At 36.0% G+C, this 130,064-nt stretch overlaps 3 protein-coding genes across 6 annotated transcripts in view; all 3 read left to right on the top strand.

Annotated features, from left to right (window-relative positions):
* LOC117435035 (cGMP-inhibited 3',5'-cyclic phosphodiesterase 3B-like) overlaps positions 1-48,383 on the top strand; it is a 73,813-nt gene extending 25,430 nt beyond the window's left edge. The window contains exons 2-16 of the mRNA XM_034057899.3: positions 26,394-26,444; positions 29,266-29,514; positions 29,604-29,746; positions 31,492-31,592; positions 32,362-32,572; positions 32,864-32,955; positions 34,709-34,857; positions 37,081-37,206; positions 38,134-38,245; positions 38,436-38,549; positions 39,660-39,859; positions 41,295-41,498; positions 41,861-42,022; positions 44,641-44,893; positions 45,688-48,383. Of these exons, the coding sequence (XP_033913790.2) occupies positions 26,394-26,444; positions 29,266-29,514; positions 29,604-29,746; positions 31,492-31,592; positions 32,362-32,572; positions 32,864-32,955; positions 34,709-34,857; positions 37,081-37,206; positions 38,134-38,245; positions 38,436-38,549; positions 39,660-39,859; positions 41,295-41,498; positions 41,861-42,022; positions 44,641-44,893; positions 45,688-45,914 (2,394 nt within the window). The 3' untranslated portion in view covers positions 45,915-48,383. The remainder of the gene's footprint in view (positions 1-26,393; positions 26,445-29,265; positions 29,515-29,603; positions 29,747-31,491; positions 31,593-32,361; positions 32,573-32,863; positions 32,956-34,708; positions 34,858-37,080; positions 37,207-38,133; positions 38,246-38,435; positions 38,550-39,659; positions 39,860-41,294; positions 41,499-41,860; positions 42,023-44,640; positions 44,894-45,687) is intronic.
* A 17,131-nt stretch (positions 48,384-65,514) lies between these two features.
* On the top strand, positions 65,515-70,536 carry LOC117434836 (calcitonin gene-related peptide-like). 3 transcript variants are annotated; one of them, XM_059003319.1, is made up of 5 exons: positions 65,515-65,616; positions 66,466-66,557; positions 66,952-67,086; positions 68,767-68,951; positions 69,497-70,536. In XM_059003319.1, the coding sequence occupies exons 2-4, from the start codon at positions 66,472-66,474 to the stop codon at positions 68,924-68,926; spliced, it is 381 nt and encodes a 126-aa protein (XP_058859302.1). In that variant the 5' UTR covers positions 65,515-65,616; positions 66,466-66,471; the 3' UTR covers positions 68,927-68,951; positions 69,497-70,536. The 3 variants fall into 3 exon arrangements, with proteins under 3 accessions (XP_058859302.1, XP_033913399.1, XP_033913398.1); XM_034057508.3 differs by lacking the exons at positions 68,767-68,951; positions 69,497-70,536 and adding an exon at positions 67,770-68,259; XM_034057507.3 differs by lacking the exons at positions 68,767-68,951; positions 69,497-70,536 and adding an exon at positions 67,770-68,259 and having other exon boundaries at positions 65,517-65,621.
* Positions 70,537-72,545: 2,009 nt separating this feature from the next.
* Positions 72,546-126,120, top strand: LOC117434529 (protein inscuteable homolog). Of its 2 annotated transcripts, none has more exons than XM_059003285.1 (13): positions 72,546-72,607; positions 89,752-89,845; positions 104,272-104,617; positions 106,054-106,106; positions 106,954-107,077; positions 108,293-108,406; positions 113,383-113,508; positions 118,610-118,781; positions 119,230-119,408; positions 121,561-121,627; positions 122,865-123,020; positions 123,438-123,514; positions 124,796-126,120. In XM_059003285.1, the coding sequence occupies exons 2-13, from the start codon at positions 89,790-89,792 to the stop codon at positions 124,922-124,924; spliced, it is 1,599 nt and encodes a 532-aa protein (XP_058859268.1). In that variant the 5' UTR covers positions 72,546-72,607; positions 89,752-89,789; the 3' UTR covers positions 124,925-126,120. The 2 variants fall into 2 exon arrangements, with proteins under 2 accessions (XP_058859268.1, XP_033912983.3); XM_034057092.3 differs by lacking the exon at positions 72,546-72,607 and adding an exon at positions 78,243-78,368.
* Positions 126,121-130,064: the final 3,944 nt, after the last annotated feature.

The following is a 130,064-nucleotide window of genomic DNA, read 5'->3' as shown; positions in this document are numbered from 1 at the left end:
ACCTCTGCATATTTTCAGTGTTATGGAAAATCCTTATGGAAAGTCTAATGGTACCGTTTATTTTGACCTAAGTTGGCTCCCATATTGTCATCCTAGCACTTTTTAATTTCCAAATGACAAAGACCCAGGGGTGCTATTCTGCCGTACTTACTGGTACTTAGTATGGGACTTTTGTTGATACCGGTACTGGGTACCAGGATTTATTTGATCTGCTTTTCATTCACCGTGCGTGCATTCCATCCACTCTCAAACAGTCCACTAGCAGTCTCGTCACAGCAACTAAACTCATTAAAATATTCTCGAAATGAACCAGTGGATGACCTATTGACCTTAGTTCTCGGTAGCAAGATCATGAGAAGTTATTTGGCAGCTTTGGTGCCAATCGTTATTAATACAATCATCTCAAATCTCTGCCCATTTAACTTTGTTTCAGTGCTCATTGGTTGATCAACGAGAGAAGCGACATGAAAACAGCAGCATGGAGTAATGTTTTAGTCCAGATAAACTATCTGAATATGTAAACGAACATTGCTGCACATGAATAAGATGGCAAACATCCACGCCTCCATAAATAGTGCTAGATATTAGAAATGTGTTTTGCCTTGTACCGATTTACCACCTTGCCAGAACCTGCTTGACAGTGTCTAAAATGACGAGTGATGCGTGGGATACATAACACAGGATCAACACAGTGCTGCTTAAGATTTGGCAAGCAAGTCAGAATTGGGGATACAGATGCAGGTACTGTACGTCACTCAAAAATGCTTCATGTTTTCCAAACACTGGCCCAACTTGCAAGGTAAATGTTATGTATAGTTATCAGTGTTTTGTTTTGTTGTGATCCTATTTTCTGTTATGGGAGACTTTGTGAAAAATGTGACTTTTGCCACATTGTTTATTGCGAAGAAACTACAATGGCAGAGATTTTAAAAAAAGAAAAGAAAAAAGAGAAAAAAAACATGTCTACTTTTTGTGCCTAAATACACACAAGAAAAATCAATTTTAGGTGTACAGTATGTGTAACACTGACACAATTCCATCACATTTCCTCCAGTTCAGCTTTGAGAAGCCTTTTTATAAACTATTATTTTTCTGGAATAGTTATGGTAATTAATCTAAGCAGAAACTCAACAGAAAAGCAGGCAGAATATATTATTGTAGATAAGTAATTAGTAAACAAAAATGAAATATCAGGGATAAATGTTTTAATCCAAGGCTATCAATGTAGCATGGCCAGGTCCTGTTTTGGTGAGTACCCAGGGTCTGGAAGGTATGATGATGATTTCAGAGAATACTATGAAAATGGCTAAGTGAAGTATGTCATTATTTTTTAAGAGCAATGCCTGTTACTTTCAAAAGAAGGGTATTTCAGACCTCACTGCATTGTTTAACCTTTTTGTATAATTATTGCACAGCTCTTTTTTTTATACACATTTTTTATAACATCACCCCTTTTTAGGATCTTGAAACAAAACTCCCTGACTACAGCAGTTACTGCACAGTGTAATATTTCTTATTACTTATCATTTCAGATTTAACTTACTGGTAAGTGTTATATTACAGTGCATGACTTTCAGCTTCCTTTTTTATGGTGAATTGGCTATAATTTATCAGTTATTTTTTAAGGCTTATTTTGTATAAGAACAAAAATTGTGTACTGATATACAGTATATACATTTTAGAAGTGTGTGTTCATTGGCATTCAAATTGCCTACATTTAAAAAAATGTTTGGGTAGGAAAACAAATAAATAAACCACAGGTTCACCCCTGCAAAGACCTACCACTTTGAGTTTGTATTTTTTTCCTCAGTCATCATTTTATAAGATTTTAAATTATTTATATATTTTTTCTTTATTCTGTATCAGGGCACCACCTGAAAATGTTTTTACAAGGGCTAAACCAAGCCTGTATCATATTAACAAGTGATTATGATTAAACCTCTTCTACATGTTTTGTAACTGATTTACCATGATACCAAACTATTACAATAGATGTTTAGCCACATGTTTATCAGGATAATGTATGGTGCTGCTAAATCATTTTTGTACAGCATTTGTTGGGATAGCTGTATTATCCAGTAATGCCGTATTGTTTGCTTATTAACCTCTTGCTCTCTAACAGGTTTAACACATTAACTGTAGAGCAGAGCAAAAGCAACGGTGGCAAACTTTTCTTTGGTAGGGCAGAGCCATCCTAGTGTGTCTGTAGCATGGTGCCTAGGCAGACCAGCCCTCCATGCTTACACCAGAATACAAACACTTGCTGTACTTGCCAAGTCAGCAAGGCCAGTAAAGCAACAGAGGAGACTTGTAGTGCATTTCTGAGCCTTCCTGTCCTATGTTTCCTTGGCCATAAACTTGCTTCAGTCCTACAGCAAGGGTTCTAGGTACTGTATTTGTGTGTCAGTGTACCCCACTCTGGCTTTCAGTGTGACCATGTTGAGACTGGCATGTACAGCAGGGCAAAGTAAACATTTATGGATTTATGTAACTGAAGTGTAATTTGTATGAGATGCATTTTACAACTCTCTTATCAAATATCTGCAGTAATCTTATTTAGGGGTAACGTATTATTGTTTATTCAGGATGTTCCAGCCCTCCAGCAAAAACACATCTTTACAAATGCTTTGTGTCCCACACGGTTATTTTTGCTATTTGGATTTTGCAAACACATTCTTGTTATTTTCTGTTTGTTTTTTTGTTTACTCCAATAACCAATTTTTAGTTTAACAGAATTAAAGTGCTATGCTAAGTTAGACCCAAATGTCAGTTTGTTTTATTTATATTTGCAGTGCCTTTTAAGAGAAGGTTGTGTTCTACTTAATGCTACTTAATTGCCAGTGTCGGGGTTGTTTCCAGTTATTATTCATTTTGATATTATTATCAGGAATTCAAGCACGTGTTGAAGGAATTTGAAGTGTTTCACTTTTTGGCTGAGGAATATTAATTTATCAGGTTTTGTTGCCACAGCCTGGATAGTCCTTTAAGGTTATTTGATTTTTACATTTGAGTTTTTCTTTCGTGATTTACGTTTTGGATTTAAATTTAAATTGGAATGTTTTAAAAAAAATTATATATATATATATATATATATATATATATATATATATATATATATATATATATATATATATATATATATATTCATTGAATTTCTGAAGCTCATATATTTTACATATGTTTGACATTCACCTTCGCTCTGTCATGTGATATTGTACCTTTCATTCTTGGTTATTTCACCATTAAAAGACACGTATGTCATTAAGCCTTTGAACTAAAAAGATTGTCTAACTAACTTAAAAATGATGTTATCTTCTAAAAAACCTTGATGAAATGCAGTCAAGTGAAATGTCAACTTAGGCAATATATTTCCGGTTATGCAATCACTCCCAGTATTCACATTCCACCCCTGTGACTGCTTCTGTACCCTAATAAAACACCTGAGGCAATGGGCTGTCCTTTTACTTTCCTGTGTTCCAAGTACAGCAGCAGCATTCAGCACGCACACAAATAAAAGAAAAACCTCAAAACTCTCAACGTTTTTTTCTTAAGGAATGAAAGGGACAGCATGCAGATTGCTTGTCGTTTTGAACTGTTTGAATTGCAGTATTTTACTAAAGTATTTTTGTTGGGGTTACCTGTAACAGATTGTGTGGTTTCATTTAGAAATACCAGAAGGGGTGTATTTTTTTTGCTGTAAAAACAGGTATTTATAGGTAGCCTGTTGTCTTTTTTTTAAATGAAAAAATAACTCCTTATGGCCACAGCTATGCTGTCCAAGTATCATACTTGTACTTATCTCAAAGACCAATTGAGGTAGTGACTTCATATCTGCAGGGTTATATAAACACGCGGGCTAAATGTGTCAGTGAACCTGAGTCATTTGACTTTTAGGTTTCAGCATTATATATACAGTGTGATAGTGTTTAGCTAATTTAAAAAAGACTCTTTGTGTACCAGGTATTAGATTTTACACCATTTTAGAGGAGCCACGTTCCAGAAAACATTAAATACATTGTAGGCTGGAAAAATGTGGCAATGGCCTTTACCTCTGACCTAATACAGCTGCAACATATACTATTATGTGCCTTTAGCATTTCCAGATGATAAGCACCACACCCTATTGAAATGCCACTTTCAAATCCAGTTCACAGCTGTGTTCCATGATTCTGTCAGTAACCGTTTTGTTATTTTAATCTCTGGTTCAACCTCACATTCATGATTTATTCTACTTCCACTTTACAGCTACTGCTTGATTTTTTTCACCCCACATATCTGTTTTACTTCATGTTTACAAACCATTCTTGGGTGCCATCCCCCTTGCTTTGCCCCAAGCTGTGCTTCACAAAAACACTTGTTTCTAGTTAAAAATCAAAGCTGGGAAAAGGGGTCTCTGTGACAAAGCTAAACAAAGCCTAGTATGTGTTTATGTTGAACTCTGCTGGGGTATTAAAGGCATGACCTTGTAGATGGAGGGTGAATGCTGTGCCACCTAACCTTTCTATTGCTTGACCTAGAGCTGGAGGTTGATTATCTTCCAGTTTAGCCTTGCTATTAGTGGTAAAACATGCTGACGAATGTCATTGAATTGTGTAAACACATAAATTGCTTCATGAGTAGAAAGGAAGTCAAAATGGGCCAATATTCCTTCTTCCTGAATGGGTCTAATTAAAGGACCCATGGGGGTGATTGTACTAAAGTCTCTTGACCTGCCCAAGTCTTCCAACCCCTGAAATTCTCAGCAACATTTTCCATTGTCCATGCTACAGTATTAATTTCATAACAGTGGTGGGATAAGTTTTCTACAAAATATTTTCTTTAGTTACAATAACTAAACATTTGAGGTTCAATTATAATTGAAACCATGCACTAACAGTCAAGCGTTATTGCATATAGAGATACATTATGTACTACGCTGTAAACGTGTATGGAACGCTATTAATTGTCAATAATGCATTCATGCTGCAGTCACAGCTGTAGCGCTTTCTTCTTCTGAACCGTAAAAGCCATCTCCCTCTTTTCATGCAGAGTGTAACTGTCTGATAATGAGCTACTAGATGCCAAACGCAATGTTGTGTGATCTGCGCAGCCACCTGTGATGTACCAATCAGATAACCCCAACATGTACCAAGATAGGTCAGCACAAGCCAACTGATCTTATTAATTTGACAGGAAAAACAGCTAACAGATGCTTCCCATATTGGAGCAAAGGTGTGTAGACTGACAAGGCCATACGGCCTGACCCTAGGCCTTTACAACTGTGATGCTGCTCTAGATTTATTATAGCTATCAAATTAACAATGCTTTCCACACAGTGCATAATTCAGGAATCATTTTCTTCTTTATTCTATCTTGGAATGAAAAACAGGTTAATGTTCATCAAGTTCCCATAATTGAACAGGGAGTTCAATTTTTTAACCTGGCTTTTTTAGCGGGCAAGACATAAACGCTGTTTTGTAGGAATTTGTTGGTGATCTTACTTGAACAAATGTTTATGTGGGGAAAAAAATGTTACTGCTGTATTCTGCCATAAAGGGAAAATTACCTGTGTCTAGTTTGGAAATAAATGTGTTTAAAGCTACTTGTCTTTAGGACTTCATGAACATTATTCTGTATGTGTTTTAAAACTGTCACATGCTTATCACTGCATTAAACTCTGGTACATAATTTTGTATCATACATGTTTTCTTTGGTGCCTTGACTACAAAATGCTGCTGTTATGGAATAAAGTGATTTAGCGGCAGACAGTCCAAGGAAAATAAGTGGACAGAAACACACACAAACGTGCGTGTTTCTGTCCACTTATGGGAATGTTTTAGAAAATTTGCACAACATCTAATTGAACCAGAAGTGATTTTTTTTTCTTGTTTCTTTTAGTTTTGAAAAAAAGAGGCATGTTAATGCCAGTTTTCCGAGCTGCATGCTTATCTGCTCGTACATCAAACAAGCTGATTTGTTGAGCCCTGCTAATGTGATTTAAAATTAGACGTAAAAGTACTATACAAAGGATTTTATTTGCTTTCAAAATGTTAGTAAACCAAAATGATTTTTTTAGATGACCTTGTGCATCAAATGGCAGATGACTCAATTACTGGTCCATTATTGAATTTTTTTTTTTTTTTAATTTAGTCGTTGCCAATTATTTTTATTATTTTCTCCGAATTTGGAATGGCCAATTCTTTTATTATGCTCAGCTCACTGCTACCACCCCTGCGCTGACTCGGGAGGGCGAAGACAAACACACACTGTCCTCCAAAGCGTGTGCCGTCAGCCGACCACTTTTTTTCACACTGCGTACTCACCATGCAGCCACCCAAGAGCTGCAGCGTCGGAGGACAACACAGCTCTCGGACAGCTTACAGGCGAGCCTGTAGGCGCCCGGCCAGACTACAGGGGTCGCTGGTGCGCGGTGAGCTGAGGACACCCTGGCCGACCTAACCCTCCCTCCCCCCGGCGAAGCTCGACCAATTGTGCGCCGCCCCCTGGGAGCTCCCGTCCACGGTCGGCTGTGGAATAGCCTGGACTCGAAGTCGCAACGTCCAGACTACAGAGCGCATCCTGCACTCCACGTGGAGCGCCTTTACTGGATGCGCCACTCGGGAACCCCCCATTGTTGAATTTTAATAGTTTAATTAACAGCTATGGAAAATTGGCTTTAAAAATCTAAATCATATTTTATTTGTTTTTTTTTACCTTGCACTGAATTTAAAATCTACAGTAGGCTGCACACACAATAAATAAACAAATATGATTATTGATTACATGTTTTCAAAAACTATGTTTAGTTTACCAGGATAGTATTTTAGGCATGCACACTTACACTATTTCCAGAGAGTGCACGTCCCCTGATAGTGGAGGGGATGCGATATTTCACATTGTTCCTCTTCAAAAGGGTAATGGAAAGCAGCATTAAGACTGGCTCCACAAGGAACTGTATTGAGCCTTGACGCTGGTTTCCGGCTTATGTCTAGCAGTGGTAGCACTGTGATTGTGGCTTTTGTAAACTGACGTTATTAAAGTTGTAACAGGATTTCCTGTTTACTCAAATAATAATTCATTACAAAGGGTTTTGTGTCCCATGTGTTTTAAAAACCATTTAAAAATTAACAAAGGACATTTTAGAAATGTTACAAAGCTCATATTGCTGTTAAATAAGCAAATAACAAGGGGAAAATGAATAGATGTATTGAATATATATATATATATATATATAATTTTTTTTTTTTTTAATAACTCAAGTCAGGAACAAAAACCTATATTATGTTTGAATAACGCATTAAGCAAAATGCCAAATGTGTTCTACAGAAGCTTAAAAGAGGAGTGACAGTTTGAGTAATTGTATTAGAAAATATTTTGCCTGGGGCCTGTGTTGGGTATTTGTTTGTAAATGATTTGCTTGTCAACAGGCTATTTTTCAAAGCTTTCCAGAAGCAGTTGTGCTCGCTCTCTGAAGCCGCTCACATGCTTGTTGTTGGCTGGAGTTCCTGAGCTTCTCTGCACCACTTTGTTTATGTGAAGACCTAGTTCTGATGCCTTGATAATGCCAGATATTCCCTTACAAGGCTGAGAATTTCCAGAATGTGAGAGTGTACCCATATGAGGTATACACTTCCTGTTGTGTAGCATTCAAGGCCCATGACATTCCACTGAGCTGCTAGTATATGCAGCCCACTTCAACCTGCTATTAAAACTGAAAGCTTTTATAGAGCATAAATTGTAAATTTTTCAGCGAAGTGTCTTGTAAAATATGACCTACATTAGGCTAAAACTAGGGCTAGTCTTTCAGTGGATTCACATCACAAATTATGTTGGTGCATTTCATTGTATTTGCTGTGAAGCTCTAGTAGATTGTAATTGCAAAAATACCACATTGAAATATCGAATTTACCTTTTGAAAATGAAACCTACAAAATTCCTATGGAAAAAATAAGATTACAGTTCCTAACATTCCAAAGAGAAATGGGGCTATACTGTTCCGTGTAACACATGGTATCAGAGTTTAATTAAAACATGAAGGGACAATGTACGATACTGTAAGCAGGATTACATATCTGCTATTTAAATACTTGGTGACAAGGAACTGAAAAACATGAGCCACAAACTACAAAGTTACAACCTAATGGTTTATATAGTTTTTAAAGGCATTTTTCTGCAGTTAGTTTCAGTTTGAATCTTGTGAAGTCCATACAGTACCCATCACAACACTATAGATGCACTCAATGTGCACCTGAGTTTCAGGTGGGGTCCTACATGTAAATACTGTACGGTCTTGCAGGGAGCAAATCTACATTTTGGTGGCAGGTTAAATGGACTTCATCCAAAGCTAATTTAGAAATAGTACAATAAACGAAATCAAATTAATGACAGATGTTTTGAGTGGAATGCTTCTGTGTCTTCTGTGCTGCAATTATGATGTGGACTGTTCTCCCAATGGTCCCATTTACAGGAATGTGTGCATGCTGATTTTTCATGTATCAGACCATTAACCATGCCAAGGTTTGAATGAAGTTACAGTGGGTCACGTAGGCAACTAAATTTCAGTTTAGATTAGATGAAAAATGGTGAACAGAAAAATGATAAAGTACTTACAAGAAAGTCATCATGCTAATGAGACACAAAGAAAGAAAATATCTTAAAACACAGTTCTTATGTGTTTTGCTATGAGGAACCTTAAATTATGTTTTTATTTGATAATCTGCACTGCTTTAATTTCTTTATGGATTGATTCAATTATACTGTACTGTACCTTAAAGTACAGTAATGTCCTGTGTTGGATAAAATATTTATTTATAGTAAATTTGACTGGACTGTCGCAATAGCTACTGTAAATTGAGGCAGCTGGGTTTTGACAGCAGTCATACAAGAGTTAGTGGGGCATTTAAGTCTGTTTGGTTGTAACAGTAAAGTGCCATTCCTGATCACTAAATTCTGTCTTGTGAATACATAACAATGGCATCCAAGCAAAGCAGTGTGTGGAATTTCTTTACCAAGCAGGAGAAAACGGGATCTGCTAAGGAAATATTTCATTCATAGGTGGAAGCACACTTACTTAATGTGCTCCACATTATTTTATTTTATTTTATTTTATTTTATTTTATTTATTTGCTTATTTATTTTTAAATAAAGGCTACTTATTTGATATTTTTGGTAAGAAACTATATCTGTGCAATAACTGTAGATAAAGCATTCCGTATTGGAAGGTATATTAGTGTACAGGAAGCTACCTGGAAATATAACTTCATATTTGTTCTTTAACTATGAGGAAGTTGTTATGCACAGTTATTGTATATGTGTATAACAGGAAGAGCAATACATGTTTCTTATTGAATTACCCTCGCCCCTCTCTGCACACACACACACACACACACACACACAGAGAAGGTATCCAGCGTAACCAAACAGATGCACTGTTTTAAACATAGCTAGATTATTTTATATTTTTGCAACAAACAATCTAGATCTATAAAAGAAATTGGCAAGAACACCAACACTATATGGCTGATGTCCCTGAACAAGTACATGCCATTGACCTAACACTTATACTTTTTCAGGAATTTATGTTGAATATGCTGTACAAGTGCCAAAAATTGCAGCACTCCTGTTACTGCTGCTGTATGTGTTACAATTTAAAAAGTTCTGTAATCAAAATTTAAAATGCAACCTTAAACATTAAAAATACTAAGTCATTGTACTGTAATGTTTGTTTGTTTTTTTGAAGTGAGATTAAATATTTCCGGTATTCTGTGAAGTTGTGCAGAGCTAAGTTTTCTGGGAGTCCTGTTTTTAAGAATGTCCTCACTGCTGTTTTCCGAATTAGTACTGCAAAAGTGCTGCTTTTGCTACAGTAGTTTAATCTGGAGCACCTCCAGTAAAATGGTACGCCAAGATTTTTTTCTTCTATGTTGTATGGCGTTGAGGAGTCACTGCGGTGATTCATTCACTGTGCACGGACTCCATTTATCTGCATAAATTCTGCTTGGCTGAGGTAAACAAGCAAAACCCATCATCATTATTTATAATGGTCTGGATTAATTAAAGTGTTGTCAAAGTTTATGACTTTGGACTAGGTTAACCTGTCAAAGTTAGGTCTAAAACACAGTCGTTTTATACATGATCCCAAATCAGTTTTTAAATTTAAAAAAATGTACTCTTGTGAATAAGATATACACGTGCAATTCCCTTCATAGAAACACATCTTCTCTCAGCATGTCATAATCTTGCTGTATTCAAGATGTTGTTCCCTTTATACTAGAAGTTTTTGTCCTGATGTCTCAAGGCTTTGCATACTGTAGGACAACATATAATGCATTTCAAATGTTTTTGCAAGGGGAGCGTTAATGACACACACTGTGATTTTTACACTTGTCAATAAAGGTATTAAACAGAGGTTCAATTTTAAAAGCAGAAATGCAGCCCTTTAACTTTCTACTAATCCTGTCACTCTTTTCACTGTAGGTCATTTGTTGACCCACCATATTAAAATCTGTGCTAAAGCATGTTTAGGACGCTGTTATTTATTTATACATTGTTTAGATAATCAAAACAGACCCCATTATCTAGAAATGATTACAATTTGAGAAGAGTATAGTTAGTATTCTGGGAAACAAAAACAAAAAAGTGTCTGGATGTTTTCCAAACCCTGTTGGTTGCCTAAACAGCCAAGCAATTGGGCCTTTTTCAAATTGGAGTTCTTCAGCGGCTAAGGACTATATATATATTATGTGTTTTGTTTCTTAGTTTTCTTTAAAAAAAAACAAAAAAAAACTGTAGTTGTCCTTCTAAAAATTGATTTTCATTGTTAATGTTGTAACAAGAGGGTTGCTTTGTGTTGAAATGGAAAAGACAGAGAAATTGGGTTAGTTTTCACTTGAAGAGGAATTAAAGGTTTTTTTCCTGATCATAAATCTTTTGACAAATCTCCAGCTGTCATAAAAAAAAAATGCCTGCGTTGTGCTTTTAAACCGTACAGCTGAAAAAACAAACAAACTGAAATCATGTGTCTCGTCTTCGGAATTCATCATTTTAAAAATACAAAAAAAATATTGTAAGGTTTACCTTTAAAAATCACAACTATCCTAAGTGCTTTGTAATAGCTAAACAAATCTGGTTTGGTGGGACTTTGGGGATTAAAAAAAACAAACAGGTTTGAAAGTTACGTCATAATGGTATTTCAGTTGCGTAAATATAACTATTTGTTCTCTTTCAAACACAACAGTGTATATTAGCATTACATGAGCTATGATGAAATTGTCTTGTGGCCCAGGACGTATTGTAATTTAGAATAGGGAGGGGCTTTTATTTAAGGTTCTGTTAACCCTCTCCCAGCACTGTGCACAGATTCCAAGCCACAGGTCACTTGACATAATGTGGCATGACACACATTTAAAATTGTTAGCCATGTTTTTTGTCTCGCTGGTGTGTTTTAAGGATCATTAAATATATTTAGCTTGCTTGGTGTGATAAAGCCTTGTTCTGTTGGATGTGTATAGAGATGCACTCAGATATGTTAATTTCCAGATAAGTAAAGTCGGTGCAACTGCCCAAGAAAGCAACAGTACTGTATTGTACCTCCAAGCTTGAGAAAGATGAGCAGAGAAACTAAAGGCTGTTTCCTTTAGTAACAAATAAATACCAAATAATCTAGTGTGCTGATCATGATTGAACGTTTTTTCTTTCAATTCCGAATATCATTTTCTATATATATATACACACACACACACACACAGTCCAACGTGATGATGGCTACTATTGTTTGAATTGTGTAGACTGAAAGCTTCAGAATTGTTTGTAATGGGGCGTCAGTGTGAAATATGCCATTGTGGGATAAAGTTCATTTCTGACGTAATAGCGCTGACCTTCCTCGGCTTGTGGCATTTTTGTTTTTCCTACAAACACGTGTTTGTCATTATGCTTACTTTTTTTCAGTTTGGCACTGTGCCAGGAACAGCAACTCAAAAGTACAAAAAGCTAGACTGACAATCGTGTGATTTTTAAAAAATAAAATAAAATAAATAATAAAGAAAATGGCATTCTTTGCCTTTTTAGATGCCGGAAGTATGAAACTGCTGCTAGGTTTTCTTTTTACATCGCCAGCACGTTTTTGTTGAATTGTTTTTAGACCGATGTTGTATCTCTTTTTGAGGCCTTGTGCAGCAGGTTCTGAAAACTGAAAAAACACCATTATCTTGAGAAATTATATTGTAGTTACTGTATGTGATTATTGAATTAATACTGTTATCAGTGGATAGCTGGCCAGGGTACGTTCAATAATCTCGCACCAGCAAGGTTTGCTGGTGTTGTGCACATAAACAGCAGATCAGACTGTGAAGCACCCAGTTGAATTGCAGCAAACCTTGTTGCCTGGAGCATCTCCGTTGCTTGCCAATGTTGGTCCTTAGTGCTGATGTGCGACAACCACAATGGATGCTCTTTCAGAAGTTGAATTTGATATCAACAAGGCCTGAGGTACATGTTCTGTGCGCATTTCAGTCAAATCACAAACATGTGAAAATGTGTGACTTATCCTCATGTGTTTTAACTTGGTCGGAGCACAATGCATGTGTAGATACAACAATACTGCAATTGAACAGTCAAATTAAAGCCATTCACCTTTACAGTGTGTGCTAAAAATATTAACTTTATACTTGACAGTATTAATGAAAATATATCCCCTAGGCCTACTTTGTGTGAGTTTTTATGAACATCATCAAATGTATCCATGGTATACTCTTTAAAAATGTTCAGTATAATGTTTCTGGGCACACAAACACAAATAACCCTTTTAAAAGTGTTACCATTTGTTAGTTACTTACCTCATGGAAACCATCCATGGGGTGCTGATTTACATTGGAAGTGCTCTTTCTTGTACAGACATACCAACAAATTAATAATAATCAGAACACAAAAAAGTGCTTCTACCACTTTAAGGAGATCATGTTACAGTACAGTAAAAAAGCAGCAAACACATTACCCCGAAACTTTATCCAGAGGAAGCCATTGGTAATAGGAAGCATCCCATCTTGTAAATAATCTTAAGTTGCCTCTTGGCTCCTGTGTGTGCCCTCGATATGGACCATTTATTGAAAAACCCTATATTCTTCGCACTGGTCATGGCCTCAGGCTTCAGAAAGGCTTGTATAATTGAGAACTCTTTGTGACTTATTAATTTCCCTCCAGGGTATGCAGCTGTATGTGGGTCAGGTTGGCTGACATCCTTGCTTGCGTCATTAGCAGCTGTTTTGGTTTGAGCCAGGTGGCCTGAAGGAGATCAGTTATAAATTTGAATGTTGCTGCTGCTCTTCTTAGGGCAAGCTTTCAGACCTTCATTTTCTGGCTGTTACATACCTCTAGCCAAGCTGCAAGTGGTACTGTACAGTAGAAGCCAAAACATTTTGATTATGCAGTAAAGAGTGTGATCATAATGAAGACATGCTTGTACACTAGTGTATGGCATGGTGTGTTCTGGTGTTGCTTTACATTTGAAAAGTACTTTTTAAATGATAGTATTTATTTTTCTGTGATACTTTGATTAGAAGTACAATTGTGTACTGTAGTCGGTGTAATTATTTTACTGTATGGGTGGTTTATCTTATAAACATGAATCAAGTTATTAAATACTTCTTTGCCTACTCGTTGTAATGTTAATTTGTAAACTGACATGTGCAGTGTCAGTTTCTGACTGGAATTTTCATTACCAAAAAAATACAAGTAGTAAAGGACTAGACAATCTGTGTGCTTGCTTCGCTGCACAGTAACTGCTAGGTTTGCAGATGGGACTGGTTACTGATTGGGTCTATTCTCTGACCTTTATTTTATTTTTTTTTATTTTTTTTATTATTTATTTATTTTTTTTGCAACCAAATGTGGAGACAGATGCTGATGATCTCAGGGTAATTGTAAGCTGTTAGTTCTTGCTCCCTCACTCCCCACAATACACAACCAATGCCCCTCTGTAACTCTCTAATGCAAAATTTCTTGCTGTAGGATCTGGGACTGTAAGTTGTCCATAATCAACACCTGTCATTTTGTGCGCTTTTTCTGAGTTGGCAGATGCTGCCTCTGACCAGACAGACAACACTTGGCTTAATCCATTTTGTTCCTTATCCTTTTAGGAGCCGTGCGCTTGACTCCTGTTGAACTATGCACACTGTATGACTCGTTCACCCGACCATATGAGACAACAAACAGTTTAAGTATAGGAAGACGCGATTTAATGAAACATGCTCAATAGCTACGGCACTTCAGAAATATTTGAACACAGTCATAGATGGCCTTTCAGCAATAACTTGAATGAAGTGAGCCAGTTGGATATTAAGCACAGAAACCATGTTCTTGTTTTGTCCGATTTTAGCAACAAGTGAGGAAATGAATAAAACCCTTTTAAATATATAAAACAAGCAAGAATCTTGGTTGCAACTACAGTAGGAGCATGTTTATTATTATTCTGAGCAAATCGTTGCTAGTTTTATACTGTATACAATTGTGATTCCTTTCAGAAAGTGTATAGTGTGCATTTATGCAAAACTAGTGTTGTCTTCAAAGGAGTGGTGTTTTAATATTGAGAAAACATCAAGCTATTAAATACATTACCGAGGTGCATCTGTTCTTTTTACCCCCCTGATGTTTCCTGTATGATAATAGAAGTACTGTAACATGCCCTCAGCTAGGGTTTTTTCTTTCTGTATATAGTGCCAAAAGGGAAGCATTTCATGGTTGTGCTTTACTGTATATGGTTGCGTTGAGTAGTGAATTATGTCAAGAATGTCACATCGAGGCTGCCTGTGTGAGCAGAATTTTAAAACCCTGCTCTGTATGTACACCATTAACCCACAATGTCCCTACTATAGTAAGGCTTTCCTATACCAAATTGTCATCTGTAAAGGAGAGAGAGGAATCTACATGAAACACAATGTTGAAAAATCATCCTTTCATACAGCAACAAACTGATTATACCAGAACTATCAAAAAGCCTTTCTTGAATATGTGCTTTTGTCCTGTCTGAGACCAAAGCAAAAAAGAATGAAGTTACATACAGTGTATAATCAATAACTGACCCCCAGACTGCCCAAGATAATTCTGGATGGATGGATCCCTTTTTGAAATTTTTTTTTACTGTGGACTCACAAACTATGCAAAAATAACAATAACTGCTTTTATAGTTATGTCAAGTATTTTTGTGCAGTATTGCATTAAAACCTTGAAATTCCTTGTCTTAGAAAATGTTCACCTTCATGTACCTTATTTTTTATCACTGAAAGCAGCAGTATTTATTAAGAATATTAATTGTTATTAAAAACAAAAAAAAAAAAAAAAAACATTGTATAGGCCACTAAAATGTGATTAATGTGGATCATGGACCACGCCTACCAAAAACCTTTTTGTACAATGCCACGTGTGGCGAGCATTTTCTCGACAGTGATTATCTGGAGGGTGACTTACTTGAATATAGCATGGGATTTAGAAGCAAGCAGTAAGTCAGGTTGAAGTCAGATGCAGTACCTTCAGTGCACATTGTTGTTTTTTGTTGTTGTTTGTTTTTTTAAATAAATAAATAAATCATTGAGGTTTTATAGGAAACCACCGTGAACACACACTGGTGTGTGTGTGTGTGTGTGTGTGTATATATATATATATATATATATATATATATATATATACCAGTATTAGCCCAAATATAAGAAAATAAGATTGGAAAAATACAGCTAGCCTTGTCAAGTCAAGGCTGTTGCGAATGTGCGTATTGAGTACAGTAATGAAAATGGATAAAACTAGCTGCAGTGATGAAGTTATGATGCAATTTAAGATCATTAAAATTTTTTACCCTCCATCGCTTTTACTCTAGACATCCATTTATTTATTTTTGACTTTTGTAATATCAAAAAGCAGTGTGAGGAAGAACACGTTAACTGAGGATGCTTTTGCACCATATTTTGTATTTAAGCAGTCAAATTGCTTTTTAAATAGGTCACACATAAAGCAGAGCAAAGAAAAAAGTTCCCTGATAGAGAAGACGACCACCAACCAATACTTTTGGGATATGCCTGCCACAGGTCAGGTATTTACCGAGCATTTTATGTCAGAGCTGCCGATAGGCTAGTCCCCTCCGGGGAGTGACGTCCTCGGTCCCGCCTACCGAGGAAATAAGTAGTCACTCCGCGGAGCTCACTTCCTCTTTTGCATCGAACCCGCGAATGTGAGTGATGCGACCTTGCAAGGTTTGGTGGTCAAACTTCTCTTTCAGGGAAACAGGTTTACATCCATAACCATCCATACACGTTCCCTTTCAATTTGAACACGACCATCAATCAATACTTTTGGGAAAAGTATACCAAAGCCGTCGCAAGGGAGTGTGAGCGGAGACAGCTGGGCAATAGATGGGATCATGACCTTTTGGTCATACACCACTTTTGAAAATACCTCCATTTGTAGGCATACAGTGCCCTTGTGGAGGAGGCCCTAACATTCTGCAGTGTACTGACGACTGCGTCTGAGAGCCCTAAGGCGGACAGACGGTCCCGTTCAGGGGCCAGACTCACAGTTGTAGTCTGCCCGCTTCAGAATGCCAGAGGGTGCCCCTCTCCTGACTGAGGAGATCCAGGTGCAGCGGGTTCTCACAGGGCTGGCCTTGTAGCAGTTGGCAAATGTTTGAAAACCAAATTCTTCTGGGCCATCTAGGGGCCACCAGGAGAACTATTGCCTCTTCTCTCCAGACTTTCTCTAGGAAAGCTGGTGGGCTAGGGTGTCCACGCCTAGTGGACCGCCGCAGTAGTGGGGGGAGAACCATAAGGGGCAGTGAGTCGTCTCTGCCGTGGCAAAGAGATCAACTCTGGCCCTTCCAAAACGTTCCCAAATGCGCGTTACCACCTCAGGGTGGAGTCGCCATTCGGACTGGTGAGCACCTTCCCTTGAGAGGAGGTCTGCTGCCCAATTCACCACTCCAGGAAGATGGACAGCCCGGAGGGATAACCGGTTCCTCTTTGCCCAGGTCAATAGCTGAAAGGCTATGCGGTGCAACTCCGGGGACCGAAGCACTCCCTGATGGTTGACATACGCTACTATAGACATGTCTCCTCTGGAGCACTGGAAGGAAATGCTAGAGAGCGAGGTGAACAGCTCGCAGTTCCAGCGCATTTATTTGCAGGGCATGTCCAGCTACTCGCGGACTCCTCTGCCTGCCTATATCGCACCCCAACACGAGTTGGATGCATCAGTGGTCATTACTTGATGGTTGTGGATCAATCCCATCCTTGCACCTTCATGCAAGTGGGGGCTTGCCTCCACCAGTGTAGGTCTTCTCAGCACTCACGAGACACAGTTGTCGACAGTGTCTGTCACGTTTGGTATGTAGCCGAAAGGCATTGAGCCACGCTTGAAGCGGGCACATGTGGAGTAAGCCCAGCTGGATAGGTGATGCAACTGCAGCCATCAGAGACACTGTTGATCCCTGTTGGAACAGGGCTAGACAGTTGTGAATGGCAGCTACTCTGCTGTCCAACAGGTAGGCTGTCATTGTAAGGGAGTCCAGACAGATTCCTAAGTAGACCGTTCTCTGTAACGGTATTAATTGGCTTTTTCCATCGTTGAGGGTGAGACCCAGCCTCGACAGATGCTCTGTCACTATCCCCGTGTGGGCCACTGCTCCTGCCTGCGACCTCCTCTCCCTCAAAAGGTGTTGAGGTGTCTCAGGTCTAGGATGGGGTGGAGGCCGCCATACTTTTTTGGCACTAGAAAATACCTCCAGTAGAACCCCTGCTCTTGAGACTTGGGTTCTACGAGGCGGATGGCTTGTTTGAAAAGTAATGCATCTACTTCTTGCCTGAGAGCCAAGACCTGGAGAGGGTTGCTCACGGATGTGACCGTGATCTGTCGGAAGGAAGGTGGGCACGCATTGAACTGCAGTGCGTAACCGGTGTGTATGGTGGCGAGCACCCAAGTTTCCGAGGTGCAGGTGCGCCAGTATTGTAGTTGTGTTGTGAAGAAGGGTGAGTCTGAGGCCGCAAGCCTTCAGGGGCAATTTTTCTTAGCTTCTGCGGAAGCCTGAAGGCGATGCTGCGTGGCGCTGTGAGAATCGGGACCGTCTGTGTCACCGTTTGTGTCATGGTTGGACACCAACGCCTCGTCCTGTCCTGCGCTAGAGCACGGGAAGGGAGCATCGAGACCACCTATCGTGATGCATCCCTCTCTTTGTGGGAGTGCTGTAGGATCTCCTCCCCCACTGGCCCAAACGTTTAACCAGGGTAGATAGGGGCGTCTAGCAAGGCAGACTTGTCCGTATCCAGAAACCTTGCTTGCGACAGCCAAAGCCCTCTTCGTGCCACTATGAGGCCTGCCAGGCTTCGACCCAGGGCTTACCCTTGGAAGCCTGATATTTGCAGCAGCGTGCCTGAAACCAAATGTAGCTCGGAAGCTACTGGTTCAGGAAGAGGCACTGTTTGCATACAGGTAGGCCGTAAGGAGACCTGCCGTGTTGGCCAGACGGGTGGTCTGCGCTTCAGCCGCATACACTCTTTTAATGTGGGTCTCTGTTGTTCTGCATTGGCTATTAGGGCATGCAGGGTCCTTAGACAGACCTCCTACAGGAGGGGCTCGCACCAGAGCTGCAATGGTAGAAACCACCAGTGGGAATCCCGTTAAGCCCAGCACCAATGCGCCTTCCAAGGAAGCCAGTGGGGTTGCATGTCTTGAGACACTTTGTGCTGAGGCCGGTCGGTGCAAAGAGGAAAGTCTTTGAAAACCGGGAAGGGCTGGGGGGGTGCGGCCTCTGACATAAAAAACTCAGTAAATACCTGACCTGTGGCAGGCATATCCTAGAAGATTGCTTGGTGGTCATCTTCGAATTGAAAGGGAAACACACACACACACACACACACATACACTAACAGAGGACAGTGCAGAACACTATCATTTTGAAATATAATCCATTTTATAATCTTGTTCAATGTAAGCATCTTTGCACTGCAGGGAACCGTTTTTATTGCATTATAATGGAGGGAGGTGACGTACAAAGCCTCTGAGACTCATCTCTCATAAGGGACTCTGTTCACAGGCTCCATGTTTGCAATGAAAACAAACAACCCATGCAGCAGATCAATCCTTTCTGTTTTAGTGTAAAGCTACAAGTTGAAATCCATTGTCACCCTATACTGTCCCAGGTGTTCATGGTAAATATTGTTGTTAAGCTTCAGGAATACCTGAAATAGTCGCAACATTTATGGACAAAAAAAAGCAGCCAGCACAGGAAATGTATGGATCCGTTATTATGGGAAGCCTTATTAGATAGCTACTGCAAATACAGTTCAACTACATGTTGAAATATTGACTACTATTTGTAAACCAATTTACAGTAAATTCAGAAGAGTTTTTACTTTTTGTGAAAGTGTATTTGCACTTCAGTTATTATCTGATGAAGCTTGTATTTGGTCTTTTTAGGTGATTACATCATGTATATCTCTTGTTCCTTATAATGAAGCTGCAGTTTACAAAATTATTATCGACCTTGTTCAGTGTACATTGTATATTACAGCAGTGTTGCACAAACTTTTTAAATGCTGCACCCCTTTTTTAACATACTTTTTGTTGCACCCCCCCCCCCCCCATATTAAAACGTTGGACCTTACTATTTTAACAGGTTATTTTTTCCAGATTTTGTGTAAGTTGCGTATTTTTTTCCGTAACCACAAAAAGTCCAGATTTAACTAAATACATACACGTATCACAAATTCAACATTTTAAATATAGAGGAGGCTGTGTAGTCCAGTGGTTAAAGAAAAGGGCTTGTAACCAGGAGGTCCCCGGTTCAAATCCCACCTCAGCCACTGACTCATTGTGTGACCCTGAGCAAGTCACTTAACCTCCTTGTGCTCCGTCTTTCGGGTGAGACGTAATTGTAAGTGACTCTGCAGCTGATGCATAGTTCACACACCCGAGTCTCTGTAAGTCACCTTGGATAAAGGCGTCTGCTAAATAAACAATATATACATATATTATACTTAGCGAGTGAAAATTTAGCTGACATGTTAAACCTGGGTTTCTAGCAAATAAATCAGTGAATTTAAATATTTTGTTTACACTTGGCAAGTCAACATTTCTAACAAATAAATCTGTGACAAAATACATGTAACTTATAATCTTTTTGTTTTGTTTTGTTTAAACTTGGCGATTTCAACATTTACCTAAATCTTAAAAACATCATCGTTCAGCAATTACACCTTGGGTTTTCACAAAATAAAGTACAAGATTGTTACAAGATATCACATTGTTTTTACATACAATTACAAATTTATACAGTTGGGTTTTTTTTACTGGAGCAATCTAGGTAAAGTACCTTGCTCAAGGGTACAGTAGCAGTGTCCCCCACCAGGGATTGAACCCACAACCCTCCTGTCAAGAGTCCAGAGCCCTAACCACTACTCCACACTGCTGTGCACTACTTCCTACTCTTGCCTTTCGTTTTGTGTTTGTCCTTCTCCTCCCTCCGCCTCGCTGCTGCTGCTTCCATCACCGCATTGTCCGCACAGGGCCCCCTCTGGGGGGGAAGTGAGTCTCACTCCCCAAGCCGTGCTTGGCTACACCGCCCAGGTTTCTCGTAGGTCAGAGGGGACCCTCGGCCACACCTGTTCTTTCTCAGCTTGTGTGCTTTAGCCTCAGTGAGGCTCTAATCTATACTCCTTTCTCTTATCCTAACCCTCTTCCCCTTTTCCTCCAGGAAAAAATACCTGCTAAAACATTAGTGTTATTTTTTTTTTTTTTTTTTGAAACACTTGTCGGCCCTGTTCACTGCAGTTTCACTGACACTCGCCATTTCAAACATAATTTCTCTGGTTCTAGAAGTCCTAAAGTGATCGTCAATGGCTCATTTGAAGGTAAGAACTTGGCCTAATTAGCTGTCATTTATGTATTTATTTAAAATGTTCTATCCTTAAAATAAATATATATATATATATATATATATATATAATTTTTTTTTTTTTTTACAGAACTGCCCCTTTAGTCATAGCCATACCCCCCTTAGTGACTCTCCGCGCCCCCCCCCAGTTTGTGCACCGCTGTACAGTACCATTTTGGGAGTATCAGATTGGGTATAAACAGTAAACGTATCCAGGGTTTTTTCAGGGACTGCAGGTTGGGATATTTTATATAAAAGTGTTTGAGTTTTACTACACCCAAAGGCTTCAAATATACCATGTGGGAGAAATTCTGAAATTTGTTTGGAAAATTACGTGTTACACTTCAGATGAGTAGTACCATGCATATTATAATTGTTTAGGTGTTTAGGAGAGCTTTCAAAATGCTGAATTTGCTGCATAGTTTTTCATATGAGAGGATTTCATACAGTTCTTTCATTACGCCGTGACGTTTCTATGGTGCTTGTATCAGTGTTTGCTTAATTCTTTCCTGGGTTGTCATGGAAATGTTTATTTACTTAACTAATGTTTCACTGTGTCAAAGTGATGCTGTTAGCAACCCTAAATCCTTTCCATTTGATCAATAAAAGTACTCAGAATAGCAAAGACATTTTATTGGTATTTTTAAATGAAGTTTATTTTTTTTTCCCATACTCTACATGTGTTAAAAAGGCTGATTGTACATATTACAAATTGGAAACAAAAGAAACAACTGCAATTTATTGCCTTTTTTTCCTAAACTGTGATCATGTAAAAATAAAAATAGTTATGCAGTGATTTATTATAGATAGGCCAAGGCATTTCTACAAAAAAAAGTGAAACCACAAATTATATATATATATATAAATTTTTTTATTACAATATGGCCTCTCTTTAATCCTGCCCACAAAGCAAAACAGAATGCATTTAAAAGTTATGGTATTTTCAGATACATTATACACAAGTCTACAGACTGTCCATACTGTAATTACATTTTTTGTTGCCTCCTAAATTATGCATCAATAACCCCTTCTACAGGACAAGATTTACCATTGGTTTTATTATCCTTTTTTATTAACTGTAAATATGGGCCATAATGTTACATTAATTCATCCAACGAAGATATATCTATCTATCTATATATATATATATATATATATATATATATATATATATATATATATATATATATATATATATATATATATATATACACACAATTTATAATTCTGCGTGTTACAACAAACATTTAGTTAAAAACAAACTAACATACATAGGTAATTAAAACCTGAGCATAAAGTGCAGTCATGTAAACCAAAACTATCAAAGCATATCAACAATGGTGCTGCAGACACAAATGAACATAAACGCTGGCACACAGTGCTGATAATGCTGGCTTCAATTGTTACACTACAAAATGACAAACGTGTTGATCTGATAATGTAGATGGGAAAATATTAAATGAAAATCTATTTCTTGCTTTTTACCTCTACTGTACCTGAAGTCTGAAATGTACTAATGTTGAATCATGTTGTCTATGCTTTTATTGTGTCTGTTTTTATTGTGTTTATTCTATACGATATCGGTGTGATAACTCAGGGATCATGGCACAGTACAGTAAGAGAAAAAAAGACACGCAGGAGACATAAATCAAGATATACAATAATTTAAGGGTGAATAAAAAATATGGTAGATTTCCTGCACGTCTTGTGCAAAGCTTATCTAAGTTGAGACAGAGGTTTGCAGATTCTTTCTGTGGTCTTTGTATTTTTTCAAGTATGGGTATTGTGTATATACAGTGAATGCACAACCACAAGTATTGCATTACCTGGAGAACCAATAAAACCACACATGCATGTGTATGGCATTAACCGACTGTGTCAGGGAGACACCACATTCAATTACATTTGGTAGATTTTACTTTTTTTTTTTTATAAAAGGATAAACTAACATGGCTTCAAGAAACTATTTTCACACAACATCTTGAGAACCTTCTCTTGTACCATAGATAAAAAGGATTTGGTTATGATGTTAAACATTTCATTGTAGACAGTAAGAGTGATTTTGTAGACTGTATTAGAGCAGCTGGTGATGAGCTTGAGGAAAAAAGTGACATTTTCAAATAGTGTTTGTAAGAATCCATCATCCAATTGTTTTATTAATCTTGTTGGAGGATTACACTGTATATTTCTATATCTGCGTCTTTCTGTTTTAGATGTTGTATGCCATCTTGTGGCAGAGTGACTGTAAACATGTTTCATATAAAAACATCCTTTTGTCAGTGTTCATAATGTTACACGACAGGACCTGAGCACCACTATTTGATTTAATTTTCTATTATCATGTTTCTGAATTTTACATTATTTTTTCTTGTAAGCTACATATTTCACTTTTTGAACCACAGTTATTTTTTTCTGTTGTGTACATTTTTAAAACGGTAACATATTTTTTATTTATTTATTTTTACAGATTTATATTCCATTTTGGCTGCAGTAATAAAAAAAACTTACTATAAAAATATTTTAATATTGTGTTTTCTTCATAATTAAACACTATTTTTAAAATAAAAAAACAATGTAAATAGTAAAAAAAAAAAAAAAAAACTATAGGAAAAAGGCCATAAAAAGGCACCACATTTTTTGAGAATCAATAAGATGTTTTAAAACCTCAATGTAAAAATTAAAAAATCTATCAAACTGTATTAAAACCCTCTTAATAAAGTCAAAGCAGTTACTGCAGCTTTTCTTTCATGAAGCACAATGCAAGTAGTGTTTTTAGCGGTTTCATATTTTGTGACTTGTCTGCCTGCAGAGATAACATGAAAATAAACCCCATTGACGTAATTAGGCTTGATAAGATCTAAGAATTCAGTTGTTGACGTTTCTGTGTGGTTTCAGTGGTTTCATGCGTTTTCTTTGCTGGAGTAGTAAGGTTGGTTTTTAATCCTATTAACCTCGAGCTTAACTGGAGACAGAGAGAGAGAGAGAGAGAGAGAGAGAGAGAGAGAGAGAGAGAGAATAAAAAAATGTAGGTTGATATTTCACCTCACCCTGGGCTCGACAGGCTGCTCTCTGTTATTTGGCAACACTGAGGAAAACAGAAAATGCAGTGAAAGGAAATACTGTCTACTGTAGGTTGCAATTTAAGCGGAAGCTTTTACACCACATATTTCGAGTTAGGTCTTATACTAACAATATTGTGTAATAAACAGACACATATTACATTAAATAATGGAGAAACTGTCCAAGTGTTGACTGCTCAGATTAAAGGAGCTAGGCCAACATCTACTTAATCCATAAGGCCTATCTTTTGTAAGGTAAGTATACATATACTGTGCAGGGGTGGACATAAGACTCCCATTGCATAGCAATTTGATCCATTCCTGGTTTTACTATAAGTTTAAAAAGACCCCTGAGCTTGTTACATACACACTGTGGCTCGCAGTAAAACCCAGAATGGGTGAAACTGCTGTGCAATTGGAGTCTTCTTTCTATCCCTGCATGCACTACACTCTCCCTGGGCCACGAAATATATCTAAAGTGGTAATACATATTTATATTTTGAGTTTTGATACATTTATTTACTACAGTATAACAACATGCACAATGTACAGTAACGTCTGATGTTTGAAAGATAATTACTAGTTTGGATCTTATTTGGCTGCTGTATAATATTACATTATTATTGTTGATGTCAGTCATAAACAATACATTGGTATTCAACATGAAATGTAACACTTCAAGGCTTGTTTTGTAAGGCTATACTGGATGTACATGTTGGATAATGCAGGTATCCAGTGGTTATTACAGAGGTAGAAAGAGAAAGCAATCTCGTCTGTTTCTGCAGTCAGCTACAGTGGCCAGGCTGTCAAAACAACAGAGTGACACAGTATATTCTACACACATTTTTTTTTTTGCATTTTAATATTTGCATTTGTGTTACCTTCTGTGTTGCCAGACTTGTTTGCTAACATTTTTCTGTTTAGGTGTTAATGTGTTTTTAATATACTTAAAACAATATATAAGTTAAGTAAAAGTTACTTAATTTAGACATTTCAAACTAAAGTCGTTAAAATATAATTTTAACCTCTTAAATCATTTCATAGTGTCTCCAAATACACCTTATCCCCCCCCTTATCCCCCCCCCCCCCCGTGTATTTAAATGCCTGCTCTTCTGTACCTTGGCGGTTGCTGAACCATTCACATTCCGAATTTGTTTGTGATGATACTGTTTCTGTACTAGTCTGGTTAGAAACACGAAACTTAGACCTTTGGACTACAAAATGCAAACCAATAAAACATGTTCATACTCAGACAGCGCTTGGCAGATTTATGTTGTGGGTCACTCAGTTTCTTTGAGCTGTCTGGAGGAGGTGGGCCTGACCTGTAGATTAGGGCTGAAGTATGCTGCCAGATTAGGAGAGCTGTTTTTAGATCATGATTCTGTTGTTTATAGATTGATAGTCTTTGAACCTCTTTTGCAAGTTTTTCTTTACCCCAGTATCTAAATTAAATCTATCTTGATGCACAAATATTTTACTCTAGAAAGGAGTAAGCCACACTGTTGTTAAACATGTAACAATATGGGTCATATTTTCAAAGCCGTTACTCCAGTCTTTAATTCACTCTCTTTTATTTATTTTTTTTATTTAAGAGAAAGTGCCATGTTAATCATACAAAATGAATAACGAACAACTCGGGAGTGCTTAATAAATTAGCTATATTAGTTATTAGGCTCTGGTGTTGCAGTATTAACTGTTTTTTCTCTATTCAATAAAGTATGAGTTAATTTAAAGATTGAGGTAACAATTTGAAATATGCCTCATGCATGTTTTCACAATGTACACTTGAAAGAGGGGTAGTTAAAGTTAGAATAGTTAAAATGTCACTTTTATTATTTAGCAACCAGTGTCTGTTGCATACTGTAACAATAGTGACAGTTGCTTTGTGCTTTACTCTGAGTTACAGGTACAATGATCTCTCCAATGCTAATGCCGCTTTCTCTTTCCATGAGGCAGAAATATTTCGCATTGTACTTGAAGTTTGAATTGCATTCAAACTGCTTACTGCAACTTGCCTCAGTTTCAAATCAGTTCTTGATCACGCTGTAATAGTCTTTTAAAATCCGAATAGTGCTAGGGTGGTACTGTAGATGGATGATTTTAATCACGTAAAAACAAAAACAAACAAAACACTGCTTGCCTTAAGATTTGGTAGTGATGTAGTGCTGAAAGTGCCCACTAGGTGGTGTTAATGCACACTGAAGCATGCAAAGCATTGTTACAAGCCTTGATACACTACAGTGAAAATGTACACATCATGTTGACAGAAATTGTAGAAGACATTACAGTATTAATGCTGCTCACAAAGTTATACAATTAACATCTGAAAATAATGTGTTAACACACACAATATTTCCTTTTTACTGTGTTACTGTAGTTAATGTATATGAAACATGACATGACTGGACTGGCAAGTTTATTAAAACAGCACTTTATTTTCTATTTTTCAGATGATTCTTTGGGACTGGGACCTGAAGCAGTGGTACAAACCACAGTATCAGGTAAGTTCTATATAGTATATCTGTTTGATTTTTTTTTTTTTTTTCTTTTAACAGTCTCAAGTAAGAAGGAAATTAAGATAGTATTTTGTTGTGTACAGCACCTGTAATTGATACCAAGATGGGACAGCCTATTTTACACCTGCACAATTTAGTTTTTTTAGCTGAACTTTTTTGGAATGACCTCTACGTGGCACCAATTGTCAAGTAAATCTGATGTTTAACAGGCCTGATTCAAGAATTGCCTTCTGCATGTAGGTTAAAAAAAGGTTAAAACTGTCATGGTTGAAAACACTGCTGTGTTGTTTTACCTGTGGTAGGGCCAGCTTTTTGGTGTAGCTCAATCAGAATAAAATGTGTGGCAACATACTGGTAAGTTTTGCCATGTTCCAAAGTCTAAAGTAAATTATTGGTATAGTATATTTACTAATAAACTATATACATCAAATACTAACTGGATCAAATGTTAACATCATAGCTTGCTTTGTTAAGGACTACATTGCTCACAATGCACATCCAGACACATACTCGCACATAAAAACAAAGAAATGTTTTAAATATTGTACCATGCATACAATGAACACAACTCCCAAATAAAATGTGATGAGGCATTGATTCTGTCTTCAGTAACCTATACCTAATATCCGTAATCAGCCTCATAATTGCCAAGCCATACACAAAATGTCAAGAGCTACAGTAGAATATAAAAAAGCTCTTTAATATGACCAGCATTTCCTCAAACTGGAGAAGACACAGTCTGGCGTTATTGAAGGCAGATATACACATTGCAAAGATAATTTAGTTACTGGAAGATCACACCATATAAACGCAGTACTCGAAGGGTTAACACTATTATTTGGTGTTACCCTTGAAAATTCAAGGTACTATTAAATAGTACTTATATTGGCTAAACGTAAGTTGTTACCTATCGAGGATATTTGGTACTGTACATTTAAACAAAACACTGGTTTCTGTTTGGAGAATTTAAAGCACTTTATTTGTACTTTCCTATTCCTGTGCCACACCTGCAGTGCTGGAAGTGGCTCCACCCTTGTGCTGCTGATAGGATAATCTAATCTCTGTTTTTATAGGTCATTCAATCTGCTCTTTGTTTAAAATGTCTTAACGTTTCTATTTTAACCAAGAGTCTAGTAGTGTGTGTCAGGCTGCAGTTTGAAGTCTGCCTCAAATTTTCCAGGGAGGTGTGGGGGCTTCTCTTGATGCAAGACATTACATCATTTCCACTCCACGGGCTGCTGGCATGTATTTGCATACTGTATATGTGTTATAGCATCTCACAGTTTCAGGCAGGTTGAACTGAATCTCAGATTAACCGTTTTTTTTTTTTTTTTTAAAAGATGTTGTACAGTATTGAAGAACAGGCCTGGCAAAACTATCTTGCAGGTGTTGTGTCTTTAATTTGTACACACGTCTTGCCATTTGCTTGTAGTATTTGTAAATGCAATCTTTTGCAAAATCTCTGCATACTTGGTTTACAAAAATAATTTAAAACAATGCATTGGGTCTAAAAACTGCAACAGTAAACGGAAATTGGGCTAATGCAGAATAAAGCCTAAAGCCTTTCAACCTTAAAAGCGATGTTTGCAACAGGTTCATGCTTTCTAAAACAACGCTCCTGACTTTACTATCTGGTAGGAGACTCAGGCTTTTCTTCCCTACATTCGCTCCTTCAGTTTATTGAATTTGAAATTGCCCAAAGCATTTGCTTCCTGGTGACAACTCACATTTACGTAATCCTATGGAACTATCAACCAATGTAAGATTTACCTCTGAGAAACTTAATGTGATTGGAACGGGACAAAAAAAAAAAGGCTTTTTGTAAGAGCTTATAATTATTTAATTTTATAAATGGGGATACTGTAGTACTAACATTTCTAAAAAGAAACCTTACCCATGTTTTTATTATTTTAAAAAAATGTGCTACAGTACAATCGGTTTTCTACAAAGTAATTTTTGCATGACTGGCAGTTGGACTTTATTCTGAAGCCAGCTCTGCTTGTGTTGCTATAAACAAACCCCAAAGTCATCCATCAGGCAGTCTGTGGTTATACAATTTGTGAAAAACAGGATGTACGATAAAACATGTGCAGTCATGCACAACTAAGATCACATTTATGGCTTAATTTAATAAACAGGCTACTGTGCTGTCTTCGTCATCTGTGCTACCTCAAAGTTTTATGTGTGGCAAAAAAAAAAAAAAAAAATCACAGAAGGGGGCAAGATTATTTAGCAGGGTGCCAAAGTGTGTGTGGAAAAGTTGTGTTGATGTTTGTAACATAGTAGAGACTCTGTCTGCTAGTCCCGACAGAGTTTCACATTTTAAAAAGAATTCTAACAAAGACCGATCAATATATTTTGTGAAGGACTGCTTTTATTTATTTTTTTTCTAGGCAATATATTGCACCATTACTTGATCACAATATGTTCCTTGCCTCCAAGCCTCCACTGTGTTTGGTCTAGGGTCAGGTTTATGATTTTCCTGGTTGGAAATCTTCATTGTCTAATATGAAATCCTATCACTCAGAATTCCCTTGGGAGGTATAAAACAGTTGCTCACTATATATAATCTTTAAGATGCATGTTCTTTATTTTTATACAATCTGTAATTCTCACGTATGCCCACTTGGTGGCCTCAGAGATCCAGTTACTTTACAGCTGTGGTGCTGGATGTTACAGTATGTTACTACATACATTAAAGAGTAAGTAGCAGGGCTCCGAAAAATCTAGCGTTATACGTCCCCTACTGTTTAAATGTAAATGACATAAAAAATGTGTTTAAAACTCTATTCTCTATGTCTTGCAGGGTGCTGGGGGTGGAAATGGAGTGGACCTCTCAGTTATAAACGAAGCCCGTAACCTGGTGTCTGACTTGCTAATCGATTCCTCTCTCCCTCCGCAAGTCATATCCTCTCTGCGCAGTATTAGCAGCCTGATGGGGACGTTTTCAGGCTCCTGTAGGCCACGAGTAAACCCATTCACCCCCTTCCCTGGCTTCTACTCCTGCACTGAAATGGAGGACCCATCAGAGAAGGGAGAAAGGAAGCCTTACAAGGTTGGAATCCTCAGCTACTTTCTGCTGCCCAGGTTTGTACCTTTTCATTTTAGTTCTGCAGTCTGATTGTGGTCTGTTTCACCCGTTAGGGAATGACTAGCAGGAGCAGCTTACCCACCCCGCAGCTAAGGAGGAGTTCAGGAGCTTCTAGCCTGCCACCACTAGAGTCTTCATCTTCAAGGTGGGATCGCAATAATGGAAAGAGACCTCACCAGGAATTCACTACGGCAAGGTGAACTAACCTTCTCACTGTTTCACTGCTCATGCTTGTTTCTTGAATGCATGCATATATATATATATATATATATATATATATATAATCTTTTTTTTTTATTTAAAAAGAAAAACAACAAATTATTAAGTGTACACATTTTAGGTGGCTTACCTTTCATGGTTACTGCTTTTATTTATTCATGTGAATATCATCACAGTGCTACCCCGTTATAACGTGACTCGTTATAGTGCGGAATCGGTTGTAACACAGTAAGGTCGTGGCTCCCATTTCCCCCATAATGCAGTTTGACTCGTGAACGGTCCATATACACAGTACGAAGCATGGCAGACGGCAAAAAACAAAAATCTTTCTCTGTTAACATGAAACTCAATGCGGTGGACAGAGTGAGAAAAGGTGAAACTCAAGCAGCAGTTTCAAAAGACATACATGTTGCAGAATCTACATTGCGTGGATGGCTAAAAGATGAAGAAAAACAAGCTGCTGTGTGAATATGCTGCTGTGAGAGTGCAAGACTGTTTGTTGTTTTTGGCGAGGCCCAGGCTAACAGGGGCCGGTATTAATCGTCCCAATAAACCGTGGATTCAAGTACGCTACAACGTGCATTGTAAGTCATTTCGGGAACAAAAATGCTAATATTAGTTATAAGGCGAAAAATAAATAATGCGGTCTCCTAATTATGGACCCCGACAACCGCATTATAACAGGGTAGCACTGTGCCACATCTGATTATGCTTGTAGTACTATTTTCATTGTCAGTCCTCCATAGTAAACTGCTTTACTGATGTACATTCATTTGACACTAGATAGCGGTCTGTTCACAATTGTCTCATTTCCCAGGTTATTTCTTTATGTACTTAAATGAAGAGAAAATAAAAATTGTTTTAGATCACTAGCTTTGCATACTTTACAATTAGTGACATAGTTCTGTAGTCTTTAATTGCTGCTTTTGCAGTTCCAGTAAGTAAGCAGTTTATTTAGTCTGTAATTCATTGTTCAAATGTTAAATAAACTGTATATGCATTATCAAAAACTTTAGTTTGGAGGCTTAGAGAAGGCTGTTGCCTGAGGTAATGTAAATTTGGTAGTGTCAAGTTAGTTTTAAAAATCATAGGTACCAATAAATAAATAAGTAAATAATAATATTTTAAATGTCTCCAGTAATATTAAATTACTCGGTTTGTTATAGCTGTGACCATGTGAACAGCACTCAGTTGACATGTATCATGTATATTTTGCAGAAATGTAATTTCATCTTTATCTACCTCAGAATAGCATTTTGAAATATCTTTGGAGACATGTCTTTTTGGATGGCCACTTCAAGCAATGCTTATACAGGGACCATAATGAGATTGAAACACAATTTACATTAACAGACACTAATACTCTTCGGTGCGAGACCCAGGAGAATTGAACCCTCCTCTCGCTTTAATTATGGACTTGGGGCTTTGCTTGGTCAAGCTTTCATTCACATTTTTTTTTTTTTTGTTTTTTAAGAAAAATGTGTTGTCTTGTTCTTTATTTGAATACTGATTAAAAATGTACTAGGTACAGAACAATGTTGAGGTTATATAGTTCAACAGTAATGTAGTCCACAAATTCATTAAATCAAATCAGATTCTTCATCTTTTAATTATTTATTTCCTAATGTCTTTATTTAAAATACACCTGTTTGGATGTGAAATAGGATGTGATATTACAGGTGTGTAAAATGGCATTTTTTTTTTTTTTTTTTTTTAATTAAGCCAAGGGTTGCAACCAAATGGACCTTCGAACCTGCTGACGATCCCTAAACAGAGGTCTTCATCTGTAACATTAACACATCACGTTGGATCCAGGCGGGCTGGTAAGTGGAACAAACGCATCAAACACAAGCAAACAGAATCATTTCAATTCAGGTCGTGAGATGTATGTGACCTGCTTAAACTTTTGACAGATGCTATTCCTATGTATTTCTTTATTTTTTTTTTATTATTTATTGTGCATTTCATTTGTTTTCTATATTTGTACTTATTTTGACAAAATACTTTCACTTTGTTAGCAGCGGAGCAGCATTTTTTTGTCTTTTTAACTAAAAACTAGAAACATACTGTTTTAAAAATAAGTCAAAGTGCAACAATAAGCAGTATATCCCTTGCGTTTATTTCTGTCGATTTAATAGATGCCATCAGGGGTACAATTTTATGGCATGATTTACACTTGCATTAGTATTACATTGAGTAGAAAACAAAAGATGTATAACTTTTTAATGGTTTGGGACCGATTTCAGCCCGAGGTAACTCCTCTTTTAAAGGTTATTTAGACATAAATTAAATTGACTCTGGTGACCATAGATTTATTCCCTTTTTTTTACATTGAATGATTGAATTGACATAATAAATGGTATTCTATTAATGCTAAAGTCAATAGAGACAGGGAGTCAGACATCTTGCCCCTAGTTTCTATTGATCTTGGAGGCATCCCGGTCCTATAGCCTCATCAGTCTGTCATTTAATAAACACTTCAAATTAATTTTAAAAAAGCCACATGAGAGAGGGTCCAGCTACGTATAGGAGGAGTCAGAAATACAATTCAGTCACTGTGTGTGTTTTAATATGTCCCCTGTTTAATTGCAGGCACGTCCCCGAGTCTGAGTCCTGTGAACTCACCTAGCCATGGCCCAGTAATCGGCGGTTCTCAGGTGACCCGTTCCCCAGTGGAGTTTCCAGACACTGCTGATTTCCTCACTAAACCAAGTGTCAATCTTCATAAACCTTTAGGATACACTCCGAGTTCTACAGAATTCCATCCACAGTTCAGAACGCCTGGCACTTATCACTGCACTAGGTAAAATGTCCGATGGTCAGCTATACAGAATTATTTTGATTTTAAAAAGGATGCACAAAATTTGGTCAGAACTTAAAACATGCATAATCTTTTTCCTGTAACCTCCAACTTATTACCAACTTTTGTATGATACAATGGGCCAGATTTCTCAATTTCTTACAACTGCAACTATTTTTTTTGTAACATTGTAAATGTTATAAAACTTTTATGACCATATATCGAAATAGATAGTATATATCTAAGTTTATTAACTCTGGTTTTCTTCCATGTATTTTTTGTTTATTGTATTAGTTGTGGACGTCAGACGCTGAAAACGATTCAGAGTGTGGAGTCTGGGGAGAGTAATTTACAGTCTGGTACAGAATTTCGGCACAGACGATCAGGTAACGTTTCAAGGTCCATTTAATGCTGTGATCTCATAGCGAGAATGTCCTAAAAGGTCAAGTTTGATCATGATCTCTGTGGTATTAGAAGTGACACGTGTATGCACAAGCCCACCCAATCTGCCTGCTGCTGTTTTTGATCTGGAAAAGTTGTAATTGAATTTGATATTTATTGAAACAAAAACAACTCCTGCTGCTTTTTTTTTATTTTATCACTCATCGTGTCCATGACAACACTAGTATTCTGTTCTAATTTAATTTTAACATCAATATATAGATTAGTGTCCAAGGCAAGTTGGTATGTCTGCAATAATAATGTATTACAATAATTGATTGTCTCATTCAGTTCCAAAACATGTAGCATTAAAAAAAAAGCCTTATATATTCTATCATCAGAAAGTGATACCTTTATTCTGAGATTAAGTTAATTATTTTGAGATTAGGTTTGCCCAATCAGAAACATATGTCATACTGTAGTAGAAGCAATGTATCTTGTCAAATGGTTTCATGTAACCTTTGATCCCGTATAAATCCTTTAATGTTACTAGAAGGGGCAGCAGTGTGGAGTAGTGGTTAGGGCTCTGGACTCTTGACCGGAGGGTTGTGGGTTCAATCCCCAGTGGGGGACACTGTTGTTGTACCCTTGAGCAAGGTACTTTACCTAGATTGCTCCAGTAAAAACCCAACTGTATAAATGGGTAATTGTATGTAAAAATAATGTGATATCTGTATAATGTGAAATAATGTATAATGTGACATCTTGTAACAATTGTAAGTCGCCCTGGATAAGGGCGTCTGCTAAGAAATAAATAATAATAATAGAAGGGTTTGCACTGAACCCACTCATGTGCCATTTAAAGAAAAGGCTGCAGTCTGAGGGTTTTAATCTTAAGCTTTTTTGTCTGTTCAGTTTGATTACCATACTATCCTAAAATAGTATTTTAAGAATGTGGAGATGTCACATACATTTTAGATAAATACTTTAAAATTTTTGACTATCTAATTACCTTGCATCACCTGCAGGGGCCAGTAGTGCATCACACAATTACACAGGTGTAGGTTATCTGCAATGAGTATTATCCATCATCTGCATTTAGCACCACCTCTAAACATGCATTTGCAAGAAACCTCTTACCCAGTCACTGTTTTGTACAGCTGACATCTGGAAACTGGCCACGTTGCGGATCAAATAATCCCAAGACGTTTTATGTGCAAAAAGTCAACATATTTGCATACTTACGTATGTGATAAATCCTTCACTGAAAAACACTTCTGACATTTTATCTTTAAAAATATTTTTTAAACAGATTTATGATATCCTAATTCTCTTTATAGCTCTTTAACTGAATATAAAAATGTTATTGTTACCCAGTGGGGATTCTTCTCAAGGGAAGGTGCGAAACACATGGTGGAGGATTCATTATGTATCTGCATACATACACAAATCCAAATGTTTTTCCTGATGGTTTGAATGCATGCAGGTACTGTTATACTTTAATTAAAAAAACAAAAAAACACTATGCTGTTGCACTGTGTTGATTTTATAAAATGTACAAAAACCTAAACTGAACAAAAAGAATGGTTCTGTTAATTTCAAGCATTCTTTTATGTACAGCTAAAAAAAAACTATATGAGCATAATTTATGTATTTTATTTAACATTATGTGATCAAAAAAAACTACAAAATGATATTCTATAGGGTGTTGCAAAACTTTTGGCCATAGCTGTACTCAAATAATATTATTTTCCGAAGGTGAAGGTGTTGAAAGGACAAGCGATAACAGACTGTTAAGGGAATCAGATGAGAAAGAAGAAACACCAAGTGAACAATATTCATACGTGAGAGGCAAAGCAGATCCAGAGCAGCATCCAGAGCAGACACTAAAGAATCAAGAAACTGAGGTATGAAGAGAACTGGGGTGCCTTCAATCGAGAGAACGTTTCTAACTAACTCTGTTCACACTGAACAGCGCTAGTTAAACAACTTGAACGGCTTATCTGCTCAACGAACATTTTTATTTTATTAGGACACTAAAATGTAAAACTTGAAATAGCTTGTTGAGCTTCCTCAGTCCAGGGCTTGTAACCAGAAGGTCACCGGTCCACCTCTGCCACTGACTGACTCACTGTGTGACCCTGAGCAAGTCACTTAACCTCCTTGTGTTCCATCCTGTGGATGAGATGTTAAATCAATGTCCTATTGTAAGTGACTCTGCATATAATGCACAGTTCACAGCCTACTTCTGTAAAGCGCTTTGTGATGATGGTCCAATATGAAAGGCTATATATATATATATATATATATATATATATATATATATATATATATATATATATACACAGTACTGTGCAAACGTTTTAGGCAAGTGTGAAAAAATGCTGTAAAGTAAGAATGCTTTCAAAAATAGACATGTTACTAGATTATATTTATCAATTAAATAAATGCAAAGTGAGTGAACAGAAGAAAAATCTAAATCAAATCCATATTTGGTGTGACCACCCTTTGCCTTCAAAACAGCATCAATTCTTCTAGGTACACTTGCACAAAGTCAGGGATTTTGTAGGCATATAGTCAGGTGTATGATTAAACAATTATTCCAAACAGGTGCTAATGATCATCAATTCAATATGTAGGTTGAAACACAATCATTAACTGAAACAGAAACAGCTGTGTAGGGGAAATAAAACTGGGTGAGGAACAGCCAAACTCTGCTAACAAGGTGAGGTTGCTGAAGACAGTTTACTGTCAAAAGTCATACACCATGGCAAGACTGAGCACAGCAACAAGACACAAGGTATTTATACTGCATCAGCAATGTCTCTCCCAGGCAGAAATTTCAAGGCAGACAGGGGTTTCCAGATGTGCTGTCCAAGCTCTTTTGAAGAAGCACAAAGAAACGGGCAACGTTGAGGACCGTAGACGCAGTGGTCGGCCAAGGAAACTTACTGCAGCAGATGAAAGACACATCATGCTTAGTTCCCTTCGCAATCGGAAGATATCCAGCAGTGCCATCAGCTCAGAATTGGCAGAAAACAGTGGGACCCTGGTACACCCATCTACTGTCCGGAGAAGTCTGGTCAGAAGTGGCCTTCATGGAAGACTTGCGGCCAAAAAGCCATACCTCTGACGTGGAAACAAGGCCAAGCGACTCAACTATGCACGAAAACACAGGAACTGGGGTGCAGAAAAATGGCAGCAAGTGCTCTGGACTGATGAGTCAAAATTTGAAATATTTGGCTGTAGCAGAAGGCAGTTTGTTCGCCGAAGGGCTGGAGAGCGGTACACGAATGAGTGTCTGCAGGCAACAGTGAAGCATGGTGGAGGTTCCTTGCAAGTTTAGGGCTGCATTTCTGCAAATGGAGTTGGGGATTTGGTCAGAATTAATGGTCTCCTCAATGCTGAGAAGTACAGGCAGATACTTATCCATCATGCAATACCATCAGGGAGGCATCTGATTGGCCCCAAATTTATTCTGCAGCATGACAACGACCCCAAACATACAGCGACAGTCATTAAGAACTGTCTTCAGCGTAAAGAAGAACAAGGAGCCCTGATCTCAACATCATCGAGTCTGTCTGGGATTACATGAAGAGAGAGAAGCAACTGAGGCTGCCTAAATCCACAGAAGAACTGTGGTTAGTTCTCCAAGATGTTTGGGCCAACCTACCTGCCGAGTTCCTTCAAAAACTGTGTGCAAGTGTGCCTAGAAGAATTGATGCTGTTTTGAAGGCAAAGGGTGGTCACACCAAATATTGCTATATATATTATAATCAACAGGAGTTTATACCAGCGCTAAAAAATATATTTGTCTGCTCCTTTCCAAAGTGCCTTGTCCCGGGAATTAAACATAGAAAAAAATCTAACTGTAGAAAACCACAGAAAGAGGGAAACTCCCTTGGATTGATCCAGATCTGCACTCAATTTGTAGATAAAAGTATTTTTATTTGTGCATGTTCATATTACAAAAGTCAGCAAGCTACAATGTTAACGCGTTTCGACAGTTTGTCTTCATCAGAACATTGTAAAAGACCCGTATTTCCACCCAAAAGAACATGCACCCCTATACTGTACATCGTACATCAGCAGAATGTAAAATGTGTTTCCCTTTTTCCTATGTGGGGCAGGACTTTCCATTAGATCCAGTATTGGAAGATCTGGAAGACCTGATGGAAAGTGTCAACAATTGGAATTTTCCCATTTTCAATCTGGTGGAGAAGACCGGGGGGAAATCAGGAAGAATACTCAGTGTGGTTGGTTGAATTGCTGACCTTCATCTCTCTTTCTAAATCATTAGACTTTCTGTGGTTATTGTGTTTCCTTAGTGTAATTCTATCAGCTTGCCCTCCTCTTAATCTATCTATTGATCTGTTTAGTGTGGTTATTAACTAATATTATAATTCTAGTAATGATTTACCCTGGAAATCTATCTGTTCTATGTACTATCCAGTAGAGGTGTCCGGTTTGGGAAATTTCAGTTCGGTTTGGTTATGGTTCATTTACTTTTAAAAACTTGGTTGTTGGTTCGGTTTTCGGTTTAAAAAAAACTAAAAAACTATCTGGTAACATTTAAGAAAATATTTATCATATATATGTATATAGCAAAATTTACTGAGAAAACACTGGATACTATCAGTAGATCTCTAATGTAAAATGTATTATTATTTTGAGATGTTGTATTATATTATTGGTGTTTGGATTTATTTTTTTCCAGAAGGTAGCAGGATGCAAGCCAACAAAGATGTTACATTTTCTGATAGTTTTTAATGAAAATAATCTAGTGACAATAATTCAAAATTAATTGCAACTGCAAGTTTTTAACAAGTGATAATATACAAATATTCATTATAAAAACACTTATTTGCTAATATAACTCAGAACAAATCACAGATTAAATTACTAACAAAATACAATAAACGTAATTCTTCAATATTTTACAAATACAGTATTGACTGTAAAGCAAGATTAGAAAAAAAATAACAAAAAAAAACATGTCACTGTTTTGGACTATTAGTGGTGCTTTGCCAGCAATTTGACACTTTGACACTGATGATCACAAAATAATGTAAATACTAAATAAGCATTTAGATATAATGTGAATGACCATATTCATTTTTAATACAATGTTATAAAATTAAACATTTCATCACAAATTACTAAAATGTACTTTCATATTACAGGTCAGTTACACCTTGTTTCAAGATGCAGGTTTATTTGAAATCTTTAAAATACCAACCCGAGAATTCATGGCCTACTTCACTGCACTGGAGAATGGCTACCGGGACATACCTTGTGAGTATTCTGTACACAGTTGAAGAAAACAGTGGCTGAAGTATAGATCTCACATGCTTGTTTTTGTTGCCCTTTTGAAATCTTTCTTGGATGTTTACGAACAAGGAATGAAAGCTATACCATAATTATGTTTATTGTTGATAAGATTTATAAGAACAATCTGACTACATAATTATTGTTATTTTAATAGATCATAATCGCGTCCACGCCACGGATGTGCTTCATGCTGTTTGGTACCTGACAACACGGCCAGTCCCTGGATTCCAGCAAATACACAATGAGCACGTCACTGGGAGTGATACAGGTAATGGAGAAAATTAAAGATACACTCTGTGGACCCTCATATCTAACTCGACTTCAGCTCTTTCACCTCCCGTTTGTGTATGGCCAGCCATCTCTCTACTCTCACAGTTCTCTCTCTCTCTCTCTCTCTCTGACAGACACAAGAAACACATACAGATGTGTCAGCACAGCTCTATTAATGCAACACACTTGAAATGCTGCTGATACTGTTGTGCTATTTTAGATTTTGGCATAACAATATAAAAATAATGTAGGTCTTTATATTTACAAAGTAATCATATCTGTCCATTCAGTAGAAGAATGGACAGTTCATGTCTATTTTTGTTAACGATACTGGATGTACCATTGATCCACAGAAACTTAATTAAAAACATTTGCTGACTTATCTACCTCCTCTGCCAAGAGTACAGTTGCCATTAGATAAGAAAGGCTCCATTGTGATTGAGATCTGTTCTTGCTGCTGAGATCAGCATGTTTTTAACTCTCCAGATTCCTATTTTAATTTTTTTAATGGAGCTGTGCCTGCGTCACTGTTTGACTAATGAACCCTGCAGTGTATTTCCTTTCCAGAATGGGGGTAAAGAAAATCTGGGTACAAGAATGTTTATCCTTCTGCAGTATATACAAATTAAGCTTTTTTTTAAGCTGCAAGTTACACAGACATGTGCAATTATACACCAAGATTCAATACCTCGATGTCTATTTACTACATTATTCCAGAATTTCTCATTTTGCAGGTTCTATTGGATAAGAGTGATCGAGGCTCTGTGACTGTGTATTGATTCAGTTTGATTAACATTTTTAGTGTTGTGAGTGGTTTCTCGGAAAACAAAAAATAAACAAAGTACTTTCAGCTCCATAATCCCCTTGACCTTTTAATAACACAGTGATTCTCTTGTTGGAAAACAAAACATGCCCATCAATCAGCTTGTTTGGTTGTTGCTACACCTGCACTTTAAATGGGAAGTAATATACACACACCGAAATACCATACAAAATGAATGTGGTTGCTGAACAAATAATGCAAGTCTATGCTTACTTGTCAGGTAGTCATTCATTTTATGTTGTTATTGATAACATGTCTAATATATAAATGCCCTTTGTTTCTAAGACTCGGACAGTGGGATTTCCCCGGGCAGAGTGGCCTATGCATCCTCCAAAACCTGCCCAATACAAGATGATAGCTATGGCTGTCTGGCTTGGAACATCCCTGCCTTGGAGTTGATGGCACTCTATGTAGCAGCAGCCATGCATGATTATGATCATCCTGGGCGTACAAATGCATTTCTTGTAGCCACTAATGCCCCGCAGGTAAGTGCTTGTACATTGTGATGCCATCTGCATGTTTTTTTGTGTTTGTTTTATTTCTCCTCACACTGTAATTTTAACATCCTTTACAGTTTTCAGAATTTACTCGGGTGATTGTCACCTTGTCAAATGGCCTTCAAATGTCCTCATGATTCTTGAGTCTATACATTTTTTTTTTTTTTTTTTTTTTTTACTATAGTCTATTAAATATAAGGTCACATTCTTTCTTATACATTTTTTTATGATTCCTTTAAATGTTTTTTTTCAATGTAAAAAAGTCAACTGCAAATGTTTATCATGAAAAAGCATTATATTTATGAGTTTGTGGTGTTGGTGTTTGTAAATGCAGTGTTTTCCAATGTCATCAAACTGCTTTTGAAAGAATATGTAATAGAAAATGTGTAAATAACAATTAGTTTTTTTAACACACGTTTCAGTGTTAGTTTTATGCCCAACATTAAAAATGTAAGTTTTCATGGTTAATATGTAAATCATTTCTATATTAATTGTATTATTTATTTAGAACTTGAACGTGAATAAAACACTTCAATTGAATCTACTTAAAAGGCAATACTAAACAGGGCTCTTTTCTTGAGCACCGTAACTATGATTAATTTATTCTTGACGTCAAGCTCAATAGCGAGCTGGCAAAAGTAATATTGTCATCTAAAACTACAGTTTATTCATTAAACTAATATGTATTATATTGATCCACCTGAAACAAGCAGAATCTGATACTCATGTTATAAAAAGTACAGACCTACAGTTGAAATTCTCCTTATGAATTCTCTCAAGGCTTAATTTGAATGGCCACATACCTTATTTGTTCTCTTTATTGAATTAAGATATTGTCCTTTGAGACAATGAAAGCCAAAAGCTCTTTTGTAAGAAGGCTAGTGTTGTATTGACCATTAAAATATTTTGCTCAACACTTATTTCATGTAAAATAAGCTGTACACACATGTTGAAGTCATTATTTATAGGAGGCTGTGTGGTCCAGTGGTTAAAGAAAAGGGCTTGTAACCAGGAGGTCCCTGGTTCAAATCCCACCCCAGCCACTGACTCATTGTGTGACCCTGAGCAAGTCACTTAACCTACTTGTGCTCCGTCTTTCGGGTGAGACGTAGTTGTAAGTGACTCTGCAGCTGATGCCTTGTGTAAAGTCACCTTGTATAAAGGCGTCTGCTAAATAAACAAATGACATGTAAATCGTATTTCTTTTTGTAAGTGACTCTGCAGCTGATGCCTACAACTTCTCCATAAATATGGACACAAATTTTGAAACAATTGATTAAAATTATCAGAGACACCCACCTCCTGGAGGTGCGAATAGTTACACCAGTACTTATTTTTCTCATTCTCTAATCAATATTGATGTCAGTTCTTATGAAATGTTCATGTGCTGAGCACCTTTCCAATAGGTTTTGTTTTTTTTCAGGCTGTGCTGTACAATGACCGATCGGTCCTGGAGAACCACCACGCAGCCTCAGCGTGGAATCTCTTTTTGTCCCTGCCAGAGTTCAACTTTCTGTCTAGCCTGGATCACGTCGAGTTTAAACGCTTTCGTTTCTTGGTGATTGAAGCCATTCTAGCCACAGATTTGAAGAAACATTTTGATTTTCTTGCAGAGTTTAATGCCAAGGTTGGTGACTGTACAGATTCTGCAATAACAGGTCTTCTCTTGAAACTTAATGTATTAAAAATCACTGTTATTGAAAAAATGATTCATTTGGCATAAGACCCACTTCAATTCCTGTTATATTGTAAGGAGCACTATTTATTTCTATTGCTATATAATTGTATTAGTTTTAAGGCGTCATTCACTGACAGGTATCACTATTTAACATGATTATATTTTTCACTGAGTTTTAGTATTAGCATTGACAATTCATGCAACTTGTTCATACACATAAAGAATGTTTCTTTACAAAAGAACACTGTATTTTAAATACATGTCTTATTATTCAGGATAATGACCAGAATTCTGTTTCTGCCTAAAAACAGGTTAATGATGTGAACAGCCCAGGAATAGACTGGACTAATGAAAATGATCGTCTGTTAGTTTGCCAAGTTTGCATTAAGCTGGCAGACATCAATGGCCCAGCGAAAGCCCGTGAGCTGCACTTAAAATGGACAGAAGGCATTGTCAACGAATTTTATGAACAGGTACTAAAAATAATGAGGGATTTCACTGGAATGTATGTGGAGCCTTTCTATGAAAATCCCTATGAAAAAAAACAACAGTATTAAACAAGATTAAAAAAGATTTACACATGAGTAAAAAGTATTTAAATTATTCTGACAAGTATTCTGAAAGTTTAGATGGCATATGAACCAGTCTTAAATGCAAAGGTTGTGCTAATTAAACTAATGAGAGTCAATAGACTAATTTGTAAACCATTATACTGTGTATATATATATATATATATACACAGTATATACAGACGTGCTCAAATTTGTTGGTACCCCTCCACAAAAAACGAAGAATGCACAATTTTCTCTGAAATAACTTGAAACTGACAAAAGTAATTGGCATCCACCATTGTTTATTCCATATTTAATAGAAATCAGACTTTGCTTTTGATTTTTTATTCAACATAATATTGTATATAATAAAACAAATGAAAATGGCATGGACAAAAATGATGGGACCGCTAACCTAATATTTTGTTGCACAACCTTTAGAGGCAATCACTGCAATCAAATGTTTTCTGTAGCTCTCAATGAGACTTCTGCACCTGTTAACAGGTAGTTTGGCCCACTCTTCCTGAGCAAACTGCTCCAGCTGTCTCAGGTTTGATGGGTGCCTTCTCCAGACTGCAAATTTCAGCTCTTTCCATTGATGTTCGATAGGATTCAGATCAGGACTCATAGAAGGCCACTTCAGAATAGTCCAATGTTTTGTTCTTATCCATTCTTGGGTGCTTTTAGCTGTGTGTTTTGGGTCATTATCCTGTTGGAGGACCCATGACCTGCGACTGAGACAGAGCTTTCTGACACTGGGCAGTACGTTTCGCTCCAGAATGACTTGTTAGTCTTGAGATTTCATTGTGCCCTGCACAGATTCAAGGCACCCTGTGCCAGGCGCAGCAAAGCAGCCCCAAAACATAACCAAGCCTCCTCCATGTTTCACTGTAGGTATGGTGTTCTTTTCTTTGAAAGCTTCATTTTTTCGTCTGTGAACATAGAGCTGATGTGACTTGCCAAAAAGCTCCAGTTTTGACTCATCTGTCCAAAGGACATTCTCCCAGAAGGATTGAGGCTTGTCAATATGCATTTTAGCAAATTCCAGTCTGGCATTTTATGTTTCTTTCAAAAGTGGAGTCCTCCTGGGTCTTCTTCCATGGAGCCCACTTTTGCTCAAAAAGCGACGGATGGTGCGATCAGAAACTGATGTACCTTCGCTTGTATCTCTTTGGCAGTTATCCTTGGTTCTTTTTCTACCATTCGCACTATCCTTCTGTTCAATCTGGGGTCGATTTTCCTCTTGCGGCCGCGCCCAGGGAGGTTGGCTACAGTTCCATGGACCTTAAACTTCTTAATAATATTTGCAACTGTTGTCACAGGAACATCAAGCTGCTTGGAGATGGTCTTGTAGCCTTTACCTTTACCATGCTTGTCTATTATTTTCTTTCTGATCTCCTCAGACAACTCTCTCCTTTGCTTTCTCTGGTCCATGTTCAGTGTGGTGCACACAATGATACCAAACAGCACAGTGACTACTTTTCTCCATTTAAATAGGCTGAATGACTGATTATAAGATTGGAGACATGTGTGATACTAATTAAAGAAACGAATTAGTTTGAAATATCACTATAATCCAATTATTTATTATCTTTTCTAAGGAGTACCAACAAATGTGTCCGGGCCATTTTAGAATATCTTTGTAGAATAAGAAATAATTCATCTCTTTTCACAGCTTCTTTGCTTTATTCTATGACATACCAAAGGCATGCAAGTATACATGATAAAATAGCTTTTCATTTCATCACTTTTCAGGAGGAATGAAGCATTATTTCAATGAGCTGTAAGGGTACCAACAAATTTGAGCACGTCTGTATAATATAATAACACATTTAAACTCTCTAATTTGAGTTATCATTAGGAAGTCTTTCTATAAATAGACTGAAGTAGTGCTGCAAGCGTCACATTCTGTAAGTTGCGTAATGCTGTCCAGTAAGTGGGGGTGGGGGGGGTGGGGGGGGTGGTACCTGATACGTTGTCACTTTAAGCAATGTCTCCGAGAAGCACTGAGTTGACATTTTAACTGCAGTAGATGATTTAAAGGAGCTCCAAGACATTATTGTGTCCACTTTCCATTTCTTATCTTAAGTGGTTTGGTTTTTAAACATCATTTTAGTACTTTTTGTTGCTTGATGAAGTAAGGGGTTGTGTAAATCAGAAATAGTTAATAAATACCCCAGTAGATTTATATAATGTCTCATGGTCTCAGTGGAGGTAAATTACAAACATGCAGGCCAAGGCAGAATGCTGTTCTCATGGCACGTACTTTCACTTTGTTATTTTAACATTTATGTATTGCATATGACAAACTTTAAAGTGAATTACAAGTTCTTAATTTGAACTGCAGGGGATGTGTCAAGGAAACTGTTTTAAATGAATGAATAGTAAATAATTAATAGTAAAAATATTTAAAAATTACACTTTGTAGATACTTGACAAAAACACACACATTGTCCACACAGTAATAAGCACAAAACCTTTTTTCAGTCACCCATCAGTATTTAACTTGACAAACCTCTATGTCGCTGTATTGTTTACAGGGAGATGAAGAGTCTAGTCTTGGTTTACCAATCAGCCCGTTTATGGACCGGTCTTCACCTCAACTGGCAAAGCTTCAGGAATCCTTCATCACGCATATTGTTGGTCCGCTGTGTAACTCGTATGATGCAGCCGGTTTGCTTCCAGGCCGCTGGATTGAAGAGGATGAGGATGTGCTGGAGTGTGCTGAGGAAGATGAAGATGGAGATGATATAGAAACAGAAGATGATGACATGGAAGAGGACATTGCACCAAGTAAGCATGGTTTACAATCCTCTACTAAATGAGATATGGATATAGCTTATAGCAGTGCTATCAGGCCATTCGTTCAAAAAGCATTAAAAGAGAAGTAAAGTAACAATGTATTTGCTGACTAGCCACAGCTTTATAAATATGACCCACTGTGTCATTTGCACCTAACTGGCTACATCGGTGCTAGTATTTTGGTTTAATCCAGGCCACTTACTTGAGTACATGTTGTGAAGGAAATGATGTACAATTTAAAACATGCCAGCTGTGACATCCGTGGCTGGTGCAGTCCTGTGCAATTTATACTAGATTAAGTTATATGTATTCAACCTAGTCAGCATAATATGTTGTAACAAGTTAAATCATTGACATGATTGGAATAGGATTTATGAGTCTTTTTAAAGAGAGTTCTCCAACAGTAAGAATGTAATGGAAAAATATATTTACCAATCTCAATATTTGTTGTACTTGATATTCCAAACATGACTAACAAATTTAGGCGCCTTATGATATTTTTGTTTGTCCAGGTTAACAATTTCAAGCAGTACCATAAATAAGTCATCTATATATATATATATATATATATATATATATATATAGATATATATATCTCAACCCAGACCCAAAATAATGATCTTGCCAGTTCACTTGCAGTCTCTGGTAGATTCGATCTATGGCAATCACACAATTACCCTACTACTCCCATTTAAGTAATTGTTTAAAAAGAAGGGGGGAAAAAAGCATTGAACCATCATGTATTAGTTTTCTGAATCTTTTTTTTGTTAAAATCTCTCCCGCAGAAAGGAGAAAGGGCAGGCGACGGATGTTCTGCAGCATCATGCACCACTTGACGGAAAATCACAAAGTGTGGAAGAAGGTTATCGAAGAGGAAGAGAAGAGCAAGTCTGAACTGAGTAAACAGCAATCTGAGAACTCATCTTTACCTCAAACATCAGATGACATCCAGGTGATTGAGGAAGAGGCAGAAGAGGATGAGGAGAGACAGCAGGCAGAAGATAAAAAGTGACGCTACCAGAGTCCTGCTGGACCTCAAAGGACACGCTGAATTGTCACTGTGCCGACACCAGAGACACATTTCATGTCGCGTAGAAAAGGCCTTAATACTGTGAGAGGATTCTTGTGAATTAAGCAGGAACCCCACTCCTATGCACTTTCACCCCATGGAAATAAAATAATAATAATAATTACAAAAAAAGCATACTTAATGAAAATAAATAAACAACAAGCTTGTAAAACATGAAGTAAGGGCCTTAATGCCACCCATGATGTAAAGTTAGATAGCTGTGATTCTGCCTTGTTGAACACAGAGCGCTTACTTTCCATGAGGTACTTGGAGATATAAAAAAAAATAAAAATAAAATAATGACACTAGTTACCAAAGTGAACAGTGCAAATATGGAAATGTAGGTGATTCTGAGTACCCTTCAGATTTCACCATTTAAAAAGAAAAATACATTGTGCCTGTCTGAGACTAGTACTGAACACTACAGTGCAGACTGTATATGAACCATTATTTCTCTGAAAACTACAGTTTTACCAGAACTTTTGATACATTTGGTGACTGTAAAAGCAGACAGTAACATTAACACATGCAAGTTCTGAAGTTTTGACTGAAAAAAAAGAATATAAAAATCACCTGCATCAATTTTGATGCCTTTTATCGTTGTGTATAACCTGCCTGTTTGGTTTTTACTTTCTGTATATATATATAAAAAAAAGTTCAGCAATGCACAGTGGCCAGTCAGTTCAATCAACTCAGAAAAGTCCATTGTTGTTTACCACATAGCATACAGAACAGGAAAGCTGTTTCAATGGATATTTTTCCTTTTTTATTTTACTATATATATTTTTTCACTGTTACTCAGGATTCACATTTAGAAACATTTAAATAAATAGCTATTTCACAAACTCATGGAGTCATAAAAAAAAACAAAAAACATTTTTATTCTTTGTACGGGACAATTGCAACAAATATATATTCATTTGTTTTAAACCCTCCTCCATTAAACTGTTAAAGAAAGGTGAATAATTATATTGCCAATTCCCCCACAAATGTACAATTCATTGTGGTATTTTATGACTTTTGTATTTATTTTCAAAACAGCCCTAGTAATGAGATACTACAAATAGGTTTGAAAATGGTGTTTGATTATGTTGCAGCTTAATGAAAATAAAACCGATTTCGTACATTGAATAAATAAGGTTGACCATGTATTAGGATAGGATTCGATTTGTCAGTTGTCCTGCGATAATTTTTGTTGTAAACCCACTGAGTCTTGTATCATAGTTCTACAAGCATTAATATTTTCACAGAATATATACTTTGCCAAATATACACAGGCCAATATATATGTTCGTTAGCATCCTACAGTATTTCCCCAGAACAGTAAAATACTTGCTGTTACATCTTCACTGTATCACAAAATAATATGGCAACATAACTAATAAGTAGGAACTCGAGACATTCCACAAGAAACATTCTACCTATTGAAAAAAGAAAAAAAAAGGATTCATATGTGTCAAGGAGTTTGCAAACTAAATGCATGTAGAGCTCTTACACAATGTTTGTAAATTATTTCAGGTTGCAGATATTAAAGTTCTCGTGCAGACTGTGTAAATCAAGCTAGTATAAAAGAAATGTGCACCCTTTCCTCCTAAGCAAGTGTTTAATCGCTCCACCCAAGCATATCTACACATCTGTTTTATACGTGTGGCTGACATATATTGTACATAGAAAACCTGTAATTATCATCCAGTTTCCAGAGTTTTTATCTAATACTATATACAGATGTAAAATCTGTACAAGGGGAGCTGTGGGTACTTGTGTTTTTTTCTTTTTTGTCTGTGTACTATGTCTGCGTGTTCCTAATCATAACCACTGTTGTTGCTAAATCTCTGAACACAGCGTTGTTAATACGCACAGTTGGTGCCAAACTATTCCCATCTTGTGAAATACACCCAGGCAGTGTTCCCATCATACATTTCTACCAGTAATAAACTTAAGCTACATGGAAAAACAAACAATGGAATACATTTAATAATTATTTAATCTTTGGCAATCACCATACTTTTATACACGCTTGGCTGTGAGGTGCAGTTGGTATGCATACCTTTATTTTGTGTAACAGTAGCAAGTTTTAATGGTGTTCTACCTAATTTACTACAACACACAGTGCTATTCAGAACCTGCAACTCTTAGATATTATAAGATAATATTGATGATTATTATATTGTGAGGCTAACTGTTTATTGGGTAATCACTGTGCAAGTATCCCTTTTCCCAGTTTTCTTGAATTTTCATCAGTGCATTTATGAATGTTCATGTCATCAATGCATTTACAAATGGTTGTCATTTTTATGTAGCATCTAAATACCTATGTCAGATGTAACTGTTCAAATATGTGGGGAAGTTCATTTTCACGGTTTTATTGTTATTTATAGTTGTTTAAAAGTCATAAAAGGCCATCCCAAAATACCCATTGATTCTCAGATCAAATTTATTTGTTTGTGTGTTGATGGCTATCTTTACTTTTCCTCAAGTATAGATCCTGATCAGTTACCCCCACCCCCATCCATATTGAAATATATATTGAAAGTTATTTTTACATTGTTGATTTTTTTTTTTTATTATTGAATTAAGCATTGGTTCTGAGAGAGAATATGTTCAACAGAAAAGGGGTATTGGAAGAGTAGATTCATTAGAGGGAGGTAAAGGTTTTCATGCAGTGCCTCTCTAAGCTATATATTCCCATGCAATGAAAATTGCCACTGCCAATCAAAAACTGGCTTTGATTATTCAAAAACAGAAGAACCGTGATTTCAGAAGCACCGAAGAGGGTTTTGAAAGACACAGGAACCACATCAGATATTTCTTAAAATCAAGCATCACTCTGGAGACCGCTGGAAGGATACATCCCACAAGATGTGTGCGGCTTCACATGAAAAACTGAAACTAGTGGCAAGGAGGGACTACTATCTGAAACAGTTGAAGATATAACACGGGCTATTAACTGTTTAACATAAACAAACATATGAACCTGTTAACAGCTCATTATTGCATTCATATTTCATTCCACAACTGCTGTGTAATTTCTAAGCCCCAGTGCTTAGCCAGTCCTGCATTGTGCTAGATGTGGGAAATAAGGTGAAGGAGGTGAAGATACTGTAGATGAACAACTAATCTATTAAACCTGCTGTTTGGAATGATCTCACAAGTGCATTTGACACATGTTAATACTGATCTGGGTCACATTCATAGTTACAAGCTCATAAAAATGAGTTGTGATACTACTGAGAATCCCAGATATTGATTTATCATTCTGTGTTGTAGCCAGATATGTAATGTAATTCAACTTGTAGGGTTGTGTCACACATTGTTCTGAAGAAAGTATTGACTGAGTAAGTCTCTTCAACATTCAATGATTAGTTAATGGTGATTACTGAATTCAGGTATGAATGAGCAATTTCAATTAAGCATTCAATCACTAATTAAATGTATTTTCTTCTGTTTTTGTTATTGTTTTTGCATCATTAAATAATAATGGATCAGCGTTTTGTATGTAAAGGCAATAAATAGTACCCACATATACTACTTCAGCACCTTCAGTGTAAAATATTGTTATCAGGAATTGGAGTGTAAATTATTAAAAATGGATTTGTACCACTGTTCACACCCCCTTTGATAATTTAGTTACTTGAACACCTTTGCTTTCATGAAATATCTTCCTACACATACAATTATACTGTCTGTGTTCACAGATAATGGTAATCCTGTTAAGGATTTGATTTTCATCTTTATTTGAAAGCTATTCTACAGGATGTAAAAATGATTTTGATATACATACAGTAATCAAACAGCCCTTCAAAGCTTACGTCTCATAATTAACAAAGCCAAAATGAATCATTAAACAAATATGAGAATCAGATCACTGACTAAAAAAGTTTGGCAATGTTGTTTTTAAACATAAGTCTAATTATACTAATGCTTCAGTTGTTCATTTACTAAAGTCATGGGGAGGACTGAGATTATATAATAATATGCATAAGATAAAACATTGATAAGTACAGGCATGAGCGCATGTACACACTGCATGTTAAAAACAATTCTGTCAAATTATGGAAAAATCCAGCAGTGTAACTGACTGTAAATTTACAGAAAACAATAATTGTAATCTGGCAAAGGACAAGGGTCTCGCAGATGGGGGAAAAAGTGATAACTGCTGTTTCACCTTTAACGAAACTACCATAGAGTATGTTACCAAAAATCGTCTATTGCCACATACCATTTGATACACATGGAAAAATGAAGTACGTAGGCCCACTTTTGCTCATATTGGTTTTCCTAACTTGCATCCATTTTTGAATGTGAGTGCCATCTTTAAACAGTATTGTATGTTTATATTCATCATGTTATAATGCCAAACAACATATTGAAATCTGATGATGTAAAAATGTGGGCCTATATAGGACTCAATACCCATGGAAATACTACTGTCAACAAACAAGTGCATTTCTGCACGAAATACCCTATTGTAGTTCCATTAAATGTGAAACAATTTACATTGTAACAATTACCATCTTATGGGCTCCTGTTTGTTTGTTTATATACTTTGTGAGCCATGATAAAAAATAAAAAATAAATCATACTAGATAAAGGATGGGGATGGATATAATCTAGAATAATAAATGGAATACAAAGCATGTGATGTGGTACTATACCTAACACAGTGTTTTTGTCTTTCTTTTTTTCAGGGGTGAAATTAAATAATGTGCTTCTATAATCAGCATAATAGTCATAAAAAAGGCCCTTAATGTGTCACTAAATGCATAAAGGCATAATACATTAACAGGAATGCTATTAAATCCCATGATTTTTCAATGTTTAATGTTTGTCATATACTTGATTTCCTCCAAGTGTTGAGCAAATTAATTCATACCCATCATTTCAAAAGTTTAGGAATTCAAATGGCAAAGGTAACTTAATTAAGGGAAATGCATTGAATTGCTACCTCCATTAAACTGATATTATAAACTGATTTTAGCAGAGCAGTCTGGTTAGGCAGTTGCAGGGTTTGATCATAAAGAGCTGTTATTTGAGCAGTGATACAGTCAGTGAAACAAAGCAAGTAACCACTTGAAGGACTAGAATAGAAATCTGAGAAATTACAGCCAACCCTCTCAACATACAAATAAGCACAAATGTCAGCAGAATAAAATAACACAGTGCATTCATTGAATGGTACTTTCTTTATTTATTTTTTTAAAAAGCAATATGATAACCCTTGGTACCGAAAGACAAATAAAATGACACATGTGAAGACAAAAATGTATTATTAACATATTTCCAGTAAACATGTATTTTTTATTTCTTTGTATCAAGCTGACTGAACTCAGTATGTGAAAGTGCTGGTCTATTTTCAATGGAATGTTTTGTAATATTAGAAATATGCAGAAACAGAACAACAACAAAGACTTGTTTACAAAGGCTGGAGTGGGCATTGCTAAACACTGGTACATGATCATTAATACTTTGAAACTGTTTAATAAACATTAATAATGGAAAAGGTTTATAACAGTTTTAACCTGTAGTAATTACATTAACGTATAAAATACACATTTAGTTTTACAGACATTAACATTTGTGCATTTTAACCTTTGCTCACATTCAGATTAAACTTGTAATAGGTATAATGTAAGACAGTCAGCACTCGGATATACGACACTAAGATACACGTCAGTCACGTTTTACCATCCTTGTATTAAGAAACAAATCAATCCCCATTATTGATATGTGTAACAAATGAATGCACTTACCCGTCACAAGTGATTTCCGACACCGTCTCTTCAGTGTTACAATGTACTTGTTTATCCGTCACAGCTTGGTAACATGGTAAACTGTATTACAGCATGGTCTTCTGACACACAGTACGACACCCCTTACCATTCACTGAATATGTGTGACATCTGTCAACAACTCAGTGTGCCTAGTAGTTATTAAAATCTAGTATAGATGATATCAGTGGAATAAATGGCACCATGCATAGCACTGACATAAGTGAAATGGTTTAAATATATCTTTTTAAAATAATATATGCAGGAGAGATTTCATCTTGAAGCTAGCCACTGCGTTTCGGCAGAAACATTTCAATCAGAAAACTGCAAAGCAGCAGGCTGCAGTAACTCAACCTGGATTCAGTGCTGCACCAATTGACAAACAAAAACATGCATGTACATATACCTGTTTACACACTTGTTTAAAATGTAACAGTTATAATGAGTGTCGGCAGCGGTTTTAGGTATGAGTATAACCGTGGCGGTTCTAGTGTTAATATGTTACGGTTTTTGTTTGCCTGTTTTTTTATGCTGCTACTTCCTGGTACCAAATCACTTTTTTGCAACTCAGTTCTACTCCAATGGTCTTGCTGCAGCCAGGTCATGTGCTCTACTGCACAGGAAGTGATTAAATACCAGAAACTAACCATTTTTTTAATATATCGTTGAACATTTTTTTTTTTTTTTTTTAAAGCAAAAGCCTATGCTTGACTGCACGACTATTTATAAAGGGCTTATTCTCTAAATTTTGCTTGCCAAGTGATCTCAGTGAGCCTTTTCAGCTTATTGGATTATATTATACACACACACACACACACACACACACACACATCTTCAGTAAATTACATTTTGTTTGCTTTTAATCACATTCACTGCCCATTTTACAACCTTTTTGTGGTAGGTGATCTTGACAATCATATAGTTAGGACTTGCTAAATGACTTCTCTGCAGCATGTGCGGTACTACAACTGTAGAACAATGACGACATGCTACTGGAATGACAGAGACAAAAAAGCAATGTAATGCAGTTAGTGTGAATTATTTGACATACATTCTTTTGGAGGTTTGTCGCATCTAGTGGCTTAAAGAATCCGTAATTACATCAGAAAAAAAACTTAAATGCCACGTGAAAGAAGTCTTATTCTGTAGGTTTTTTTTATACTTCTGAGTCTATTTTATAATGTTAAAAATGTAGAAAGCAGCCAGCATGCCTTATAGAATAACTTTTTTCATTTAAATAAAAATAATAATGGCAGAAACATAGCAAACGTGTTGCGGCAAACAAGCTTTCATCAGTACACATAATGAGCATAGACTCTCTTTTATAAGCTTAACGACAAACAGGTTTTATTTTTTTTTTTAAAGCGTGAAAATGCAATACCATTTAAGCTGTTAAAGTGTATTTAGTGAAAACAATTTCCTTAATAATGACAACAGCCTTAAATCACATTCAACTAGCACTTTTGAAGATCTTTATATTTTGTTTTACACATAAAACATATATTGGATAATTACATAGAAAATTCAAACCATTGTTACAGAACATCCAATAGGAGAATCATTCATCAAAAATTAAAACAGTCTCAATAACCATTATTAAAGTGTCAATAAATATCACAAAAATCTATCGGAAACTTTACTGTACATTTGCTTGTAAACATGTCAAAAATGAAAATAAAAAATAAAACAAATTACAGAAACACTGATAAGAACAATTCTTCATTCATACCAAATGGCGTCTCAGTTTTAAGTGTGTGAATCCAATAAGCTTCTCTTTGTAGCAATAATTTTGATCGATCTCCACTGCTTCTAGGATTTTTAACCATTTCAATGCCCAGAAATTTGAGAGAGCAAATTTCATGATTGTGTTCATTAAAGTGTCTTGCAACATGTGAACATTGATCTCCATTACGTATGCACTCTTATGTTCATAAATTCTAGTTTTTAATTCTCTAATGGTTTTACCAACGTAACATAACCCCACAAGGACATTTCAACAAATAAACAACGTATATAGTCATACATGTGATACGTCCCTTAACATAATATTTCTTACCAGAATGAGGATGAGTAAAAGAACCACCCTTAATGATAGCATTACAGTTTGCATAATTGTGACAAGAATTCCCAGATGGAATGCGGAACATATAGAATGTCGTGGGGGTACATATGCATCAGCTCTCACCAGTTGGTCTCTCAGATTTCTGGGCTTTTTATAAGCAAAATAAATGACCCACTTTGGGATATCTTGTCAATATATGCCAATGTGAATTGACAATATTTTTAACTTGATGAGAAATTGAAGAAAAGGTGGAAACAAATGTAACTGAATGTTCTTTTACTGGTTTAATCTTAGGCATCAACAATGTTTCTCTCGAAAGGGATTTAACACTATCATAAGACTGAGTAATTATTGCATCTTTGTATCCCTTAGCTTGAAACCTGTCACATAATTCTTTGGCACGAACCTCAAAATCTTTTTCTGGATCGCATATTCGTCAAATCCTTAATAGTTGGTTAAAAGGTAAATTCCGTTTTAAAGCAGGTGTATGAAAACTCTTTGCATTCATCAAATTATTTCTATCTGTCTTTCTTGTACAAAGTCGTAGTTAAACATGAACCAAATCTAGAAACTAATACATCAAGAAAAGAAATAGATGTCTCACTAGAGTTTAGAGTAAAAGTGATGGAGGGTAATCTACTGTTAAAAAACCTTTTAAATCATCTGCGTTACCATGTCAAATGAAAAAAATCATCATCAATATCTTAGCCAATTAGAGATAAAAGATTTAAATTGGTTACCATTATAGACACAATCCAATTCAAACTTTCCCATAATGTTGTAAATCTGTTAAACTTGTGTATCCTCCAGTTCCTGGTAAAACTTAAGAATCTAAATCGATACAGATGAAGGCCTTTCATTGCCCCTGGTGACTGGTTAAAGAATGAAAAGAAACCATAAGCAGGCTGTCTACAACAGATTTCTTGCAGTTTTTCTAAAATATATTTTTCTACAATTCTCTAGGTTTGTAGCCAAGCAGATTGTATTATACTCAGGAATGGGTTCTCTGTTACCAAATAATTTTCATTTAAGTTAAGGTTTTAGATAATAGTTCACCCTAGTTTACATACTGTAGTGCAGAAAGGGTATATTTATCTCATAAAGATTACTTATCTTAAAAGCACAGAATAATGTGCTTTTATTACTACAGTTGAATCACAACCCACTGAAAACAAGAGGCTTGAAGCACCTCTTATTTTTGCGTTTCACCCCGTCCAGCAGCCTTATATATATATATATATATATACACATACTTTTGTTCCTGCATAGTTTATATTTAAAATTATTGCTTAGATTTAGTTTTTGTTTTGAAGTAAATTCTAATAGAAGCTGCTGTTAAGCTTACAGGAATGTTGCCTCAAGCATTCTGTTTGTGTTCCAAACTGCATTGATGAATAAGTTTGATCAAAATAGGAGGCAAGGCAGACATAGGAGGTTGTACTACCTCACATACTGTATAACAAAAACACATATACATTGTTTTAAATGTTAGTCCCGAAAAGCCTTCAAGTACATAAAAAATACTTTCAAAATACTATTGCTTAATGATGAATAATACATACCTCCCATGTTTGTCAGTTTTTTAAAGAGGTAGAGATGGTGGGTCTGCAAAAACTTCACTTTGATGTAAAATACTTTAATAACATCATAACCATTGATTATAATGGTTGATATGCCACCAAGATCCATACTAAATATCTAGAAGAGAAAACAAAAATAGAACAGAACAGGTAACAGGATGGGGGGTCCATATTAATCCCCATGCAATGGAGTACAAGTTCATAACGTACACATAAAAAGTATATATTTATATCACAACAGAAGCCTTTAAAAAATGAAGATCATTCTGTTTTTCGTTCAATCCATTTTCAGTACAGCTTGCTCTGGACTCTTGACCGGAGGGTCGTGGGCTCAATTCCAGGTGGGGGGCAGTGCTGCTGTACCCTTGAGCAAGGTACTTTACCTAGATTGCTCCAGTAAAAAAACCCAACTGTATAAATGGGTAATTGTATGTAGAAATAATGTAATATCTTGTAACAATTGTAAGTCGCCCTGGATAAGGGTGTCTGCTAATAAATAAATAAATAAATAAATAAATAAATAAATAAAATAAAAATAATCAATTAAGATTACTGTATCAATAGCATAAACTGTAATACCAAAAGAAACCCACAAAAAAATTAAAAAAAAACACATCAATCAATTTAAAATGTATGCATTTACTGAAAAAAACTTTCTTTCTCCAGGTATGTTATAGTTGATTTGAACATACAAGTTTTTAATTTAATAAATGTTTGGGGTAGACAGTCATATCATAATTCATAAAGATACTAATTGGATAATTAACATCAAAATTAAAATCTCTAATTATCAGTATTACAGAAACAGTAATACAGCAGGTTGTATTGTAGCATGGTGGACAAGTCTCTTTCCATTGCAGTGACTGGGGATATGTGGAAGCCCTTTTATTTGCAAAGCATTTGAATGGTTTCTGCATCCCTACCAGTGAGTGGAGGCTTATTAATCAAAGAACTGAACTGAAAGGAAACCCTCTGTGCTTTTAATTGACTACACTATAAAATGTATCTGTTTGTGAACAGAAATGTCAGTGAGATCAGTAGATGAACATTGTCAACGACTTCACACCTGGTCTGCTGTGTCAATTTCCCTGCAAGTAACACAGCATGTCGATTCTCCACGTGCAATAGAAAGACACGTTTAATCATTTCATTTCATGTCAAGTCAAATTTGTATTTTGTAAATGGGCAGGGTTTTACTTTAATTAAATCTTTCACATGATTTGTTTACCACATATTAAATCAAAAGCAAGCAGACTCTTTTTTTCGGGGGATAGTCTTTTCATCCTCTAAATGAAATGTGGCATTTGGTGTGGCTGTTAGTTGCCTCTGAAAAGGCAAGACCAGTAAGTTCTGCCTTTTTTTAGTCCTGCACATCTTACATGGTACACAAGCATATGGAAAGGACAGAGTTCAGTACTGGGAAATCATGTAGGGGTGTCTTTGTTACTTACATAATATTCAGAATGTTCTTGCTTTTTGTGTTACACATGATGGCGAAACATTATCTAATTCTAACCTGTCTTACTTACACAATATTAGCACCATGCATAAATAACAGAAGGCTCTGTATTAAAAAAAATATGTTCTAAATATTAACAGCTCCTCTGTTAACTTAAAGGTTAAAAAAAGGAATTTTGAGGTTTGATGATTTAAAAGTCCTGCTTACATATCATGAATGCATAGATAGATATATTTTAGGATTGAAAAAACTGGTGGGTCACCCACTTTACAAAATCCCACTGGAAAATATATCATAAAATCTCGTAATTTGTGAGATAGATGGTAATAATAACATAAACTACTGCTTTTGAACCAGAAGAACACTACCTTGATAATACAGCTAACTTAACAGCGTCTTTAGTGCTGCCTCATCATTCCTAAGCAGGCATCTCAGCTCTAGCTTAACCCTTTCACACACATAGACATACCACATGTTTGGAAACCTACCCACCCTGCTTTTAATGGCTGTTGGCTGCCTGTATTCACAGAAAGACAGCTTTGCACAATGTAGCATTTATGTATGAAAACTTATTTATTTATTTAAATCTGACAGCATTACAAAGGTTAGACTGAATTTTTATGTCACAGATTTAATATTTACTGCTACAGTATGTACACTAGTGTTAGTGCAATTCCTTTGCACTAACACTAGTGCAAAGGAGGCTGTGTGGTCCAGTGGTTAAAGAAAAGGGCTTGTAACCAGGAGGTCCCCGGTTCAAATCCCACCTCAGCCACTGACTCATTGTGTGACCCTGAGTAAGTCAGTTAACCTCCTTGTGCTCTGTCTTTCGGGTGAGATGTAATTGTAAGTGACTCTGCAGCTGATGCATAGTTCACACACCCTAGTCTCCGTAAGTCGCCTTGGATAAAGGCGACTGCTAAATAAACAAATAATAATAATAACTAACAGGAATTGTAACTGTACTATCTTTATATATATTGAATTTGAAAATGTTACGTTTCCCTCGTTGTTACCGCCCCACGAATCAATGGGTGTCTAAACTACCAACCAGCAAAAGGACTTACATCAATTTGAGGAGTCCTTGCATGCCAAAGAATAATATGAAGAACATTTATATAACAGGTTTAAAATAAAACACAGCTAATTTAATACGAGAAACAACTTTCCAGGCGAACAAATTATTTTAGATACAGAACACTCAGATTTGGTCTTACTTCGGTGTTATTAAATTAATGCGTACAGATACAGACTTAGTTAAAATACCTGTCCATGAATTTCACTTTCTTAGACGTGCGGCTCTGATACAAGAGAGAGGACGTTCCCAATTACAGGTAAAGGTGTCGGTCCCGGCGGAAAACCTCTGGGTCTTCTCTGCTTTAAAAGCTGACGAATCAGCAAGATCGAGAGAAATATAATTACTACACCTGTACCTGTCTGTTTTGGCGACACTGACTGCAAATACGTCATTCTGTCGGTCGTACTTTCATGTTGTGCAGCATGGGACCCAAAGACATCCTGGACACACTTCTCTCACAAACAGGCTTCACTGAATGCAGACTTGTGCATGTCTACACAGTCCCCGCCTCTGGCAGGCTAGGATTGGTTAAAAGTCTCATAGTATCATTATAGCCGGGCTCTGATTGGAAACCGGGATTGGCATTCACTCGGTGGCAAACTTTTTGGATAGTACCGGGAAGTGGTTATTGGTTGTTTTTTTTTTTCTTCTTTTTTTGCCACGGCTGATTTTACGTGCTTTATAGTTTATTATTAAGTTTTCAAAGCAGGCTTGTTTGTAAAGCATACGACAATTCTGTATAGCAAACGTTACGATATTGTAACCCTCAAACCGCTGACTGTCTTACTTTTTTTTTTTTTTTTTAAAGCTAATTCATAAAAGTGGTAAGTTGGCCTGCGTCCATCTACATTATTTAATGCGTGATTAAAACACTGCAGTAGATCAGCAATGAGATACCATTTTGGCATCTGTATTTGCTGCCAAACGCAAACGCTGATTTTATATATAATATAATCTACAGTGTACCTACGTTATATCCCTTCTGTCACTATATCATGAATACAAGGTAGTCGGCTAACCCAACAGTTACAAAAATAATACAACCCAGGGGCCGGGTATGTGAACGTTTCCAAGTTTAACATTGGAACCATAATATACTGGTGTACCTACAGTATATTATGGGCTTAACACTAGCTGTAAAACGGTACATTTTGCGGAGGTGATCTTTATTGCAAGTCCTGAACCATTGTTTTAATTGTAGCGACTAATGAATAGTGGTCCGCTGTAAGGCCATTCAAATAAACACCCCTGCAGCAAGCTTCAACAAGGCGCTTTGATGCACGTTCCTATGGAAAGCCATCAGGGTAAACAATGCATACCTACTACACGTATTGATTTGGACCAATCAGGATACAGAGAATACTACGTGTTCTAAATAAATATAAATTAAATGTACATTTTCTAAGTAGGGGCTGGTCATTTTACAGTAGTACCTACGTATAGTGGCTTATCATTTTACAGTAGTATCTACGTAGTGTCTGGTCATTTTACAGTAGTACCTAAGTAGTGACTGGTCATTTTACAGTAGTATGGAAGGCCAAAAACGTGTACGATTCAAATAAATTACCACTCAGCCGGCACGATTACACTGCAAAAGTTTCAGGGATGTTAAATAATATATATGTAAATAGATTTAGTAGCAAACCTAAATGATCAGGTACAAGGCCATTAACATTTACTCAATTGGCAATTATTTCGCCAATGTGGAGTGGAAGCATTTTATATCATGTGCGTTTTTAGATACAGTCATCACAAAACAAAGGGACTGCAACATTTTAACTGGAGGTAATTCAGTGTATTTTTACATATTTATATACGAGTGCTTGAAAGGGTGATGAAGAATCTAGATTGAACTATATTGTGATAGTCATTGTAAACATACAAAAAACATACCAAGAATACTGGAAACCTTCTCAATAGCATTTTTAGCTGGAACATAGAGGCAGAAGTGTAGGACAGATTCTGTCAATGTTGAACCGTATTCTGATTACCGTTGCATGTTTAATTTTAGTTTAAAAAAGAGACAATCTTAGCAGCCTAATGCTCAGTTTCGATGGTGACAAATTACCCCAAAGGACTTACAAAAGCCAGAAAAGATCTCACCATCCTCAATTAATAATTTCAACGTCTACATAATGGTCATAACTCATTGTTAAGCCAGACTGCAGAGTGCTCAAAAAGGGGCCTATTTGTCTGGTATTGAGCAGAAAATCATATTTCTTTGGCATGTCTTTTTACCACAGGCTGAATTTCAGCTTAATAACTTCAGGTTTTTGCAAACTGTCTTCATTAATTCGCTTTTATGATGTTTAAAATCCTTATCCAGGTTACTTTGATATAATGTGGTAAAAGCAAAAAAGAGAGATGAAACATGTCAAAGCATGGTAGTGGTTTAACTGAACCAAACATATGGCATAGACAGGGCCTAAAAATATACCTGTTAAACCCGGTGTAGAATGCCCACTTCTGATATTAGCAAATGTACACTTACCAAACCGGAAAAGCATGGTACCATGCACATTTACTGTCAAAACCTTTTTAAAGTAAAACTTTGGCACGATCCTTAACTAGCAATGCTGTTATATTCTGTTTGTTCAGTACAGTAGTATGAAAGCAAGAAATACCACTTGCTCAGAAATTCATTAGTCAGGACGCTTGTGCTTCTGTAGATCTTGCCTGGAAACCTGAGAATCTAAAGTATATCTACTCCATTCTTCCCTAGAATGGTGTCCTTGAGGAGGCTTATTTGCTTTCACTGTTTATTCCTATTTTATTCCTATGTGGATAATCGTTTCAGAGTGATCTTTACACTATTATGGTTCCAGAAAAGTCTCACTTGAATGACATTGACCCCTTGGTGTGAGCCCATGGAACAATACTATAGCAGCCTTTAGAATTATTATATTTTTTGCCATATTGTTTTTATCTATCTATCTATCTATCTATCTATCTATCTATCTATCTATCTGTCAATCGATCTATCCATGCTTACATCAGTATTGAAAGCTGCTATGCACATGCAGGGTTTGAATCTTTTACTTGTGACAGCAGTTTCATAATGTATGAGTGTATGATTCAGTGAAGTGTAGTATTATTTATATTTGTGTTTAATGAAAACAGTTGTCAGCTCAGGTTTTGTTTGGCTGGAGGCTCATTCGTCGTAGAACTATAATGAAGAGCTGGAATTGTTTGCTATACCTTCCAGTCCCAGGGGTACCATTGCAGTGGTTTATCTACTAAACAAAGACAACCAGAGTTGCTGTTTGTCCATGTTTGCAAAGTCTTTAACCAGTCACCTGGCACAGTAAGCCTTTGTGTAATTTATAGTCATATTTTAAGTATTTTGTTAGCTGAATCATATAAATAATTGCAAATGCTAGCCGTAAGCCACCCATCTTAATTGCATTCAGCTTAACCTTCTAAAAATACTGCTACAGTTTTAACATAATTAAGATACAATCGAAACCCTGCTGAAATTATGCCAAAGTGTGAGGAAACAGTTCAGTAAAAACGTTCTTTCTTTCTTCTTTCTTACTCAGTGATTCTGTATTCTCCAGAGTCCCTTACTGTAAATGTTAATTAAAAGGTAAATGTAAGCACTCAAATGTATGCCCTATTGCCTGTCTATAGATTTTGTTGAACTTGATTTAAAACCTTTATAATAACTATTTAGTATGTTTAGCAAATTATTTGTTTCTCATTCTCTTTCAAACAATTTAGCAAGGTGTTGTCTATAGCTTCTATTAAGTTTTCTGTGAAAAAAAAAAAAAAGAATAATGACAGCTTTATAAATGCTTTACATGTGTATGAAGGCTGGGCCGTTGTGCCACCTGTTGACTGGAATTCGCTGTCCAGGCTTGCATGAGCTCGACAAAATAAAAACACCGGCTTTAACACTGAAGAGTGTAGGGGTCTCCACAGGCAGCCAGGGTGCCACTGCAAGGTGTTTAAATTGTCATTAAGGCTTATATTGACGCCCTTCAATGCTTAAAACATCTGAATTCTTTGGGGAAGTTGGGGGGTGCGAATGTACAATCTTTTTCCAGAGTGGACGGCTCCTCATAAAGCACAGGAGAGCAATTTGTGTTAGTTTCTTCTCCGAAAAAAGTTTTACAGTTTGTAACATAAAACATCTTTGTGTACATAAACAAACACAGGAAATGTAAATGAATTAAATAAATATACCATTCGCCCCCACCCCCCCATTTAAGAAGAGTAAACTGATGTGCAATTATACACACATTTTCCGGACAACACATTTCCTCTTAGACTTGAATTATATTCTCTTATTGTCACTTATCAGGAAGAGAAGCTGATGAATCCTTTTAAAGTAAATACATCTATTTGGATTTCAAATTAAGCTTTGTTTAACAGGAGGCTATATATAATGCCTAACTATCTCTTGTTTAAAAAAAAAAAACAGGCTTTTGTTAAACATTTTTTCCATTTTATGTCTTGCTGTAAACATAGATTAAATAAAGATTAATCCCAGGCTACTGAAGTCTGCAGGTGCACACATGGTAAGTACAGCAGTTCTTCCAGGCAGTGTGGCGTAGTGGAGTAGTGGTTGGGGTAGTAGTGGTTAGAGCTCTGGACTCTTGACCGGAGGTTCGTTGGTTCAATCCCAGGTGGGGGACACTGCTGCTGTACCCTTGAGCAAGGTACTTTACCTAGATTGCTCCAGTAAAAACCCAACTGTATAAATGGGTAATTGTATGTAAAAATAATGTGATATCTTGTAACAATTGTAAGTCGTGCTGGATAAGGGCGTCTGCTAAGAAATAAATAATAATAATAATACATTACAGTACCATGGACAGTTCTTGGACCGTGAATGTACTTCACCAGAAGAGATTTCTTAATGGCAACTTATACTACTACTGTACATTTCTTTCCTGTAACCACAGCAGATATGTTGATGAATGGGTGTGTAGATGTGAATTCATTGATAGATAGATAGATAAATAGATAGATAGAGTAGGTAAGTTATTTTTACAGTATATATTTCAAAGTGGTGCAGCATTTAGTTGTAAAATCATTACATATGTAAAAGGTCATTTGTATATAATTTAATTAATCAATTTAATTTATTTGCCTTCATGAGGTCAACAAACATTCACAGGAACAATTCCAAACTCAAGAGAGTTCTGTTTGCTTACTGGGGTGTAGTTAACTGGAGAGCACTGTGGTGATTCACAGTGACTGCCGTTTTAATTATCCTTACTGCTAAACACTATTATGGCTGTCAGGAATCATTTCACTTAAGCAACTACTAAAAAGAAAATATGACACATACCAGTATTGATTTGTAAGCATTTAAATAATTAAAAAATGTAGGCGAGCCATTTCATTATATATTTATTGATGCATTATCAATAAACCACAGAACAAGGGAGGCATCTTCTGAAAGCCATGATATAAAACCTCTTCTGTAACACTGTTCTTGCATGTGTTGTATATCGTTTGCTTTGTACTGAAAACATTTTTTTCAGTATGACACACAGAAAGAATGAAAAAATCTTTAGCTGTCTTATGCAATAATTCACAACAGGCTGGGCAGAAAGATTCTAAAATAAGGTCATAGTTTGAAAAGGTCATATTATTGACTTTAAAAAAGATGTCATCGTTATAGTTATCATAGCCTTAATGTCAGATGTTGGGGGGGGGAGGTTGGGGGGGAGGGGGGGGGGAGAGGTTGTCTCTGGAAAGTTGAAAAGGAAGCGATATGACCATCATATTGAATAATGAAGGATTTTATGACTGATTCAACCATGTATAAACAATTAAGATTGAACATTTTTCATTGAACTAGAGAAATAGCTGAAATGGCAGAAGAAAAAAAAAAATAACACAGAAATGTCTAACTACCGGTAATCTTATTCATAACAATGAAGCGAATCAAGTGACCTTGATGTGTCAGATCTCAACCCTTCTGCTCTACTAAAAGCTTTTTAAAACAGGTCAAACATTTTCAGGTCATATATGTAAAAATCAGTATACTAAGATCCCTGTGCATCTTATTACTGATATCGCCTTTCAATAGGCAGGAGTTGCAATAAGGCTGTTTGTGTGAAGAACTAGAATGTATCATGGATTGATATGACTTTCTAAGAATTCAATAGGAATGGCCTGTAACTTACTGTAGTGTTGTCTTCCATAGATGCAATGTTAAAAATACAATTGTTTGCTGAAAGTGTAGGTTGAATAACTGATAATGAATTGTTGCACTCATTCACACACAAGTGATACTGGAAAAACAAGATAAAAAAGAACATTTTCATTTTAAGTCATACAGCCACATATAATATATGCTTCTGTTTACTATGCTACTGGATAGAAATGTACGCATTTTCAACAGATATGAATACATCAAATTGGAGGTCTGTGAATCCAGGAATGGAACATGGATATTAATCTGGATTGCATATAAATAAAAAGCAGTGGAAATAATTGGTATACACTTCTGCAGTTAACATCTCACTGCTTGCAGTGCCTGGAACCCTGCCTCTGCCTAATTCATGTGATTTACTGGTTCTGTCATCTGTCTACTACTTAGTTCAATAGCACTAAAAGGCTCATCCACACTAATGGGGTTCTGCTGTGACGCAAGGCAGTCTTTCTGCTGCAATGCTTTATGATTCAAATCCCAATAATGAAAAGTACAGGACATTTGATGCAGTACGACACACAGATTTGTAATTGGTTTTGACTCCATTCACATTATCATCCGGATCTGGACTGCCATCCATTGTGACAAACCAAGTGAGGATCAAAAAGACTGATTGTGGGGGATAAGAAGGGAGACAGTATCATCCCGACAATGGAACAAGTATAATACTAGTACATCATTTTCACAAATAGCAGATAAACAACAATTTAAGTAAAACAATCCCCACAGGTTGAATGACATTGTTTAATGAATTCAACTGTTTCTTCAGAAGTAATTCCAATATATTTAGAGAGATAACATGACAGAATATTGTTTAAGATTATATATACTGTATATATTTAAGATGGTACATTTAACAGTTACAGGTGCTTTTAAGCAAAAAAAAGCATATAGTAAACTAATCTTTCATATAAGAGTTCGATCCAAATTGAATTAAATTATGATAACGTAAAACCAGTTTAAATAAGCTATTGAGTACCCTGTCAATACTGATGAGGAAAAATGCCCATGTGTATAGCTGCAGTTCACAATTCCGTACAGCAGATGTCTCTGCTATCAAAGTCTGGATTGTGTTTATTGATTTGGCATTTGAAAAATAGCATGCAATGTTACTTCTTTGGAAGCCCATAAAATATGTATTGCTTGGGATGATTTCTTTGACCGTACATTTGATTTGCTCCTGTTAAATTAATGACCTCAATGCATAGTTAGATATCAAATGGTCAACATGACTGGAAGATTTTGTGAATGGAGCACTTAGTGACTAAAGAATGACATCATTCGAGTGCTATATCACTTATTAGTGTGCCAGATCTCAGAGCTGGTTGTGGATTGGCTGGCCTCTGTAGCCGGAGTCTGTGATTGGCTGATGCATGATAATTAAACACCTACACAGTGGGTACACAAACCCTAGTGGTAGATATATAGGGATGTGCACCTTAGTTGCATTCAACAGCATCAAGAGTTGGTCTACAAGTTGAAAGAAATCAACTTAATCTATTTTTTCACAGGAAGACCTAATACTCACGGTAAGGTAAGCCATTTATTAGAGCTTTTGTTTTTCTTGTTCTTCTCTTTGCTTAAATGTTGTGTACTGTGCATATACTTTTGTTGGTAGCAGTTTTTGAGAACATAATACAAGACTACTGTAGTTTCATTTCATGTAATGAGAAGGTTTTTATAATGTTTTATAACGTTTTGGTCCTGTTGTAGAAAATGCCATTTTTTAATGGATTTCCTATGTCAGTATAATATAAATCTTATTTGGGTGGATTTTCAAGAGGACACATATTGTATATAACCTGCACTTTATGAGAACTTAGTCTCTAGTTCATTAGAGTAATGCACATATCCCCAAGAGAAGGCTTGCAGCAATCAATATTTTTGATGATACTGCTAATGCAATAACCTGCTCTTGTTCATTTCTAAAGGTGCAAGCAGCATTTAGTCTTTTGAGCTGTTTTTTAATGTAATATATGCTTGGATATTTGCCATGTACACATTTAAGTGTGGTGTATTTAATTGGTAGACCAATTGATAGTGAACTGCACTTTAAACGTTTTACATAAACCATTATGAAAACCACAACAGAGCAGTTAAGGCGATAGTGTTACAGAAAAGCATGCTAATTGCCAGAAGTTATTCATATTTAAGTAATGGTGTGTTTCCTATTAAAACATACTTTTGCTGTACGCTTAATAGTATAGGAGCATATTTGAAAACAGTTATTTATTTTTTTTAGGTAATACTGAACATTATATATAAGTATCATATGAATTGAATCTATTGTTTGGTATTATTGTTAAAGTGGCTCATTATTTAGGCATATTTTAGTTATAAACCGCTCTGGAATACCTAAAGCTATCGTTCAATTATAGGGAACCATGGTTGTGTTGAAGATCTCTGCTTTCCTTGTTGCTTATGCCTTGGTTGTGTGTCAGATGTACAGCTCACATGCAGCTCCAGCCAGGTGAGTTGCAATGTATTTTAAATTTTTGTTAACTGAATCATTAGCTTCAGAGAAATTCATTTCCTAATCAAACCGACACTTTATAAAGAAAATACAGTGCCCGAGTAAACATAGCAATTCATTATTCAAATTCAGTAGCATTTTTTTGATTAAATTAAGTAAGGCTGTTATAAAAAAAGAAGAATATTGAGGCTCTCATGTCCGCTTCCTGCTATTGACATTCCTATCAATTTTAACTCTGGGTGTGTCTTTTAGTACTATAAATGGAACACATTTAACTGATTGTCTTAATGCACTTGGGAATCTCTGTCCTGTTTTAGCATTGGCCACTCTGGACATTCAATCGCTAAATTTAACTATTAGGTGATGGTTTTCATTTACTCTTTGCCTGCAGAACTGGGCTTGAGTCTATGACAGATCATGTGACACTCAGTGATTATGAAGCCCGAAGGCTACTTAATGCTTTAGTAAAAGAATTTGTGCAAATGACGACAGAAGAACTTGAGCAGCAAGTGACCGACGGAAACAGGTATGAAACACCTAATTTTTTTTTTCCAGTAATATAACATAGCATAAACAATACAACATATTTTTTAAAAGACGTTATCCTTCCTTTTTAAACAGTCACAATTTTGAAAATGGTCCGCTGGTGTGTTTTAACTGTCATTCTCTTCATACGATTAAGAGCAATTCCACTGTGACTCCTATTACAGTGGCGCTGTCACTGTTTGTGTTAAAATGTGCAGGATTTAGAGGTATGTGGTCAGAAAAGAGATAATTTAAATCCTACAGGAGAAAGAAAGAAAGAAAAAAGTTATTCCATTTTCTGTCACAATTTTGCATGGATTTATTTATTTGGTTATTTAAAAAAATAAGTTGAATAAGCTTGTTTGCCTGCTGATAAATATTCTGAAGAGAATGCACGAGGGAATGGATTTCTGATGCATGCAATATCTCAACTGTTCTAAGTGGTTTAAACAATGGATGTGCATGTCCTTTCAGTAATATTGTAGATGTATTATATTCATTTGTAACTCAGAGTTTAGTAGTCTGGTAGGCTTCATAATACAATTGATATATAATTCTGGAATATTTGCATGACATTTGCCTGTAGTATTTATATTAAAGTAGGTAGTGCTAAGAATGAACTGAGTATGCATGTGTGCATGTTGTTATTATGAGCCTGTTTTTGCATGTTGTCTTTTTCTACAGCCTGGATAGAACTATTTCCAAACGCTGCTCCAATCTGAGTACTTGTGTGCTGGGAAAACTGTCGCAGGAGTTGCACAAATTGCAAAGTTACCCTCGCACTGATGTCGGAGCTGGAACTCCTGGCAAGAAAAGAAACATTGTGAATGCGCTGGAAAATGAACGCTATGCAAACTATGAAGAAACCTTTCAAAGCAACTAAGAAACCTCCCTTTTCTCTCCCCCCCCCCCCTTTTTTTAACTTGATGCATGTGGATTTACCCTGCTTGATTGACTTGATATCAACCCTGATTGCTAAGCCTGTGTTAGTTTCTTTTGACTCCATTTTCGACAGAGAATGATAGAGTTGGATTCATATTACTATAAAAATTAAACAATGGTTAGCCTAACATAATTGTTTCTTTTAGATTTTTCTTTCTGACTTCTCTGGTAACAATAAATTAATGCTTCTTTCAAGTTTCATGTTTAATAAACTTATTTTTCTACCAGGAAACCTCTTGCTTTTTTATTTAATATTCATTTAAAGTAATGTAATGTTAATTATATGGTTTTACATCAAATAAATTACCCAGCATGCATATAACTAAAGCAAGCATTTAGACAGTTATTGGAGACATATTTTGGACTATTAGTAACTGGTTCCCCCTGATTTAGACTGCTTCAGACTAGATTAGCCCATTATTAGATCACCTATTAAAATGTTTTAACAAATACTCTTCAAGATGATACACAGGTAAGAAATATATTTTATCCAATTATATGCATTCCATTTAGAATTTTGAGTCTACATTGTTACTTTTATTTTGTCATGTAATAGTAGATCATTTGGAATTGTATTTGTATATTGAAATAATCTATATATTTACTCAAGTAAAATGCAAATTATATAACAAAGTAATGTATTTATTTAAGTCTATTTGCTCAAAAGGAATTGATGTTATGTTTTGAATGAAGGCTGATTTGTTCTCAACCGTCATTTGTTTTTCCTTCCATGCTGCAGCATTACAGCACAGAAACGAGCCTGTAATACAGCCACTTGTGTCACTCACCGACTGGCAGATTTCCTAAGCAGATCAGGAGGGATGGGTAACAGCAACTTTGTACCAACCAACGTGGGAGCCAAGGCATTTGGCAGGCGAAGGAGAGACATCCAGATGTAGAATAGAAATGACCTTCAGGAACAGGGTGAATACAACTTTACTTTAAATATACCCATGGAAAGAGTCATACAACTCGAACAACTCCAGAAACAACTGAGAGCAATGTATTAACATCTCCTACTTGCAACTCAGTTCATTCTTTGCTAGTATTATAAAGTTGTTTCAGTCCTTTTCTTTACACAGGCTTCAAACACAGTCCCATAAACAGCTGACACTGATTTATTTTAAAGATAGCATGCAGTTGTAATAAATCAATTTTTGCATGTTCTGTAAACTATTGTCTATAGAGACATTTCTGTAAACTACTAGCTGGCTAACTAACTTTGTGCAGCTAATATTGATATTGTAGCTGCCTCTAAATCTGAAATGATATTTATATTATATAATGTTCTCTTTATATTCAGTTACAGTCAGTGGCTAATACCAAAACCTTGCAAATGTATAGTCTAAATGTAATTGATTGGTCTAATCAGTAAAGTACATGTAATTGATTATGCTGGAAATGTGAATTTGTGACATGTCTAAATTGGTACTTTTTAATCATTATTTTTAAAACTGTGCTTTTTTCAGATCAACACAACTTGACAAGGCAACATTACATTTATTTTGGGTAAACTAAACTCATGTCTCCAGTCTCCTCCTTTATAGAAGAATGGCATAGAGAATAGAGGACTGACTTCATGTCCTCTTGATGTTATAAATATTTGTTTTGCTTTTGGCAAAGAAAAATAGAGCACTTCTGTTATGTATATTACAAGAAAATCCTGAATTGAAATCTATTCATTTTTATATGCAAATCTATTTCAAATAAGAACATGATAGCATTGATGATTTATTTATCCTTTGGCATACAGTACCTATGTGCAATGTGATCCACGCTGCTCTAACTTGTCATGCCAGCACTCTGCAGTATCTCGGGGATTACATTAAAATTCTGCCTAGCAAAGCTGATCTGTAAATTGCTGTGTGTTGTGCCTTGATGTAAAACACTTTACATAACATGATTGTACAGTATGTTAAAAAAAAAAAAAAAAAAAAAAAAAAAAAAACCTCAATATTGTAACAATTGTGAATTTCAGCAAGATTAAAAATGTATTTTAGATACAGTTGGACTGGGATACTTGTCTTATTCCACGGAGATGATGTAGATGGAAGTGACTTTTTTTGTGTGTGTGTGAGCACAAGCCCTTGTTCATCATTCAACATGCTGCTTCATCTCATCACACTTTAAAAAAAAGCCTGCCAGAACTGAAGAAAAGTCTTCATTATTACACACTCCAGAGAAAAGTGAAATACAGCCCCATTAACCAGATGGCAGACCTTTGCTCTTGAATTTTGGCTTGCCAGTTTACAGGTACTCTTTAATAAGTAGTACTGTTGCTGAAGAAGTCATACCTTCATAATCCCGATAATCAGATAATACCACAACTGGGGTGTTGCCATTTCTATTTGCCTGGCGTGTTTATTACACCACTGAAAGTGAGATTCAGGGACCAGGCTAACATTGGAATCTACTGCAAAATTTGTTAAATGTAAGAACCATGCTACTTGTGAGATGATTCCCTTAAGCTTTAACATTGCTGCTGTAAATTAAAGCTTTTCAAACACTTCAGAGCATGTGAAACTGACATGGGTTTTCTTTTTTTCTTTGCTTCTATTATGCTAGTATTTTTGATAGTTTCATTGTAGGTCAGAAGAGTTGTCAGCTGTGAAGAAATATTACAATTGCATTGAAATAGGGTGGTAGGGTTTTATTCCTAAATTATATACTTTTGTTTAAATGTATATCCACCAAGCATGGTAGATTAACAGATTGATTTGCAATAGCAATTTAGTGGCAGCACACTGAAAAGCAAAGGTTCTGTACCACAGGTTCTGTACCACAAGGACTGTAGCTACAGTGGTGTTTTGCCTTTGGTTGAATGGTACCACAATGGAAGGGAAGTTAATTTGGTCTAAACATATTTTGGTCTTAACTTCCCCCTACTTCCAGTGGGGGTGGGGGGGTGGATGGGACGGACACGACACGGATGGACGGACTATGTGTTGATGTCCACATAACAGTGACACAATAAGTGTGTTACCTGTTGTGACTTAATTTATATTATACTGCGAACCACTTATTAGGCATGTGTCATTTTTCAAAAAAATTAAGTACTGATACTCAAAAAAGGCCAATTGACAGTGAAGAGTTTATTAGTTTTGATTGTAATTCAGACATGGTGAGGGTTTGCAGATAACATATCTAGACTAAAGCAATACACGTATTTAGGCAATATACTGTACTTGTAATGAAAGTAGTGCTTCACAAGTGCCTGCTTCAGTCATTAGGGGCATAAGGTATGTTAATTGAAATGGCCTACTGCTGTATGATTACAATACATACTGTAGCATTTTATTTGAACTTATTTAGCCATTTTAAAAAATAATCCTTTTGTACATGGTTTTTGTTAAATCTATAAATGTATATAGAAAATGTCCTTTTTAATGTACTTTTCCTATAGTACATACAACTACTTTGGTAATTCAGGTTTTCAAATAATTTTTTTATTTTTTTTTGGTTAATTTTATTTTTTAAAATCTGGTTTTGAATTTAAATCTTTCAGGTATTTGTTAAAGTAAGGTGCTATAGTTGACATGGAGACACAAGCTAATGGCATTTTGTTGGCAAAAGGCAACTTTTAGACTGACTTTTAATAATGGGGTAATTCTGCTAGGTCAGTGATGAGAGGTCATTTTTACAGGCACCTCAAAACATCTTCTCACCATGTGGGGCTGCATGCCATGCACAGCCCTTCTATAGCATGGGCATGACGTCTGCACACCCACACATGGATGGAACCTTTCCAGAATCTCCACTTCAACTGGAAACCCATGACGTGTATTATAATAGTTAATGTATTGGAGGTTCACTAAAGTCTGTTAATATTAATATTCTAAAGTTTGGGATATAAGTATGGTGGCCCTGAATATAACCCCCCAAAATACAAATGGTATGCATTAACAGACAGGGAAAATGACCTGATGGAACATGCAATATACCCATTGACGTGCTGACTTTAATTCATGATTCCGACATTAAAAACTCTGCTATTTTTTATAGGAAGCGGCTTTTAATAACCAGTACATACCAACATGTACACAGTTGTTAGAACCCTTCATTTTACATGACTTCCTATTTACACCTTTTGTCACAACACTTCAACTTTCCAGTGTAATTTAAAGGCTTCCTAAAACTAAAATCCAGCATTAACTGACATATTGTAGACACATGTTGATATCGATAGATTGTTCAAATTAGTTAGCATTACATAAGTATCAATTGATTTAGAAAAACGTTTTTTAAACAACAGTTTATTCTTGATTTCATTATTTTGAAAGAAACTGAATAACACGTCTGAGAGCTAGCTTCTCTGCATGTGTGGATTCTTCATGGACTTGTATTCCCTCCCTTTCTGGTGCACATCTGGATTTTACAAACGTTTGGGGTAAGTACTGTCTGTTAAATGTTTTTGTGTATTGTGCTGAACTCTGAAAAACTGTGTAGCGGTATTTTTAAAACTGTAGTTCACTTAATGAAACAAGTTCACTGGTTGTCTTTTGTAGTGTGTGCTCCATTCATGGTATCCGAGTCAAGTGCGTGTTTCAACCCCTGCAAATGATGTGTCTCATGGGTTAGAGGTACAGTAGCTGAAATGTGTCTTCTGCATGTAGTTCATATTTGCCTTTTCAGAGTGCAGTAAATGTTTTGAAAGCTTGTTTGGTTTTATTTATTTTTTTCTAAATAAATTTTTCATTGTATCATCGTTAACATTGCCATTAAACTAAAATATGACCTGCATGCAAAAAAGGACTCAAACGATTTAGATCGAATGACATATACACACACACACACACACGCACACACAGAGAGTAGTCTCTGTCTAGAAGAACACCCCTCTCGAAGCAAAATGTCTTGGCGGAAGTGTTCTTTAAGACGGAGTTGACCATCAGACACAGTATCAATCAATCAATAAATAAATATGTATCACTTGTCATGACGCACACGCATCAACATATGAAATGAACTGACTAAGTAAGAGAAAAGCAATAGGGAAGTGTATGTTAATAAACTATAACAATAAAGTAATGTTAGGGTTAAGGGCCCACCAAGTATATATATATATATATATATATATATATATATATATATATATATATATATATATATATAATTAGTTAGTAAATATGGACTGGAGAGGAGGTGTATAGTGGGAAACTATGGCCCCCAAGGGAAGAACTATAGTTACCAAGAGGACTTTAATGCCCGAAGCCGCAGGAACTTTAGAGTATCACTTGTACCCTGGAGGTAACTATAGTTCATCCCTTGGGCCTTTAGTTTTCCACTATAAGCCGCGGTCTGCTGTCCATATTTGTTTTATGAATCAGTCAAGAAAGTAATGTTTCTGAAGTTGGATTTGTTTGAATTTTAGGAAGTCAGAAAACACTGAAAATGATTTTAGTGTTTGCAGCATTAGTGCTTTGTAGTATATTTTGTAATTAATTTGCTGCTGTCCTCCATTTTGCTTTGTTATGTGAAGAGAGAAAGGATGCTCAGCGTGATGACAAAATTTGAGGGAGTTTGTAAAAAAAAACAAAAAAAAACAATTGACCGTAAACAGTGTAACGTGATGAAGTTTTAACGAATCACATGCCAGGCCAGAATTTCTAAGGACTGATTTATATATATATATAAACAGCTCACCATTTTATGTATCATTACACCAGACAGAAAACTAACAAAATGAGCGTGCTGAATATTTCAAGGCAAATCTCAGTGTGCTCTGGGACTTAGCAGTGTTCGCTTGCATGATATGGTAAACAGATGCATGTGCTTCACAAAGCATACAATAAATAAACTTTCTGTGTTCATGATCCAATAATTCACAAACAACATTTGTTTAGTTTGCACAAAGTTATCTGGTTACCAAAGTATACGCAAAGTCTTGTGTATTATAAAACTTGATATCCACCCGTGTAACAGGTTGCATGATACTACCCATTAGTACCCAATCCATTTTTTTTTGACTACGTCATCATCGGGAATATAAGTTCATTGGTGTTTTGAATAAAGCTGTGGATGCTAGTTTGGCCTTAAAATGTGTTTGTATATGTGGCACTCCCTGTTGTAAATGGATAGAAATACAGATAAACCACTAATGATATGGATTAAAGTGGCTGAAATCCAGATGGAAGGGGAGCCATGCTTTAGTGAATACAGTAGTGTTTTAAGGCTTACAGCTGAACATATTAATGAAAGCAGCTATTGGTATCAGATTGCCCTTTTGTATCCTCCCAGAAAGTCTCTTTGTTTTTGCGGCACAGCTCAGTCTTCCTGGGGGTTAAATTAAATGAATATTGGTCTTTCTTTTTTTATTATCTGTTGGTCAGCGGCAGGACTTTTCTAATCTATTTAGAACTTTGTGCATGTCAATTTTTTAAGTGGTTGCAGCCAACAAAATACTGTCCTTGCCTTTGCATTTACATATTAAACATGACATCTGGTACTACACTAGGTAAAGTAAAGATCTCGGTGTGCTTTCCTTGCCCTCCAGGAAATACGTTACACTTGCACTTCTTGGGTCCTTCAACCTCAGCAGTGTTTTTGGGCTGCCAAACATTTCAGTCAATAGGAGAAGTTCCGGTTATTAACAGGAAAGAAGCCCCAGAAGAAGGGGGGACAAATTCACTCTCCAGGTGAAATGACCATGACAATGGAAAACTATCTGAGAGCAAGGACTGCAAATAGAGATTTATTTAACCTAGTGTAGTATCATGTTGCTAAACATTTGAGACATTTGATCCACTGTTGAATTGCCCCTGAAGTAAATCCACTAACCTACCTGAACTGCTTTAGTTTGCCTACGATACAAGATCTTGCCTGTATGAGCAGCTAGATTCATACCAGGTGTACTGTCAATCATTTGTATGCTTTGTAACATGTTGCAAGCAGCTGTCTAGTGTTTGCTAAAAAGGGCATTATTCTTTTTCCAACATGCCATTTCAAGTCATGTTCTGGCATGTCTGTATGTTTCATTTGAGACTTTCTCCTGCTAAACTGTATTTTGCAAAGCCACTTTTAAGCCTATTAGTTCAGCTCCTCCTTCTGCAGAATTGGCAATAGGTGGTATTTTTGCTGATTGTCACAGAATGGCAATGCTCTGTAAGGTCTGATTTTTCCCAATAGGTGAAATCAAATGCTGACCTGCCAATAAGTTAGTATACACCTGTTCAATGTAAAGTGGAACATTATTCCTTGTTAACCTGGAAAATGCAAAGACAGTTGTTGCTCATACCGTACATGCACAAGGTGTCTTGTTGAATAACATGTGCTTGTTAGATTATACCTTTTAGCTTCACCTGTCAAATTCTTACGAGGTGCTCTTTTTGTAGTCCTTGCATGTTTAACAGCGAGTGGTGGAATAACAAGCTCTCCTTGTGCTACATGTAGGATAAACATCTTGACATTTACCTTGTGTAATACATTTGAATTCAATTTAGTTCCACTAACATATACCTAATTTCCATCAGGCAGTGATTCAATAAATGCATAATTTATCCACAAATGATCAGGATACAGTCATTTAGTGTGTGCCTTTTTTTTTTTTTTTTGCACATTGTAATGTGACCTAGAAATACTTAACAGTATCCTTATATGTAGTAAAACTGAAGGGTGGCACATAGTTTCAATTCCATAAACCAGAATTTGTTTTTGTTTGTTTGTTTGTTTTTTACTTCAGAGTAAATGGTTCAACAAAATACTGTGTATAGCAAGATTTTTAAATGGGCTGTTATGTTTTGAAAAATACAAATCCAAGCCTGCCAAGGGTCCTTAGAACTAACCCATAATCTAACTCCAAAACTACATTCCAGTCACACACAAACAACTTTACCCATAAGTATAAGTAGTCCTGGATAAATGATTCAATTAATATGTACTTGGTACCTAGTAAGAATTTGAATTAGTTGCCAACCCCTGTTTTAAAAGCTGCCTCCACTTTTACTTGACTGAGGACAGGCTGGCCAAAAAGTGCAACTAGAAGCTTGTATCCAAGAAGAGTATAGTTTTGCTTCCAAGATTGCAATTAAGGCTGCTTCTCGCTAAAGGTTGAGAGTGGCAGAATTTTGACTTGTATTATTTATTTAGTGGATTGGGGACTACAGAGGTTCTGTTTTAATTTGAATGATTTAAGCACTAGAATCAAAATATTGAGCCAGTTCTCTGTTGGATTTGAGATGATGTGAGGTTCTAAATGGCTGGGGTTTCACTTTTCTTGGTAATGGGGTTGAATGTTCATTTTTTGGGAGGAAGAAGTCGCACAATACCCATCAATGGAGATGCTTTTTATTTTTGTACTATTTGACCATGCTGATTTAAGGTTATTTTATGGTGAAGTTTCTGTTATTTATTTGTACTACCAAATAGCGGCTAAACAATTTAATAAATACAGTATCGCAAAACAAATTACTTTAAAAAGCTTACATTCATAAAGGCACACAATCATACTTGTATTTATTTATTTTACTAAATTGTCAAACTAAGAACTATTACTATGAATTGCAGTCTTCAGATCTGGTCATTTGAGGAGAAAAGAAATATATATATGTTTTTGGGAAGAAAAAAATGTAATCATCATATCAAATTTAATCAAATTTATTTTGGATAGTGCCTTTCATGCCAAGGCATCCCAAAGCTCTTCACATGACAAATAAATATACTATACAATAATAAAATATAATATACAATAAAATATCAAAAAATATCCAAAACAAACGGGGGAAAAAACAAATAAAATAAATAAATAAATAAATAAATAAATAAATAAAATACATATTAACACAATTCTAAAATAGGCAATCCCAATCTACAAAAAGGCCTCTGCATTAAGATCTGCATAATCAATGGGTAATTTTTTTTTTGAAGTCTTAGACATGTTCTATGTAATAACGTGTTTTTAAAAAAGCATTGGCTGGTTAAACCCTTTGTGGTTTTCAGAAGTTTGAGAATTGTTAGGGCTCTTCACTAAAAATAAAGGACTGGTTTTATCTTTTAAAAAGAAAGCTGTACAAATATTGACCTGATTTGTAAGAAAGCATGTGTCTTAGCAAGATTGGTTGTACCCTCAAGCTCAAAATTACAATTAACTTTACTTTCCTTCTGAGTTTCTTTGTCAACATAGAATAAAAGCAACTTTAAGCTAGTTTGAAATGATTAATAACACATTCCATGACAGTTTCAAAACCATTCCTTTCTGTGTTTCCATGGTAACATACACCACCAGTACCGACAGTGAGCTTATGTACAGCTGTTGACCCTATGAACAGGAAAAGGATACGTAACATAACTGAGAACAGTGGTGCATTATAATCCTAATAATGGTTTAAACAAATTGAGGTTGGGACCATACGGTAGGCCTATAGATGTAGCTTGGCAAGCTTAAAGCTACATATTTCTTCCAAAGGATGACCTTGTTCATGGTGGTCGATATGCAGCTCTTGCAGTCGGCATACATGTTGGTAATTCAGTAAACATATGGTTATAGGTAAGCTATTCCTATAATTAAGTTGTTTTAATTTATGTTTAAACATATTTTATTTTCCAAACTTTGTTTTTGCATTGTTATATAAACAGAATACTCCATGAGCACACCTGGAGTGCAACAGTCTGTTTATTTAGCTAATTAAGGATTGCCATTGTTCTTTGTGGAATAGCTGCTCTATAATGTACAAAGCATTTTTTATTAATTTCCCTCCTTTGTACAGAGGCAGCTTTTGCCAGCATTCTAAAACGTTCAAGAAGAACTCCCAAGAACAGCATATTGTGGGTTTAATAAATCTGATGTTCCTTTCACAAGTAGCCAGCCAGTTGACAACTTCCACATATCAGATTTATCATTATTCCTGCTTGAGGCAGTCAAGATTCTGCACACTCAGCAGTTGTTCCTCTAGCAGATAGCCTTAAGCTCATGTCTCTGTATCATTTTTCTGTATGCATAAGTGTCTTCATATCGCTATACTACACCAAGATTTTCAGCTCCTTTTCTTTGGTTAATGTGTAAAGACACTTGGGGGTGGGGGTGAGGGGGGAAACCACTGGAACTCGGCTTAAGTTTTAGTTAAGTGAGAAGAAGCTCAAGAATCATTCAACCACAAAACCAAGCCCCACAGCTCTTGGATTTCATTCTAACCAGCTTTGGCAGCTCTAGGTTGCTGGAAAGGTGTTCCCTTCCTTTTCAGATCAGGTGACAATGCTGTGGCAGTTTCAGGAGTATTTCTTATCTCAAGTCTGCTGAGTAGTTGCTAAGAACTCTCTTTTAACTTTCTTTTCTTAATACATGAATATACAGTTGGTGGAGCACACATAGATATACCTTTTGATCAAATAGGAGGGTCACTGCTATAGGTAGGTGCATTTCCTTCTTTTATTGTGAATTTACAATTTCATATTAAGGTGAGAATGCTTGCCGTGTTGAAATATCAAGTTCTGTGGGTACACTTGGCAATTAGGAAGGATTGACTAACTCGTACACATTGAACCATCTGCTCTACAGACTTCTTCTTCTTCGACCTGGTGTTTATCTTTTTTTTATATATTTATGATTTTAAATTCTGAACACTTTTCTACTTACTAAACTTGTCTAGCATAGTACAGTTCTATTTAATACTGCTTCCATGCTTTCCACTGGGCTTGAGAAGAATATTTGAGGACCTGGCACTTGAAGTTCAGCAGAAACTGAAATTGAAACCATCCATAGGTGAACTGTTGCATTATTATTTTATATTATGTCAGTTTGAGATTTAAGATTTTTATGTATGCTCTGAGGTATCCAAATTTTATCTGATGTGCAGTATAAACTATATTCTTTCATCTATCTATCACAACATAACATTTTATTCCTCTCAAACCTGTATTTGCAGTTATATGGCACACTCTCAGTATGAGTGTTTAGTTTTATTAAATATTACTGTAGGACTTTTATTCAGAGCCAATCATGCCTCTTTTTCTTCTGTTCATCCAGTTGCTGGGCTGTCCTGAGATGTTCTAGATTGTGCTTATTTGATTTTCTTTCTGATTTTATGTACAGAGCTAAAACCACCAGATAACAGGTCAGTCAGTCATCAGCTGCCGTTAAATGGAAATTACTTTTGGTCAGTTCTAACTTGGCAACATTTCAATTGCTTGAGACCATTCCCAGTGTAAAGCATTGGATCTCATTACTCAGTACTGGAAATGTGCAATAGGTTGTACAAGGAACACATTTAAGCCAATACCATTTTTACCCAGACAGTACAGTACAGTGCATATGATTTGGGAGGAGCTGGGAAGATGCATATTGAATTAATCAATTCCTTTATTAATTGATTTGTTCATGCACTATGAAAATTAGTAATGAATTGCCGTGTCAAGCTCCTTGCATTGTTTACCAGTATTCCCTAGAGGGGATCAGTGTCTAATAAACCTATTATCGTTTTACAAAGGAATGGAGCCAACTGTTTTATTTGTGACCCAACACAACCTTACCTTTCGTAGCCATCATTCGCTCCTCACAGCAGCCTGTTTGAGGCTTTATGGAAATAATTAGAGTATCAATTTGTGGTTTTAGATCTATATTACTTGGACAAGGAACTGTATTATATATAACAGTTTTTGCATTGTGTTATCCATAAGCTAGCAGGTATTATGGGAATTGTAACATGGATACTTATCAATTTCCTTTAGTTTATTAATTGCAGCACAATCTACAGTACAGTGCTGCAAGTTATCAACATACAGGGTTTACATTAATTGATACTAAAAGTTATTTTAGTCTAATGGTCTAAGCTACTTTTCTGACAAGTGCTGTAACTTTTTTAAACAAACAAAGGATATTTTTGATAATATATTGAACTCAAGAAGGTAGATTTGCAGAGAAAGCTAAGGTAAATGAGGTTAAAAGTCAACATACGAAATACAGTAGGTCTGTGTTTAGTTTACTCGCTCTGAACAAGTGCCACAGCTTGTGTTTCTGTGGGAATTTTCAGGATGGTTTTATGATTCAGAATTATCTTTTTTTCAGTGTTTTACTGTATACCAGTATTTAAGAATTTCCACTTGTGAAATTGTAATCGACTTCACTTGTTTGTGGAATCCTGAAGTTGTTTTTATTCTTATGTTTTTATTCAGAATTAAAGTGCATGTGTGACAGAGACAAAATGATTCTTGGTGATATATCTCCCTCCTGACCTGTGAGGGCACTGTGTAAAGGGAACAGAGTGCCCTGGACTAGATGGCCAGGGAATTCATTCCCAGGGTTAAGTGGAAGTTGGTCATCTAGAAAGGGGGCGGAGCTCTGGTACACTAAACCATTGACCCGGAAGGGAAATGATGTGGCAGCCACGGATTGGAAGAGCTGTTGCATTCGTTAACCAAGGGGTCATGATTAATGTTACAAAAGGGGACGGAGTGAAGTGATCTGTTTCTTGGTATGGTTAAAGATGTATCAAAAGTAGGATGTGAATTTATATTGTGAGTGTTTTGTTTGTTTGTTGTCGTGTCCAAGAAATACACTGTTTGTTATTATTAGACGGCTGAACAAGATCTGGAGCTGTCGCCAAAGGCCAGCACTCACCCGGACATCACTGCACTTTGTTTCACGGAAACCTGTATTTACACAACAAGCACCTTAGCACTCACTGTTTGTGTTTTGTGTGGGTGTTTAAGAATGGGACTGTTTATTATTTCTGGACCAACCCGTGGATTAAAACAGAGCAATACACGCTGCTGTATTAGCATTGTTATTGTTTACTGTATTTGGGTCATCAGACCAATTGGATTACAAAATAAAACATCATTGCACCTGGATTATCATTGTCTGTTTGTCGATCATCTGCGCACTGTTAACCACTTTGCTACAGCATGATATACAGATGCCTATTTTTTCCTGAAGGATTTATTGGACTGTTTTTATGGTTGGTCCTATGAGAATGACACATTGTATAACACATCTACTGTATTTCAGCACTAAGTAACATTACAAAAAGACTACCCTAAGATAACTAAGTACATTGTTTGGGTGTTGTACACAGACACATAAATAAGGCATAGATATACATCTTGGTGTGTTGTATTAGTTTACTGGTCTGCTGTTAATTTGACTTGCCATTTCAACAGTATATTACTGGAGCAGTCTACAGTTTTGAGTGCATTCTGTCCCACATGTCTTTCTTGCAGTATATATGTTACATTGTACATCCCTTTGACTGATAGGTCTTATGTGGAAATTTAAATGTAGAGTACGTTTTGAGAGCAATCTGAACATTCTGTAGGGGCCAAATTGTTTGATCTTATAAGTTATAACTTGACACCTGGAATTGGTTACACAACAGAAATGTATTCCCAGTACTGCTAATTTTGTAGTCAGTTTGACAAGTGAAAGTTGAAATATCTTATTAAGGAACTCCTACATTTTCTAAACTATAGGGAAGATGTATTGACAAGACCCCCATGTGGGTGGCAGTACTGTTAGCAGGGGACTGGTGGGGGTGGTGTTTGGTACTGTTATCTTATTGGGCTCATTATTAAGACTGAGTAAATGGAAAGTGAAAGATATCTAAGGCCCGTGACACAATGGCTTTATTTGTCATTTGAAGGTTTTTCCATTGCTGGAATCAAATCCAATAAGAAAAGAAGAGGTTATTTGCTGGGTTCCAGCATGTACCAATGCTCCTTCATCATTCTGCCAATTTCAGTTGCATTACAGTGAAGGATTGCGCTTTTTTTTGGTTTTCAGGATGGTAGTGGTTTGACATTCTTCATAGGTTTCCCTTATCCTACACAAAGTTCCTTTTCCTTTTTTATAAACCTCCCACCATCTTTGAAAGGGTATGTCATTCTCACAAACTGTTTGAGCTGTAATAAGAGCTCTTTGTAAAACAGTTTTTCTTTATAAAGGTTGAAAACTTTTTTCACCGGCACTCTTTTCTTATTGGTGCACTTTTTGAGGGTTACTGTGAGTTGTTGCTGGATATTTGAGGACAGTTTTGTGTATTTGAAAGTATAGAATTTAGTGGCTGGTATTTTTTATGATTAATTTATTTATCTTCCATCTTAACATCTCTCCTCTTTTTTACCTCTGCCCTCCATGTTTTCTTCTCATCCTTATCTTCTCTCTTCTTTATCTTTTTTTAAATTTTTTTTTTTAATTTAGTAGTCGCCAATTAATTGTCCAATTGTATTTAGGCTCAGCTCACCACTACCACCCCTGCGCTAACTCCTGGAGCGGCAAAGACGAACACGCACTGTTCTCTGAAGCGTGTGCCGTCAGCCGACTGCTTCTTTTCACTATGCAGGCCCGCCATGCAGCCAACCCAGAGCTACAGTTCGGAGGACAACGCAGCTCTGGGCAGCTTAAAGGCAAGCCCGCAGGTGCCCGGACAGTCTACAGGGGTCGCTAGTGCGCGGTGAGCCAAGGACACCCTGGCCGACCTAAGCCACACCACCCCCGGGCTGAGCTCGGCTAATTGTGTGGCGCCCCTTGGGAGTTCCTGTCCACGGTCAGCAGTGGAATAGCCTGGACTTGAACCAGCAACATTCAGGCTATAGGGTGCATCCTCCACTCCACGCGGAGTGCCTTTACCGGATGCACCACTGGGCAGCCCCCCTTTCTTCTTTGTCTTCAAATGCCTCTTCCACTTGTTGACGCTTTCCTTCTTTCTCTTCTCCATATGTGTCCTTCCTTTTCTATTGTTATCTCGGCAATCCTTTTCTCTTTGCTTCCTGTTTCAGTCTCCTATTTTCCTATCTTTCAAACCCATCTATGTAATCTCCAAAGCATCTAGCCCTGATGATAGCTACATCAATCCATGTCCTTATTTCATATGGGTGAAATGTATCTCGTCATGTAAGAGGATCTGTTAATTAACCTCTGTGCACTCATTGCAGTGAGTCACTGGTATTTTGTCCCTTTTTTTTTGCTTTTCTGATAATGCCATATTTCTAGTAATTTTTTTTTTTTTTTTGCTACCATCTATGCAGTGTATAATCTGTCATTGTTAAAATAATGTTCTGGTCTAACAGAATACATTTGTCAAATACTGGATAGTTTGTATCCTTTTAATGGATGCTAAGCTCATCGTCCAACATATTGTACTTTAAAAGTATCTGCACAATATGAATACCTCCATATGATGAAAAAAAACCCTGCATTTCCAATTTCCAGTATTATAGTATTGTTGCAGTGTGAATAGGACTTGTATAATCCAACAATTTAACAGGATGCTTTTAACTGCTGGTTGGCTAGCATTACCATTTGGTGATTTCTGATTTATGGTTAATGGAACACACAATTAAAGAGAAGATGATTTAAAAGGCATAACTGCAGTTAAACATGTAGGTTTTCCTTGATGATTTGCCAAGGTCTTTTTAAATTGTATTTATTTATTTATTTATTTATAACAGAAAGGCACGTTTTGAGGGTGTCCAGTCCATAAGAATGCAATAATTTAAATATACAAAATATAAATTGTGATAGATATATTAACAAAGAAGAGAGCTTTGTTTTTGCTATGGCAGCACATGCTTATCAGAGACTCATGGCATGTGCAGTGAGCCAGGTTTCCCTGTTATCTTTAGACAGCAAAGCTGTGTGGGCTTGGAATGTTGAGTATGAGCATGGCCTCCCACACATCTAAGCCTCAAACCTCTGATATTCTGATATTTCTTGAATATTCAACAAAATGAACGGATGCCTCCATCAATGTCTAGAAGTACCATTATAGCTCAGGACCAAGTGTGGGAGATCTTGTTCTAAAATTGAGCTTTTGTATAGAGCAATGTAAATAATCAGGAATTTAGTCAACCTCTAGTACCAATCTTCCAGAAACCCAGTGCACTGAGGAGTTAAAGAGCAATAAATGTCTCACCCCCTGTCGTTTGTCAATTCTAGAAAATGTTTGACGTTTTGTTTGGGTAGCACTGCTCTTGTGAGACAGATTGATCTTAAGAGGGTGATAATCTGTTCATACCAAGATATTTAAGAAGTCTGAGTGAAGTAAAACTGGCAAGACGCTGGTTAAATACTTTAATTGCAATACCCTTTTAAATTAACTGTATGGCTAAATTAACACAGATAGCAACAAGACTGCTTCGTTATGTGCAATGTAGATTTAAAATGAATATAAAAATTAGGACATTTTAATGTATTTGGTAAAACTGACAAGCATAAAAGTACAAGTACAGTATACAGAAACTGAACACATTTATATTCAGTTGTTAAAGATGGAGTTTTTGTACTGTAGGCTATTTGTTTACTAGGTTGGTTGACTAATGAGATACTAGCAATTGTCTAGATGCTATATGCCTTACCACTATTCATTTAAATGGCCATGAGAAAACAGCACTGACTATTATTATTAATTATTATTATTTATTTCTTAGCAGACGCCCTTATTCAGGGCGACTTACAATTGTTACATGATATCACATTATTTTTACATACAATTACATTATTTTTTACACATTATTTTTACATACAATTACCCATTTATACAGTTGGGTTTTTACTGGAGCAATCTAGGTAAAGTACCTTGCTCAAGGGTACAGCAGCAGTGTCCCCCAGCTGGGATTGAACCCACGACCCTCCGGTCAAGAGTCCAGAGCCCTAACCACTACTATACACTGCTGCCCTACATCGCCATGCTGGCTAGTGTAAACTCTGCTTTCGATATGTTGTTCTTGGTGCACAGAATAAATGTTATGTCACATCTGCTTTCAATTTGATTTTAAGTAGATACTGTAAATGATTTGGAACTTCTGTTTAGTCATTTTTTTAAAGTTTTTTGCTTTTTAAAAAGAAAAGAAAAACATCTGACATTCTGATAACTGGTTTGAGAGAAAGAAATATTGTTTTATTAGATACAAATTCAAATTTTTGCAAACTGACTGAAGTGCAAACCTTTTGTATTGTCTACCCTAAAATTCTTCATGTCAAATGTGAGTTTTATGATTTTAATATAAATCGTAATTACACAGTGTGTTTTAAATAAGTTTAAATTCTGTTACTATTTTATGCACAGTATTTTAATTTTTTTTTAAATGCAGTGACTGGTGTTAATAGCAATTAAATATGCAATATTTTGAGAAATGCTTTTCAAGTCAAAGTGTAGCAAAACAGAATGCATGTTCTAGAATCAGAGGTGTAGTGGCACAAAAAAAAAGAAAATAAGGGTACATTAAAAACAAACATTTCTAACATTTTACGTTAAATTAAATATCAATCGAGCCAAAATACACTAATGTTTACTATCACTTGAAGCATATACACTGCTGTGCAAAAGTCTGTGCATTTTTCTACTCTGATGCATTATGAGCATCAACAATTTACTCAAAGCCTCCACTAATGTTTTCTACTATTATAACAACCTTAACTTGCATAAAGAAGGAAAAACATTAAGTGAAATAGCTTGCATCACTTGATTTTCAAGGTATGATATCTGAAGCACAATCAACAAGTACAGAGAAACATCATCTGTAATTTACAAACCCAAGACTGGAAGACCCAAAAAGCTGTCTAACAAGGATGAGCAATACTTGAAGATAATATCCTTAAGGAATAGAAAGAAGACAATCGTTGAATTGACAGCAGAACTGGCAGAAGGCACATGATGAATGAAGTCGTTTTCCATAGCCTTTTGGGCATTTAAAAAAAGGGCATTTTGTTCATTTCAGGAGGGAAATAAATTTTGTGAAGTTAAGAAATAGATGAATAAATGTTCATGCCAGCAGGTTTGGGGAACCAGTGCTGTGCCGACATAACTTTGACAATAATTGTTTAATAAATATAATTAAAATCAAATGAATGTTAATTGTATTGATATTACTCGAGGATTACGGTACTAAATAGTATTGTAAACAATCACACGTTCACCGTATTGAACTGTCTTAATCGGTACAAATGTGAGAAATTACAGTACAACATGCGTGCAGTACTGGTAATTGAAACTCCTGGGAGATTTCCATGCAGTGGTGGTATTTTCTGTCTAGATTCTACACACACATATATAGAATAATGGCAAATCTAATTTGATTAGACTTGACTTTTAACTTAAACACTCACCATGCTTGTTATAATTAAATAGCGTGATTAAGCGCGTTCTACTTTTAACCCCAATTTGTCAGGTGAAACCCAATAGACTTTCTAATCTGCTATATATAGCCAAGTTAGAAGACATACTTTGTTTCTAAAACAAAACGAGGCTTGTTGAACAAGTAGAGCGAACTTTTGTTTTACATTGAAAGAAGTGATATTTCATGCTGTGTCTCAATTGTGTGATGTACTGCTCAACAGCCTTGTTGGCAAGGTTGAGGTCAATACCCTTTTTTCAATTCCAATTGCTTTTCAAAATCAATTCACAATTCCAATTTTAAATTCCTCCGAAGGAATTGATATTTTAGAAACAGTTATTGTTGTGATTGTTCCACTACTTTCATTTGAAGCCAATTTAATTTATGTAATGGTGACATCAATTTAATTAATTTGTTGCCACTGCGATAAGCTAATTTCAACAGACTACTAATCATTTTGATCAGTGTGTTGGAATTGATTAAAAGGGAATGGAAATTGCAATTGGAATTGGGAATTGATTTTAAAAGCAGAATTGACCCCAACCCTCCTTGTTGGTAAAATGAGATTAAAAGCTCAGTAACTGGGGGCTCCCAAGTGTTGCATCCAGTAATGGCGCTCCACGTGGAGTGCAGGATGTGCCCTGTAGTCTGGACGTCGCAAGTTCGAGTCCAGGCTATTCCTGGCGCCGCCCAGGGGGAGGGAGGGTTAGGTCGGCCAGGGTGTCCTCGGCATACCGCGCACCAGTGACCCCTGTAGTCTGTCTGGGCGCCTGCGGGCTTGCCTATAAGCTGCCCGAGAGCTGCGTTGTTCTCCGACGCTGTAGCTCTTGGGTGGCTGCATGGTGAGTCCGCAGTGTGAAAAAAAGCGGTTGGCTGACGGCACGCGCTTCGGAGGACAACATGTGTTCATCTTCGCCCTCCCGAGTCAGCGCAGGGGTGGTAGCAGTGAGCTGAGCCTAAAAATAATTGGCCATTTCCAAATTGGGGTGAAAATAATAAAAATAATTGGCAAAGACTAAATTTATATAAAAAAAAAAAAATTAAAAAAAGCCCAGTAACTACTTGAGCACATGGGCATTTATTTATTTATTTATTTAGTGCAATAGTTAAGATGCCTGCTTGGGGGATGCATGCTTGACAATGAAAAACAGATGCTTTAGTTCCTCATAAGAATCATTTCATTTCAGCCCAGTGAGGAATCATTAGCTAAATGGATGTGAATAAGTCACAGCCCTAATGCTTTGGAGGGTTTACAATTGAATACTAAATGGGACCTATCAATAGAGTGCTGAATGAAGTCACAAGCACTTTGAAAAGGCTTGATACTCTAAGTGTATAGTCACTGAATGGCATTTTACCAAGAAAGCAGAAGTTACAAAACATAGTCTGAAACACTTTCTAATACAATACAAATACAATTCCTGTACAATGCAAGACAAATGAATAGACAAATGAGATCATACACTATAAAAGATTATGCTGTTTCTCAGCAGTTCACTGCATCATGTGGTTCATTATTTGCGTGTTATATACCTGATTTAACATGCATTTCGGTACATATACCTATTACAGTAGCGTCCTCCTTACACCACTAAAACCAGGGCATTATGGTATTTTCTTTGGAAAGATGTTTGTGTGATCCCCCAGTTTAACATAGAGGCTTTAAAAATACCACACCTCTATAGCTCTTGGAATTCCATTCAAAACTGTGACATCGCAATCAGCCGTGTCCCTCAACCACTTAACAGTATTCTCTTCATCATCCTTTTCTCTCTTCTCTATTAAATTAATAATGGACTACATAAAGGTTGGTAATGGTTAGAAAACAAATATAGCTAGATTTTTAACTTGTATATTAAAGCAGTATATATTAGCTTTATAGGACTGTGTGTTACTATGTATAGGTTATATCAGCACATGTAACGTTTAAACAGACCTTGGCTTTCAGCATTGGCCTGTTCACATCTACTTGTGCCGATATTCTGCCATATGCAAATGTTTGTCCCCCTATAATCCTATATTACTGATCCAGTTTTTTTAAATAGTAAAACATACAACAACAATTAAAGTAACAGGCATTGTTAGTCTCCCTCAAATCTACATCTAAATTCAAAGAACCAGAAAATTGGCCCAAATACACACAAACACACTCGTGCGCACACACATGAATGCTGATATGTTTGTCTGCTGGTTCCAGGGATGCACTCAAGGAGATTAAACTTGCTTGCATCCATTTTTATCAGATCAATATTTCCATAAGTGTGGAAGAGTGACATTTTAGTGAACATTTATTTTTATTTTATATTTGATGGCATTTTTAAATTTTAAATTCTCATTATAAAGTAACCGTTATCATTTAGTGTTCAAATTATCTGATAAATTACAGAACATATAAAATGTCTTCTCAAAATTATTGAATGGTAACGATTTCGTGGTTGAGTAATTGGGCTGAAGGAAATGTACCATAAGTCACACTGCTTTCCTTGGCTCAAGTGGTATTCAGGTCAGATTTTTAGTTTAACAATAGATATAAAATTAATGGAGCAATAGATATAAAATAATGGCCACAATGAATTTTGCTGTGCAAAGGAACCATGTTCTAAGTTTTAGTGACTACCCTTCCTTTCATCTATTTCAAAATGCTTTGTGGCCATCTCTTGTAATTTTATGCAGTATAAACTTAATTTTAAAATGTGCTTGTACAGTATATGATTGGAACATGGTCATCTCGAAGAATGACGTAACCTTTTAAAAGCTGATATTCCCTTCGGCAGTAATGTCATCAACATATTTGTTTAGGGTTAATGGTTCATGGCAGTTTTTGTGATTTTGGAAGTTCAGTGACTTGTGCTTCTACTGTAAATGCAGTTTAGATTTTCAATATAACAAAACAAGAAACAAGCCCTGTTTCTGTGTCTGTCAATAGTCAGACATGTTTGGCACAGATCTTACATTACTGAATAGGAAGAATATGACGGTGTATGAGCGCTTTAAAGAGGCCATTAGTATCAGCTTAAATGTTCACATTTGATACCTTGGGTATGCTTCAACACACAGAATCATTGTGATATCTGTTGGGTGCCTTGAGACTATTTTAAAAACCTTTGTACATGCTTTGCAAAATGCTAAATAATTTTAATTTGTTAAATCTTACCTCATTTTGACATGTCTTCAGTAGGTGGATTAGTTCAAAGGAACAGAGAGCAGGTTATTGTTAATATCAGTGATGTTTGGTATATATTTTATAGTTCCACAGAAATTTCATGACACTGCTTTATTAGATATTCTAATATATAGTAGACCCTGATATTGATGTGATACAGCCATCTGAAATTCTTTGTATCAGATAGAAGTGACGTCACATTAAGATTTACTAGTACTATGAGCGAGGTAAATAGACAACAAACTAAATACAGGAAGTGCTGCAAAGGTGTATCTTTTCAATGCATATTTTAAGCAAAATCAAATGGACCTAGTTATTCAACCTTTCATAATTTGAAACAATCTGTTCAAGCTTGAAAAAATCGCTAATTTGCCTTTTGAATATGGTTCATGTACTACTTTATTGAGTGTACATGTTAAACAACTTGATCTCTTATATAATATGTCATAGTGTTATCTAAAATAAATAATGGTCTACTATAAGAGCACTCTATTCAGTAAATACTATGTTTTTAAATCCTAGGTGCAATGCTATGTTAAAGCAGTCTGTGTCTGAAAAATATGGCTTCATCCCAAGACACCAGTCACATTCCTTCTCTTGCATCACCAACACAGCGGTAAGTTATAAATAAGAAAATTGCTAGTATCTATTATAAAAAATATTGTTATTGGGTAATATATGTGGAAATTGTATGGCTCTAAATAGATCTTTAACATACATTTTGTTGCCCTTTTTACACTTTTGTCCTTTTTTTAAATAAACACCCTCTGTTCATTTTAACAAGAAGTCCCTTCAAACACTGCTTTGGTTGAATATATAAAACCCCAGGCTTAGTCCTATGAACAATAACATGACCCCTTTTATGACAGACATCTACAATGCACATCCGTGTACTTGACTTCCACTTATCAATAGAAATCTCAAGATCACTTTCTTTTTTTAGTCAGCTCTGGCAGGTGTATCACGTTTACAATGCTCATGTAAATGACAAACACATTTATCATTTTACTTGACTGTAATTGAAAATAATAAAATGTTTGTCAGAATTCATGTCCTGTTTACCATCTCTCTTCATTAAACCAGTGTCGGCATTAAATAGGTCAATGTACTGTACACGACTGTAGAAGAAGCCATTGAATAGAAAATAAAAGATCTTCTGGAAAGAATGTGCTGACTCTTGTCTATAAGACCTGTCTGTTCAACACAAGGTATATGAGCACATCTGGAAGTCAGATGTTCATAATCCTCTAAGAAAAAGATCTAAAAACACTGTTGAAACCGACATGTCTCATTTCTTTCATCTCCTCTGCAGAATATGGTTAATATTTTCCTGTTCCATCAACGTTAGGGAACGGCAATATATCGTAAGGAAAAAAATTTAAAATAGAAACTTTAACTCTAAAAAGCTACAGATATTTTGTAGTGCAGCTAGATGATATGATATGATATATATATATATATATATATATATATATATATATATATATATATATATATATATACTGCTTATATTCATTATTTGCAACTTTAATTGTGTAGATTTATAGCTGTTGCAGGAATTTAAAAAATAAGACACATCACATCTGCCATTTGTAACTATTAGTATTATTTACATGGTTTCCCCCAAAGTCTGTTTCTAGCAGCCATTGGAGCTCCCACATTGTTATATGTGGGGGCAATCTCACCTACTCTTCAAGTGCTTTGCAGACATTTATTTTCAATTCGAATGATTTGTAAGGATCATGAGATGGGCAACACTCATGTTTTGTGTGCTGGATGACGCAGTGCAACTGTTGCAAGTGGCTTTATAGTGCTAGAAGTGTAATATCACAGCTTTAGCATCCCTAAAAGCACTACAGAAATCAGTACTGTTCATAGACATTAAACAATGTTACAGTTCGGAAGTACAGTGCCTTGCGAAAGTATTCGGCCCCCTTGAACTTTGCGACCTTTTGCCACATTTCAGGCTTCAAACATAAAGATATGAAACTGTAATTTTTTGTGAAGAATCAACAACAAGTGGGACACAATCATGAAGTGGAACGAAATTTATTGGATATTTCAAACTTTTTTAACAAATAAAAAACTGAAAAATTGGGCGTGCAAAATTATTCAGCCCCCTTAAGTTAATACTTTGTAGCGCCACCTTTTGCTGCGATTACAGCTGTAAGTCGCTTGGGGTATGTCTCTATCAGTTTTGCACATTGAGAGACTGAAATTTTTGCCCATTCCTCCTTGCAAAACAGCTCGAGCTCAGTGAGGTTGGATGGAGAGCATTTGTGAACAGCAGTTTTCAGTTATTATTTTATTATTATTATTTATTTCTTAGCAGACGCCCTTATCCAGGGCGACTTACAATCGCAAGCAAATACAAATACATTCAAGTGTTACAATATAAGTCATACAATAAGAACAAGTTCTTTCCACAGATTCTCGATTGGATTCAGGTCTGGACTTTGACTTGGCCATTCTAACACCTGGATATGTTTATTTGTGAACCATTCCATTGTAGATTTTGCTTTATGTTTTGGATCATTGTCTTGTTGGAAGACAAATCTCCGTCCCAGTCTCAGGTCTTTTGCAGACTCCATCAGGTTTTCTTCCAGAATGGTCCTGTATTTGGCTCCATCCATCTTCCCATCAATTTTAACCATCTTCCCTGTCCCTGCTGAAGAAAAGCAGGCCCAAACCATGATGCTGCCACCACCATGTTTGACAGTGGGGATGGTGTGTTCAGGGTGATGAGCTGTGTTGCTTTTACGCCAAACATAACGTTTTGCATTGTTGCCAAAAAGTTTGATTTTGGTTTCATCTGACCAGAGCACCTTCTTCCACATGTTTGGTGTGTCTCCCAGGTGGCTTGTGGCAAACTGTAAACGACACTTTTTATGGATATCTTTAAGAAATGGCTTTCTTCTTGCCACTCTTCCATAAAGGCCAGATTTGTGCAGTATACGACTGATTGTTGTCCTATGGACAGAGTCTCCCACCTCAGCTGTAGATCTCTGCAGTTCATCCAGAGTGATCATGGGCCTCTTGGCTGCATCTCTGATCAGTCTTCTCCTTGTATGAGCTGAAAGTTTAGAGGGACGGCCAGGTCTTGGTAGATTTGCAGTGGTCTGATACTCCTTCCATTTCAATATTATCGCTTGCACAGTGCTCCTTGGGATGTTTAAAGCTTGGGAAATCTTTTTGTATCCAAATCCGGCTTTAAACTTCTCCACAACAGTATCTCGGACCTGCCTGGTGTGTTCCTTGTTCTTCATGATGCTCTCTGCGCTTTAAACGGACCTCTGAGACTATCACAGTGCAGGTGCATTTATACGGAGACTTGATTACACACAGGTGGATTCTATTTATCATCATTAGTCATTTAGGTCAACATTGGATCATTCAGAGATCCTCACTGAACTTCTGGAGAGAGTTTGCTGCACTGAAAGTAAAGGGGCTGAATAATTTTGCACGCCCAATTTTTCAGTTTTTTATTTGTTAAAAAAGTTTGAAATATCCAATAAATTTCGTTCCACTTCATGATTGTGTCCCACTTGTTGTTGATTCTTCACAAAAAATTACAGTTTCATATCTTTATGTTTGAAGCCTGAAATGTGGCAAAAGGTCGCAAAGTTCAAGGGGGCCGAATACTTTCGCAAGGCACTGTACATTTTTAAATAGACTACCAAGAGTAAATTGCGTCAAATGTCTCTTTATATTTAGTTTTTCTGTTTACAATCATTCTGCATTGCTTTAATACTTAATTTTTAAATGTTATGTATCAGAATACACCTGGCTTTACTTGTGCCTGCAGAAACATCGTTTTTTAAGAAATCACATGATGCATTGACCTTTCAACTCTACTGGCCCCATATCAGAAGGAGTGGCTAGCAGAGTTCACCACATCATATGATTTGTTATATACAGCTTGCATGTTATAAACCTGATTTTAACATGCAACCTCTATATAATGTGAAATATATTATTTAAATTACGGTGCATATCCCTATTACAGTAGCATCTGCCACACACCACTAAAACCAGGGCATTATGGTATTTTCTTTGAAAAGATGTTTGTGTGATATCCCAGTTTACCATGCAGAGGCTTTTGGTTTTCTGTTTGCTTAACCTGAGACTATTTACCCACTAAACTCATTTAATTGTTCACCTTGAAACATTGATTTTGTCAACCTAAAGGTGTAGAGTAGATTAGCATTAAAATGAAAGAGCGGGGTACAAATCTATACATTTTTCAAATAAAGGAAATCTTTATTGACAAGCACTTGCTCCAAAACCTAGTACACTGTCTTAAATGACTGCCGATTTCTGCCAAGAGGCTTGTGGTTTGGAGGATTTCAAACAACTTTGTACCATACCGTATATTTTAATCTATAGGCCATGTTAAGGCTGCTTAGATTGAAGTAGATCTTATTTATACTTTACAAAACTTACTGATACTGAACACAGTAGACCTGTTTTTATTGTATTTTGTTGTGTAGTGCATTGATTCTGCCTTTTGAGAATATCAGTACTGACATTTAAAATAGAATGTATTATTGATGTAGTCATACAGAACATTGTTCTCTCTGTATGTAAAAATGAAGCAGCAGTTAAATTATCCAATCATGCAGTTAAAGGTGAGTGGTCCACTTCAAGCAGTAAGAGAACCCTTTTATCACATCCACAAGAAGATGGGACAGGTAATTACAGTAATAGAAATGATTGCGCCTAGCTGTTTTTTTGTTACCGTACTCTTATTTATTTTTCTCTGAAGAGCCAGCTTACCCCCCATTTCAGAATAAAATGAATGTCTCATTTTCAATTTTGATAAAATGTATATGCCAATTTATACTGTAAGTCTTAATGTAAACTTTTAAATGTTTAACTCTCAAACCCTCAATCAAATCCATCCAGCTGTCCCGTTTTGCATAACACATTGTTTATGGAATATGGAAGTGAGCGTATTAAACTAGCAAAATATTTCATCTTTCAAATCAAATAAAGAATTTCTTACTATTTCTTTATAAGGGGGCATATGGAGATGTATCTGTATATAGCTTTCAGCCTATAAGCTAATGAAAAGTTACTTACCAACTGAATAGCTACAACCCTCAACTTATTTTTTAAAGAAGTTGTTAATGTAATATATAACCTGTAGAAAACAAACAGCGGTAAACCTTTTTTTTTGGTTGTGAAGGGGTTAATAGACTTTTCTCAAGCTTTAAACTCAACAGCACTCTGACTTGAGGAGATTGGCCTCAAAAGTAAACTTTACTTTGCCTCCTTGTCTTAAGTCGTACAGCTCTGGGAGGGAAACATAATCCCTTACTGAAAACGATACTCTCTAGTTTAATAAGATTCAGACATGATGCAAAGGAATGTGAGGTACTAGCTTCTTATAAGAATAAATGCTTGTTCGCACTTTTTAATTAAAACCATATTTATATCTGCATACACTTCAAAATACAGGTACATTTTATACACTGCAGTATATCTACCCTACAGTTAATATTTTGTTACAAGTATTTACAACAACATAATGTAATTGGAAAGTTATACAGTTAATCTTTGAAGTTCCACTCCTGCAATCATCCTGCGATTTTTTTTGTGTTTATATATATATTGATGCACAAAAGAAATGCAACACTCAAGTCTAATGGATTTATATGACCTCCCTGAGCATTAACACAATCCTGGCAACACTGATGCATAGACCTGATCAGCCTCTGGACAGACTGCTGTGGGATGTTCCACCACTCTTCCTGTGCAGCTGCAGCTAGCTAGCAAATGTTGGCTGTTCGTGGTTGTCTCCTGTGGATGGCACTGGCGATTTGGTCCCACAGATGTTCTATTAGACTCAGGTCAGGAGAAAAAGCTGGCCACGGAAAGACCTTGACATTGTTTTCCTGAATTCATGCATTTGTAATCCTAGTACTGTGTGGTCTTGCATTGTCCTGCTGGAAAATCGACACTTTCGGATTGGCTTGCAGGAACGGAAAAGCTGTTGCCTCAAGGACTTTGTCAGTGTATCGCTGAGCAGTAACGTTGTCCTCAATCTGCACCAATGACATTCTTGTGTTAACAACTCAACAGTCAGCATAACGGTCCTGGGCTGGTGTGGTGACCCTCTGCCTTCCACGATGTGGCCTGTCCCTCACAGTTTCCTGATTTCTCTGGACTAGTCTGCTGATTGTTGAAGCAGAACATTTTCCGGGCAACTTCTCTCACAGACAGGCCTCCTTCAATCATGCTGATAGCAACCAGGCGATCTTCATTACTCAAGAGGGGCATGGGTGTATCTTCCGCTGTTTTTGTGGTAATTAAAATCATGTTTTTTCGAATGGCTATTTCTACAGATTCTTAATCAACTCATTTTAGCAATTTTAACTAATCTCAAATACCAAACACTGAGCACCTGCCGTTTTTATGAAATCACATGACTTGAGCTCAGTATTTTGTTATCCCAAGGAGCAATACTACTCAAACAATCAACAAACCTATCTGCTCACTACTTAAAATGTAAATAACATTATGTATGTGCCCAATGAGGTATGATGTTTCATTGTGCATCAGTATATGTGTGTGTGTAATATATATACAGTATATATACAGTATATATATATATATATATATATACACACACACACACACACACACATATATATACACACACACACACACACACACACACATATATACACACACACATATATACACACACACACACACACACACACATATATATATATAAATAAGAGAATTAATATAGAATTAGACATATATGTTTACTAAAATGTTCGAGCTGGATCAGCCATGAATCCTCACCACTTAATTTCAGTTTATTAAACGGTCTCTGATGATTTGTATTCTTAATAGAAATACCTTGGCTGGCTTGTTCTTTTGCATTTTTACCAGGGCTACAGTACATCATCTCATCTAATTTTATTAGGAATCTCATTAGATTAGGAATCTCATTTTAACATGGTTATGGATAGAAAATAATGGATGTAATGCAGTGCATGCTAATAAAGGCATTACTCTTTGGCATGAAAGTTGCAGGGCTATTAAATTGATATATTTTTGGGTTATTTTAATGAAAACAGTAGAGGATTTTCTTTAGTTCATTAAATCACATGTTCAGTAGAACCTCTGCCACTGCCTTCATTGCAACATGATAGCCTTCAGGTTACTTTAATATGCATCCACATTAAATTAGTTGGGGAATTCATTTTGATGAAACAATCCTTCTGAGATCATACTTGACTTTTTGGGGGGGGACTAAAAAAAAAAATCTATTTTTCACATTGGTCATTTTCTACTACTTGTTTCTTGTAAATTAAATGGTTTGAGCCTGAAACCAGATAAAAAGAAGCTGATGTGACCTTTTATCAAGTGGAGAATATTTTAATTGAAATTGATTTAAAATGTGATCTAATCTATAAAACAGATCATGGAATACTAAATACATTCAGATATCTTAAACACAAGTCCTACTGTTGTATAACAGTTTTATACTTTATGTATGTATGTAGATGTCAAGCTGTGCCACTTTTTGCTGGCATTGGCAGAAATTTCCTGTCAGATGCTGTGCTTACAATGCCATTCTTACAATGATCTTCCACTTACGAGGACCCTCTGTCTGTGCCTGCACTTTGGTTTTACTGTACACCTTGCACTTTATTTTGTTAATAAATGCTGCAGACAGGGCTTGTTAGAAAGTTGAGTAGGGTGTCTTGCTTGCCAGTGTTCAGTAATTATACACAGAGCCATCAGTTGGCTATAGCAGACACCGACCCCTGCTGGATACTACTGGATTCTATCTTTCCCACGGTTGTAGGAGTGGCAACCAAGACTTTTGAAAAATCTATTTTCTTACATATATTAGCTTTTTGAACCAGCCCCGCTTGTATTCTGGTGTCTTTCTGTAACCTGGTTATATGTTGTTAGGGCTCCAATCACCGGAAGCAAGCACAGTTTCAGTGTAGTAGTTGCCAACGAAACATGTTTACTCTGTTGCTGCTGAATACATTATTTGTTGACTAGTTTCATGACGTCACGATATTTCCAGAAGGTTCATACAGTACTTGAATGTGGTAGTATTTATGACTGAGCCTTTGTTGTTTGTTTGGTGCTTTTCAAAGGTCGATTTCAGACTGAAATGCACAGCAAAGTAAACAGACCAAGTGGTATTGTGATCTTTGTTTACCATATCAATTGACTTGACTACTTAGCTGAAAATCCTCAATCACTATTACATGCAGACATGCAAGGTGTTTTTGTATGGAGCAATCAGTCTCATTGGTTCATAGAAACTAGTTCAAACTTCAATCAACTGTCCATATTCATGAGGTAACCCCTCTGTTTTAACAATGAGGTTTTTCTGGGAACCTTCAATATTATACGGTGAAGATCAATTATATTTAGACACCTACAGTTGTTTGTTTTCACAACAGGTGAACCAGGTTAATTTGATAAAATAAAAGGAAAAATATAGGTCCATGCTCATGAGTTAAAGCAACTCAGCTGCTCTATGTAAACCAAAAACAAATGATCATGAAGTACTAGATAATTTCAATCCCCATAGACATGTTTTCAATCCATTGCAGTGTTTTTTTTTTATAAAACTAGTAGGAATGTAGATTGTAGCATAGAAAATACAGCAGATACAGTAATGCATGTGCCATGTATGCTATCCAGTAACAGACTAAAAAAACAACAGAGAAACCTTGTCGACATTGATTTACAAACAGACAATACTTATTTGTACAGTAGGTTGTTGAACTGCCTAAGATAAGCATGCCTGAACTTGTCTCTGCTTTACCAGGTAGTGATACAACATTAGGATTTTCCATTACTGAAGTGTTTACTTTGGGGCATGAAAGCTTTTAGTAGGTCTGTATAATACCATAGGTGAAAAACACTAATATTCTTCTTGCCATTTTGTTTTATACTTAGTTTTAGGGCTTGATTTACAAAGGCTCCTGCACCCTTATGTCTTGTAATGACATTATTGAACCTTTATCAAACCCTGCCTTACTCTGCATTAACGGAAGCAGCACATAGGTGTGATGTCAGGTCTGAATCTGGTGTGCTTATGTAATAAATCAGTCAGGAGGGAAAAAGAGGTGTCGCCAAATACAGGTGAAGTGCTTTAATTCTAAAATAGATTTAACTCTTTTTTACTTCACCTCCAAGGAATAAATAACATTGATGTACATACTTGCCAGTATGCAGCAGCTTAAGTGATATATGTAACATTAAATGACAATGACAGACACCACAAATACAGAACCGTTTCTGAACAGTCAATTCAAATATTTTATAAATAATGCTGTGAACATTAAAAAAACGGCTGTCCAGTGCAACCCAAGGGCATACAGTAGTGCGTTACAATTGCAACCTTCAAGCTTAGGTTTGTCTGTTTCTGCTGCTTAATCTGTAATATTTGGGTAATTTCTTTGTTGATTGTATTTTAAGACCAAAAAAAAAGGCAGGCTATAACGGATACATTTTTTTTTTAACTCAAACAATGCAAAATAAAAAATGTCATATTTGCGCTAAGATGGTGAGATATACTTAAGAACAAGCTAGGTTGTGCTGACCTTAAAAGGTAAATAAGCATTTGTTGCAGTTGCACATTCACCTGTCTAGTTTGTGCAAGTGCATATTTTAGCCATTGTATTTTAATTGGATCTTTGTCAATCAGGTCCAAAGTATCAGGGGGTATTTTACATTGTTTGTAAATGTACAGCTATTTCAATTCTGTAAGTAAATTAAATAAAAATGAAAGAAAAAATATATATTTGTAAATGGTAAATCAAACATTCTGTGGTTCGGGCAGCAGCAACTTTAATCTGATAAATAAAACAACACCATTTTTAAACTTGTGCTTAATTTAAAGAAGTAAATGAGGTTTGGTATTATTAATACTTCATTGAGTTTCTCTGGAGTGTTTGAAGAATAGTTGTTTCTCAAAACACCTTAGAGAGAACATTTTTAAGAATGTGTTCAGAGCTGAAGCAGAGTTATGTAACTTTTCCTGTGTGGGTTTGGATGAAAAAGGGCGCCCGTCTCTTTTACATGGGCAAGAACATTCTTCTTAACAAATTATGTCTAACATGGCTTGTTACCGGTGAGAGGAGCAAAATGGAATGGGCTTTTGCTATGGCATGTGCAACAAATGATGGGCAATTAAGACACGTAAACTTTAACATCCCCATGCAAGCCTGGATAATAAAGTGATTAGTTTTCATTCTGGGGTGAGAGGCAGTGGCCCTTAATGCTTAGACACTGCAGGCAGACCTATGTAGCTGCCTCTTAGCAATTACTGTCGTTTGGTTCTTGTGCAAAGTACAGGCAGCGCCAGCAGAGCATGAGACAATTATAATCACTCTGGTTGCTGTCTCATCAACCTCTTGGGAATTAATTGGAAAACACTTGTGTGCAGTTCTATCAACATGTATTCCTTTGTTTATATATTCTTAGTTGTATGTATTAGTATTTTTAGTAGCTCTAAGGTGGATTTGAAAGGTAATACAATCAAAGCAAAGCGTATTTGTTGTTTTGAAGTATATTATATTGTAATTGGGCTGTCGGTATCAAATTTCTTTAGTCATTGTTTGACTCGTAATCATGTTTCCTATTAACTAGGCTGAGCAAACAAAAGCTAGGAAATACATAAAGATGCCTGGTCCATAAAATGATTAGAACATATTCATGTAGTCTACATCATTGCTAAACAAGTCAGTAAAAGTTAGTAGTTATTTTACAATTATTTTAGTTTTAAAAGAATGTAATACATGTAGACTAAGTTATTTGCAGTTTAATTATGAAACCTATAACAAAAAATACACCAATAATTAATCTTTATTTGATTTAATAAAATGGACCCCTTTTTAAATAATTCATGAGTTTAAGCTTTAGTTTGTTTCAACAATGATGATCATTAGGCTTAAACAATTTTGCTTTTAAACATCCCCAACATTACAGCTATTGAGATTAAGTAAATTAATGTCCAGATAGGCAGTTCTTGGGTGCTGTGAACAGAAATGTGCATACATGAATGAAAACGTGAAAGCCACTATACAGTCATACCCAACGAACATTTCCTTGAAGATAATTGACCCATCCCAAAGTCAGTTATCTAGCAAGTAATGCCTGCTATAGAGAGTACTGTTGCTAATATTGTGTTTTGTGAATGAACTCATTTTTAAACAGTGTTTTTGTAAACAGGTTGCATTAGGGAGTTTGAAACGAACCCGCTGTTGCAGTTAGAGGTTTAGTGAATAATGATGACTGAACTTGAGTGAAAACACATAGGCCTATGGGTAATGTAAATAACAGTATAATAGCGATACAAATTAATGTTTTCATGTAGGTTTCTTAAAGTATTATCTTATAAAAAAAAATCCTGCACTTCAGTTTGCTTAGGAGGAGCCTTTGTGCCAGCTGAAGCAGCAATCGGTTATCGCAAGTTTCATTTCTTGACTTAAGCTTTCATGCTCCCAGTTTTTCCACATAGTTTTAACATCAACTTACCATTGAACCGTGACTGGGAAAGACAAAGGAAATTGAATAAGAGACGGGAAAGGTTCACAATGTTAACATTGCATATAGTGAAAGTTATTTATTGTAGTGGGAAGAAAAAGGTCACTCTGAGTGGAAAGTCAGGTAGCTCTTTAACAACATGAATGATGTGAACATGACAAATGATGTGGGCAGTCTAGTAAAGCTGATTTGAGTTGGAAAATGAGGAAGACTTTCAACTAGGTTCCTTAAACTATTTGTCCATTTAATTGTAGCTTGCTGCAGACGTGCGTTTTTAAAATATGTACTTTTAGAATGAAGTGGTTTAATGTATAAATAATTTTAATTACCAAAAGCATAACAAATGATGCCTGAAATGTATCCTGAAAAACAATATTATAAAATTGTTTAAAATTACAAATACTTGAGTACAGCAATTTGCTGAAATTTTCATACGGAAATTTACGTGGGCTAGTAAATAATGCCTGGACCACTCAAAACAAGTTTCCTTTAAACTTCATATACCAATACACTAGAGAAAAAAAACAAACAATCTAATATAATTATTGTACTCCAACGTATTTGTATTTTATTTTTCATTTGTTTTAAAAGCATCATAATTAACATGGAATAATTGACTTTTTCATCAATAGAACTCATTAATTGTATATCTCGGCAGTTGCATTGTTCCTTTTTAATTTGATATTTCTCTACCAAAAAAACATAACAGGGTATTATAAAAAAGGTGTTGGGACCTATACACCTGTATGCCCTCATGAATTATACATCGGATATTTCACATCACCATTTATATCAGATGTGTACTGAGTGTCACCCTCACATAGCTCTCGGTAAATTAAAAGCAATAAATAGAAGCCATGAGTTCAGCCTATTCACTAAATGAAAAAGAGAGGCTTTGAGATGGTTCTCTTGACTAATGTCTTGTCAATTTCATTTCGTATTTGTTAACCACTTCACCACCATGGGTCAAATTTGACAGAGACTCCTTCATTATCAGATTGAATAACCACAATTTCTGCAGGGATATGGATAAGGGAATGAAATTATTTCGTGTTTTTTTTTCTTTATTTCGTGTTTTTTTTTTTATTTATCCTTTTTTCTACCCAATTTGAAATACCCAACATCCAGTGTTTAAAGTGATTTGAAAAAGGTGCTGGTATGCACAAACAAATGGCGGGTGGGGGGTTGGCAGGGGGTGGGCGTGGATGGTGGGTTGGTAGGGTGGTTGGGGGGGGGGGGGGGGTGAATGATTTTACCACATTCAGCCAGAGCTATTATTATTATTATTTATTTCTTAGCTGACGCCCTTATCCAGGGCGACTTACAGTTGTTACAAGATATCACATTATTTTTACATACAATTACCCATTTATACAGTTGGGTTTTTTTTTTTTTTTTACTGGAGCAATCTAGGTAAAGTACCTTGCTCAAGGGTACAGCAGCAGTGTCCCCACCGGGATTTAAACCCACGACCCTCCGGTCAAGAGTCCAGAGCCCTAACCACTACTCCACACTGCTACGGATCAAGTATCATTTTTAAATATCCTCTACAATATGTTATTATTAAGCTTTTTCTAAAATGACTTGTTAGTGTTTTAATGTTATACAGCAAAAAATAACATTTCTTGTCCAGATATTGAAGATCCTGGCTGATGAGAAGTTTGCTGATTTAGTTCGGGCTTGGTGCTGACTTTAGTTCTGATGATGTTGGAATCGTCACTCAGTGATTGCTTTAAGTTGCTTTAGCTGGCCTAGATTGCTCTTTTCATGTTGATGTTATAAAATGATTACACAAAAATAAAATGGATGAAATTCAATAAGAAACGTATTAGTAGGATTTCACTGGTATGATTTCCAACACACTTAAGTAATGCATAAAATTCGCGGGTACATGGACCTACGGGGGAAGTACTCATGCTATGTAGAGACACTAAAGTCATTTTGTTCGAAACTGAAGAGGTCCGGGGAGGGTGTTTTGCAGCAGAATAGCATTAATATTATTTTTTCCCTCTGGATTTTTTTTTCTTTTACCGGTATGCCATACCGTCAGTTTTTTTTTCTTCCTTATACCGCCCCACTTTAACCACTGCCAACATCACCTCACCACTGCAAGCCACTTGGTGATCAGGAGGACTGAAGATCAATGGGCAACCTCCGTTTCTACTATCAAGCCAATTGCCAAAAGCAACAGATGTTAAGAATATCTTGTTTCTGTCAAGTACTGCAATGGAATGTTTTCAAACACTTAGCTAGATCAATTAATACATTACCCACTAAACAGCTGTAAGCCAAGTTAGATGCCAATGTGTTATTCAATTTGACTAATAACATCTCAGACAAATGAGGATGGATAGAGAGTCAATATGCTCACTTAGAAAAGAACCTGCATATTTGTTGGTTAATCAATATTTTCCAATACCTTAGGCTGTCATAGTAACAAAGGAAATGGATAATAATTGAGTTAAAGGAAAGACCTATGGTAGAATGAAATGTTATAAAAGACTAATACAGTTTAAGTAATAGTAGGGATGTGGCTGTTATTTAGCCAGCCTCATTCTATATATTTACAATGATGTGTGCTTACAGTATGTGGGAAAAAACATCTTGAAATATTTTAGTTGGAGGTCTAAAGTTATTGCCAAAATAATCATGAGTATAAAACAAAAAAAATGGGATGATATGGAGTGCCAGGCATTTCTAATGGGGTGAAAGGGTTGAAAATGTACAGGTTTACCAGAGTATACGTCTAGAATAAATAAAATATAATCTACAACAAATTATATCTTGTAGGGGCCTCTAATGAGTTTCAACCATGTGGATTCTTTGGATAGTCAACAGAATTATTATAGACTCTAAATCATTGGTTTGGCATTCCAGTTTATACCACAGAACTGTCTCTCTGCATATTTCAGATACATACGCCTTGTTTACGCATTAACATTGAACATTTATTTCACCCACCTCCAGTGTTAGGAATTCAAAAGGCAGCGGGTCATGATCATGAGTAAACAACAAAATAATTGAGTTTAAGCTGCTCAAGCAGGATCTGTTGACTCTCTGCTTGCGTTATTGTACTGTCCTGCAGGATTTGCACTGAAGGATTTGCGCTGCAGATAAGAGACAATCGAATCCATATGATCTTTAACCTTTTATTCCAATTGTATGGAATACAGTCCACTACCATGCCCTCTCCGTTGAATTAGGTGCATGGATAGGTGGTTGATACAACCCAGGGTGATCTTCTTGCTGTGAAATGCTCCCAGCGAGGTACAGGTTGATAATATTAATCCCTTCGAGAAAAAAAAAAAACATTCAGAGAGTTGGATTTGGCTTTAGAACAAATGAGGAAAGTATATAACAAATTATGTATTATGATGTCAATATTTGAGTTCTGGTAAATTTTCTCTCCACACAAACATGTCCCTAATGTGATCAATAGCATTCAGTGCATTGGTAAAAAGTGCAATTTCATATGACCATTCTTTGTATTCTTTTGTATTTCAGAATGCACTTGATTCATGTGGATTCTGTTCATCGATGGATGGAGGACTTGCGGTACATGACAGAAGTGGAGTGCATGTGCATCCTTCAATCAAAACCAATCAGTGTTGATGAAGATGCTCAAAGCGAGCTCATCATTAACCCAGAGCACACTGTACGGGACAACCTTCAGACTCTGCTGAAGAGAGCTTTCATTATCAGCTCTGAACTGACCAAAATGTTTCAAAAGCTGGAGAAGAACCGTTGGCAAAGAATGCACAGCACAGCAGTGAGAGCCAATTGCCATGTGCGCTCCCTGGTCAATGAGTACAACATCTTCACAAGGAATTCTCCTGCAGAAATACAAAAAGTAAGTGGTTCCAATTCAGGTAAAACCCAATTACACAGGATATAATTGTAATAGAGTTGTGACACAATTGGAAATATATATGGACCTCTGCCATCACCATTGTTAGATTGTAAATCCAGCTAAGGATGTAATCGTTATTTTATTTTTATGACCCGTACCTTCGCTGCAAAGTTTCTACAAATCTTCCCAGCTCATTATTACCTAGTTCCTTTGCAATTGCTTGATCTGATGATCAGCACTGAACTTGTGAACCATCAAATTGATACAATGACTCATAGTTTAGCCATCATTCTCCAGTAATGCATATTGTAATATCAGTAAACCATGAAAAAGAAAAAGAAATGCGGCCTTCCTTCTTGATCAGCATTTCCCATGAGTGTATCTCCTTTATGACTATAGTGTTGCGTACATAGAATGGCCTTAACACAAAGGTTTCATGGAAGATATGTCTTTCTGGATGTCATTATAAAGTGTCATGCTGTTTTGGCAAATAGGATTCGTGTGTCACTTTTTTTTTTTTACAGTTTTCTTTCTGTTGTATGCTGATTTGGACAACTGAATTTCTATGTTTGTTTTAAATGAAATTCATTTTAAATAACTTTACCTTTTATTAACAAAAGTGTTGGCAATATAAACAATTGAATGTGTAATATTAACTAAAGGGTTTTGTGAACCAAAGGGTCATTTCATCCACTACGTCCGCTTCATCTGTAATTAGTGATTCACATCACTAGTCAAATTAGAAAGTAGCAATAGAATGTAAAATAATAAAATCTGAGTGCATTATTATATAAATCGGTTTAACCAGAGCTGAATTTGTAATAGCTCATAGATTTGCCTATTTAAAATTAGCTTTTAATAGGTTTACAGAGTGACGTCCTTGGAAAGGCCAGTTGTTCAATTTTCAGCTTCATAGATCCTTATTTCATGCCTCTTTTTCTTGACGAACATTGTAATGTGAAAAATTAAAATATATATTTTTTTATAGAAGGAAAATTAACAATAACTTCTCATTAGTTATCTTAACAGAACATAAAATAATAATACAGGCTTTAAACTGGAGATAGACTTGCGTCACAAGACCTTATTAAAACAAACCTGTTGTAGTTATATTAGAGATAAAGGATATAGGGATACTTTGTGTAAATTATGATGTCAAGAAACCAGCACGGTAATATTAGAAGTGCTATTTGAGTATCAGATCTTGCATGTAATAAAAATGTACTTATTGTATATCCTGCAGATTATGTTGGATGGCTTTGAAATTTAGGAATCTGATTGCTTCAGAAAATTGTTCATTGAATTAGCCTGCCTATAAACTAAAGGCATGTTTGCCCACCTTTTTCTTCTATTCTTTTCATGGTCATTGCAGGGGTGAAGTTTTTTTTTCTGATGCATTGGTTAAATTGGACTTGTTTTGTTTTTTTTCTCATTAGTATGAAAAGGCACTGCTGGAGAAATGCATGGAGCTGACAATCATAACTGAGAGGTATTTTTTTCTCTCTAAGACTTGTTTGTGTATTGCTTGGCAAAACTGTGCTTATTGAGTTGAAGTAGACTTCTCTGCTCTCCTCAGTGAAATAGCTTAGGTCACAAAAATATAAAAAAATATAGTATATTGCCAGTATAGTAGTAGTATATCAACAGTATACAGATTGCATTTTTATACTGCATTTCATGCAGGAGTTAAAAACACTATTGATATAGAACTGAGGACATCCCCAATTCCATAAATTGCATCCATTTTGATCTTCCATTAGCTACTATACATGTGTCTCCAATGTGCAGCTTTTAAAACATGGCATCTGGAACTACACGGTTTGGTTGCCTTGCCTTCAAGGAAATCTTGAAGGCAAGGCAACCAGGTCAAAGCATGTCTTCTAGGTCAAAGCATGTCAGTCAATAGGGGGAGTAGCTAATAAATAAATATTTAGTTGTCTTCTTGTATTACCAGATTTTGAAAATGGAAGTGTGTTTGCTAAAACCTGCATTTCTTTCAAAATTGCACATTTGAGACCTTCATAAGGAAAAAAAATATGTATGGATTTATTTTGTTAGCTGCAATCAATGTAAGGATTTGAACACAGCATTTGTGATTTATTCAGCCTTAAAACAGATTTAATTTAAACTGATACACTCCAATAGACCTGATGGATCGTGTATATATACAGTTGAAATTCTTTTACCTGTTCAAAGCAAGCACAGAAGTCATCCTTTTGTAAGTACATGTGTGAATGTGGGATGCAACTCTTCGATTACTGAAAGAACAATGGAAATGTGGTAAATACTGTGATTTTAACATGTTAATTTAAAGCTGTATTTATTTGTTTCTAAAGGTGCATACACACAGAAGATGAATATTTTTTGATGTCTATGAAAGACTCGATCCATGAAATACTGACATCTGTTGGCGAGTCCTTCAGCCACATGATTGACATGGCTTTAGCCAATGAGATACAGGTTAGTAAATTACAGGGTAGGTTTTCTTCTTTTTCAGATTTGAATGTCCCTGAATATTTACAAGGGAACTTACAAGGGGGAAATGCTTTCAATGTTATGGAAACTCTTTGGTCAAAATGTAACAGCACCCTTCACTTTGACCACTGCTCCAATTAGGGTATATTCAGATGTGTGCACAGTATGAAGCATGCCTCATCAGCACAGTCATTTCCAGTACGCTTGGTCAATGCCTGGTAAGTATTAGTGTCCGTGGTGATCACACAACATATTGAGGGTAGACATTTTGAGACCCACATTCCCAGCATAGACTGTACCATCACTCAACCCCTCATTTGATACCCATTAGCATTGAAATCTCTACAGGGGAGTTGATGTTCTTTCTATACAGGTTTTAGGTATTTATAATAGGCCACCCTTTTTGCATGTGAATCAGTAAAAGCCATTTCCAATTAAACCAGTAAGCTGATGGAATTAAACGAAGGCACAGAATAGAATGCAATGCAATGCCATTGGCTTTCCACCTGGTACTGAGATCAGTCTCAGATTTCAGTTGAAGATAGTATTAGTGCAGAGCTCTGGAAATGCAGTTGATGTGTACTCTAAATAGAACCACTGATGCCAATTGATGAGGCACTGCGGTCCTTTTCTGTGCGTATATTAAAACGAATTACTCTGGGCATGAAACGTTCTCTTAATTTTTAAAAGCACTTTAAAAAGACTTGTGTTGTCAAGTGTTGAGTAGTTAGTCACTAACTCATCTCCTATCAGTTTCACTTCCTGGTGTCTGTCAGCAGCTTGTGTAGATCTAGCAGAGGATGCATGAACACATTCTTATCAAGCAGTGTCTCGAACAGAGAAAGTCTTGAATTTGAAACTGATAAACTAGTTTATCTTTCTCTTCATGTATAGTTTTAAGGTGTTTATTTCTAAAAACATTACAGAACTAAACAAATGTGCCATTGACAAGTGTTCTGTAAGAAAACAGAAAAAGAGATGCTTCCATTGTTTATCCAAATAATTGTTTTGAAAGAATTTAAAAAACGTATTCTTGTTACCAAAATGTTTCAGTAGTATATTTTCAGAATGCTATATAGACAGTCAAACCATTAAAAAAAATCCTTCAAGACACTACAATAACCTTAATTGGCATTTACTGTGTTTCCACATTATTATTATTATTATTATTATTATTATTATTATTATTTTCTATCACAGGTCTTGGTCAGACAAATGGAATTGTCTGATAACATGTATACCATTGGAACAGCCATCAGCAGCCTACTCGGCCTGACCCAAGAAGGATCCCATTTGTGCCGCATCATAGCGAAGGTAAGATGCGGTCGTGCCACAAGCTCTATAGCACCTCCTTCTGGCTCACTGTTATATTCTATTCTATATACTAGAAGTCTGAGAACATGTACAGCATATTGTAGTTCTGTAAAATACAGGTAATTTGATAGTTTATGCTCTACTATAAGATGTTTATATCTATATACTCTTATTGACCGCTTTGATTTTAGCTTTTGATGTGCTGTAGAAACAGCATTTGGTAAAGTCCGGCAGTGAAATAATAGTACAGATGAGAACAGCTGTAAAAGACCTTATCAACATCAGAACATGCATCAGATAAGGGATATAAGTGAGTGGCTCAAAGTATTTTCAAACCAGATTTATCTTTGTGGACGTCACTGTGTTGAAACCTACTCTACCCAGTTACGCTTTTCAGAGTGCCAGATGCAAGAGATGAGAGGCATATATACTTAAGGTGATGTGCAATATTGAGGGAGGATCAAAATGAAGGGCTTTGTTTTTGAACAGCATACAGACATGCTCAAATTTGTTGGTACCCCTCCACAAAAAACGAAGAATGCACAATTTTCTCTGAAATAACTTGAAACTGACAAAAGTAATTGGCATCCACCATTGTTTATTCCATATTTAATAGAAATCAGACTTTGCTTTTGATTTTTTATTCAACATAATATTGTAAATAATAAAACAAATGAAAATGGCATGGACAAAAATGATGGGACCGCTAACCTAATATTTTGTTGCACAACCTTTAGAGGCAATCACTGCAATCAAACGTTTTCTGTAGCTCTCAATGAGACTTCTGCACCTGTTAACAGGTAGTTTGGCCCACTCTTCCTGAGCAAACTGCTCCAGCTGTCTCAGGTTTGATGGGTGCCTTCTCCAGACTGCATGTTTCAGCTCTTTCCATAGATGTTCGATAGGATTCAGATCAGGACTCATAGAAGGCCACTTCAGAATAGTCCAATGTTTTGTTCTTATCCATTCTTGGGTGCTTTTAGCTGTGTGTTTTGGGTCATTATCCTGTTGGAGGACCCATGACCTGCGACTGAGACAGAGCTTTCTGACACTGGGCAATACGTTTCGCTCCAGAATGCCTTGATAGTCTTGAGATTTCATTGTGCCCTGCACAGATTCAAGGCACCCTGTGCCAGGCACAGCAAAGCAGCCCCAAAACATAAGCGAGCCTCCTCCATGTTTCACTGTAGGTATGGTGTTCTTTTCTTTGAAAGCTTCATTTTTTCGTCTGTGAACATAGAGCTGATGTGACTTGCCAAAAAGCTCCAGTTTTGACTCATCTGTCCAAAGGACATTCTCCCAGAAGGATTGTGGCTTGTCAATATGCATTTTAGCAAATTCCAGTCTGGCTTTTTTATGTTTTTCTTTCAAAAGTGTAGTCCTCCTGGGTCTTCTTACATGGAGCCCACTTTCGCCAAAAAGCGACAGATGGTGCGATCAGAAACTGACGTACCTTCACCTTGGAGTTCAGCTTGTATCTCTTTGGCAGTTATCCTTGGTTCTTTTTCTACCATTCGCACTCTCCTTCTGTTCAATCTGGGGTCGATTTTCCTCTTGCGGCCGCGCCCAGGGAGGTTGGCTACAGTTCCATGGACCTTAAACTTCTTAATAATATTTGCAACTGTTGTCACAGGAACATCAAGCTGCTTGGAGATGGTCTTGTAGCCTTTACCTTTACCATGCTTGTCTATTATTTTCTTTCTGATCTCCTCAGACAACTCTCTCCTTTGCTTTCTCTGGTCCATGTTCAGTGTGGTGCACACAATGATACCAAACAGCACAGTGACTACTTTTCTCCATTTAAATAGGCTGAATGACTGATTACAAGATTGGAGACATGTGTGATACTAATTAAAGAAACTAATTAGTTTGAAATATCACTATAATCCAGTTATTTATTATCTTTTCTAAGGGGTACCAACAAATGTGTCCAGGCCATTTTAGAATATCTTTGTAGAATAAGCAATAATTCATCTCTTTTCACAGCTTCTTTGCTTTATTCTATGACCATACCAAAGGCATGCAAGTATACATGATAAAATAGCTTTTAATTTCATCACTTTTCAGGAGGAATGAAGCATTATTTCAATGAGCTGTAAGGGTACCAACAAATTTGAGCATGTCTGTATTTTGTGTTCCTCCACTTAATTCATGCTCTAGAATTGTACTTAATGTGTATTACATTGTTCAATATGTGAATCCTGTTAGTCTGTCAGTAAGTTACTATAACTCAGTTACAGGATCTGAAGTATTGCTGTAAAACTATACATGTCAACCATAACTTTAAAAACTGGATAGTAAGATGATGTGATATTTCTGAAGGGTTATTGAGCTCTGTGAAACAGGTGGAGTCAATAGTGTCAACCTGGGTAGAATTTGGTTGCTTTAAAGAATTAGGTTGTTTCAATATTCTAAAGCTAAGGACAGCAACCATAAGATGCGTGCTCTATTCAGAACATGATTGGTGAGACGAGTTGTGAAGTTTGCTGCACAGGTTAAAGAATCACAAGCCTTGTGGAACACTGTTCAATTTCCCCATGCAAAAATGAAGAATCATTGCATTTACATTGTCAAATTGAAAGCGATTGCTTCAGATGAAAAGGGAATTTAATTAGCTGAAACCTTGTATGGATTTGCACCTCACTGTCTGTAAGTTAGGGCTGAATTAAATGAACAATTCTGTAAAGAATCTCTTTTTAATGATATTTCTTTCTTTTAGTTTCCACTAAAATAAATAAATCAATAAAGAAAATGATAATTATGGAAGCTTTTTTTTTTTTTTACATTTATCCTCTTCCGGTTAAAAGGCATATATTTTCTTTTGGGACCAATGGGTCGATGTGGTTTTGAATTCTTAGGGCCGTCTCTGAATATCTACTGATTTCTTTTTCACATTTCCAATTGGAAAGGGCAATAAACTGTCTCTGAGATTAAATTGAACCTATCAATCAATATTGCAGCACTGAACTATAGATGTTTTTTGTTTGTTATTTATATCTGGGCTGAGAGATGGTACTGTACATGGAATATCATTCTTGGGTAGGTTTCTGTACCACATCTGTTGAACTACACATGACAATAGAATATAATTTAAGGGAAATGTCATTGTCTAGTTAACAGGAGTAGATGAATAATTAATATGGTTTTCAACGCAGGAAGGCAAAGCCAGTATTAAAATCAGCTGTTTTGGCAGAGATGTTTCAACACCTTGCAAGCTTGTTTCTTACTATTTCATATATATAAAAAAGAAAGCCTCTTAAAAGATGCACTAGGTTTAATCTAAAGTCAGTACTAGATAATAACAGCAAAAAAAGTAATTTACAACAATGAATGTCATTCTATCATTGGCTACTGTAGATGTGCTGTACTGTTGACCTTTTGCTTTCCACAAACCAGTTCCCAGGGCTTTTGGGGGTAATGCACCAATAGCAGGCCTCATTTTCGTGCTCAATAACAGACAAATGTATCTCATTTTTGATTTTGAAATAGCCAAGTATTACTAGAACTTCCTCTTCCCTAACAATCCAGGGAGGGGTGGTTGACAATTGTTGTTTACTAGGATTTTCAACAAACCATAATTCTGTTAACATTCATTCTTCACTTGAATTTCGCATTTGACAGAATAGTTTGCCATGATTTTAATTCCCTGTATGCGTGGTGATGTGGCGTATGATATGTTGAGCCAGGGTTCTGGATTGCTTTCAAGGTCAGGCATTGTGTGGGCAGAAAATAAACAACTCCAAAAACAGCCTATGCCCATTAGCCATCCCATTCTTACACTCCACAATCTCTCTCCCTGTGGGCTGTGTCATCTAAATGATATACCATATTAAGATAATGATGGTAGTTACTGTATGTTAGGGGTAATTCTACCAAGGGAAATTTCATCTGTGGATCCTTTCTGCCTCTATATAATGCAGTCTGTTTAACTGATTGGATAAAAATAGGATGCCTTAATTAGGAACTGTATTTCAACCACACGTTTTGCAGGAATAGCTCTTCATAGTTTACAGACTGATAAATAGAAAGAAAATGACTAATACATTGGGGTTCTTGGAAAAGTTACTGCAAGGGACACCAGAGAAGTTATATTCAGCTACATTCCTATATAAGTACATATTTATTAGTTAAGTAAGTGTTAATTAAATAAGCTGCATGTTTTTTGTTCCTGGTTAGCATGAATACTTTAGTCCAAAATACAAACCTAACATAAATCAGTACGTTCATGTTAAATGGTGATAGATTTAATTAATCTGATACCGTTCATGTTGAATACAAATTGTAGAATTTTACATTTTGGAGGATTTTTCATTGGGGTGGCTTCTACAGGTTCAGCCATTTTAGGTAGAAAATAAAACAAATCAAGCATTCTTTCAATCCTAAAAGCATCCTTCTCATCCCACCTTGGTTTTACAAAATGTTCCGTTCTGTATACTGCACATGACGACAAAGTGAAATGATTTGAACCACTTGCATCAATAAAAATCTGAAATCTGCTCATTACAGTATAGTACAGTTATAGTGAAAACTATTTTACTAGAAAACATCCATCAGATCACTTCTGAGTGGATCTCTTTGTCTGTAGAAGACTAATATAACACAGCCTGATGTTCACAGTACTGTACAAGCGCTGTCATTTTATTGTTAAGTAAGTTCACAAGTTCAGAACTTTATAATAGCAATCACTAGATGGCACTGTCTCATAATTCTGCCCTATGATGCATGTGTATGGAAGGCAACTAGAACTGAGGCCCAGCTCCTGAAATTGGGTAAAAACTCCTAAGCACAGACTTGCACAAAATATTTGATTAATTTCAATAGGAACCACTCAAAATGACCGTAAAAACATCACATAAATAGGGCGACTAAAAAAAGAAAAGAAAATGTAATGTAATTAGTAGCTACTTGTTCTTAAAGTACATCCATCCACATTCTCCACATTTTTATTTTTTTGTATGGACTTTATTCCACTGCAGGAAGGGGCTGTGGTCGCCCTTTTTAAGATTTGCCGACAGGACTGCTTCCGCTGCCTCTGTGCGCATGCTCTGAGAACGCTGGCATCAATCTGCTGCGTGGAGGAAGGAATCAGTCAGCTGGAAAAGGTATGGCAATTCCAACATAGCTATGGGTACAAAATATTCTCTTTAACTATAGGGAGTTGCGAACATGCAGTAACATGTACAGAAGCATGTTGATTAAACATGTATAAGTATTTCATCCTGGTCTATGCTGTGTATTGTACTGGCCTCTGATTCCTGAACACAGAGAAAAGTACATAAAGTATGTAAAAAAGTTTGTTACTGGTATCACAAGTGTAAATGAATATCCTAATTTTCATTAGGAATTTCACAACCCCCACCAAACCAATTATTACTTACTTACTTGATTTAAAGCTGTAATAGGACATCACTTTGGTCCATCATCACCTAATAAGGCACTTTCTGGCAGCACATTTGAATATAAGTTTATTTATGTATTTGAAAATAATCTTTCCCTAAATAGACTGTATTGTAACTGATGATGTCATGGTGCTCATGTTGATGAAGGCATAGGTTGCCCCTTGGTTATTATGGAGTGTACAAACTGTGTTTTTAACCTGTATTTTGAAATGCTATATAAATAACAGCAAATACTAGAGAGTGCACAGAGATTTCTGCCTCGGTTAATGTTACAATTTGGTACACTTCTCTGTGGGGCATTATTAATATTTAAACAAGTGTGATGTAAACAGATTTGTGCATTACACTTGCAACAACTATGAAGACCATATTCTTTACTTGTATATAGTTCTAAAGGTTGCAGAGTAAGTATTCAGACTTTTTATTTAGCATCTATGAATTGGTCTGTATTGTTAGTATTGGAGCTGTGTCTCTTTGGTAGCTTATATCGATTGTATTTGTATATCGCTTCTTTAAAAAAGCTTTTTTTTGGGGGGGGGGGGGGGGTTGTGGGAATAACCAACATTCAAAAAGAAAATGTGTGATTTTATAATTTGTTTTAATTGTGTTATTATTATTGTTATTTTCTGGCAAATCTGCAGGTGTAGACCAAGCATTAGCCCTTTTCTAACTGAATATAGACTTCAAGCACACAACCCATTGTTCAATCTGCTTCACTTAAACAAACAGCTATTAGTATCATAAATAAATGAATAATCACATAAACTAATGCATTGTGTCAAATCCATGGAAATACTGTAGGGCCATTAAGACAAATGAAAGCCACTGGGAACTACAATAAAGCAGATGTATAGACAGCAGTTCAGGAATGGCAGACTGCAATAGCAGCTCGGACTGTGCAGGCATAATAAAATCTATATGTTAATATGACAGATGACGCGTAACATCATGTTTTAACTGATTTGTGTCATCAGAGTTTTCTCATTACAAATGTAATGAAAGGTACAACAAAAACAGTTTTCAGAGAAATACTTTGCATTTTAAAACTGTACTGAATTCCAGATACAGAATATAGTGATGCTTTTTTTTTCTTCTTAGAACAGCTACTGCAATGGACATCAGGCCATCATTTCTTTTTTTTAAACAGCGTTAAAGTATATTAATTTGCATTAATCCAAAAAAACATATATTTAGAGAATGTATATGTAGAAAATGTGAATTTCAATGAGAATAACAACACATATTGCAGACATTTATTGTGTTTTGTAGACCCCCGTGAGGCAGGAAAGGAATAATACAGTATTTGCTTTATTGGTTTACAGGAGGTTTGTGTGTGGTATTCACCACATATCTTCATTTTTATATTTACTGGACTTTAACACAGGGGTCTTAACCTACTGCTCATTTATTCTTGTACAAATGTAGAAGCTTGAAGTTAAGGGTTTAGGTTTAAATGCACTTAAGCCATTTGAAACTTGAGGTCTTTCAATACAAAATAGTCACATCCAAACAGGGCACATTTTTTATACTGAAAAACGTAAGTTTTTTTTTAAAGTTTTTTTTAAAAGTTTTTTTTAACTAAAAACGCATTTCTCCACCACAGTGTAGGCCAGTACATTGTGAACCAGGGTCTCTATTTTTGTTCTTGACCCTAGATACCCTAAAAGTACTTTTACTACATGTATCATGTGATGTTTGAATATTACTGTGCTGTACAACAGAGACATCATGTGGAGAATTGGCATATTACACAATATTTCTCTGTAAGGAACTTTTAGAGTAGAAATAAGAAGGAATTCATTAAGACTGATGATTTGTATTGTTTATTGGTCCAGGATTGTATTTGTTCTCGTAGCTACATTATCTACATTTAGTATATTATTTCCCATGTTTTCGACCAAAACTAACCATAACTGCTTGCACTTGAATCAATCGTTCCAATTTAGAAACGCTAGAAAAACTGATACCGACAACCTGTTTTAAGAAGATGACAAACAAAACCGCATAACTGTATAGCAGTTCTTTCATACCAATACAAAGCATACATACTTTTTATTGATAGTAAAAAGAACATGTTAGTATTAATGTAGTCCAACAATGCAACATGTTACTGTATTGGAGGAGGGATTTGCACTAAACTGGCCAGTGGATGGAAATGTAGTCAGGCTATAAAGGGTTAATGCACCAGGATGGCCTTGGAATACCAGGCCAGGCCATTGGTTTTTTGTAGTGCAGAGGGCCTCCTTTTCAGCATGCAACATTGCTTGGGTTTCTTTAGAAGCCTGCAAACCTTGTCTTTTCTTGTCCGAATCCTGTGGCTACTGGCAAATTATCTTGCTCCTTCAACAGCCTCCAGGAAGTCTGGAGTGACCTTTAGTGGATTGAATATATGGTAAATATACAGTACATCCAGGGTGTAATGAACTGATCTAAGTTCCCTTTTTTAAAGAGCATTTTACAGTCTGAATCTCACTGAAGTGACTGCAGAAAGACTTGTTTTACTGTTCCAGTATATGTTATCAACTTTACAGTACCAAAACACCATTAAACATTTCCCCCATAGGCAGGACAGTGTACTGTAAGCTAAAGGTCCCGGAGAGTGAAGCAGCCTAATCCTATTGATCAAACCTTTTCAATGTCAGTTTACACAAGACTGGTGTCTAATGAACAAACAGTAAGCAATCAGTGAGACCAGAGAGGTATGGAGAGTGCAGTGTTTTTACTTTATCAGCAAGGGCATGGTCTGATGAAACAGTTATTATGATATCATCACATCTCTGCAGCAGGTGACTTCATCCAAGTGTGTGGGAGCTGTCAAACTAGCAAACAAGAATCATATCATTCATTTATTTATTTATTTATTTATTTATTTTAAACCATCTACAGGTATAAACCAATATTGTTTTTGTTCTGGCAACCCAATTGCTTAAATGTAATTTGACATTTGCCAGCGAGTTGGTGGTATGATGCCAAGTAAATAACCTGAACTTCTTGACATTTTTAAATGATTTTCAATCATAATTCAAATAAAAGCAGGGCAAGCATCCAGACTGCCTTTCGTTGAGAAGCTAATTATAAAAACGCTTCAAACAGCAATTTCTCTGGAGCTATAAAACAGCTTTTATTAGATTACGCTGCTGTCTTTCTTAAATATATTACGAGACAATTAAAGGTACTGGCCTCAAGCCAATATAATGACAGAAAGCACTTAGTTGCACCCAAAATTTAAGCAACATGTGATTCATAATCTCTCTTTTTTTTTTTTTTTTTTTAAACAAGCTAAGTAAGTCTGTCTTTAATAATTAAATAACAGCTGCTGGTAAAACATGTATTTATATGGTGCAAAGTTATGTTAATTGTTTAGAAATTAAAGTACTGTAATGTTTCAGCTGTACAGTACAAATGGAAATCATTACAAAAGGAACACTACTGTACAAGCAAGTTACTATAGAAACTCAGACAAAAAATACAGTATATATTTTGATTCAGTTAACAGCATAACTTATCCTTATTGTGGAAAGAAGTGTTATTGCACTGAAGTGTATTATATATTCTATTTATAAAAGTATAATACAACTATATAACATTTCCTGTAGTAATTTATGGTGTGTCCGCTTTCCAAGTCACAGACATACATGTGAAGAAATTGCAAATTTCAGATGACCAGTAGGAGGGAGTAATCTTCAGTGCTATGGACTTGAATTAGAGAAGCTTGTATTCATACACTGGGTGGTCATATGCAATAACACATTTTACAACATGCTTTTCCTTACAGCTGTGACCCCAATTTATATTTATTATAGACTTTGAGGAAGTGGTTTATGATGGTAGTAGCATAATCATATTGGCTCACAAGCTCACACAGTGGAAGGAAGGTTTCAGTTGTTGAAGAACAGTGTGTCCCGACGGCTAAAATCACGTTTTCAAAACGTAAACTAACTGGAATGTCAATGGTGTATGCATTCTAATTATTCTGAGTTCACAGACACCATGAAATTCTACTTCATGAAAGTAATTCTTCAAGTACTACTGTGTTCAACATGATTGTAGCATACACACTATTAACCAGGACGTTATAGAAAAAATAAAAAATATTTCACTTTTAGTTTGAGTTTGGGTCTCACATAGCAATTATATTGTTCTTGCTTCCCTGTACTCTATGATCCATGTGAAATTAATTGAAGCTTATTTGAAGTATTGTGATGTTGCCTTGGGATTATGAGTCAGACACAGAAAACGCATGTTCTCCAGAATGCCTTCCAGCCATGAGATGCAGTTTGCGTGGATGAGCCTCTTCGGTCTGATGCAATTCCCAAGTGGAAAGAGCTGAAGCCATACGCGTCACAAAAAAAAAACAAAAAAAAAAACAACTGGACTGACAATGAGGTCAGGCAGCGGGATACAAAAAAAGTTAGTTTTCAGAACTTATTTATCATTACAGAAAACCAAAAAAGTAACACAGCTCTTTGTAAACGTTTGTTTTTCAAGCACCAAACAAGCAAAACACTGTTGTTCTTGTTATACTTCAATCCAGGTAGTAACAGATTAATATTTTCTTTTTTTCTACCAAACCAAGAAAACTCAATTGTCTTGTTTGAATTGCGAGATTACATTTATGACTCCTTTAGTAATTTCTTACACAGCATATTCGGAGATAGGGCAGTCTTTATGTACTTCTATAGTACCTCTTACGTACTTCTGATGTCTTCTTTATGCGATACGAGTCACTGTAGAAAATGCAAATGTATTGTAATTGATACAAAATGTTTGCACTGTCTCCACCTGTGCGTGTGCTGTCTTGTAGGTGGATGGCATCCTGTGTTTAGCAGATATCCTCACAGATGAAACCAATCCTGAAGAGATGCGTGCAGAGGCAGCCGCTGTGGTAGGCCAGATTACATGCCCACATTACACCTTCACCCAGCATCTGGGCAGTTTCCTGGAGAACATGGAAGACATTGTGACCGCGCTTATCAGTGAGTGCTAGGATCAAATCTTTCTAAGAATACTTTTGCATGCATTTTAATCAGTTGTGCTGTATCTCCAATGCTTAGGTTATTTCTCTATAGCTCAGAAGTCTTGGAAAATATTATTTTGTTTTTCTAAACTCATTCATTCATCTCAAGATTCTTCTAATTAATAATATGAGTATCTAAAATATTTATAAAATAAAAGCCCTTAATGGTGTTGAAAATTGTTTTGATATTGAAGATGGTGGTACCAGCAGTGTCGTTCACTGTGAAATGTTCGCAATATATAACAAAAAACATATTTTTAAATTACTGTCTAGATGTTTTAGCTGTAACAGAGCTTGGATATATCACTTATTATTGACTTTAGCCAAATGTACAACTATAAACTTTGGAACAATGTAGTAAAACCCGATATCAAGTGTTTTTTTTTTTTTTTTTTTTTAAATCACAGAACTGTGCCATCATGCTTCTTCTGGGGAAGTCTTCCTGCTGGCCTCTGCAGCTCTAGCCAATATCACCTTCTTTGACACCATGGCATGTGAAATTCTACTGCAGCTGAGTGCTGTTAGAATATTATTTGAAGCGTGCCGCGATCGAAAGAGAGTGGATACACCCTACTCAAAAGATCAGGTAGGAAAATACTTTTTCATTTCTGTATTGTTCACACTAATGTTTATTTGTGTTTGTGACACTGCTGGTGGAACCAGAATCTTAACAGTGGTAAATAGAATGCCAGTTCTCTTGCTGTGACACTGGCTTTTTTTAAAATTACATTTTACCAGAGGATTAAAGTCTGTTGAGACAAACATGTTTGGGAGTAATCCACTCCACCTCTTATTTTTTTAATTGTATTTTTTTTAAAGTAAATAAATCATATGAATGCCATAATTGAATTGAGGACTTAAGTGCAGACCTTAGTTTGAGTTTATCAGAAATACAGTTAATATGATCTAAGAGAAAACACTTTATAAATGATTCTAGTAGTTACTATTTAACAGAAAACTTGATCTCACAAATGCGTGGGGTATTTTCTGCTGGGTGTTTGAGCACCTGTTTCCCTGCCAACAATATTCTTAAATACTAATTGAATACTGCAGAGCTCCCAGGACTTTCCCTTCGCACCAGGAGGAAATGGAATATAGTCGAGATATTTTATTTTGCTGATAAAAAGAAGAGAACAAAACAGAACAGTTTTTATTGTTTTTAGTTATAAAGCAACCCAGTTATTCTACTGCTGGAAACACTCCTCCTATTTTGCATTTTTTTCATAAAAATCTATTTTGCTGGATTCGCTGGCTAATTTAGTTCAAGGAATATTAAATACCTCAGCGAGCAGTCTTTTTTTCCAAATCAGGTCATTTTGGTGAAGCTATATTTAGGTTCATAAAAGATTCAGGATTTACAATGATACACGAGTTAATCCAACAAAAAACGTCAAACTTGTTGAAGCAGAGGAATCGATTTTTCTACATGCAAGAGTCAAAGAAGGCCACCTAACTGAAATTCAATAAAGTTTCTTACGTTGACGTAACTTAGTTAAACACACCCCCAAAGTTACTCCAACTGTACGAGAAGTAACTAAAGCCTTATGCAGTGATGGCCAAAAGTTTTGCATCATCCTGTAGAATTAACTAATTGTGCTTCAAGCACTTTGAATTACATATCGCTTTGTAGTTTTCCATATACTTAACAAAAAATGTGACATTTTGAAATCTAACATGAAATACTGTACTACTATTATGGCTTCCGGTAGACTTTTGCGATATCATTTTGTAGTTTCTTTGATTACATGAAAATGGTCATATATTTTTTGTCTCAATCCTAAAATTCTAGGTGATGCAAAACTTTTGGCCATAGCTGGACATGTTCAGAGATATTAATTACATTTTTTAAAACCATTTTTATTGGCTTAAATGTGAATACGAGCAATTTCAATAAGAATAGAGGTCAGCGTATAGAACTTAGGCCAGGTAGGATTTAATCCGGTTTATTCCATGAGATGATAACTGTCAGACTCACCTGACATGACCGCGCTTGAACCTGAAGATGAAGGCAGCTGTGAAAGAGAAAGCCTCAATTCCAGAGCTGAACAGAAGGAAACTTTGAAACACAATCATTCAGCACATATGGAGGATGCTGCCCCCAGGACACGTCTGTGCATACAATGAAGAGAAAACGCCTGAGGCTCGCTGATGTGAAGCACGAGAACATGTCAGATGTGAAAGGATATACATTTCAAACTGCTAAACTCTTGTTTTTTATACTACTGTAACAAGCGCTACATCGATGTGTATTTTTTTGAAATCTATATTTGTATTGTGCATTTCAGAACTTATTCTCAATAACCATTATACGTGTGTGTGTGATTACCTGCTACTGTACTTCCATTGCTGTATTAAACAATGTGGCATCATCCATGTCCATGAATTCCAATACTGCAGCTGTATATACAATTTAGATACAATAGGTAGAATGTAACTCTTTGTATTATTTAAGCAAAGTCTACACAATCATTGAAACATGCAATATAGTATAAGTTCCTTCAGTATCCCTGTACAGTGAAATGATGTTTTAACCTATGAATCATATATATATATATATATATATATATATATATATATATATATATATATATATATATATATATCCATTTTACTTCATTCATGCTCTCAAACCTTTTTATGATATGCCATTCCCCTTATAGTGTGCCCACATTTCTAGTTGCCATTAACCTTATATTGACAAATGTTGAATGATTATTTTTTTTTATTAATCTTTTTAGGTTGTGACAGTATTAGCGAATATATCTGTACTTGACCACTGTGCTTCAGAGGTTATACAAGAAAGAGGTAAGAGCGTCATTATATCTATATCTATATCTATATCTATATCTATATCTATATATATATATATATATATATATATATATATATATATATATATATATATATACATACAGCGCACTGTAACACCTGGCTTATGTGAAATATATATCTACAATGATATTGCATGTATAGTCAGTTGTCGTCAAAAGTTTACATACCCACTATCTGCAACAATGCCAATGTATTAAGTGTTATAAATATTGTTTGATACACTATACTTACACGGCAATGATACCTCTTGTGAGTGTGTTGAACACTCATTCATCTTACCAAGTGGTAGTTAAAAATCTGGTGAATTAACTGAGTTAAGGCAGAGGGTACCGATATTTATGAATTAACTCCATTGACTTTCATAGAGTTGGAGTCATAAATATTGGTACCAAACAGTATTTATAACACTTAATACGTTGGTAAATAACATTGTTGCAAATCGAGGGTATGTAAACTTTTGACGACAACTGTGTGTGTGTGTGTGTGTGTGTGTGTGTATATATAGAGTATATATACTGTGCATTGTAACATCTGGCTTGTGTGAAATAGACATCTACAATAATATTACATGTATAGTCCTGAAGGTGGAGACAAAGAGCCACGCATGTTCTGTATCAGAGAAAGGCCAGTACAGGACATGCATACAGGACTGAACTAATGAGTATTAATTCTCAAGGGGAAGTTGGTTGATGTAATTAACATTGCCGGAACTTAGAAGTCTCGTACAGTGTAATAGTAATTACGAATAGCTGAGGATAGCTGTGTTGTTATGGAAAGCTTAGCACGTGTCTTTTTGTAGAAATATTTAAAGAGTGATCATTTTTTTAGATGGTTACAGGTCTGAGAGAATAAAATATTTGTGTTGGAATGAAACAGACCACAAAAGCTAACAAGAAAAAGCTGTTCATAACTTAACAGTATCTTGGCTTACAATCTCTTATACATATTACCATTTTAAATTATTTATTTTATATGTTAATAAAAAATAAATAAAAAAAAAAACACTTCATAAAAAGTAATATTAACAGACAATTAATTATTTCCTATCAGCTGAGGTATGCGTGCTTAGCATGTCAAACAGTTACAGTATAACATTATAAAATGTTAGTAGTTAAATATCCCACAGTTGTGTAGGGAAGGGCTAATGTATACACTGTACCAGTGTATACATTAATGTTATCAATCTTGCAGCATTTTTTTTTTTTTTTAGGTATTGAGTGTTTGCTGGAGATGTTATTTGAGAAGCCATCTACTTCAAATCCACCAGAGGTTGCTGCTTGCGAGCGAGTCCAGCAGAAAGCTGCAGTTACACTGGCTCGGCTGAGCAGAGACCCAGTTGTAGCCCACACTGCCACAAAACTCAACTGTAAGGCTGTGTACAGCAACAGAATATGAGGGGTTCAAAAGAGTATTTCATTGACAATTGTCAATAGTACGGTCCCATCAGTTTGGAACTTAAAGAACAAAGAATGACATTCCATTTAGAAGATAGTGTTTGCGTATTTCAGGGATGCATTGTCCTCCTTTACAGGAGTTAAGGTAGTGAAGTCATTTGGAATTTAATAGTCAGGATGAGAAAGAAAGTGGGACTGAAACACCAAGTATTATTAAGTGGTGCATCATCACAATTGTTTAAGGTTCTGCATACATTATTACAGTATACAGTACATGGCTCCCCACTTATGATTTGCAGTTTTCAGTGATGAATAATAAATGTAAGAGAAATTTTTCTTGCATGTTAGCACTAAGCATGAAGTCTCATGCGACTTGTGTTTGGTTTCAGGTATTCCTCGACTGATAGAGCTCTGTCGATCACCAACTGAGCGAAGCAACAGTGATTCTGTTTTAGTTGCCTGTTTGGTAAGTGTTTGCACAACCAAAACTATGAAGCTTGAATACCAGATAAAATATTAAGTTCAGGACACAATACTGTGTTTCAGAGTGGAATGTGCATCAGTCACAAATACTGTGCACAAATCCATGCAGCAACAGATCTGCTTTACAGCAAGTTGGAAGAAACATTGTGTGTGGCTATAGAGATAAATTATATATGCAAAGCAACCCCACATGTTTTTCTTTCTTTTTTTCCTACACACAATTATTTAGCTGCACGCTATGCCATGATTTAAATTATTCATTTGGAATAATTCATTAATTCACATTAAAGGTGTACTTTCACTCCCGTGAGCTCCTAACAGACCTCTTCTCCTTAATAACAATGCAGGCTGTGTGGTCCAGTGGTTAAAGAAATGGGCTTGTAAGCAGGAGGTCCCCGGTTCAAATCACACCTCAGCCACTGACTCGTTGTGTGACCCTGAGCAAGTCACTTAACCTCCTTGTGCTCCGTTTTTCGGGTGAGACGTAGTTGTAAGTGACTCTGCAGCTGATGCATAGTTCACACACCCTTGTCTCTGTAAGTCGCCTTGGATAAAGGCGTCTGCTAAATAAATAAATAATAATAATATTAATAAAGTGCCCCCAGGGTAGTCAACTGTATTTTTTGTTTTATTTAGTGCATCATACACACTTTTTTGTATTTAATTGACCTTGTCTCAGGCATTCACAGGACTTGAGATTTGTCAAGTTCCCATCAGGTTGTTAATATTAATGCAATACAGTAACCTTACGGAAATGTGACAGTGAGCTGTCACAATTTTACTGTTGAACTACAGCATATCAGTTGCAAATACTGTTGCTGATTTGATTGTGTTGTCCTTGGGTCACTTCAGTATGTGCTTTCCTTTAGCTACTGTATCCCAACTACATTATGTCATCAAATCAAACTGCAACAAAAAACATCTTTTAATGAGATTTCTCCCTTATCTGAGGGGTGAGTATGACATTTTTGATTATTGCTAAAAGGAATTGCTTCACAAATCCACTATCTTCTGACATAGGGATCTGTGTGGTCTTGAAATCCAGTGGGGTTTGACACACATGTTGCTCCTATAAAAGGTATCAAAATGTAATACACAAAACTATAAAGGGGACTGTGCACAACGCCTAACCTAGTTCAGTAATAGCTCTTTGAATGTCCTGCATTCACTTAGTACATAGCACTGGCTAAAATGATGTAGTATTGTTTTAGACCCTTAATTTATAAAGCTAACACTGGGTAAAATGTCTGTTCATGTCTTGCAGGCAGCCCTAAGGAGGCTAGCAGCTGGGTGCCCAGAAAGCATTGACGATTCTGACTTTCAACAACTAATAAAACCGAGACTAGTGGATTCCTTCTTACTGTGCTCAAACATGGAAGAAAGCTTTGTATAGTGGTAGCTGTAAAATAACAATCTATGTGAAAAGTGTTCAATTAAAATCAAAAACCTGAATTCACTTTAAAGTTGACCAAAAAATGTTATGATGTTAGATTGAAGTATTTTTTTTGTTTCTTTTAAATAGAGAACTATAAGGATATAAACCATCCCTTTTTAGCAGCGAAGCATGGATCATATTTGTAGTTTTTATAGACTAAAATGTAACTTAGTAAAGTGAATTTTCTAACATGTATGTTCCTAAATTATTTTATATACATAATCAAGAGATAAACTTAAGTATCCTGGTTGGTGTACGTAATATATGTTTTAGTATTTTGACATAAAAGTGTGTTCATTTACCAATCATTGGGACAATACAAGTAGAAAGTCTACTTCTGCATTTCCGAATCTTACAAAATACTAGTAAACTGTAGAATTTGCAGACTTCCCCATTTCCATGTCCTCATCTTTCACATCCACTGTAGACTCACATTCAAAAACATGGTACTTGGATCATTCTAGTTATTGGGTGTCTGATTGTGGTGTGTCATCAGATCATCTATTTCAGTTCAGTTCACCACCCTCTCCTTAATTCACTGATAGAGTACTGAACATGCACACAAACTACAAATTAAAACCTTACATAAGTACAAATAAAACTTTTTTTTTCCTTCTCGTTTTTGTCCCTACCTGTCTTATGTTCAGAAGTTTCAACGATGCATTCCATCCTGTACATCATGCTACTGTACTTTTACACTATCTGTGGAATTATAATCTTATTCATTCTCTCAGCATCTGATGTTGCAGAAAGCCACACTTTTAACTTCACACTTGGTTGTGTTTGCTCACATGCTAAAACTAGCACGTTAAAAAACAGAATATACTGTATGTGTAAGCCTGGTATCCGTGGGGAGGAAATAAGTATTCGTTCTTTGAATATGTCATATTTCACTACTGTGAATGCATTAAGGGAAAATTGTAAAACATCTAAAGTGGAAAATGTCAACCTAGCAAAATATTAAACATACTGTATATCCAGTTTGAGCAGACCATCAAATATCATTCTATAAAAACATGGATTAAACTTCTATGGATTTATGGGTAGTTTTTGGTTGCCTTTTTGAAGTTTAAGTTAATGTATTTGTATTTTACAGTAGCTATGCAAAACAAGAAGTGATTATTTTGGGTTGTCATCGATATAGGTACCTAAAACAGTGCCGCTATAATGCATTTTGTTTATTAAACTATTTTTGTTTCTTTAGAAAATGGATGTTATACTCATAAAGATACGAGTGCAATAAACTAATGACAATTTCCTTTCCCAAAAGCCATGCATCTGGTTATGCTAATATCTTACTTACAAAGTGACTGTAGCATGCATGATGAAAACGTTTATTTAAGCAGAACAGTATGTCTAATGTTTAATTAAGAATCCCAGTAAAATGAGATTCTATATCTCTGTAAATTTGCCACTGGTACTGATTCTACAAAACCAGAAACACTTTTTAACAAAAGGCTACATTTCACATATACAGTTTCTACTTTACAACCATTGTACACATCCATTTTACAAATACTGAGATGTCTCCAGGGATCAGGGTTTTTGTTCACATGTGTTTCAGTGTTTCAGTTATAAAGTATAAGGTAATTCACTTAGAAATTGTAAAACCTCCAAATATCTCTTCAAGTTGCGGTCATAATCATTATTTGTGGTGGTATAATTGGATTGATCATTATGTATGTACAGTAAAAAGCCAACTAAATTAACAAGGAATACTTCTTGGAGGATAACGCTTGATGCATCTCTTAATGCATCTCTTTTTTAACAGCATATGAGGAATGACTAAAAAATACATTATCAGTTATTGCGAAGACTATTTGTAATTTCTTGTTTGCCATATTTATTGCAGCCATAAAAAAGTTGTCACGTAAGGGATACCTGACTAGCAATTTAGTAGAGGATTTATTTCATTGTAAGTACGTATTAATAAAGCACTAGCAGACATTTTTCAAGTTACCCAATATCTAAAGTCTTGTGAAAAGGCTCCATTACTCAAAAGTATCACCTGCTGTACATCTTTAAATGCTCAGCATCAGTGTTGGAAAAGTACTGTAAAACAAAATGTAATTGTACAGTACTGTTAGACTTGAACCTGCAATGTCCTATGTATTTAAAGACTATAACAAAGCTAAAATGGTGCTATAATTCTGATTTAATTCTAGCTTGTAGCTAAGGATGGTATTTGTGACTGTACAGTACATGCATATTTCTTTACAAGGATTTAAAATATACACCATAATACAGTAGCACCACTCTTTCTCCTATATTTGTTATACAATACTGGTATAAAGTGAAACTCCCAAACTTTTTACAATGTAAATTGGTCTACACCATTCATTTGAGTTGCACTGTTATGATGTTTAGCTCCATATCTAGAGGGCAACAAAGATATATCTTGTAATTCCATGTAGGTTTTTCATTTTTATTTCAGAGCTGCAATGTTGGAGTTTAATTTTATTCTGAACAAAGCTTTTCGCAGTGACATGTCCAGAAGAGTCCAGAGATCTATGAAGGCTTTTAACTTTCAGGTCACAGGCATCATAGGGCTAGTTTGACATCCATGCAAAAGCTGCTAAGCGAACACATTTATTTTGTAATTTCTTTAATTGAAGCTCAGACGGATCACATTAGATTGTTCTTTTTTAGGCAGGGCTTTCTTTTTCACCTTAGGGTCCTTAATACATTACAAAATTATTAATCCACTTGTTAATATGGTATCCCACTAGTTTCAGACAATTGAAATTCGGCAGTTTCCAAACAGAAGCAAGAGACTTTAAATTCCTTTTTCGTTAACTGAGCTAAATAACCAGGTTTCTGCTCATATAAATGGGGGGAAAAAAGCACAGATCTGTACCAGATTCCATAAAATATGCAAAGCATACGCACCATACAGAATAGCTGAGAACACAGGTCTTTTGATGTCAAGTCCTTTTCTTGTGCATATCTTTATCCAAGTAGCCCGTGGATGTTTTAACTTTCTCTAAAACTCTCTCCAATGCCTTTTTCTCTCTCTCCACATCACAGCAATTGAGTGCAGTGGCTCTCTGGATGATTTTTATTTCATGAGCAGCTCGCTTTTCTTCCCCGCGGTTTGCAACTCTTGCCCATCGAAGAGATACTGTGTCTTCAACCTTTTTGATAGGAATCAGTTGCAGCCTTTGTTTTTTCATGTTTTAATGTTACAAAAGCACAGTAAGGTCCTAGGAATTCAATGCAGGTACTTTACAATGGCCCCAGCTCGTCTTTCTCCCAAGTTTAAAGTTAATAATTAACCAGCATCACTCTGAAGGGTTGAGCACTCACATTGTTCCTCTGCTGAGACATTTTCAGGGGGCTAATGTAGAATAATTTATGATTAACACAATACTACTTTAATAGGTAATCCTGAAAGAGCACCTCTAATTTGTTGTGGCACAGATACGTATATTTAACGTTTCAATATGAAAGGGCTTTCCCCTCAGTATCCCTGGAAATGAAAAAATATATAAAAGATGTATTGTATTAATTTAATTGCAGTAACATGTTAAATTGACCTATGCTTGTCATTTGTAAAGAATGTGAACTAGGTACAGTACTGTTTAACATTCCTTAATAAAAAATGAATACACTGCCTTCCAAAATGCACTTTGATATAAAAAGTGTCTTATAAAGTGCTTGCAGTAATGGCTTCAAATAGATCGCACTCAATCTAAATGAATGTCTTCTGATAGACAAACTAGAAGCGTTTGTAGAGTTTTTTTTTGGTGAACAAAAACAAAGCATCCCTGAGGTCATACTGTAAATGGGTAATGGCTTCTGTAATCAAACGGTTTTAAAAATATGAAATAAAATGGATATGTGCAGGAGTGTGCAAGCTGTATCATTGTCTGAAAGTGAAAACTATGGGTCAGTGGAAAAGTTCATTTTCACTGGACATGAGAAAATCGCAGAATGTAGCTGTGTTTCTGTGTAACAGAAAAAGCTAATTAAATATAATTAAATTAAAATACACTTCATGTGGCTTATTATGAAGGGCATTTGGTAATATAATAATCAAATATACAAGGCATGATGCTTAAACACACCATTCATAAAACACATAGAACAGGTATTGTTTACGAAATCCCCTTTACTGCAACAACTGTTTCCTTTACTTTCATATATTACTTGATGATGGGGCCTGTGTGGGTTCGAAAGCCTGTTGTCAGCTCTAACAAGGCATCCTCTTTTCATATACTAATTACTAGAGTTTGTGGGGTTTTATTTGGTCGACACAGCAAAAACCATTTTCTGCTAAACTGAGCCGTAAGTGTTTGGTAATTCCAGAGAGTTGCTTCAGATCCCAGTTGTACTCATTTAAAGAGAACTGTAAATTAATTAATCATCTCAGAAATGATGTATGGATATCTTTTTCGATAATTGGTTTCAGGATATCTTTTTAAAAATTAAGATGTTGCAAAATGGTCGAAACACATGTGGCGGTATGGTGATTTGTAAATAATACAATTATAAAAATGTTTTATGAATTTGCTTTTTGGATATTGACACAAGTGAGTACCGCTGCTTTAGTACCACATGTCAAAGTCATAGAGATTTAATTATTATCCCAAGCGTGCCACAGTAATACAGGTACGCTCTCAAGAGAGCCCCTTGACTTTTACACCAGTCGTTCCTGAAATCCTGCAGACCACTAAGTGAGAAGTTCTTGGTGAGAAGCCTCACTCCAACTGAAATTCACTGTACCTACTGGATTTTTCTTTTTTTCCCTGACTTGTCGAAAGAATTCCACCTGGGTGAGTAAAGAGCAAATTGAAGGGGACAGACCATGTTTTCTTCCAAACTCATCACCACCTTGATCTGGAGACACTACAAAAAGACTGTACATCAGATCTATGTCAGCAAGAATTAATGGATTGTAGGGAGACTGCTTGACATTTCAACTTAAAAATATTTCTATATTCTCAACAGCTGTCAACTGCCATTACAATATAAAAGAGATTATTGCTTTATACAAAAAATATACTACTGCCATCTGAACACTGTTCTTTAAAGATATGATGCTAATCATGTTCTCGCTCACATCATCTCTTCATAATACACCATAATATCCATACAC

This window comes from Acipenser ruthenus, chromosome 28, assembly GCF_902713425.1.
Source record: "Acipenser ruthenus chromosome 28, fAciRut3.2 maternal haplotype, whole genome shotgun sequence".
NCBI classification, from domain to species: Eukaryota; Metazoa; Chordata; class Actinopteri; order Acipenseriformes; family Acipenseridae; genus Acipenser; species Acipenser ruthenus.
This window is presented reverse-complemented; position numbering and strand designations above follow the sequence as displayed.

Coding starts and splice junctions, on each gene's coding strand:
- LOC117434836 (XM_034057508.3), top strand. CDS start 66,472: ATGGTTGTGTTGAAGATCTCTGCTTTCCTTGTTGCTTATGCCTTGGTT. Junction 66,558..66,951: donor TCACATGCAGCTCCAGCCAG/GTGAGTTGCAAT, acceptor CTTTGCCTGCAG/AACTGGGCTTGAGTCTATGA. Junction 67,087..67,769: donor CAAGTGACCGACGGAAACAG/GTATGAAACACC, acceptor CTTTTTCTACAG/CCTGGATAGAACTATTTCCA.
- LOC117434529 (XM_059003285.1), top strand. CDS start 89,790: ATGGCTTCATCCCAAGACACCAGTCACATTCCTTCTCTTGCATCACCA. Junction 89,846..104,271: donor CTTGCATCACCAACACAGCG/GTAAGTTATAAA, acceptor TTTGTATTTCAG/AATGCACTTGATTCATGTGG. Junction 108,407..113,382: donor TGTGCCGCATCATAGCGAAG/GTAAGATGCGGT, acceptor ATTCCACTGCAG/GAAGGGGCTGTGGTCGCCCT.